The sequence below is a fragment of the Pseudopodoces humilis genome, chromosome 8 (genome assembly GCF_049639895.1).
Source record: "Pseudopodoces humilis isolate 2021_Gansu_Grassland_sample_001 chromosome 8, ASM4963989v1, whole genome shotgun sequence".
Taxonomy (NCBI): domain Eukaryota; kingdom Metazoa; phylum Chordata; class Aves; order Passeriformes; family Paridae; genus Pseudopodoces; species Pseudopodoces humilis.
Genome location: NC_142207.1, coordinates 37,701,646 through 37,840,969, shown reverse-complemented (window position 1 = coordinate 37,840,969; position 139,324 = coordinate 37,701,646). Strand labels below are relative to the sequence as shown.

General features: G+C 52.0%; 4 protein-coding genes and 1 long non-coding RNA gene across 6 annotated transcripts; 2 read left to right on the top strand and 3 right to left on the bottom strand.

The window, feature by feature from the left end:
• Nucleotides 1–8,050: 8,050 nt before the first annotated feature.
• Nucleotides 8,051–16,062, bottom strand: LOC148183915 (uncharacterized). The gene is made up of 3 exons (XR_015773099.1): nt 15,758–16,062; nt 12,124–12,604; nt 8,051–11,526 (listed from the first exon to the last, which is right to left on the bottom strand). It is a non-coding gene; the product is annotated as an uncharacterized LOC148183915 (long non-coding RNA).
• A 1,669-nt stretch (nt 16,063–17,731) lies between these two features.
• Nucleotides 17,732–27,121, top strand: LOC148183914 (maestro heat-like repeat-containing protein family member 7). The gene is made up of 14 exons (XM_088058986.1): nt 17,732–17,803; nt 17,985–18,133; nt 18,412–18,559; nt 18,805–18,992; nt 19,082–19,219; nt 19,495–19,609; nt 19,782–19,919; nt 21,066–21,242; nt 21,363–21,518; nt 21,681–21,782; nt 22,151–22,253; nt 22,333–22,389; nt 22,666–22,796; nt 27,062–27,121. Exons 1-14 carry the CDS (start codon nt 17,732–17,734, stop codon nt 27,119–27,121), a joined length of 1,734 nt encoding a protein of 577 aa, XP_087915112.1.
• A 7,422-nt stretch (nt 27,122–34,543) lies between these two features.
• LOC102112898 (aryl hydrocarbon receptor-like) lies at nt 34,544–54,461 on the bottom strand. The gene is made up of 11 exons (XM_088058633.1): nt 54,421–54,461; nt 54,136–54,323; nt 43,400–43,506; nt 39,656–39,745; nt 38,666–38,789; nt 38,296–38,426; nt 37,483–37,685; nt 37,287–37,396; nt 36,895–37,036; nt 34,965–36,528; nt 34,544–34,852 (listed from the first exon to the last, which is right to left on the bottom strand). Exons 1-11 carry the CDS (start codon nt 54,459–54,461, stop codon nt 34,697–34,699), a joined length of 2,856 nt encoding a protein of 951 aa, XP_087914759.1. The 3' UTR covers nt 34,544–34,696.
• A 1,130-nt stretch (nt 54,462–55,591) lies between these two features.
• Nucleotides 55,592–76,068, bottom strand: LOC102113087 (uncharacterized). Its single transcript, XM_014261229.2, is given in 11 exon segments — nt 55,592–57,429; nt 57,432–59,167; nt 59,544–59,685; nt 59,975–60,084; nt 60,393–60,583; nt 60,720–60,862; nt 60,971–61,070; nt 61,320–61,409; nt 63,927–64,042; nt 72,795–72,982; nt 76,004–76,068. Coding segments are annotated over 11 exon segments (2,907 nt in total). The 5' UTR covers nt 76,045–76,068; the 3' UTR covers nt 55,592–57,379.
• Nucleotides 76,069–79,054: 2,986 nt separating this feature from the next.
• On the top strand, nt 79,055–106,057 carry NDUFA10 (NADH:ubiquinone oxidoreductase subunit A10). 2 transcript variants are annotated; one of them, XM_005532692.2, is made up of 10 exons: nt 79,055–79,181; nt 79,986–80,154; nt 80,597–80,812; nt 80,896–80,982; nt 81,899–82,020; nt 83,496–83,575; nt 86,630–86,684; nt 90,160–90,245; nt 96,184–96,292; nt 105,633–106,057. In XM_005532692.2, the coding sequence occupies exons 1-10, from the start codon at nt 79,080–79,082 to the stop codon at nt 105,699–105,701; spliced, it is 1,095 nt and encodes a 364-aa protein (XP_005532749.1). In that variant the 5' UTR covers nt 79,055–79,079; the 3' UTR covers nt 105,702–106,057. The 2 variants fall into 2 exon arrangements, with proteins under 2 accessions (XP_005532749.1, XP_087915022.1); XM_088058896.1 differs by lacking the exon at nt 96,184–96,292.
• The last annotated feature ends 33,267 nt before the right edge of the window (nt 106,058–139,324 follow it).

Here is a 139,324-nt window from a genome sequence, read left to right as displayed (position 1 = left end):
AGGACCTTTGGGTCCGTCCTCCACAGATGGACTAACCAACTAATTAATAGATTCATCAGGTAGTTGAGTGTAGTCCTTCCTCAGGCCACGAAGGTCTTTCAGGGAAAAGGACTCAATATTAGCCTCTGATCTTGTTCCAGTTGCTTTGACTCTTGATTTTATGTCAGGAGGCGTTGAGGGTCCTTCTCCTGCATCATCATCATCATCATCATCATCCACTGGTCGATCGGTTTTGTCTGTGCACTTTTCACTTCTCGTGCTAGTAGCAACAGCCATTGGTCAAGCTAAACCAGTTTGCTGTCTGGTTTAGCTAGCAGCTTTGTAACTGGGGGTTTGGCTGCAGCCTCAGTATCTGGGGTAACTGTTGATTTATCTCCCCGTCCCCTTTCCGTCTTTGCTGGTGCATGATATTGGTGATTTATGCCAGTGGTAACAGCAGGAAGAGCACAGGGATGGTGATGCTGGGTTCCAGGTGCCCCGGCTCCTATTCCCACCCTGGGCTGTTTGAGCAGCCTCCCACAACCTGGGGACAGGGTCAGAGGAACAGACAGATTCCTCCCCAGGGGAGGAAGAAACCAGCAGACTGAGCTTGGGAATACAATAAAACTACAATAAAATCCACTAATGACCAATTTCCATCTTAGAAAAGGGCTGGGAGGCGATGCCAAAAAAAAGCAATAAAAATTCCACAAAAGCAACCTTTTTAAGACACGGGATGTTCCGGGCCAGATGTTGCTTGCTGAGAAAGCCCTGGTGCCGGGGCCACTGCTGCCAAACAGCACTGCTGGTCAGAGCCAGGAGCACAGCAAGCCTCTGGAGCCTTGACCCTGGAGCAGCCCCAGCCCAGAGCCCGGGGGGTGTCAGTGTCCTGCTCCCTCCCAGCACTCCTTAGGAGGTCAAAGCCACCCTCTTTTGGCTGGTGGAAACCACCCCTTCACTCCCAAAGGGCTGATTAACCACGCTCACACCTCCAGGGTGTGGAGGTTTTTTGCCCTCAAGCCTTCTCCAGCTCTCCCCTTTGTCTCTCCCAGTGGCTTCAAATCAAAATATTAAGGTAAAACCAGAGCCCCTGTTAGCTGTACAAATTTCCAGACCATTTTCTAACCTTTTTAGCTTCTTGTGCTTCAATGATGTCTTTGGCAATGAGCTTCCCAGGCCAACCAAGGCCAACACTAAAAGCCAACATGCTGCTACCATATGCCTTCCTCTGCCCACAAAGTCAGGGACCTGTTCCCAATCCCAAGGATTTAAGAGGATTTAGCACCAGCTGAAACCATTGCAGGTTCCCCCTGCACCACCTCTCACCCATCAGCAGGACAGGGAGGGCAGCAGCACTGCTGCTCCACACACACCACTACCCAAGGGATGAGGGATGTGGCTGGAGGACAGCAGAGCCAGCTGGCAGGGAGGAAACTGGGACCTGGGGTGAGGTGGGGCCCCTCCATCATGGAACCTTACAGAGTGGTTTGGGTGGGAAGGGACCTTAAAGCTCATCCAGTGCCACCCCCTGCCATGGGCAGGGACACCTCCCACTGTCCCAGGCTGCTCCAAGCCCTGTCCAACCTGGCCTTGGACACTGCCGGGGATCCAGGGGCAGCCACAGCTTCTGTCATCAACCTGTACCAGTGCCATTCTTCAGAGGGAAGAATTTCTTCCTGACATCCAAGACACTGCCTCCAGGCTGCACACTCAGTCAGAGAGATGCAGCATGCTCTTGGAAAGGATTCCTCTCCAGTGCTTTCCCAAATGTCATCAGATACCCCAAAAGAATCGTTAGAATGTTTTATTAATCCCATACCTCTGGGCTGCTGATATACATCAATACTTAATCCCAGATGTCTCCTTCAGCACTTTGAACTCTCTACTGAAATGCCAGAATTAATTATTGTCTGGGTAAACTGTCAAGAGTTTGGGAAAAAGGATGGTGCACTTGCTGGGATTGTTATTCCAGGGCTTAGAGCATCATCCCCAACAGTCACGATAGGCCAGAGTGGTGCAGGGGAGACATGGTATCCCTGTCACAGAATATGGGTGGGTTGGAAGGGACACTAAACCTTCCCTTTTCCACTCCCTGTCATCGGCAGGGACACCTTCCACTGTCCCAGGTTGCTCCAAGCCCATCCAACCCAGCCTGGAACACTCCCAGGAATCCAGGAGCAGCCATAGCTCCTCTGGGTAACCTCACTGGAAAGAATTCCGTCTCAGTATTCCATCCCTTCCCCTCTATCAGTGTGAAGCCCTTTACCCTTGTCCTGTCACTCCAGGCTCATGTCAAAAGTCCCTCTCCCCCCTTTTTATCAGAAGATGTAGCCTTCGATGAGTCCTTGCCCCCTGCTCCTCATGCTCCTGCTTCCTTATAAAGAAGTGGTGACATCCCCCCCCAAGAGCAAAGCCAGCTTCCCAGCAGCACAGTTTGTTTCTGCTCAGGGATTTTTTTAAGCCAGGCAATGACGCTTGAAGCAGGATTGCAAAACGTTTTCTCCAAGGGCTCGGATTTGCTGTTTGACAGCACCCAAGTTTTGTCGCCATAAACACTGGAAGGAGAGGTCAGTCCAGCTGCAGGCCAAAATAAATAGGGAGCAGTGTCACTGAGAGGCTGCTCTTCACAGCAAAAAAGCCCTGCTTCTCCAGAATATGGGAGTGTCTGGGCAGCGTTTTCTAGTGGCCGCAGGGAAGATGAGAGAAGCAATCATTCTGCTGAAGTCTGTGTTTTCTAGATCAATCCAGAATGTTGCATCCAATTTGGGGATCCCAGTACTGGGAAGATTTTGATCATCTGGAGCAGGCTGAGGGCCACCAAGATAGCTGGGGCTGGATCATATTTGTGCTCTGAGGAGGGGCTGAGGGAGTGGAGCTTATTCTGTCTGGAAAAGGATCAACGCAGGGAACCTATCAGGAACTTTGGCACCCATGAGGAGATTGCTGAGAAGTTTGCTGAAGCAAGACTTCTTTGCTAAGGTTCAGAGTTGAAATATGAAACAATGGTCATAAATTTACATGAGAGAGGTTTTGACTGAATATGAGAAGAAAAATTATGAGGGTAATAACTAAAAATGGTTGCCTGAGAGGTTGCAGTTTTCCAGATTCAACCATACTAAACACTGAGGCATCTGGTGTGAATTCAGTATGGACCCTGCTTTGAGCATAACTTTAGATTACAGATCTCCCAAATTCCTTTGCAATCTGAGCAATGCAACAATTCATTTTTTTAATGTCATCAGCCACTATAAGAGTCCATAAGCTGTTAGACTAAATACTTAGAGGCCTCAAAGCTTCTAATGAATCGTGCAGTGCATAGCCCAGTGATGTTCAGGTGTTGGTTCCTTTCTCTGAGACAGAAAGCTCTCCATCCCTCCAGGGACATGCAGCAGTGCAGGGGGAGCTCCCAGCTATGCTGGGCCAGCAGACACCACATGAAAACCTAAAATCAAGGCAAGATCTCTGGGAGAACGGAGGCTGTGGAAGGACCAAGCTCTGGTACAGAGCTGAAGAAGTAATGGAAAAATTAGGATTAGGGCTTGAAAAGGTTGTGTGCTTCAGAGGAAGCAAACGCCTGCCAGGAAGCACAGCCCCTCTGCAGGAATACTCAGTCTCTTTTTAAACCTAATTTCCAGCCCCAAAGCACCATTCAAGCACAGCCACTTCATCCCTGCTGCCACCTCCTTAGGACAGGCAGGAGTGACAGACAGACATCACCTGTTGGGTGATGGACCAGGAGCCCAGATGTGCTGCAGGGAGATGCCCGCAGCCTCGGCTCCGTCCGGCTGCCGGCACCCCGGGGCCGCTCTCCCTCCCCAGCAGCTCCCAAGCACAGATAAGGCTTTGCAAACAGCAGTCCTGCCAGCTGATAAGGAGGTGAGGAGCCTGAGCACAGCATCCTCCCCAGTTCCTCCAGCCCCTGCTGGGAACCTCGGCAGTCAAACAACGCTGTCAGAGCTGAGAGGTGCCAACCCTGCCCCAGCCAAGCTCTCGATGCTGGGTGCTGCCCACAGCCAATCCCCCTCATGTCTCTTGAAGGAATTCCTGAAATAACGCTAGGAAAGCTCTGATCCACCTGTCAAACCCCCCAGGTGCTGACACCAGAGCAGTTGTGCCACAGGCTGTAAATTGCTTTGCACAGCACCACATGCTTGTGAGGAATCCCAGCCAGCAGTACCCACAGCCCACTGGGGATGGAAATTATCAGGAATGAACCTCTCCACCTGCAGCTCCAGCACCTGCTGTCCATAACAGTGGGAGGAGGCAGCTTGAATTCCCAGGTGCTGCTTGCACCCTTAGCAGCAGCACAGCAGAGAGATGAGGCTGCTTCAGGGGCTCCTCCCAGCCCCAAACTGATGCACAGAAATTCAGTGTGAGAGAAGATAACAGAATCATGGAAGCATTACAGTTGGAAAAGACCTCCAAGATCATCAGATGCAACCACTAACCCGGCACAGCCAGTTCCACCATGTCCCCAAGAGTCACATCTACACAGTTTTCAAACACTTCCAGGGATGGTGATTCCATCACTTCCCTGGGCAGTCTGTTCCAGTGCATGCTTGTTTCTATCACCAGACTGGGGTGGCCTGGCCAGCTGATCGCCCGTCTCCAGGGACCTGGCACAGGATTGCCCCCCTGGGAATGGGAATTTCCCCAGTGTCTGACCCAGCCCATGCTTGGGGTCAGTCATAGCCCTACTTGTGATCCTCCCCATGCTCCCCAGACCAGACCCATGGCAGCATCCCCACACTATTCCTCACGGCTATGTGCCCTTCCTGAGGAGTCCCAGAGATCCAGTGATAAGAGGCCAGCCCAGCTTGGGGCAGCTAAGCCCCCAAATTTGCAAGGCAGGCAGATAAACAGAAAGGTTATCTCCATGCCAGGACAGCCTTCGAAGCAAACATTCCCCAGGAGCCATCACAAAGGCGGGCTGGCAGAACAGGCCCTGCAGTCCTTGGACATTGAACCAAGGGAAGGGGTGGGGGGGAAAGAAAAAAATAAAAGAAGGAAAAAAAGCCACACCAACCCTCTGAATTCCTTTAAAACCCGATCCGCAGCCTGCCTTTGGGAGATGGCCAAGTCAGCTGGGTGAGACAGGCACCTCCCTGCCAGTGGTGACCGGCGCCGGCCATGCTCCCCCAGCACCCATCCCTTCTGCACATCCTGGGGCCCCCAGGGTGGCTGCTCAAAGCTGGGGGATGGACCTGCAGCTCAGCAGAGGGTCCTGGCCAGCCCTGAGTGCCCAAGGATGCAGGTGGAGAGAGGGTGGGAAGGCCACGGATAACTCTGAGTACCCACTATTAAAGCAGCGCCCAGCCCTCCAACTCAGCTCAGCCATGCTGGACAGTCTCCAGGGACCTAAAATAGCCAGTTCAGGATTTCACATGGGAATGATGTTCCCATCTCTGCAGATCTCTAAGGGGAGCTTTGTTCCTGCGGTCCCTGGGGAGGCACCCATGCCACAGAAAGCAGCATCATAAATGCAGCCCTGAGCAGTTGGAGAGCTTCCCTCAGTGTTCCCAGACGTGCTCTGGGAGTGGCTGGGCATCCCCGCTGCCCCACACAGCCTCCTTCCCTCCACAGTTGACCCCGCTGCCCACAGAGCAGTGCCAGAGCTGTTCCTAGATGACACAAAGCCTTACTCCAGTAAATAATCCACCAATTTCACAGCTGACTTCAAGCTCGCCTGTACCTGGGGATGCCACTAACAGAATTGTCATGCCCAGCCTGTGGCAGCAGAGAGGGACATGAGGTGATGCTTCACACCATGCTGGCACAAGCCAAAGACAGCCAGATCACTACCCCAGAGAAAATCCACTCTATCCTGGTTTTTGGATTGTCACTTGCAGCTCAGCTGCTTTGGCAGTTGGGGTTCCTGGGATCCAAGTGGGGGCTCCCTGTGTCAGCCGTGGCTGTTCCTGCCTCTGGGCGCTGGGCACGCATCCAAAGACTGAGACCGCCTGCAAGGGCAGGAGGGCTTTCATCCCGCCTGGCAGCCGGCAGGAAGCTTCCCTGTCGGGGAGGTAAAGTTCACCAGAAACACAGGCAGTGGGAGAACCGGCTCGTGTGCCTCGTGGGGAAAGGACTGGAGAGCTGAGTCAGCGCTGAATTCCCCTCTCCCGGCGCACCAGCAGCTTGAGAAGTGGGATGTTACACGGAGCCCCGAAGGCAGGGAAAAGCCCAGAAGGGAGTGGGAGGTGTTGCATCCCTAGGGCACACGCTCGAGGCTCCCGACCACTCACAGCACTTCCAAGGATACGCAGCCACAAGGAAGACTCGTGGAGAAACCGCTAACACATGGAGCGCGGCCGCTTTGGGGCAACGCCATCCCGCCTGTCCCGCAGCCAGCACGGACCTGACCCTCCTCCCAGGGAACTGCAGCCAGGGATTTCCCCAGCATCCCTGGCCACTGATGGGATGGAGCACAGGGGGACCCTCCGGGCTCGGCAGCCACGAGGGATGCGGCCATTGAAGGGATCACCCCCAGCTTCGGGAATCACGACTGGGCTCAACATTTGGCCCGAGGGGGGACTCCAGCCCCCATTCCTGCTGGGAAGAGCCTCCCAAGGGACGGGGAGGGCTTCAGGACAGGGAGTAGGTATGGGACCTGGACACGGCGGCAGGCACCCCCCTCCCCAGCATCCCGCAGCATCCCGTCCACGTTACCCGGCTCCTGTGAAGCGGCGGGGACCAGCAGGACAAAGAGCCCGAGCAGCAGCCGCGGCGGGGGGCACCTGCGGGAAGGGGAGAGCGAGATCACCCACTCTCCTGCCGAATGCGGGGCGCCCCTCGACCCCCAGCCCCACTCCAAGGTCCTCCTGCGGTCACAGCGAGGACCCCCCGCCCCGGCGGCTGCAGGGTCCCGGTACCCCCCAGCCCCTCGCGTCCCGGGGCACCGGCCTTCCTGCGCCACCCGTGCCCCCCACCCGGCAGCTTCCCGGTCCCGGTGCCACCTCCCGCGGTGTCCCCGCCGTACCGGTGCCCCAGTGATCCCGCCAGGGTTACACCGAGGACCCCCCGGCCCCCGAGGTCGTCGTCCTCCCCGGCGGCTCCCTCCCTTCTCCTGCCCCAGGGTCCCGATGCCTTCGGCGCCGCCTCTCCGCGGCGTCTCCGTGCTTCCCGCACTACCTGCGCCCCCCCATGCCCGGCGGCTCCAGGAACCCGGTGCTCCCCGCAGTCCCGGCGCTCACCCCGTGCGCATGGTGCCCGCTCGCTGCCGGTAGCGCAGCGCGGCTCGGTTCAGCTCGGAGCGGCGGGATCGGCACGACCCGGGGGGCGGGGAGGAGAGGGGAGGGGCGGCAGGGCCGGCCCGCCCCGGGCGGGTGAGCCGGGGCCCAGCCCGCCCCCAGCCCCCGGGGCCGGGGCTCTCGCGGCCGTGGGTCTCTTGCAAGCCGGGAGGGGGTCGGGGACGTTCCCCGGGGATGGGCGAGCGGGAGAGACACAGCTCTTCTCCCCGAGGAACATCCCTCCCGAGGAGCATCCCGCCGCTGCTCAGGACTCCGGGGAACACCCTCACCCCCAAAGGGTACCCAGCGCCCGCAGGACCTGCCCTGGCACCTCCTGCTCCACCAAGCCCTGGGCTTCGGCTCGCAAGCCGAGTCTGGTCTTGAAGGAGTGAATCAGCGAGTTGAGCTCATTCCCTCCGCCAGCACTTATCCGAGCCCCGGGGCACGGAGCAGGGCTGGGCGCTCCCAGCATGGCACCCGCTCCTTTCCCGGCCCTTCGCTCGCCCTCGCTGCGTGCGTGGGGCTCGGGAACGCCGGTCTTGCCTCCTTCATGGTGCCGTGAAGGCAGCCCAGCCAGGCAGGGTGTGAGGCCGCGGGGTTCCTGGACACGTTCCCGGGCAGCTCTGGCTGCGGGCTGCAATGCCAGAGCCAGGGCAGCAGTGCCCCACACCTCACCTTGCCCGTGCCGGGAAAGGGGTTAAAGCTGCGGCTGCTGCCCACTTTCACTCCTCCCCATACCCCAGCTTTCATCTTCCTGCAGCCCCAGCCCCAGGATTATCCCAGCGGGATAATCCCCACAAAACCGGCTGCCACACCTTGCTTTGTCTTCCGCAACATTTTAGTGCCCCGCGGCAGCAAAAAGCTTCTGGAATCCAAGCCCTGGAAGCTTCGAGGGGATGTAGAAGTGATTCACTAATGATGGCAGAGGCGTGTTTAGTCTAAGGCAGGGTTTGGATCTAGCAGGACAAACCACGACGTCCAGCTGCTCGGCCCTGCGCTCGCACAGGGGCACGCTAGCGCTCTCCGAAATTTGGCTGTAAATCTCTCAACGGCGCCAAAGGCAGGCAGCCTCTCAGTACAGCCCTGGTCTGGAGGCCATGAATACAACACCGAAGCTGCCTCTTGTTCAGCCGCAGAATGTTTTCACGTGGTCAGGACTCTTAAATTTATGCTTTCCCAGCTGGATGCTGAATGATTTACCAGCCCCTTTCTTCTCCCGAAGCTGGATTCCTTCCCTCCAGGTAGATGTTGGAGTACCTGAGCTGCACAAAAGGCAGCACGTGGCAGCCCTGAGTCACCTTCTGTGAAAGGATTTTGGAGAGGTGGATGGGTTGCAGGGCCTGGAGCAAGGGGGAGGAGAGTCCTGGAGTAAGGATAGTGCTTGGGGGGAAAAAAAAATTCTCCTTGAAAATGGAGAAGGATCCTGCCTGATAGCAGAGCCTTGTTCAAAGTGACCTGGCTATATATGGGCTGAATCAGAGGGTGAATAAGTGCTCCGGTGGGGTGGGAGAGCCTGTGGGCAGCTCTGGGAAGGCTGCTTTGGCTCCATGGGGGAATTCTGGCCCTTCCAATGTTATCAGCGCTGCCGGGGCTGGGAGGTGCAAACACCCGGGGCTACACTGACCGCCTGCCCGGACCTTCCCACACACAGAGCACAGCGATGTTATCGCTGCTGCAGGTGAACGTGGAGCTGGATTACATCCCACGCTTCCTCCTCACTGCACCCCTGGGCTCTGCCTGACCCGGCTGTGCTTGTTCGAGTGCATCACATTCTGCCACCCTCCTGTCTCACCTGTGTCTCAGCCCTGGTGCTGTCCCCACTGTCACAGCAGGGCCGTGGTCCCCCCCAGCAGACCTCCATGTAAAGCCTGCCTGACACCAGGGCAGTTTCCCATCGTAAAATCTCCTCCTGCTGAGCTTTAAAGTCCGAGAGCCACGGAGGACAGCTAATGAGGCTCATCTTTTCCCAAGCAAACAAACACTGCCCGCCGCGGGAGGGGGGACACCCACGCTGCCAGTGGAGGCAGCTCTTTCGAAAGCCGACCAAATGGAAACCAGCGGTGCTCCGATGGTGGCTCTGCAGCTTGCAGCCCAGACTTCCCAAGCCCCAGCCAAAAAGGCTCTCCTACCCCGCAGGCTCCCAGCTCCAGCAAAGCTTTGGCATTTTTCATCTCTGCGTGGCTCCTCCAATGTCCCAGTGTCCCCCCACCCCTGCGCCTGGCTCCCACCTGCATCCCGCGGCCGGTGGTCCCACGCTGCTGGGTGGCCCCGGGCAGGGGCACCCCGGTGCGGGGACAGAGGGGCTGCCCCAGCTCCCAACACACAGCCCCTGCCAGCTCAGCAGCCGCAAAAGCACGGCCGCCAAAAAATGTCACCCTGGCAACCCTGCGGGACACTGGCCTGTTTTTCCCTCCTCTGGGAAGAGAGGAGGGGTTGGAAACGCCGTCCGCTGCGGCCCAGGCGCGTCCCCGGCAGTGGCTCCGGAGCTGGCAGGCACGGCCAGGGCCCACGGCCCCTCCCGGGACGGCGCGGGGAGGGGCGGCGTGTCCCCAGGCGGCCCGAGGAGCCGGGAGCCGTGGGAGCGGCGGGGGTGCCAGCGGGCACCGAGAGCTGTCACCAGGGCCCGAAACGTGCCTTGTGCAAGGCTGCCTTCGGAGGCTGCTCTGACCTGCTCGGTCCCGCTGCCACCACGCTGAGAGAGGAGCCTGGGGGACACAGGAATTGGGTCAGGGGGACAATGAAGGACAAGAAGGCGGAGGACAACATTTGGCGAGTATCCCTGCAGAAAAACAAAGGCTGAAGCAGGCAGAGGGAGCAGAATACCACCGCCAGGCTAGGGCTATCCCATCTAGGCCAATCCCCAAGGGGAGGCTGTGGCTGGTGCTGCCACTTTAATGTGCCATTTGTCCGTGTTAAAGCCACTTCCTTCCGGGGCAGCCTCCGGGCCTGAGCACTCGGGACCACTGGGTGCAGCTGCTTTTGCGTCTTGCTGTCACATGTGTTGCTCTGGCTCAGAAGTCTGTGTCTGCTGATGGCCCAGGAACTGCCAGGATATCCTCAGGAAAGGCCAGCATCGTGCCCTGCCTTCAGCTGACACCTCTGGCGAGGACGTGGCGAGGGATGACGTGAAAACCATCCCTCTTTTCCAGAGGTGAAGCATGCACAGCCACAAAGGTGGGCGTTTGGGAAGGGCCCAGGCAGCGCAGGCAGGGAGTGGGAACAATTGGAAATCCAGACAATCCCTCTTTGAGGAAAGCTGGCAGGCACAAGGGCTTGGCTGAGTCGGGAGCACGTTACCTGCCCATGTGGGAGGGGAATGAGCTCAGCCAGGCCGGGTTGCCGGGGCCGGGAGTGGGGCAGCACCACGCCTGGCCCCTGCAGCCGGAGCCGCTGGATGTGTTACCGAGGGGCTGCGGAGAGCACGAGGTGTTCCCGGGGCGGCTGGAGAGCTGGCTGGCCGGCGGCGGAATCTGGAGCCCACCCGCATCCCACCCGTGGATGCAAAGAGGATAGGATGGAACAGCACAGATTGCTGAGGCTCAGCAAGGAGGTGAGCGGGCCCGGGGAACCACCACACCATCACCTCCTGGCGAAACAGGGGCAGGACAGGTTCCAGGTGGCACAGTCCACAGCCCCGAGCCCTGCACATGGAGCTGCTGGGCGGAGGACAGCAGCCCTGGCCGCATCCCGCAGCCGCTGCTGTGGAGAGCTCCCATCTGGCGGAATCCTGACGTGACAGAGCCCGTCTGGCGCTTTCCCAAGCTGGACGTTGTCAATGAAATTGCCGAGATGAGAAGGGCAAGTGAGGGCTCTGCGGAGCCAGCAGAGACACAGCCACTCGCTCAGCAGAGGGACAGCTGGGAGCTCACCCCTACGCACAGTGACCTCCTCCCCGGGGAAGGGTGAGGGGGACCAGAGGAGGGACCCCCCTTCCTTTCCCAGAACTGGGGAGCCCCGTGCGGTGTCGGCAGGGACAGAGCCGGCCCCAGCTCCCCGGTTCACACGCATCTTTCGTGCCCTCTGCTCGCACCCCTGGGCAGTGCCTGCTCCCTCCCACACAGCCTTCCCAGCGGACAGGGCACCTGGGATGTCCGGGCAGCCCCCGCTCCCTCCCGACTTTCTCCGTGACTCATCCACTCCAGAGGAAAACCAATACTTCAGCACGCATCAGACAAAGCCAGGGAGAAGCATTCCATGGGAAAGGGGACGCGGCGGATGCTTCTCGCATGCCTCATCCTAGCGGCTCGCCCTCGGGTCCTGCCTCTGGGCTGGCTGTGGGAAACGGCACTTGTTTCCCTTCCTCTGCAGGCACAGGCTAGCACTGCAAGAGAAGGGCAGAGATCTGCAGCCACCTCACACCTCGGGGCATCCACGCCCCAGGTGCGGGGAGCAGGTTTGGTCCCCCCAAAGCTTCCAAGGGATCCATTGCAGAGGTCTCTCCCCATCTCACTGCACATCCAGCCCAAAACCCCCATCCCTCTTCAGGGCTGGGGCTCGCTGGGAACAAGAGCTGTTCCTCACCTCTACCAAACTCAGGAAGGCTGGGAGAGCTCCCAAAACTTTCTGTGATGCCTGAATTGCTCATGCAAGGGAGGAGTCCTTCTCCCACACTGGAACACCCCGGTTGCCAGTTCCAGCCCCTCCACATCCCTCCTATGGCCAGTGGGGGCTATCCACAGCCTCCAAGTCCTGGCTGGGATGGCTTTCCCAGGATTTCCCTCCTTTCCATGGACTGTGCCCCTGCCACCTTCCTCTTTTCCTCCCAAAGTGCAGTTCAATTCAATTCAGTTCAATTCAATTCAAATCATCTCCTACTGCCTTCCCTGCTGGGTGTGAGCTGGGGCCAGCAGCCACAAAGCTAGGAAACTCATCTGGATTCCTGCTTCTCCTCACCAGCCCTTCCAGAGTTCATTTTTACCTGGAGAAAAAAGACCATGTTCCTCCTCCTTCCTGCATTGCCAGACAGGTGCTTTCTCAAGGGACAGCTGTGAAATCCAGCCAGGCAAGACAAAGAGCTCCAGGAGGGTGTAACGGGGCTGAGCTCAGGCTGTCACTTAGTGGACAGGCCTGAAAGCATCCCTGTCACCTTGGCAGGTACAGCGCTGATGGGGCTGTCTCTGGCCTCACCGGGAGCTGGATGTGGACAGGACACAGGCTGCAGTGCAGGGTGGTGGCTGCAGGAGGGAGCAGCAGTACCCTGGAGATGCTGTGGGTCCCGGAACAAACCTGGGCTTTCCCTGTGTGCTGGTAGCACAGAGGAAACAGCCCCAAAAGGAAGATCCTGACATGTTCCCAATGCTTCCTTGGGGATTGTTCCAATAGCCTCAAGGCTGTCACTTCTACTCTCTCAGGCTGCACTTGGCATCTCCTCTGCAGAGAAATGGTCAATTTTGACTCATCTGGGAAAAAAAAGAAATAGAGAAAGAAATCAACATCCTTTGCTCCAGTAAGACCCAAAATAGGAGCTGTTTCCTCCCTGGGAAAAGGAAATTCCCAGCTCCCCACTGAGGACTGGACTACTCCAGGCTGCTCAGCAGCTGGATACCCTGTGGTTCTGCCCAAGTTCCCTGTGCCAGGCTCCCTTCTGGGGAGGGAGAGTGCCCCCAAGAAAGGATTGCTCCTGTTAAGATCCCCAGCTCGAGGATCTTCCCTCCCTAGGACAGGACTTGACCATGCTCCTGCTGACTGTCAGAGTCCCCATCCTGGTGCTGGCCACTTCCAAACTGCCCAGGACATTTAGTTTGTCTCTCCAGGATAACTCCACCTGGAATTCTATTCCAATTTAAAAGCCTTTCCCACCTTGAGGGAAAAAAAATGGGTAGGAGTATGAATGCTCCCAGGGGAAAGCCCTATCACTGTGTCCATCTCATCCCTATGCAGCCTTCCCACCTCCCAGTCCCTGCAGAAGACTGGCTGAGCTGGTCACCACTGGTGTGAGCATATTTAGCAGAACAAGCCTCCAGCTTTCTCCTAGTCCTCTTGCTTCCCTATTTATATCTGACTTGATGCATTTTTTCAGCTTTCATGTTCTTCTGGGAGACCTTCAACTCCTCAGCATCACTTTTCCTTGTACTCCCCCCACCGTGTGAGGGGTTTACAGGATTGCCCTATTTCCTCTTTGCTCCAGGTTTTACTCAGACAATTTATTTTTATCTGGGATTGGCCTGGTTTGTTGTTTTTTGGGCTTTTTTGGGACACATTTCCTGATTTTCAGAGCAGATCCAGAGTAGCACCTTTTCCTGGTAGTTCTCAGACTGTTTCTGAGGGAATGGGACCATATACTGTATTCAGAAGTTTTATCCTTATGTTCTATTCCCTGATAACTTCAATCCAGCCCCATTTAAAGTGTCCTCTTATTACAGCCTCCCCCAAAATCCATGAGTAGCTGGTTTAAGTGTCTGGTGTTGATGTGGGAGCACATTTAGGTTTTCCTTTGCTCTGTTGTCCAGGCAAAGGAACATGGAGTCATGGAGTCATGGAATCATAGAATTCCAGAATGGTTTGGGTCGGAAGGGACATTTAAACACCACCTCATGGGCAGGGACACCTTTCAGTAGACCAGGGTGCTCAGAGTCCTGTCCATCCTAACCCTGAATGTTCCCAGGGATGGAGCATCCATCTGCACCTCTGTGGGCAAGCTGTGCCAGTGTTCCACCACCTTCATACTAAAAAAATGCTGCCTTGTATCTAATCGAAATCAACACTCTTTCAGTCACACACTTAGTGCTCTGTTGGCACTGCAGGTCAGATTTGCCTCCTATATTTATTGCAGTTACACTGTTTTCCTGCTTGCACTTTCAGAGATGCATTTCCCACCTCAGTCCCTCCATGCCCTCTCCCTCAGCCACCTGCTGCTGGTTTTAATCATCTTTGAAGGATTGCTTCAATCACTGCAGTGATCAGTGGGTGTCCCTTTCATCCCAAGATGTGCTTCAAATGAAATCATAGCTAAATGAGCTCTCCCTGACCCACCATTTCATCCCCACCCTAAGATTCCAGCTCTCCAGGTGTCCCCTGGGCCTCATCCCTGGGAATGATGGGGTTTTCCTGGGCCCCAGCGTCTGGATGTAGCTGCCAGGTCACCTCTGATGCTCACACAGCGTGGCACCAGCAGCCTCTGCACCAAAGTTGGATCATCTCTCCGGAGGTGTGTGAAGCCAGGGATCATCAGGACATCCTCATGGCACACAAAGCCTCTGTCCCCAGGCACCGCTTCCCCCAGAAAGCCTGACCTGCTGCCTAACCCCAGTGATGAGCAAACTGGGCCATTTTCTCCCAGCACTTACAAGCTGCCTTTGGCTCGTCTTCACTTGCTCAGCAAACGCCCCCAAACAGGTCAGCACTTTCTTCACAGCAAAGCTATGCAAGGAATTTCTCTCCTAAGGCAGCTGGACCCTTTCCAAAGAAGGAGAGCTGCCAGATTCCCCCTCCCCAGCCCCCAGCAGTGAAACAAGGTGCAAATTTGGCCCCTGGAGGCTTTCTGTTGCTTCCACTTCTGCCCTTGCTGTCTGCTGGAGGTGGGGAGGAAGGAGTCCTCTCCATTCCCCTCCCATGCCAGAGTTGAGTGTTCCAGGGAAAGGGCTGGTTCTGTCCCAGAGGGAATTCGAGGTGTCAGAGCTCTCCCCAAATGCAGCAGGTGGAAGACACAGGTGTGGGTTTGCAGCTCCCTGTACTCCCCTCACAGTGCCTGCTGGGCAGTGGCCACCTCTGCTCCTGATGTGCTCCACAGGGCTGGGGACTCTTGGGCAGTTGCCTCCTGTGATTTATTTTTTTTTTCATTTCCAATTGCTTCTCCATACTTCCTGCTGTTTACGAGCATGGCTGTTGCTGAAGGAAGGAGGCTGCTGATCTGGGCTGTGGGTTCACAGGTTCACAAACACAAAAATTTCTCTGCCTCTCACTCCCCCTCCCCAAGGCCTCTGCAGAAGGTGCAGCTCCCCCACCCCTGCCTGGCCGCAAGTTCCTAGCAGAAATTGGCTTTCTGGCACGTCACCCCAGCAGCACAGCTGGACACTCATCTGCTTCATTTCTCTGGCAACAATTCACTGATAGGAAAGTTGGAGCTTTTCTCTGCTGCCCATCTGCTGGGAAGGGCAAAGAGCATCTCCAGGGGATGAGACCCCTCTGTGCACACTCACATTCCAAGTGCCAAGGACCCCGATAGCCAAGTGCCCAGGAGAGCACGAGCAAGTCAGCCTTGGGGAGCCAATGACCCTTTCCAAAGCTCAGTGACCCAGGTGCTCTTGGGATTTCACAATCCCAAGCAAAAGTACCAAGTGTTGGGGCTACTCTGGGCTCTAGCAGAACCTCTTTAGAAACACAGTGCTTGGCTCTTTGCCCTTTCCTGAACCAGCAGGTCACCCCCAAAAAATCCATAAACTGTCCACACAGGAGAAGGTTGCAGGGAACTGATCACCACCATTGAGCTCCCCTCAGCCCCTGTCCTGAGCAGCAGCCCCAAGCAGAGTTGTGATTCCAGGCACTCATTGCTCCCCGCTCAAACCCTGGGCTGCCCCAAGTGCTGGGTCCCTGAGGGCACTAAGAGGTCTCACCTGGGATACCCACACACCCTTCAGTCATAGCCCCAGGCACCTGAGCTGAGCCCTGGCTGAGCTCGGGGAGGGTGTGTTTATTGATGCCTCTGGCTCCCGGTGGACCTTGTACCTGTGTAACAGGTAGCTTATCTCAGCTGCTGCTTCCTGGTGGATCCTCACACTGCTGTGGTAGCCAGCTTTTCCCTGTCTCCCAAAGGGTGCCGAGCGAAGGAAATCTGGCACCTCCAAGAGCGCTTATTTCCTGCCAGGAAAGAGGCGCCCTATTTAAGAGAGCCCTATTTCCTGCCAGGGACCCTGCCCAGCTGGCTGCACCCTCCCTGGGGAGGAGGTCGACTGGGCACCTTGGCCTCCTAGTCATCGTACGTGCCACCCAGGGCACTGCAGTGGGATAGCGGCTCCTGGGAATTGTCCTCATCCATCCTTCGGTGGGATTGCCCTGCCCTCTGCCGATCTTCCAGCACATGGGCAGGACACCGACGGCGGTTCCGGCCTGGGAGAATGTTTGTGGCCATCTCCAAGGACGAGTTTCTCAGGGATCTTCACACAGACAACCACGTTTGCATAGTCTGAAGTCAGGACTGGATCCAGAGGACGCCCCCCTTGTTTGAAAGGCAGCCTAAGCTGTAAAATAGGAGTTTCCCTCCGCGGAACATAGGGCGGGATTATTTCCCTGCTGCCTGAGCATTAATGAAATGCACCTGTAGTGCCGTCGGTGCTCACCTGGAGCCAGCACTGAGGCACACCAGGGAGTGCCCATTCGTGATTCAAAAGGAGAGGAAAAAATATTCATAGCAAAGCTTTCTGTGAATTTTAGTAAGACTGAAAAGCCAGCGTCTGTTGCTGGAGAGGCAGTGGCCATGAACACGAGTTTCTTGATGGAGAGATCATGTTCATCCAAAGGAAGGTGGATTGTGGGGATGTGTTGTTTTGAGGATGGCCCTGAACAGACACCCCAACAATCCGAACCTGTGCATCCCTGGCAGCGCTGTCCAAACACTCCTGGAGCTCTGGCAGCGTTGGGGCCGTGCCCATTGCATAGGGAGCCTGGGCAGTGGCCCAGCACCCTCTGGGGGAAGAACCTTTTCCTGATATCCAGCCTCAACCTCCCCTGGCTCAGCTCCAGGCATTCACTTGGATGCTGTCACTGGTCACAGAGAGCAGAGATGGGAGCTGTCTCTCCACTGCTCCTCATGGGGAGATTCAGACCCCGTTGAGGTTTCCCCTCAGTCTCCTCCTTCAGGGTTTTCTTTTTGTCCCAAAGGGTCAGACTGCAACCTCCACATAGGTCTCTCATCCTACAGGAGAAAGAGACAAAGATACCTCAATCAACAACAAGGGCAAATGAGCAGGCAGTAATAACCAACACTAGATCTGCCTACTCATAGCCACAACACCCAAAATGGGCTGGCCTGTGGGCAATCTCAGTGGCAGTGGATCCTTTTCATTGCTTGGTACAGGATCATCACCCTTTGGAATCTGTTAAGGCAGAACACTGATTTTGAGGCTCCTGTATGTCCCCCAATGGTTATGGAGGGCAAGAAAACTCTGCCAGTCATGTGTCCCAGTGGGGTCAGGATCCTGTAGAGCTTCTTCGGAGCTGCCCCCAGAGCAGGGCAGGTTGGATGGGCTGGGGGAGGCCCCAGGGCATGTGGCACTGGGTGCCCTTTGTGATGGTGGGCACCATAGGAAGGCATCTGGCCATGTGTCACAGGGCCCTTTGTAACACAATCACGATACAGCTGCTGCTGGCCAGTGTCCAGAGGAGACAACAGGACAGGCTGGTGCTGCACGGAGGCCCTGTGCAGCCACCTTGTTCCTGTTGTCCCCAGGCTTTAACCATTTTTTTTCCCATGTGCCCTTAGGGACAGATCTTGGTGGGACAAGAGAGGGACCTTCCAGCATGGCCTGGAGAAGGAGGATGCAAACCCTGACATCACGCGGCCAACAGTGATAATCACACCCACTCACAGCATGGCAAAGACGAAGGCTTCTGCTCCCAACCTGGATTTTTTTGGCGAGAGAGTTGTTTCCCACCCAAATGAAGTGAGCAGCCTGTGGCCAGGGCTGGATCCCCCCAGGAATTGTGTGGTTCCTCAAGCCAGGTCCGCTGGGCCCCCCTCAGCCTTTGAAGCCATGAGTGTGGTGGGAAGGGAAGCACTTCTCAGAGGAAGCCGGGGAAGCTGCTGTTCTGGCAGTTCTCCAGCTTTCCCTGTGCCTCTTCCAGGTGCCAGACTTTGTGAGGAACATGCACCAGAGACTTGTGTCTGGTGCACCTCCAGATGACAGGATGTTCATGGACATCCTGAGGCTGGCTGAGGCACACCCTGCTGATGTTGCGGTCACTCTCCTGCGCTGTGCCCCATCATGTGACAGGTATGGGAGCCACCTTCCTTGTGGCCTCAGGGCTCACTGGCCCTTAGGGCCCATCACCCTGTACAGCCAGTCCAGTGGGGTCTGACAGACTGGTGGAGAGTTCCAGGACCTACCAGGCCCTCTGTTTCCCAGCCATGGCATGTCAACTGCCCAGCCTGCTGCCAATGCTCCCTCCTTGCACCCCAGGGCACCAGGGCTCTGTCATCTGGGTTCCCACAGCTGCCCAGGCCATGGTGCTGTGGATGAGATGCTCCTGACACACAGCTCTGCTCCCACAGAGCTGCTACAATCATGTGGAGGACCATAGCTTCATCAGGAACAGCAGTGGACAAGGTGCTGCCAACACTGCTCTGTGTGCTGGAGGACTGGCCGCTGCACAGAATGTCCACCTCTGATGGGGACAAAACAAGAGTCTTTGCCCTTGCTGTGAGTTTCTGGAATTGCCCTTTGATCACCCCAAGGCTGCCTCTCCAGCAACCCTGCATCCTCCTTCCCCCACTGCATCTCCCTGCCTCAGGCACTGGGCTGAAACCTGGCCTAGGGGCAGCTTCAGGGGCACCAGGCATGGAGCTCCCCAAGGCTTTCCCCTGGCCTTGCCCTGCCACGCTCAGGCCCTGCCATACAGATACCTTGGCACTGGGCACTATCCCTGGGTGCTTTGTCCTCTGCAGGCAACCAAGGTGGTTTGGGAGATCCTCCGCCTGCCCTGGTGCCCAGCACCATTTATGGAATATTCCCCCCGCCTCCTTGTGGCTCTGCTCTTCCAAGTTTTTGTCAGCACATTAGATATGCCAAAGGAGGTTGATACCTTCTGGAAGGGATGCCAGGAGCAACATGGCCTTGCCACCAGCCCCAACAGGTGCTCCATCCCAGTCCTCCTGTCCCTGCCACATCCCCATGGAAGGAGCCAGTGCTCCCAGCGTGACCTGGGCTTTGCTGTGCACTCAGGTTTGCAGTGCAGACTCTGAAGGCACTGTTCCGCCATCTGCGGTGCCTGGATTTACTGGTGGCAATGGAACGCAAGCGTGGCTGGGACACGCTGCTCTCTGCTGACACCCACCACTATGCTGTGGGTCTGCTGGCCAGGTGAGACCCCTTCTCCCCACTGCCTCTGACATTTGTGCCCTGTGCTGAGGTTGCCCCACACAGTCCCCATTGTCGTGGGCCAGAGGGCCTTGTTACCAAGGGACAGCCAAGGAGACTGAAAAAGGCTGGGAGAGGAGGGTGCCCACACAGCTACCTCCCAAAAGGCCCAGGCACCCTTGCAGGGTGGTGGTTGGGAAAGAGAACTGTGTGAGTCAGTCCTGGGAGAGGTTTGCTCCCACTGGCTCAGGGTCTTGGTGCCTTTCTCTACCTTCCAGGGAGATGCACCGTACCTCGAACCCCTTGTGTTCCTGCATTGCACTCCGCCTGCTGGGGCTGCTCAGCACACAGGAGCCATGCTGGGATCTGCCTGCCCTGGCATTCCTTGTGGAGGTGAGCCTGAAGGCCAACACTTCCTTGCTGAGCTGCCTGCTACCTCTTTGCCCTTGCATAGCTGCAGCTGCCTGGGATGGTGCCCATGCTCTGCGCTGCTGCCCGGCCCCAGCCCTGTGTGGTTCTGGGCTCCTGCTGGCTGGCTCCCCTGTCACTGCCCTGTGCCTTTCAGGTACTGGAGTGCCATGAGATGAGGGAATGGAGTGACAGTGCCCTGGAGATCATTTCAAGGCGCCTGCAGTGCAAATCCAGGGAAAAACGTCGCTTGGCACTCAGAGGCCTTGTGGTTCTCAGCAAAGATCTCTCAGTGGTGAGAAGGGGGCAGCAGCTGAAGCTGTGTGGGCAGCGTGGGGCTGGGGAACGCAGTTGCGTGGGTTTGGCTGGGCTTTGGGCACCGAGGCAGCTGCTGCCAGCTCTCCTGCCTCCCGCTTCAGCTGCCCCAGTGCTTTGGGACAGGCCTTTGGCCTCTCGGCCCTGCGGCAGCAGGGAGGGGTTGCAGCTCCAGAGTGGCACTGGTGGTACTGCCATTCATAAATGACACAGCACTTGAACAAATGCTAAATAAGTTTGCTGATGATACTACACTGGGAGGAGCTGTTGACTCCCTCAAGGGCAGAGGCTCTGTAGAGACAAATTTGAGGGCTGGGCAATGACCAATCATATGAATTTGAAGAAGGGCAGGTGCCAGACACTGCACCTGGCATGGACAGCCTGGCTATGTGTCTGGAGCAGGGAATGAGATCGGAGAGCTGTGCTGTGGAAAGGAACCTGTGGTGATCCTGTGATGGCAAGTGGGAGTCAACAGTGTCCTTGCAGCCAGGAGGGACATCTGGGATGCATCAGGCACAGAATCACCATCTGGGCAAGGGATGGCAATGTCCTGTTCTGCTCTGGGCTGGTGTGGCCTCTCCTCAAGTGCTGTGTGCAGTTTTGGGCACCATAATGTAAAAAATACCATGAAACTATTAGAGATTGTCTAAAGGAGGATATGAAAATAGTGAAGGGTCTAGAGGGGAAGTCACAGGAGGAGTGGCTGAGGGCACTTGACTTGTTCTGCCTGGAGGAGACTAGGGGAGACCTCATTGTCATCTGCAGCTTCCTTGCAAGGGAAGTGGAAGGGCAGCACCAATCTCTGCTCTCTGGTGACCAGTGACAGCACTCGAGGGAACAGCTGGAGCTGTGTCAGGAAAGATTTAGGTTGGATATTAGACAAACATTCTTTCCCCAGAGGGTACTGGGGCACTGCCTAGGCTCTCAGGGAATGGGCACAACCCCAAGGCTACCAGAACTCAGGAAGTGTTTGGGCAACACTCATGGATGCACAGGCTGGAATTGTTGGGGTGTCTGCGCAGGGACAAGGGTTGGACTGGATGATCCTTGTGGGTCCCTTCCAGCTCAGGATATGCCATGATTCTACAGTTCATGGCTTCACAGTGCAGCATTGTGTCCCACACAGGCCGAAGGCATCCGGAGTATGACACAGAGTCTCATGGCCCTACTGCAGGATGCAGATGGAGAGGAGGTTGCACTGATCCTCTCTGTATTCCTAAATGAACTGCAGGACAGAGCCACCCTAATATCCAGTCCCACTGCCCTGCAGCTGGCTGAGGCACTCCAGCCACTCTTTGACGAGGTAAGGCTTTGTGGCCATGGCCACTGGGTGCTGCCCAGACACTTTGTGTCCTGTGGATTTGCAGGCCTACGCCCAGGTAGGCCTGGAGAAACGATTGCTGGTTCTTTTCTTTTCCAACAGGACAACAGCCATGTGCAGCTGCTCTCCATTCGCCTCTTCCGAGAGGTGATGGAGCTGGTAATGGAAGAGGGGAAAAAGCCCCTGAAGAAACATGTGAGCAAGAGCCTTCTCCCACTCTTCTTCCACTGCCACGACGAGAACCAGCGTGTAGCAGAGGTGAGGACTCCCGGGCTGCTGCTGTCACCCGGGGAGGGGGCTCGGCTGCCTCCTGCAGGCCTGGCACCTTGCCGGCTGCAGCCTCCTGCAGGCCTTGGCACGTGAATGCGGCTCCTGTGCCCTGGCTTGTGGGGCCATCTGCGGGTCTCTGCTGCTCTCCAGGCCGCTTGGAAAACACTGCTTTGTGCGGCCAAGTTCATGAAGAGGAGGCGATTGAAGCAGCTGGTGAAGAAGGGACAGCTGTGGAAGTTCGCTGAGGTCCTGGTAAGGACGGCCTGGAAGGCCCAGCCTCAGCCTGGAGAAGTCCCCTGTCCCCGGCGCTTGGTGTATGGGGCTGGCAGCTGGGCCCCTGCCCGGTGCCGCAGCCGGGGGCCGCACGGCTTCTTCTCCAGGCTCCTGTGGCCCCGAGCCGGCTGCCGATGGAGCCCCGAATCACTGGGGCTGCGGGGCGGGCCGGCACCGCGGCTCCCCGGGCAGCAGCCGGCCCTCTGCTCCCTCCAGAGCCCGGCGCCAGCGGCTGCTGCCCGGTGCCTCAGGGCTGGGCGGGCACGGGAGGCCGGGGCTGGCCGCAGGCAGCGCCCGGCCGAGGGGCAGAGCCCGCACCAACCCTTCCCTCCTGCCGCTCTCTGCAGCTGGCACAGGACGAGAGCCGAGCAGCCGAGTACCTACGCCGGGCATTGCCATATCTGGATAGCCCGCAGGAGCCCCTGCGAGCGGCGGCCATCAGGTTCATCGGTGAGCCACGAGCCCGGGGTCCGTCCCTGTCCTGCCACAGCAGGATCTGGGCCACCTCTGTATTTCTCTGTATTCCCAGGGATCGCAGGGCGGTACTTGAGGAAGCAGCAGGAAGAGACCCAGCTCATCTACAAAGGTGAGGGCATGGGGCTGTCAGTGGGGCTGGCGGGGGGAGCTGCAATCCCTGGCCTGGCTGCGGAGGGCTCTGCTCAATGTGCGGATGAGGGGCGGCGTGGGCAGAGCACACCGAGATTTCAGGGGCACGTGGGGCATTCGTGGCCAGCAGCTTCGGGCTGATCCCTGCTCCCTGCTGCCCATGGCAAGAGCCGGCTGGAATGGCCCTGGCAGGGGGCTCTCCGTGGGCCCCCGCAGGTCTGGGATCTGCCCGTGGCTCTGTTCCTCTCTCTTCCAGCCCTTCAGGACCTGACCGATGACATCAGCCCTGCCATCTCAAGCTTGGCACTTCAAACCCTTCAACTCTTAGCTGCACAGAGAGCTCCATACTCTCCAGGTTTCAGAAGGTGCAAGACCACTTCCAGAAGGGTGAGGGGTAGGAAGCCTCCTTTGTGGGGCAGCTTGTGCTGTGAACAACTAATCCCAGGAGCTCAATCTGCTCGGGCCACCTGAGCCTGCAGGGAAGACCTCATCTGGGCTTGGAAATATGAAATCGCTGTTGTCATGCAGAGGTCCAGGATCTTTTGCTGCCCATGGTGTACAGGGTATAGCAGAAGAGGGGGAAAAAGGGCTTGTGCTTGGCAAGCTGCCAGGCATGCAGTGGCGAGGAGGAAATGGCCAGAAGCCCTTGGCCTTTGGTGATTTTGCTGAAGGCACAAGGCCTGTCCCAGCCAGGAAGCGCCATCTGTGTCCTCGTGCCCGTGTGGTGCTGGCTGGTTTGCTGAGAGCTCCCAGGTGCCTCTTGATCCGGCTCCTCTGGAGCTCCTGTGGGGCTGTGGTGCTGCTGCCGGGCCATGCCGGGGGAGACGCTGAGGGAACAGGGCACTGGGAAGCTGTAAATGGATGAGGGGCTGTGGAGGCCCAGACGGGACAAGGCCGTGGGAAGGCATGAGGGGGATGTGTGGAGGCTGGAGGCTCCAAAGGGGACAGGAGGCCCCTGAGGGGCCGGGGTGGTAGGAAGCCCTGAGGAACTGTGTGTCAGAGGGATAAGCAGCCCCCGGACAGCCGCCTTGTTCCTGACACCCGGCCGATCTGGCACTTCCCCAGAATGTCTCCCAGGCCTGCAGCAGAAGCCCTCGAGGCTGGGATAGCACCCCTCCAGGAGGGTGGGGACAGCCCGAGGTGTGCCCAGGCTGGGCTGGCTGGGGACATGCAGGGCAGGGGTTGCTGCCAGGCCATGGCCACTGGGTGCCTGCGATAAGGGGCAGTGGGCAGAGGCAGGGCTGGCCAGGCCGGGCCCTCGCGGCTGCCCAGGCCACGCTGCTGTGACCGAGGCCCCCATGACACAGAGCTCGGGGCCCACAGAGCTGCTGCCACCATGGGGAGGGCGGCGATGTCTCCTCCAGCACGGCTGCCCAGTGGCTGCTGCCCAAGCGGCTCTGGAGCCCACAGAAACAGCAGCAGAGTGTGCACAGGAACAGCAGCAGAGTGGGCACAGAAACAGCAGCAGAGTGTGCACAGGAACAGCAGCAGAGTGTGCACAGGAACAGCAGCAGAGTGTGCACAGGAACAGCAGCAGAGTGTGCACAGGAACAGCAGCAGAGTGTGCACAGGAACAGCAGCAGAGTGTGCACAGGAACAGCAGCAGAGTGTGCACAGGAACAGCAGCAGAGTGTGCACAGGAACAGCAGCAGCCCCAACGTCGGCACCCGCACAGTGAGGTGTCCGCAGCAGCCAGGTGCCAAACGGGGGAGGCTGTGGGCACAGCTGCCTTTGGTTTGGCAAAAGGCTTCCGCACAAGTGGCCACAATGGCTTTCTCTTGAGTTGCCAGCCTGAAATGAGCAAGCAGAAGAGCTGAGTTTTCACTTTTTGAGCCATTACTGAAGTTCATTTGAAGCTGTCTTCAACACTTTTGAGAACAGACCCTTCTGCAAGACGTGACACAGTTGGTGAATTGCAGGCGTATCTCAGCTGTAGCTGGAGGGGACGGGCTAGGGAAGATGGAAGCAGACATTTTGCCTACACTTGGTTTCCTGAGACAGTGCTTAGAGTGCTCTGCTGTCACATCAAATCAGAGGGAGACACCATGAATGGTTCACATCATTCTCTTCTTTCCAAGAGGGCTGTGTGCTGTTGTTTCTTATTGTTATTCTTTTTAAGGTTCTCCTCAGCTACACACAAAAAGAAGACACAGAGGCTTGGGAAAGGCCACCTAGTCTTTACAGTCTGCCTTCAAGAGAAGGGTGAAGGGCTTTGTGCAGCTTGGAGCTCTCCTTCACCTCTCTGTCCTGATGTAAGCAGGCCCTTCCTTTTTTTCAGTAATTAATAGCAACAGTCACAAGGGCAATGCAAGAATAACTGAGGAAGCCCACACAAGCACATAGGACCATGCACAAACAGCAGCTCCAGGGAGCATCTTTTTACTGCCCAGTGTGACTTGCCAGGTGTCTGCAGCATTTTTCCACTACAGTGCCAACTTTCCAAAGCAACTGGTGGCTATGGATGGCTTTGCTCTTGGCTGCCCAACTTGGAAAGATTTTCAAGGGTGTACTTTTAGAAAAGCAGAAGTAACTTCTCCAGTGAAGTGACTTGGCTTGAACATCCAAACTTGCTGGTTCCCCTTGTTCCCTGTGGAAATGATCAGCTCATACCTCATCTCACCTCATAATTCTCCCTCCTCACCTGAAGTTTCCAGTCAGGGAGCTGCTAATCCCAAAACTGCTGTCAAGGAGTCTCTCCTCATCTGTGTCAGGGCCCTGAGGGCACTAATAAACCTTGGTGGCCCTGACCAGCCCCTCCACTGGGATCTCTACTCAGCCCCAGCTCCTGAAGCTCAGCCCTGGATCTCCAGTGACTGATCCACATGGTGGGAATGCCAAGCTCTAGCTCAGCCAAGGGAATGTGGGTGGCGGTGAGTTTTCTGAATACCTACTAAGCTTTCCTTCACAGTTTGTTCTTCCTCTGGTGTTGCTCTGGGAAGCATCGGAAGAGCCTTTGTAGAGGCTCTTCCAGAGCAACATCAGGGAGAATTAGGCTATTTCCAAAAAGAGGGGTAGGTGCTCTCAAATCAATTAACAACCCCCCACACCAAGGTGATGTCTTTGGTGAGATTTTCAGCCAAGCCACACGTGTGGCATATAACCCTGGAGATCTCACTGCACTCCCAGGGAAATGGCAGGTCTTGGGGCTGAGGGAACTCTCTCTCAAGGCAAAAGCTCACAGGGAAAAAAACAATCAGTATCAAACTCTCCTGCCATTCTTAGACCCCTGCACATATTGAAGTTTGAGAGGTTATGTGGGGACACCATGGGCATCCCATGCACTTCTAAGTGCTAAAGTGGAACAAGACATTCTTGGGGATTTCAAACACATTGAGTACAAAGTGAACTCCGGGAAACAGCACAAGGGAATCACAGGAAGAGCTTTGGGACCTTACATGAGGTGGGAGAAAAAAAACCAAAACACTTCTGCAGAAACAGAGGATTAAAACCCCATAAAGGACTTCAACTGCAGCTTGGGAAAATACCATGTTTAGGACACAGGATTTAGAAGATGTCAAGTAAATACCTAATTCTTCGTAGAAGTCCAAACCAGCTTCCTTTGCAATACAAAGTACATTTTAAATCACTATTTCAACAAAAATGCCAGCATTTTTTTTTCCTGGAAACAGCAAACACTCAAATGAACATTGACTGCATTTGAAACCAGTTTTCCTCTCTGCTTGTGTTTTTTAAAGGAAATTGTTGGCTAGCCCTGCCAATCTTGTGTATAATATACACATCTTCCAAACAGAGAGCTAAGTGTTGGCTGCAAATCAGAATTTTCCCTACTGAAGGGACCTCAGAATCATGGAATGGTTAGGGTTGGAGCAGATCTTAGAGATCATCTGAGATAAGGCAAAGACAGAGACACAATGCACCTGCCACCCCCAGAAATGTTTTTTTTTTTTTCTGTTCAAACACACCAAAACTCCTCATTCCCATGAAATCCAAGCAGCTCTCCCAAGTGACAGAGGGCAGGTTTGGATCAGGTATTAGGAAGAGACTCTTTGCTGCGAGGGTGGTGAGGCACATCCATCGCCCCTGCGTGCCTCACAGGGGAATGTCTGGCATTGCTGCTGTCAGCGTCACCGTGTGTAGGGACAGACAAAACCCAGACAAGCAGAACAACCAGCCTGCTGACAAGGTTATCCGCAAACCCCAAAGTCTGGAACTGCCTCTGGCAGCGGCCTGCTCAGGGTTTACTGCAGACAGGGTGACCTGCCCGTGTCACAGCTCATTAGCCGGGTGGCTCCCAGAGGGAAGGCTGCTCCAAGCTGCTGTGCTGCTCTCCGTGGTTCCAGCTGAAGCCTGTGGGTCTCTGCTTCCAGCCACAGGGGCCAAGATGGAGGGGAAGCTCATGGGACAGTTACTGAGGCTGGGCATACCCAGCCACTGCGGGAGACAGCAGGAATTTTAGGGACTGAAATCTCAGCGTGGCCAAAGCAAACACAGAGAAAAGCATACTATGATGGTTATGTTTTCATTTCATTACACTGGGACATGCACTCCCAGGGAGTGGGAAGAGCTGTCCTCTTACCAAAATCCCACTCTCTTGCCCAGAACTATGAGCAGTTTCTTGCTAGGGGCTGGTGCGACAGGGAGAAACTGAGAGCTCTTTGTGTTGAATGAAACCCTCGGCTCCCTCTGGACAGGTCCTTGAAGATAAGGAGCAGCAGAATGGCTGTGCTTGGTACAAGGCCTGCACCAAGTGACACAGGATGGCAGTAGAACCACAGAATCAGGGAATGACTAAGGTTGGAAAAGCCCTCTGGAGGCCCTTGAACACAGCCATTCCCCTAGTACTGCCAAGCCTGCCACTAAACTATGTCCACAAAGAGCCCCATGGCCTTTGGTTGCCTACCACCCACTGGACAGGGAAATTATTTTCTCTTCTCATATTCCAATTAACTGATGAGCACTCAGCTGGATTCATGTTTTCTTAAAATTCAGAAGGATGCTTTTGGTCATTAAGGATATGCCTTGAGGTCATGAAATTTGAAGTTCAGAAGGAGATATGTGGTCCTCACAGTTGTGATGTTAACTCATGCACATCCTGTGGAGCACAATAATATGCACTCTCAAGGAGTTTTAAGACTTCCATCTTGCTTTTTCCCCCAGCCACTTTCAGAGAGGCTCTGGGGGGAAAAAAACCTTTATTCTTTGAGATATATCCTTTTCCCATTTTAAAAAAAGAGGCTTTGGTATTCAATAAGACTTTGTAGTTTTGAGCACTGCCTTCTACCTAAGCAAAGTCCCTTCCCTTCAGAAACAAGATAAATTCAATTCCAAAGCAGTCAGCCCTCCTCTTGCACCCAAAAACCACAAATGGACTTGGAGACAGATTTCTGTCTCCAAAAATGTTCAGGGTTTGGTTTCCCAGTGCAGCCTAGTGAGCTGTTAGCACCTGGAGATCTGATCCTGGAACAGCACAGCTGTGTCCCAGCAACTGCCCCAACACACTGGGAAATGTCCCCCAACCCTGATGATCAGGATAACCAGGAGGAAAAGCAGAGCCAAGGGGATACCCAATGCCTCTGGAAGAGTGCCAGCAATGCACCACACTGAGCCTCTTCCTCAGGGCAGGCAAATCTCCTCCTCCAGGGATATCACCAGCACTCAGGCTCCCTACCTCCATCCCAGCAGAGAGAACACCCTGGAAGCCAGATGGGATGCAGCCACCTCCTCTGTGTTTTGCCCTTTTGCAAATTGACTTGCTCTGTGCCCATCTCCTCTGCTTAAGTGATCATCTGCCCTTCTCCAGCAAACAAATTGTTCCCCTGTCTCATTCATAATGTGCTCCAAATAAAGTGTGTTTCTGCCTGAGCAAATGCCCTTCGGGGATACTTTAAATTGTCACAGTGCATAAGGCTTTCCCAGAAATCTGCCTTTTTACAGTACTCACTCTCCACAACGGCCCCTGGAGCCACACTTAATCTATGTCAAGGCATGTGGAGCCTTTCTAAAACAACCTGGCTAGGAAAGCAAAGCTTGCTTTAAGCAGAGGCCTTTCCATCCTCCTTCTTCCCCCAAATCAGCTGGGTTTTCCTTTTCCATCCTGAAAACAAAGATGCAAACCAAATTCCAAAGAACGTCTGTTGATCCAGCTCCCAGAACCCACCACAGCAGAGCACTGCCCAGCTGAACCTGGGCAAGGGTTTAAATCCTTGTAGGTATGAAGACCAGAAGCAGCTGCAGCTGATTCAACTCAGCCTTGCTGCTCGAGGAGCATTGCTGAGGTTATCAAGGAGGTTGAAGCCATCCAGAGCAATTAGCCAGTGTAACCAGGAGATATGATCCTTCTAAGTTATTCCAGACCCAAGTACAGTACAGAAATACTGCTGGAGGAGCAGACAGCCCTGCTGATGAACAGGGAGGAGCTCAGATTTGAGCTTCTCTGCAGCCTACTCATGTATTTCCAGGACACAGACCCAAACCAAGCATCTCTCAGGAGAGAGAGCTCCCATGTTTCTTTGGGATGGTTTCAGGGAGCAAGGAACTCCTCAGCATAGGGAGGCATGGATCCAAATGCTCCAGTTTGGTCTTTAAATCTGCATATTATGGAGGGGGGAGATAACCCCCAAACCCAACAACCAAGCCCAAGGCCCAGAGCCCCTTCCCAGGAGCCCCAAAATGGGCAGCAAGGCTCTAAAAAAGGCTGCTAGAAGTTGAGCAGTGTTAAGGTCTTTCCCCTCAATTGATGCTGGCAGGTTCTCACCACGCAGTCCTGCCTTGCTCAGAGCCAGCAAGGGTAGATGTGGAGCCTGGGCTTGGCAGGATATTGCAAAAACTGGGATTAGAGCTGCATCCCAGCTGGAGACTAAAATAACTATGAGATTACCTCCACGGGAGCTCAACCAGCATAGATGATGCTTGGCCTGTTCCTCTCCCAGCTTGCCACAGCCTTGCGTGGCCTCCCTTCCATGTTTCTTCAAAGCCTCCTTTACTGCAGGAACTTCAGTCCTGCTGAGTGGAAAGAAAAGGCTGAGCTTCTCCTGTCTCTCTGAGCTGCTCTACAGGCAGCCCCCAAAGGCCCCTCTCCATGCTGGGCTGCCCAGTCCCACTGCATCATCCATACCCCACCGTGGTCCCAGGAGTGCTCCTTTCCTGCCTGCACTGGGAAAAAATCCCTGAGCCAGATGCTGACAGGCATACAGACACCTCAGGAAAACAACTCCAAAATAAGCTGCAGGCAAGTACTTCAGGCTCAAGTCTGTAAACCCCAGGGTCAAACCCCTAAGTCCAGCTTTTTTCCTAGAGGTGGGAGAGGAGAAGCAGAGGCTCCTGTCCCAAGGCAAAGGCACCCTGGGAAAATGAAATTTATCTCTGTGGGATTAATTGAGCCACACAGGATCAACTGCAATCTGGAGAGCACCTCAGGAGAGTCCAGCCCAATGTGTCTTGTTATGCTCCATAAATTAGCTCAAGTAACTCTCCCCATTCACCCCACAGGAAGGGAACAGGATTTGAGCAAAAGCCAGGACCTTCCCAGGCTGCTTGGCACAGCACTAGCCACACAGGTTTGCTGTCCCTTCTGCACCTGAGGTGGATGCACAGCTCAATCCACCTTTGAGCTCCTCCACTTTGAGTGCAGAACTCCTATTGCTTCCCTGATCCTTCCCTGCCAGGCTCTTCTCTCTGCAGAGTAATCCCAGTTATTGGCAGTGCAGAGGGCCAAGGTGCAAATGGGTTTTCTTCTCCCTCAAGAGCTCCCTTCCTCTTGTGTGGCCAGGCCACCATCAGCCTGGGCTGGGATTTTTAATACTGAAGATACTTCAGACTCTAGGCAAGGGGATTTCTGGCATGAAATGTTCTGTGAGGAGGCAGCAAGCTCAGAGGTGCAAACTGTTCTTGGACAAGCTTGAGAACCACATTTCCTCCTCTGGAGAGCCAAACCCACCAGAGATGTCTGCAGCAGCTGGGGCTGGAACCCAGCACCAGTACAGAGCACTGTGCAAGGTAGATGAGACACTTGGTCCACCTGTTCAGCTTGGAAATCTTCCTGGATGCACTTGAGGGTTTAGCAGCCACAGCTGGCCAGGAAAAGGGGAATTAAGGACTGGGAAGGATGGTGAAATTTAAAGCAGAGTTGGGACACCATGACACAAACAGCCCGGGAACACTCCTCTGCTCAGTGGAAAGGCATCTGGGAGACATCAGCAATGTAATAACAATGGTACATCTGTTAGCAAGGGCAGGAGTCCTCACAGCTGCAGGGCAACAGCCCCCATGTCAGCAGAAGGTAAGGAATATAAAATATAAACCTTTCTAAACCCATCAAGGAAACTGAAGTAAGTTTCAGGGTAAAATAACTAAATGAGAGATAAAAACATTTATTTTAGAGCCTTCCAGTGCCTAAAAGGGTTCCAAGAGAGCTGGAGAGGGATTTTGCACAAGGGCTTGGAGTCATAGGACAAGGGGGAATGGCTTCCCACTGCCAGAGGGCAGGGATAGGTGGGATATTGGGACGTAATTGTTCCCTCTGAGGGTGGTGAGGCCCTAGCACAGGTTGCCCAGAGAAGCTGTGGCTGCCCCTGGAAGTCCAAGGCCAAGGTTGGATGGGGCTTGGAGCAGCCTTGGATAGTGGGAAGTGTCCCTGCCATGGCAGAGAACGGAACAGGATGAGCCTTAAGGTTCCAACCTAAATCATCCTCCAGTTTGGAATTTCCCATTAGATTTGAGATTATTTTTTGAGGCACACACATTTATCAAACAATACAGAAAGTTGTGGCCCATTCATATCAAACTCTCCTAGGTCCAGAAAATAACAATGATGCCAATATCAGATGATGATGATGATGATGGTAACACCAACACCACCACTGCCATTATTCCAAAGCACCTGCTAGCCATGTGCTTGTCCTTCACCCCAGGATGACAGTTGATGTGCTCCATCATTCTTTATATCCTTCCAGCCAGGCTTGGAAAGTCTTTGGACCTATTGAAAAGATACACTAATATATTTTTGTGGGCAGGTGGCTGCTGTCTGAAGTCTATTGTACTTGAAATCATGGGCACAGAAGGTTGTGTAGATGACTGGCCACTCAACTCTGCAGTAGGAGTTCTTATAGCAATGTTTTGATGTGGCCCCCTATTAAGAGACTTTATTGTTTGTCCAAATAATATTTTTTTTTTTTTAATTATGTAAACCAAGGTGGAGCGTGTCTCAGCTGTTACTCCAGGAACACACTGGTTAACTCTATGCTTGCTGTCCCAGGTATCCCCAGCCAGGCTGCAGCACCAGTCCATGGCTCTCCTGGGGCCCAGAGCAGGAGCTCAGCATGGCTGTGGCACTGAGCAACAGCCAGCAAACAGGACACGGGCTGGGTGTGAACAAACGGTGGCTCCCCATGTGCTCCTTCATCTCTATTTAATGCAGGAGCCATCACAGCACATTCTGCTCTGCTGCCCACGGATCCTGGCCCCATCTATAATGGATGGTGCACAGAGGTGGTGTGGGCAAACACCAGGCTGAGCTTGTAGAGAAATATTTACCTTGCTCTCTGCTGCCCTGGGGCCCAGGGATACATCCTGGCCTCCGTGATGGCAGCTGGGGACCGGTGCTTTCAGCCTCACGGATGCAGCCGGTATCAGATGTAACCTTTCCCAGCTGGTTTGAGACAGGAGCCCCCTTTTGCTGCAGGCTGTGTCTCACATGTCCTCATCCTTGGCTGCAGGAAGGGAAAGGGAAAAGAGACAAACAATAAATGCCCTCTGCTCTCCTCCTCCTGCCCCTCCATTGGTGCAGCTTACCCTGCTGCAAGGAGCACTACAGCTCCTCCTGCTCTTTCCTGCATGGAGCTGAGCCTACAGCCACACAAACATCCCCAAACCCAAGCACACTGTGGGATTCTTGGAGCTGTCCTTTGCAGGGCCAGGACTTCAAGTGATCCTTCCAACTCAGGATATTTTATGATTCTGTATCTCCCCATACTCTTCCCTTGGCCTCATCCAGCTCTTGGGGATCAATGTGCCCCATGGGACTGTGCTACCTCCAGATGTGCAAACCAGAGCACAACAGCACAGCTGCCCAACTTCCCTTTCTTACCACCACAGCTCAGAGCAGGCTGCAGATGCTGGGGTGATGAACAGAAGCATCTCCCTTACTGCAGCAGGAAGTTTTTTTCTCCAGCCAGGCTCCCTGGGCCAGCCCAGCATGTCAAAAATCAATGCCATAAGGCCCAGGGAGCAGCTGGTGTGAGGATGGGCATGAATTATGGATGTGCCAGCCTGCTTTGGGAGCAGAGGGCACCTCCCTCCACAGAAACGATGGCTTGTGCTCCACAGGCCTCACAGACAGAGTGCTGGACAAATCCACGCTGTGCTCAATAAAACAGAACCCTGGTGACACACCCAGCAGGGTTGCAGTGTTCCTGAGGTCACCTGGGCTGCAGGGAAGCTCGTAGTGCTGTGGAGACACGTGGCAAGGAAGAGGAAAAACCCATTGGGGCAGTTGGTCATGGAACACCACCACACATCCAGGACCTGGCTCAAGGAGAAAGTGTGGCAGTGGTCAGGTTGTGCTCAGCACCTTGGACTCAGTTGGAAGTCACCGAGCTGCAGCCCCAGGGATGCTCTGGTGCCATCCCTCCATCCCCCTCAGCACAGGTGGTGCTGCCCAGAGCCAATTCCTCTGAAGGAAAAGGGAGGAAGAGGCAGAGTAGGGCACAGAAACCATAAAAGATCGAATGCTCCCAGCGTATCTCCATCAAAAATTCAGAAACATTACAAAACTGCCTTGTTTTGCTAAGGAAAAGCAGGTACCAGGTAGGGGTGGGAATGTTGGAAAATTCAGCATTCAGAGAAAACAAACCTGTGTTTTCTCTAGTTTCCAGGTTAAAAAACAGCAGTGCAGGGGAAAATAACCAGCTCATTTATCTTAAAAAATGTTTTCTATTACATACTAGAAACTATATGTAGCCACTTTAGAAATACACACACTTTATATTTCAATACATCAACATGCAACCTTATATACATATAATATATATTATATAAATATTGTACATGTTTTTTTAATACACTCACCCTTCTCTGTCAGATTTCCCAATTCTTTTCAAACACTCATGGCAGGAGCTGGCAGATGGACTGTGTGCATCCTAAAGGCTCCAAGTGCTCCTTGGGATCCCTTCCAACCTGACCCATTGTGTCCCAGGTAACCAGTGGCAAGGCCTGAGCTCCAGTGCTGCAGCCAGCAAACCCTGATGTGCTCCAGATTGGGAAGAGACACAACCAGCAAGGGAAACATCAGGGAAGATCTCCAAAACCATTTATTGAAACAAAACCAATAGGAATCCGCATGAATCCAAAGCTGGGCAAGCAGGAGGAGGGATGAGCTTTGCCAGGTTTCTTAAAGAATCACTGTGTTTCTGATCTTTTAAACAACCTCTTCATCCCATTCCACTGGACGCTGCTTTGGGATGCTAAGAGGTTGTTTTTTCCTTCCACTGGAGTGGCATAAAAATAAAATCTGTCAATTCATATTATATACACACATATGGGCTGTGGGTTTTTTTTCTGTGGGAAGATACCATTCTCTCAGTACTTACAATTAAGTAGCATTATACTTACTTTCTTTACCTTACTGAAGTTTCTGGTTTTTAACTGAAAACTTTGAGACTTGAAGTCTGAGGGTACCTGAGAGGCCAGCACCCAGAGAAAATCAGCTTAGGAGCCAACCTGGGCATGTCTCATACAGTACACAAAAGCCAGGGTGTTTGTTACAGGAGCTCTAACCTGGATCCCAAACACTGGGAACACCTGGGACACAGGGAAAGCTGGGGTGGGGAAGGAGCAGAGCAACACAAGAACATGATACAGGGCTGATTTTCCTTATAAAAACAGGCAATATCTGTACAACATGGCCACAGCCACTGATACCTGGCTGGGATGGCAGGAGATTTAATACCAGAGGTGAAAACATTTTCTGTCTCTTTGTTTAGGACATGCGAGGCTGGTATCCATGCTGGATCATGTATGTAAATACAAAGTTTTGGTTGTACTTGTAGGCTGACCTGCAATCACAGCTCAGGTTGCTCCAGTGCCCTGGGAAATCTGTCCTCCAGCCCTGCTGCTGTCCCACCCCACACCAGGGACACCAAGACAAGAACAGCACAGGGAGCAGGATGGTGGGAAGTTGAGAGAAGAGCAAAAACCCCCAGGTGACCCAAAGCAACCAACATCAGTAGCACCCGCAGGATGTGCACAGCAGTGGGGAAGGTTTGTTATCTGCAGCTTGAAGGCAGCTCCTTCACCAGGGAACAGTCCTACTTTGTCCATCCCTGTCTCTCCTAGAGACAGAAGTCCCCCCTGGAGGCGTGAGTGGGATCCGGCAGCACTTCTGCTCGGGGCTGAGGCTGGCAGGGCAGTGCCAGGCTTCCCCCTAGCACTGGGTGGTCTTGGGGCAGTCCCATGGGAGAGCTGGGCAAACCACAGCTGCTGCGGGGCTAGGAGAGACAGAGAACAGTGGTGAGGCACTTTGCAGGGGGTTATTGGCACTGGCTGGGCAGATTCCCAGCACAGAAAACACAGAGCCCCAGAGTGGAGCAAGGCCCTTACCCAGTGCCCGTCCTCCTGGCTCAGCACAGGGGCTTGTGTCCTATAGGAATTCAGAGTCTCCAGAGGGCTGCTGACATTCCCTAAGTGCCCTGCAGCTGAGCTGGGGAAAGGGTGCTGAGGCACGGAGAGACCAGGGCTCAGCTGCATTTCGGAAATAAGCTGGTAGGAAGGGGGAAAAAACCTGGGGTACGGAGCTAACTCTTCCCAGGAGTCTCCAGTGCCGGCAGCTTCCATGCTGCATAATCCATTCAGGTTCAAGTGCTGTGGGGGTACACCAGGCCCAGGGCCCAAACAGCCCTGGGGCTGGGAGAGCACGTTTTGGCTGAGACCACGAACGCCAGGCTGAGCTGAAGAGCCCAGCAGCGGGCAAACATAGTCCTGCCATGGGCTGGGGAGTGGAGAGGAGTTAGGGCTGTGGCCACACACCCCATTCAGCAGCGAGTGACAGTGTTTTGGCCAGCTGGGCAGTGCCACATGGTCCTGGTACTGGCTGGACAGGGGGAAAGACTGATGGGCATCCTCTTGGAGGGGCTGCACGGCTGGGAAGTCTCCCTGCAACTGCTGGGCCCCAGGTGTTTCCTGTGGGCAATGGGCTCCAGGGGCTGAGCTGGGGTCCCTGTCCCATGAGGTGCTCTGTGCTGGCTGGAAGTGGAGCACAGTCTCCTCCCTGGCTGGTCTCCACTGGGAGCCACTGGGCAGCTCTTCCTGCTCAGCCAGCTCTGGAAGCAGCCCTTTCACAGCACCGAGGGGCTGCTCCCACAGCAGGCCGGGGGGCTGGCCCAGGGCAGTGCTGTGCTGCCCTGCACCCTGTGCCAGGTGCCACCTCGAGTCCTTGTTCTCCATGTGGCATGCAACAGTGCCTCCCTGTGGGCCGGGTGACATGCCTGGCAAGGGACAGACCTGCTGCCCTCCCTCATGCTCATCCACTGGAGGCCTGGGGACGTAGGAGAGATTCTGGTTGCCGGCCAGGCTGTTATTCAGGGACAGGGACTGGTCTGGGTCCATATTGACCATCACCATTTCCTCATCTAGCAGCAGGAACTCCAGGTCCTCAGCATGCAAGCCCAGGCCCTCCAAAGCACTGAAGAGCTTGTTTGAACAGCGCTTGTCACTCTTAATTGAGAGCAAGTCCATGGTGGCCAAGAGAGAGTCCTCCTGCTGCAAATCCAGCAGCTTCTCTTGGAGACTGCTGCCCCTTGAAGAAACTGGAGCTGTGCCCATACTCCAGGCATCCCCTCCTGCGCCTGGCAAGGACTTGCCCCCAAGCTGGAAAGTGCTGCTGAAGGAAGGGTTGGGAGGGGAAGCTAGGTGGGAGGCGTACACCACCTTGTCCTGTCGCACCACAGCGCCAAGTAGAGACCTGGGGTCAATGCTGTTCTTCTGGGAGCACCCTACATGGCTGCAGGAGGGCTTCTTGGACTTGCTGGGCTTCCCTTTGCTCTGGAAAAGGTCAGGGAAGCCTGGGAGAGGGTGAGAGCTTTGGTATAGAAGTGCCTCTCCTGTAGCAAAGGTAAAGGGAAGATGCATGGACCGCTTCCGAAGGTGCTCTCCTCCTTCTTCATCTCTGCAGGCCAGGAAGAGAACACTGTGGGTGACAGTGCATAAACCCACCCCACAAGTACTTCTGCAATGGGCAACTGTGATCTCCACAAGCCAAAGCCCCTTTGCTACAGCCAGCATCCAGTCACACACATACACACACAGAAAACCCAAACATCTGCAGCATAATCAAGCATCACCCCCCTGCTGAGGGGTGGTCTTGCAAGCAGGGATGTGGCTGAACAGCAGCAAGAGCAGCAAGCACAGAATCCCATGGCTGCTCCTTTAAAAGGCACAAGCAGCAATGACAAACCCAACATCCTGCCCTGCTCAGGACATCCCAGAACCATGGAAAAAGCCAGGCTGTGCCCATGCCAGCCTCAGCACGTACACAAGGGGTCTCTGTGTGACCACAATGTATTCGGGTTTGCCGTTCTTGTAGACGAGCTGTGCGTTGGCCTGCACCCACTTCCAGCGGTTGTCCTTGGTCAGCAGCCGGAACACCGTCAGGCCGCTCTCCCCCGTCTTCATCACTGCCGGGAGGAAACATGAGGGCTGTCACCATGGCACAGTGCCCTTTCCAGCTGGAAGCATGGCTGGCAGGCACAGGGGGCACTGAGCAGCTGAACAACCCTCACTACGCTCCACCCCAAGCACCTGACAGGAGCAGCACAGCAAAGCATCGTGTGGGGAAAGAGCCACTGGGCTTGACAGAGCAGCTAACATATCTGCCCCACTCCCAGCCCACTCATCAGCACTGGTGACCAGGGAGGGGACTCTTACTCCTGACATGGTTCTCAGCACAGTACAGCGTGTCAGCAGTGTGGACAAACTGGTACCCGGTACCACACATCCGCAGCTCTGCCTCGGTGTAGCCCAGGACGATCTTCCCCCTGTGAGAGACACAGAGCACACCCAGCTCACAGGCAGGGCTGGGGTGGGATGCTGGGAATGGAGTACTGGAAGCTCTGCTACTTACTTGGCATCACACGCCAAGGGGGTGAAGTCCAGCTTGTGCTTGGTCCTGAAGATCATGTTCTTGGTTCTGATCTGCAGGATGGATGGGGGCTGCAGTGGTGTGGAGATGGCAAACAGAGCGAGCTGGGGGGCCAGGGCAGAGCCATCTTCAGACCTTTTGTTCTGCCCTTGAAGGAATTTCAGCCTGCCTTGAAGGTTTAATGCCTGGGAAGAAAAAAAAAATCTCAGTGTCATGCAGAGAAGTGAAAAGGAAGAGAGCTGCAGGGAAAGCAAGACATCTGTCTGCATTGTTGGTGTAAATAGAATCATCGAAACACAGCATGGTTTAGGTTTGAAATGACGTTAAGGACCATCTCATTCCAATCCCTCTGCCACGGGCAGGGACACCTTCCACTGTCCCAGACTGCTCCAAGCTCCAATGTCCAGCCTGGCCTTGGACACTTCCAGGGATCCAGAGGCAGCCCCAGCTTCCCTGGGCACCCTGTGCTCTCCAGTGCAGAGAGGAAGAGGGATGATGACCATCACCTACTTGATCTTAAGACATGCTTTTAACAGAAAAACCAAGCAAAACACAGGGGGAAAAGCACGTTTGTTCAAGATTCAGCATTTCTGAGGAGAGGAACTCAGGGAAAACTCACAGGGAAAGGCTGTAGGTACAGGCCAAACCTACGAAAAACAGGGCAAGTCTCTTGCTGAGACAGGTGCTGCACATGGCAGAAGGGAGCACGGGATCTTTCCATGGGGTGGTTTCAGAGGTGGTATGAACCTCTGTGGTAAGCCTGTCTCTCTCTGTCTGGGGAGGGTCTGTACTCACCAGGAAGCCGGAGGAATTATCCAGGAGGCAGCGAAAGCGGCACACAAAGCTCCTCTCCAGGAAGGAAGAGTTTTCTGGGGGCAGCTGATCTGGCTTGTAGAAGGCAGCAGAAGAATCAAGACTCTTCCCCGCTGTGGAAGAGAGGGACTGAGAAAGGATCAAGCAAGGATTCACCCCAGCGAGGGCTGGAGGTCCCCAGCACTGGGCACTGCAGCAGTTTGCAGAGCACAGGAACTCAGGGAAAGCCACAACATCTGGGTGAAGCTGTGGCCTGAGCCACATGGGTGCAGGTGGTGACAGTGAGCTGGGCTCCCAGCACCCCTGGGGAGCCACACAGCTCATGCCATGCAAGATGGCAGCCTGCCTTCACCTGCTGGAGGAGCCTCACCCTTGGGAGTGAGTGGTGGGTCCACAGACCAGTGGAGGTTGCGCCTGAACTCCGGCTGGTCCTCAGTGTGGATCAGCTCGAAGACGCTCTGGTGCATGACATCTGTCTAGAGGGGACACGCCACCTGTGAGCTCTGCATCCCCAGTTTTCATGTCCCACCTGGGAACAGCCCATCACAGCCCCAGCTGGTTTTATCTTACCCAGCTTCCCTCGTGCTCAAATGGGTCCCTGGTTAAATGAGGTTGGAAACTTTCCCTAATGTTGGCGGAAACAGACAGCACATCTGGCTTTAAGAACCCCTTGTCCATGTTTGGCCTGACTTTCTCCCCCTGCAGAAGCCTAAAGAGCAAACACAGCTTCCCTCTGACATCCCCATAACTCAAAATCCTAGTGCTGACTTATGAAATGAGATGAAAACATGAATTTGGGAACAAAACAGCAGCAAGGCCACCCCATCCCTAAACTATTCCCAAGAGAACAATGCCCTGGGACTTTCTCCCAGTGTCCAGGTGGACAGGTCTCATCTACCCCAGCTGCTGGGGACAGCCAGCTGTGTGTGGGTGACACCAAACCACAGTAGCTGAAGTAAGCCCCACTTCCCTGTAAATCTAGTGCTCTCCAGGTTACCTGGGTGCCCAAAGTGTTGGAACCTTGTGGGATTTACCAGGATTTGAGTGGATGCCCCAGGCAAACAGGCAGGGAACCCAGGACATCTCATCATGGCCATGAACCCTATGAAAGCCCATGGACATGGCTGGTAGAAAGTATCTACAGGCTGATGAAGTCCCTTGTCACCTACCAGTGACCACGTCTGGCAATACAGGCTCCAAATTCCCAAGACCAAGGAAAACCCCCAACAGCTCCCTGAGACCCTGTCATCCCTGTGGAGCCTCCTCCCTGCAGGGAACTTGGGGCTATTCTCCACCACCAAGGAAAAATCAACACTCCACAGCAAGTCAGAGTCCCACCAACCTGATGAAATCCCAGGTAGTCCTGGATTGTATGTGAGGAGTAAAATATCAGCCCTTCTGCTGTCACCACCAGCACGAAGCCATTGAGAGCCTGTAGGAGAGAGGAGATCAGGCCACAATCACATCACTTTTCACAGTGACCAGGACACTGGTCACCCAAAGCCTGGCTAGCAGGCAGCTGAACCACCAGAGATGGCCTCTCCAAGGTCCCACAGCTCTTTCATATTCCTGCCCCAAAAATATCCTAATCCAGACTGATGGAAAACTGTGCTTCCATCCTGGGAGCATTCACTCAGACTTAGCTTCAGGCATTTATCCTCACCCTGTGCAGGGAGCAGATAAACATCTCTGAACTGCTTGCAGGATGAAAGTGGACACCATCAGGAACTGGTCCATTCTGGTGGAAATGAGCCTTTCCAACAGTCTCGAGGGCCTTGGCAGCCTGGTTTGGCCATCCTAAGTTCCAGAGAAGTGGCCTGGAGAAGGATCATGGTGTGCTTGGACTGTCCATGGATAAGGAGCAAGGCCAAGGAAGGTGATGTCTCCACTGCCCACTCCCTCCTCAAGGTGGCTAATGCTGAAAGGGCCTTAACCAGTGGAAATGGAAAAGCCACAAGCTAAAGCATAAGGGTTCAGATTCAAAATTGCTGCAAAAACAATCTGATTTCTGAAAAGCCAATTTCTTCTCAGCAGGGGATTCAGGCTGAGTCTGGTGCCTGAACTTGAGGGAAAACCACAGAATCCCTGGGTGACCCAGAGCACCTTTTCCTTTCAGCCAATACATCCCAGAATTATTTAGGCTGGAGAATCCCTCTAAGATCTCCACCTCCAAGATCACTTCCTCTGGAACGCTACCTGGCTCATGCACACCCCACACCCCTTAGGGCTGAATGCTGTACTCTGTTTTCACAAAATAAATACCCAAAGCTGCTGTGCCTGTGTGGGTTTGAAGCCCCAAGCCCTCCCCACAGAGAAGAGCAAATGCAGGCATCAATCTGAAGTTTCCATTGCATTTTTAATGTTACACACTTAAGACATTTCACAGTTTGCTGGCCCTTCCATCCTCTCCTCAAGCTCCAGGATTGCAAAGTCAATATTCAAGGGAGCACTGGGCTTCCTGGCAAGAACAGGCTGAGCTGATCTGAGCCTCTGTCTTACTGAAGAGGGACTCAGTTTAAAAAATCTGGGAAGTAATTTGGTTGTTTTCCCTGAGCTAAAAACCCCACAGCTGCCAGGACAGGACACATGAGAAGGGACCAGGGTGCTGGCTGACAGTGTCCTTTACACCTGGAGAAGACTAGAAGAAGCAGAGGAGCTTCCCTAGCAGTTTGGGAGTGCAGCTCCTTTCCAGGAGCCCTGGCTCTCCATCCCTGCTCTCTGTCAGCAGGAAGGAGCCCCCAGGCAGAACACTGCTGACACAGGCACTGGCAGGATCAGGGAAGCACCCTCAAGTGCTGCAGGCACAGCACCAACCCTTGCAAGCCTCTGTGGCACAGAGCCCAGGGCTTTGGAGACCTTGTCACCCCCCTGCCAGGGCTGAGAGCAGCCCCACAGCAGTACTCCCTGAGCCCAGCTGGCAGATACCACTCTCTGGTTCAGTGTCCCCAACTCTGAGAATCCCCAGAATCACCCAGCAGACACCTTCAAGCCCGTGGTGCTGCCCAAGAGCAAAGGCAGTGAAACCCCATGAAAATAATTGGTTTATTTTCCCAGAAGCTGAAGAGCCCTCACTGCCCTGGCACCACCACATGGCCACCCCTCCCTAAGGACAACAGATCCCCATGGAGACACTCTGGCAGCACAAAGCAGAACCACTTTGGAAGGCAGGGCTCCTGCAGTTGTGGCTTTTCAGAGCCAAAATCATCCTGTACCACTAACCTGGCAGGGAAGCCACAGTGGCCAGCCCTGGCCTGCTTCCCCCCCTTCATAATGTACAGACATCAGCATTAATTAGGGCCTGGCGTGTAGTCTCAGCCAAGCCCAGCTATTGTTGCTGCCAACTCCTGTTTCATTGTCCAGGTCAGAGTTTCTCTCCCCCTCTCCTCCCCTTTATTTCGGGCACAAACACTCTCTCTGTTTACTGGGGTTGATCTCAGTGTGTGGGAATCTGCTGCCGAGGTTAATTAGTGCAGCCAAATGCACTTTAACCCTTTGAGCAGCTTCAGAGAAGGAAAGGGGAAGAACCAGAGCAGACCAAGAGACAAAGGAAGTTTGCCCATCAGAGGTGACAGACCAGGTGGAAGTATGTTTGTAAGTATGAAGAAATGTTTCCTTGGGGGCACTGAGACAGACTTCTGAGCTCCTGCCACATCCAGGTTCACACAGACCCTGAGAGAGCTGAACCAGCTTTTCAGGCCCAGTTTGGTACCCCTAAAAGGATGGTACCTGTGGGATGAGCAGGACTTCAACCCCCAGCAAGTCCTGCTGAGCAGTTCTGTTGTATCCTGAGGGGAAACCCGCAGGTTTCTGCTTATTAACCAGGCTGGCTTTAGTGCCTCTCCCACCAGACACAGAGATCCTCAGCTCTCAGGCAGGACAGTAATTACACGTTGTGCTGAGTGAGCGCTCAGACGGGAGCTGGGGCTGCCCAGCACACTCAGCCCATTCTGGAGGACAGCCAGGCAGGCAGGGAACAGTGCCACCGCCTGTGCCCAGGTGCCAGGCAGGGAACAGTGCCACCGCCTGTGCCCAGGTGCCAGGCAGGGAACAGTGCCACCGCCTGTGCCCAGGTGCCAGGCAGGGAACAGTGCCACCGCCTGTGCCCAGGTGCCAGGCAGGGAACAGTGCCACCGCCTGTGCCCAGGTGCCAGGCAGGGAACAGTGCCACCGCCTGTGCCCAGGTGCCAGGCAGGGAACAGTGCCACGCCTGTGCCCAGGTGCCAGGCAGGGAACAGTGCCACCGCCTGTGCCCAGGTGCCAGGCAGGGAACAGTGCCACCGCCTGTGCCCAGGTGCCAGGCAGGGAACAGTGCCACCGCCTGTGCCCAGGTGCCAGGCAGGGGATGGCAGATGTGTCCTTGCAGGACCTCGTGCTGCCAGAGCCTGACCTCTTCCCATTCACTGCGCACAGTTTGGGGACAGAAGGTGCCCTCCTGGCAGCTCTAAACAAACCATGACAGCTGCAGCATCACCAGCCTCGTCTCCAGCATCACCAAAGGAGATCACTCAGGAAAAACAGCTCCTGGGATACAACCACCCACCCTGGGTTTAAGGGATGAGCACATGGCCCATCAGCACCTAGCTGTGCCCTCAGTGTCACACATCACCTCCTCAAAATCAGGGGAGACACCCACAATGTTTCTTCCCTGTTTTCACCAGCATTTGACCAACATCCTCAAGTCAGGATCAGTGTGCCCATGTTGAAAACTCAAACACTTTGCTCAGTTTGGTTCATTTCACCTCTGGCACATTTACACATGTGGGTGGAGAAGAAGAAAAGATCAATCTCCATGACTGGAAATCCAGCAAGATTCTTCTATATGTTCCCTACATATAGACTATTTACAGATGGCATTTTTTTCCAGGAATAATGGGAAAAGCAGGGAAGAAGCAACACAATTTCTGCCCCAGGGAATTTTGGAGGTCTCAAATCTTTGCCCAGTGAGAAACACAGTGAGCTACACCACAAGAAATCACAAATCACCTGCCATCAGGGAAAGAACAGCCTGGTTTTGGGGTAAAACTCAAAGGAGATGGAAGAGGGACAAGAGGAAGATCCCATGAAGGCATTTGTGCGAAGCACTAACCTGTAGGAGCAGCTCACCCTCTGGAACCGCTGCTGAGCCTGGAGCCGGTCCAATGCCAGAGGCTGCGTCCGTCTGGGCTTCTTTGGCACCAGGATTCTTCACAGCAACTGCACCAAGGAAAAGGAAAGGACACCAGTGCTGCAGATACACACTGCCACAAAAGCTGGAGTGCTGTAAAGCTGGACAGTAGCGCAGGGGAAGCCACCACTCAGTCACAGCCTTTTGCTTCGCCCCTCACAAGAGCTGATTTTAAGGGGATGTTTCCCCACCCCTCAAACACCCTCAGCTGTTTCAGTCTAGTGGTTTTTTTCCCCACTTCTTTTGCCCCACTTTCAATAACATGAAAAAAGCAGTTAAAGCCAGGGATCCTTAAAGCAGGTAGGCATCAGAGTCATTGAATTATGGAATCCTTAAAGTTGGAGAAGACCACGAAGATCATAGAGCTCAACCATTCCCCAGCACTGCCAAGACCACCACCAAACCATGTCCCCAGTTGCCACATCCACAGGTCTTCTGAACACTTTCCAGGGCAGTGAATCCATCACTGCCCTGGGCAGCCTGGTCTAATGCCTGACTTCTTTTGTGACAAATTTTTTCCCAATACCCAAACTAAACCCACCCTGGCACAACTTGAAGTCATTTCCCCTTGTCCTGGCCCTTGGTCCCTGGAAGCAGAGCCAAGCCCCCTCCTGTCAGGGAGTTGTGGAGAACAAGAAGGTCCCCTCTGAGCCTCCTTCTCTTCAGGCTAACCCCCTTTCCCAGCTCCCTCAGCTGTTCCTCATCAGATTTGTGCTCCAGACCCTTCCCCAGCTGTTCCCTTCATTGGACACACTCCAGCCCCTCAATGTCTTTCTTGTTCGTGAGGGGCCAAAACTGAACAGAGGATTCAAGGTGTGGCCCCAGTAATGCCCAACACAGGGGACAGTCACTGCCCTGGCCTTGTGGCCACTCCATGGCCTTCCTGAGCACCTGACAGATGCTGGCCAGCAGCAGCAGCAGTCTGCCCTACACAGGGGGTACACAGGGGGTATTGCAGCAAATCCCAGGATCAGGAAAGAGCCATTTTGAAGGATACAGCTCAGTCAATGATGTCTCGTTACAGTTCAGCAACACAGTGGGTTTACTTAACCAAATTAAGGCAAGCCACAGCTCACAGTGGGAGAAAAACAACACAGAAAACACACAGACCCAGACACAGACACTCGAGATCTAACAGCGGTCAATGCACGATCCAAACACGAGGGAATCTGTCACTCAGCTGAACTGAAGAATGTGCCTGTAAATTTTGCTCTGCACTCCCCAAGAGAACGATTCCTGGGGATAATTTGGTGTGGATAATAATTAAAGGGTAAGATGACAACCAGTCTGCGCATGACAGGCCTATCCAGAGGACAGAGGAGCTCACAAGAAAGCTGGGAAGCCTCTTGTCAGCACCACAAGGACAGAGGACAGCATTTGGCTGCTGGTAAACCAGTTGCTCCCACTGGGATCTGGGAGGAAAGGTGCAAAACACCAGCTGCAGCACCACTGTGGCCTGCCAGCGCACAGAAAAGAGCAAGAACTCTCTTGCATCTGCCTTTCCCAGCTCCTGGACTGCAGGGCTGCCAGGCTCAGAGGCGATGGGAGCATCAAGTGGACTCGGGAAGCAACTGGACAGCGAGTCAGAAGGCAACAGCCACCAGCATGTTAACAAAGCCAGGCTCTGCAACAGACTCTGCTATCCCTGTGCTTTGCCAAAGCAGCTGCTGAAACTCAGCTCCTCCATCTCCATGGAGCACATCCTGAAGGATCTCAGATACTACAGAAAGCAGCTGTTTCAGAGTCAGGCTTTAGAGACCAAGTTCTTTCACCAGGCACAGGACCATCCCAAAGATTGACTTTGCTCCATAACCAAAGGCAAAGTCCACCCCAGTTCTAATACAAGAGAAAAACATGTGATACAGCAGCAATCCCACTGCTTCTGGGAGCTCTGGGGAATTCCCCGAGCTCAGCCTGCCCAGACTACTTTCAGGGGTGGGCTGACACCAGGACTGAGGTTACAGCACATGCTTGTAGCACTGTGTGTCAGGCCCCAGCCAGCCGGGGTGAACATGCACAGGCTGCTGTGGCCTCACTCTTCCCCACCCTGAAGGCCCACCCAGGATGCCCTGTCCAGATTGGAGCCTGCACAAAACCTGGGAGAGGGCCAGGCCACCAGGCAGAACAGCATGAGAGAGGCCACAACACCCAGGCGGGGCCCTGGGGTGTGGATGGAGGTTTGTTCCAGCGCCCTTCCAGCAACTCCCTTTTCTGATTGCTGGGAACAAAATGCAGGAGCTATGAATTATTAAAGATCTCCTCCACGAGCTCCCAACCCACTGTGCTGGAGGTGATAAAAATAAACCTGGCTGACAGGAGAACATCTAAAGGTGCTGCCCTCTGCTCAGGGCCCTGGGTTAATGGTTTGATATCGCACCTGCAGACAGAACTCTTGATCCCAACCACTGCCTAAAAAGAGGCTTTGCTATCATTATCTGGGCTGTGGGCCCAGAGGAGACACAGTGACAGCAGAGGACAGCCCACTGTCCTCTGTGGGGATGTCTGCCACCAAACAGGATCCAGTCACCAGTGTGTGAGGGATAAACCAGAATTTCCATGGAGGCTTCCCCACAAACTTCACCAAAGAGCACCTTTTCTGCCTGAGTCACCCAAGGACCCCCAAAGAAGACAGGCTCTTGGCTGTGGCCATGCCAGGCTGGCATCCTGCCCAGTGTCCCCCAGCTTTGTGTGTCCATAAATAACCCCGTGCAGCCCCTGGGGTCAACAATTCAGCAGAACTCTCACAGCACATCAGGCTGATGGAGCAGAATGAGCCAGGGAACCTCAACATCCTCCCTGCTGTGTGTATCCTGCCTGGAGCTGGGCACCAGGAAAAGTGGGATACGCTCCAGACACAGCACTCTCCTTCACCTAGGGCACAAAACCAGGTGCAGCCTTTGTCCTCACTGCTTAAGGGGGGACAGGCACTTGCAGGCAAAAAGATGGGAATTAAAAGGAGAGAAGTGGATTTTCCTGGGCTCCCTCCCTCAGGCCACTGGTGTCACCTTTGTTGCTGGAGGGCGAAGCTGGTCACCTGAAAGTAGTGAGGCTTGCACAACTTTCCTGCTATTTCTTCCAAGAAACATCTTCTGCCAGGACCTGCAGGCTATTTGGCCACAAACAGCTGAGACTAAGAAAATCTCTCCATCTCAGGGAACGAGCTCCCAGCCCATGCCTGCCTCCTCACAGGAGGAGGATGCTCCCTGCCCTGCAGTCATCCTCACATGCGGTGCTCACCAGCTCTCTGCTGCCTGGCCCCATGCTGTCACTAGAAGAGCAGGAGGGGCCACCAGGGCTGGGTTTCCTCCCTCCATCTCCAAGTGCTTCCCAGCCTGGGAATCTGTTTCACATGGTGCTGCAGGGACACCTCGCTGCCTACCAGGTTTGCCAGTGAACTCCTGAACCTCCCAGGGCTTTGCAGACCTGGAAAATCTCTGCAACACCAAGCAGGAATTAACATTTTTGAGAGGATATCTCCCAGCCCCCTTCCCTACACACAGCAAAAGCTCCTGGTGGGAGCAGGGTTTCCACCAGCCACTGACTGCAAAGGAGAAAAATTAAAACAACTCGATCCCAAACCTGCTCCAGGTGTTGATGAAGGAGAAGGAAACCAAACTGCTTCCTGACTCCTCAAGAGCTGCAGGAGAGGGCTGGGCCACCTGCATGGCCACTGTTAGTCTGAGCAAGTCGTGGAGAGGGGAGAGAGGAGGATTTTGGTAATGGTGCTCCCTACAAGCTTTCTGTCAAACACCCCAGCATGTATCAGCCACTCTGGGGGAAAGATTGATTGACTGCTTCACAAAACTGCCTTTTATCCACTTCTTTCAGTCATTTGTGCCAACCCCCTGAAGAGCTGGTCTTACTTCATGGTAAAGTCTCTACTCCCACGAGTGGATCTGCAGATCTCCCTTTCCCATCCACTTCTCCAGCTTCTCCTTGCTCGCTGGCAGAGGGGCCTGCAACTCTGCTGCTTGGTACACCCCCCTCACATAAAGTAACCCCTCAACATTGCTTTTTTTCTACATTTCATTGCTAGTAAGAGAGAAAATACTGGAAATTCAGAAAACATCATATAAATGATGAGGGAAGTGGAAACAGATTTGCTGAGACCAAGCCACAGAGCCATCTTCTCCAAGCCTTGCTGAACCATCACTTGGGTTTTCATCATCTGTTCAAAGCCCATTTTCCAGCCACTGGCAAATACCTCCTGACCTCCCATTTGTTAAATCATAACGGATACCAGAGTTTTACTTAACTTCGTACCTGCCACAGCTCCCTGTTGGCAAAAATTTCATTAAACAGATGAATTATTTATCCCTGCCTGAATGGTGTGGATATCCCACTTTCCAAGAACACTTGTGGTTAATAATGGATGGCCTCTTAAAAGATCTCCCTGCACTTTTAGAAGCAAGAAGGCCTTGACTACATGTAGCTTTTGGTTGTGTCACTTGGGTCTCAAAGGGAGAAGCATGTGCAGGAGTTTAAATAAGGACAAAGACACAAGGACCTGCCAGATTTTCCTTCTTCCTGCAGCATCATCAACTGTTGGAACACTCCCTCAGGAGCTTTACTGTCCATCACAGAATGGTTTGGGTTGCAAGGGGCCTTAAACACAACCTGGCTCCACTCCCCTACTGTGGACAGGGACACCTTCCACTAGATCTGGAAGGATCATCCCAGCCCAAAGCCTCAGCCTGGAGTTTGTTCCCACCCTGCTCCCCTTTGCAGGAGCCCTGAGACAGCCCAGATGCTCATAAGCAGCCCTCAGGAGCCCCAGGGAGCTCCAGCAGCATTCCATCAGCTGGTCTCCAGAGAGCCAGGGAAAAACACCTGGCAAGGAAAGCACGCAGCAGAAAAACTGCCTACCTAAGGAAAGCCACAAGACTTCTCCACTTTAAATTGCTCCTCCGAGGTCAGCTTATTACCTAGGCAATAAAGAGAACAACAGTGATCGAAGGACCAGGCTTTGTTTTTCTTAAACCAGCCCTTAGGCTTCACTGCTACAGCTCTCTGCAGTGCTTGACAAACAGCTCAGGAGGGAGGGCACACAAGTGAAGAGATGAGCAGCATTAGTCCCATGCACCCTGTCTCAAGCCCTCATCCCTAAGCAGGGGTTTCAGAGGCACAGTTATATAGTCTGTCATGGGGTGACTTTACCTTTAAGGTGGTTTTGAGAGCTAAGGAAGTTGAAGTTGCTGGTGACTGATGGGAGTTTTTTCTCCTGACCAATTATCGGTCATTACTGGGAATTGACAGCAGTTTTGACCATTGAAAAGTGGGATCAACTTGTGAACCTTACCTTAAGATGTAAAGTCAGGGCACTTTTAGCCTCTTTGTTCCCTGGCTGTGAAAGGTAACAGAGCTCCAGCTGGCTTCCCGTCCTCTGCCCAGGCCATGTGGCCGGGCAGGGGCTGGGCTGGGCCCAGCAGCTCCCGGCCAGGAGATGGGGCCTGCGGGGCTTCTCCCCAGGCTCTGGCCAGGCCAGGCCGGTCCCTGGCTCAGCTGCAGTTTTTGCTGTGACGGAATTCACCACAGACTGCCGAGTAAAGAAAGAAAAAAGCTCCTGACCTGCGGCAGGCTGAGACAGTGACCACACTCTCCAGAGCAGCCATGAAGAATCTTCCATCGCAGACAGCTCCAGCCGCTGCTCCGGCAGAGATCACAGAACCATCTACAAAGCCTGGGCAAGATTTTAACCTTTTCATTACCCAGATGAGACTTGCAGATTAATCTTTTTTTATCCAGAGAAAGAAAAAGAGAATAATCAACATGAAAAGAGACTTTATAAACTACCAGTGACAGGAAAGAAAAGAAGCTTCAGAAAAGGTAGAGAATAAGGAGACGCTTTATAAGCTGAAATATCTTTCTGTTAAAGCTATGGAAATGGACAATAAAGTCCTGAAAGAACTCCTTTAATTCATGATAGAGTATGTAGGGAGGAATGGAGTGTTCAAAGTGTGGACTTTGAGTAAAAAGTAGAGTAATTGTGATACAGTGAAGTGCTAGAAGATTTGAAGCCTTGGGGGGCAATGAGAAAACTGTTTTCTAGTGGAACTCACAGAGACAGATGAAGAAAACTTTTGCCTTTGAATAACTCATCCTTAAAATGCCATCCCTAGACTCATGGCCCATACACACCTCAGAGTGATGTGAAATGGGAGGAGTGAATTCTGATAAGAGTTCTGAGCAGCTAGCATCAGAAAAATAGAAAGCTATAACAGAAATAGCTTTCTTGTGGAAAACTCCATAGATTCGCAGAAGAAAACTTGTTTCTCTACAAAGACTGGTGAAAAGACTGTAGCAGGAATCGGGACTGTTTTAACCACCAAAGTTCCAAAGTTTTTGTCTCTGTTGTCATGTGAACAAGGGAATGGTGGGTAGTAAAGGATAAAAAGGTTTTTCTGGAAGTTTATTCTGGTGTTCTTATTATTGTGGTTTGTTAATAAACTTTCTTTATTCCTTTTAAGTTTTATGCCTGTTTTGCTCTTGTTCTAATCCATATCTCACAGCAAAAAATAAGTAATTTTTTTTAATTACTGGTTTAAAACCACGACATAGTCTATGATAATTATATAATTAAAAGCACTTTTCCAGACTGACCCGACGGCAGCTCAGGCACTTTTTGGGCCACCACAGCTCCAGCAATAACAACCTGGGCTCATATCACAGTTCAAAGAGTGAGGCTCAGCCCCGAGGCAGCACATTGATCCTACAGCAGCCCCCAATGATTTAGAGAGGACTCTGATAAAATCTCCAAGCCCCCAACATCCACAAGAGTGTTATCTTTTAAAGGTACATGGGAGAGAAAAACTGCTTGAGTTCTGGATACACAACCTCAGGCATGCAGAGCCTGGAACACCTCTCTGACCCACAGCCAGAGACTGTGCAGCCAACAAGCCCCTCTGGAACCAAAAGTTTCTAAGGCCACAACACATGCCAGGGTGTTTCCCCCTCTCCTCCCAGCCAGGGAGCCAGGCAGGATGCTGAACACAGGCAGAGGTGCATCTGCATCTCTGAGGATCCTCACTTCAAGGTTAGCCCATTGCTATGGGGTTCAAACATCCATCTCCTGGCATCACAGACTGACCTCTTCCTACTGCTCTTCCCACAGCTCATAAATCCCAGACTTGACTGAGAGTATCAAGAGTAATCCCACAGGTCACTGAACATCAGGTGCCTATGACAGGCATAGAGTGTCCTGGGGACACCCAGCTGGCCCCCTGGGTGTCACACACACACACAGCAGGAAGGGCCAGGCTTGCTGTAGGATGGGAAGCACAGCTCAGATGACCTCTCCAGCGCGCTGCAGGAGCAAACGGCGAGAGACACTTCTCCAAAGTGACCCTTGGCTGTTGTGACATCTGCCAGTTGACTCTCACCAGGGGTGTAAGTGGCCCAAGCTATACAGATGGCACCCGACAGCCACATGACAAGGTGCCTGTGAGGCATCTTTTTTTTAGTAAGAAATCCTCACACAGAGCAAGCCACCAAACCTTCCCCTGGAGCGTCTTTCCTTCTCTCCCCCTTTCCAGGAGGTGAGGAAGGCAGAAAAGACAGGGACCCCTCCTCCCCAGCCAGCAGCATTTGCCGGGCCTTTGCTCCAAGGGGCGTGACAGGGAGGGATTAGAGGGGAGCAGCCCCGCAGGCACCACCAGGATAAGCTGCTGGCACACAGCTGGTGTGACACGCTGGGCACCCTCAGGGCAGTGGCACAGGGACAGGGAGGTGCCCTGCAGCACAGTCCCACCTCTACCGAACCCCATGAGCTAAAAGAGCCTCCAGCGCAGCAGGGAGGAAGGTCAGGGTAGTGAATGACAATTAGAAGTATTTGCTCACCAAGGTGGATAAGAAATAAGGCATTTGAGAGGACTGTTGTAGGGGAAGAGACCTGGATGGGAAAGGAGGAGGTACAAGCCTTTAAATCAGCTGGCACTGATGTTTGGATGGGAGCCTCAGCTTGGAAGCCAACCTCAGCTCCTTTTTTCCTACCTGCTGCAGGTACTGGGTTCTGGTCAGTGCTGCTTCTCCAGCAGGATGGATGTTGGATGGGCTGGATATCCTGCCCCCTGGCGGGACACCTCTCTCAATGTTGCCATCCCTCCCATCATCCTGCTCCCCTCCTAAACTCGCCTCTTCCATGGTAAGCAAACACTTGTGTGAACTTGGGATTGCAAAGTCATGCAATGGGGAAAGGGAAAGGCACCTGGGAATCTCACAGAAGACAGCAGTGCTGTCCCATCACAAAGGGAGCCTCTTCCACCTGCCATGGATCAGGAGGAGACCTTGGCTGTGATCCCTCCTCTCCCAGAGCTGCTGAACACACCTGGCACGAGCTGCTTCCTGCTTTGTTAAACTGGAGAGATTTCAGTGGAATCAGTCCACAAACACACACAGGATGCTCTTGCCCTCCACTCCCCCAAACCTCTGCAGAAAGCTACCAACCTAGCACACCAGCCCGAGGAAGGGTTTGTTTGGCTAAATAACCCTGTTGTTGGGTAAATGACACTGCAAAGGCAGTGCTTGATTATGTCTAAACCACTCCAAAGATTAAACAGAACACTGAACAGCCTTAAATCGTCTGATTCCTGTCACTCATCTGCAGGCAGAGAGGCAGCAGGGACAGCTTCCCTTGGGGCTATATAAAGAATAAAAATCTTCATGCCCCCAGGAAAAATGCATCCTTGTAAAAATAAAAGACATTTAAGCCCATACAAACTTCCCCACATATCAGCTATGTGTAAACCGAGATGGTGAAGTAACATTAAAATTGATTAATAATTCATAAATCAATAATGATTTATTTATTCTGGCAGGGAATGGGCTGGCATAAACCTGCTGGGTGAATTGCTGTCAGCAATTGTGGGCAACACCTGAGACCTGCTCCAGATGTTTCTCCTCACAATCCATGGCAGCACATGACAGGTTTTGTCCTTGCTTTCCCACAATCTTCTTTCAGGGAGCGCCCAAGCAGGGTGGATAGATAAATAAATAAATAAAGTCACTTAAAATCAATTATTTTCTTGATAAGCTTGCCCAGAGTTCCATTTAAGGATTCTATTTAATTTTTATTAAGCTACTTGCATCTGAAAGGCTGAAGCTGTCTTCCTTCCCTGCCACACCTGCCTCAAAGCCTATCCATCCTACAGCCTTGGACAAATGGGAAGTCGGTGCTATGGAATTAAACCAGTCGGAATGATGGAGTCGGGGGGGGGGTGGGGGGGGCGATGACCCAAAAAAACTGAGGGACCATCTCAGAACAGTAAATTTCCTGATACCTGGTGTGGCAAGGCAAACAACTCTCCCAACTCACCCACTTGCCAATCCTTTAAGCAGGGTTAAAGGAGTGGAAAAGGTGGGGGAAAAATTAAAAAGAAATCACTGAATATATTCAGTGAGAAATTGTGGAGTTTCTGTGGCCTGAAAACGCAGCGTTTTCAAGCCACTGCTACTCCACCAGGAAACTCCAGGGATGCCTCAATGCCCTCCTGACGGAATCCTTGTAATCACAATTACAGTGCGGTGGAATGGCTCCCAAAATTAAAAGAATCCCAGAAATAAAAGGCTCCCACATCAGCTCTAAGCGCATCACAGGGAATTATTGCTCACCGCCAGCACAGTGAGTCTACCGTAACAGAAGGAAAAAAGTCACTTCCATGGAGAAACTCCCCAACCGGGACGCACAAGGCTCTGGCTCACCCTCCCGCATAAACCAGAATTTTCTACTTCAGCTGAGCCCACAAACTGAATCAGATCCCTCCAGATCCCTCCGATCCCACGGCAGTGCCGGACGCAGCACCAGCCTGGCAGCCGGAGATGGCACAGCGAGGAAACAGGGGCTAGAAAGGGGAAAAAGCAATTCTAGGGAAAGAAACCAGAATTCTGAGGGGTAAAAAGATGATATTTTAGGTCAGGTGAAGAACAAAATATTCGGGGGGAGGGGGAAGCAAAATTCTAGGGGGGCACGGCAAAATTCCAGTGGCATAAAGACAGGAAAGACACAAAATCCGAGGGGGTAAAACGCACCAGAATTTGAGCCAGAAAAATAAAATTAGGGTGGGAGCCCCAAAATCCAAGGAGAGGTGGGGAGGGCAGGAGGAGAAACTAAACCCAAAATTCGAGGGGGAAAATAAAAACCAAAGGAGCAAAATTCGAGGGGGAGAGGGAAATCCCTCCCTCTCGATTTCCCAATTTCCCTCTCCCAAGTCAAGTGGGGGAAAAACCCGTCAAAATTCAAGGAGGGAAACACAAAGTGCGAGGGGGGTGAAAAAAAACCCCACAAAATTCGAGGAGGGATCGATGCGAAATTCCTGAAAGCGAGGGAAATTCCAGGGGGGAAAAAAGCACCGTTCTGGAAGGGAAAGAAGACAAGTTTTTGATGAGGGAACCCCCGTAAAACTATGGGGAAGGAAAAAAACAAACAAACAAACAAACAAACCGCTATAAATCCTAAGCTCTAAAATAATAAAAAATACTCTAAAATACTAAAATAAAAATACTCTGTGGAGGAAAACAAACGCACTAAATATTTTGGAGAGAAGGGGGGAGAGGAATTGCCGAGGGGTGTCACAGCCCGGGAGGGGGTGACACAGCCGCAGGAGGAGGCCAGGAATTCCAGGCAGGAATTGCGAGCAGGGGGAAGCGCTGGGACCATCCCTTACCGCCCAAGACGCTCCTGGCTCGCAGGAAGCCGGCGCTGAGGCGGAGCACCGACAGCTTGTCCAGCCCGGCCACCACGTCGGGCGGGAAGGGCAGCAGCCCCGCCAGCCGCTCCAGCTCCCGGTTCAGCCGCTCCCGGTGCCGCTTGGACGGGTTGGAGCCGCCGCCTTCGGCCGGGCCCGGCCGCGTCCTGCCGGTCACAACCGCGTTACCGAGGACTCCCCTCAGCCCTTCCCCGGCCCCCCCAGCCCTTCCCCAGGCCCCTCAGCGCTCTCGCCCTCACTCACGCCCGCGGCACCGGCTTCCTCCGCCTGCGCCCCGCGTACATGGCCGGGCCGGCAGCGTCCGAGCGCCGCTCCCTCAGGGAGAGAGGCAGCGAGAGCGGGAATGGGAGCGGGAATGGGAACGGCCCGCCCCCGGCGAGGGGGGCGATGGGGCACAGACAGGGATTTAGGGCGGCAGGGGACTGATGTGTGATGGAGCTGGGAAGGGATTTGGGCGCTGATGGAGTGGGTTAATGAGGAGGTGAAAGGGCTGTGGGTGGCGGTGAGCAGGGAGCTACGGGTGGGTGGGGATGTGAGGGTGGCGAAGGGGAGGTACGGACTGGACCGTGTGTGCTAAGGGCTCGAACAATCCACTCGGTGCTTTGCCAGCCGTGCGCTGAGCGGCCTGAAGCTGCAGAAGGGCTTGCAGATAAGGGAAAAGGCTGATAAGAGGCAAATCCTACTATGCGGAGGAGTCTTTATCATGCCAATGTCCTCCCTTACTTAATGGCTCAGCTGTGAAGGCTCCGTTCCCAAGTACGGGACATTCACACATAAGCTGAAGGTACTGGGCTCACTTGGAGCAACATCTCAGAAGGTGTCAAGGGTCCCCAAGTGTCCCGTGATCCACAACATTCTCCGCTGTGAAGCTTCCCGTCCCAGGGGATGTTCCCACGTAGCCTCAACAGAATATAAACCAAATGGATGTGGTGTTTGTCGGACTCTTTCCCTTCACCACTCGACGGGTGTAGTCTGCAGTCACCACCTCAGCAGCACACTGAGACACCAGCAGAACATCACGGAAATCTACAAAGTAATGGTATTTTTCTCTGCGCAGTCTGTTTCTCTGTCACTTTCTCTTCACCCTCTTCCTCTTTTCCCTCTTCTCCCTCACGTTTACCATTAAATAAAAATCCATACTACTGGCATTGGCATATGGTGTCGTTTACACCTTGTTTCGAGCAGAGGCATCTCTGTAATAATTTTTAATAGTCGGATATTAACAACCACGCGTGTCAGTGCCGAGTGTAACCCTGCCTGTGAGCCCCACAATGCCACAGGGCAGTTTGGGGGTGCTACTGTCGCTGCAGCGAGTGCCTGCAGTAGCTGGGACAGCGACAACACGAGTGTCACACGCCCAGCGCCCAGACCAGGCTTTTCCCAGCACTTGCTCAGTCAAGGAGGAAATGGAGAGACATGGTTTCGGGTCGAAACAAACATCGGCACCACACAAAGCGAATCGCCTTTTTTTAATACATAGCCAAACACAGGGGTGAGGCTCCGCGACAGCTCTTTTCTCCTCAGCACCTTCTGGCTGCCACCAGCAACACAAAGAAATCACGGAGCGGAAAATGAGACGCTGGCACCAGAACAGACTTTATCTGCACAGCCACGAGGGACAGAGAGATCAGACACCAGTGACAGAGCACAGGGGGGTCTGGCAGGGCCCCAAGCAGCAGCGCCCCCACCCCAAGGCCCATCTCTTGCAGGAGTGGGAGGCCCTGGTATGCCCCAGCACTTTCCCACAGGTGCCAGAACAGCAGAGGCTGGTGAGCAGAGTCCATTCTGCTGCTTTTTGGATCCAGATCACAGCCAGTCAACTCCTTGCCCCATCCTAGGTGCTCCTCGAAGCCACCTCAGTGGTCCAGCACATTTCAGCATTGCTGTGCTGCCAGGCTGCAGACAGGAGCTTGCTCTTTCCCAGGCTCCGTCAGCTGAGGCAAAGCTGGGCGTGAAGGAAGAGACCCATGGAGATGAGGCCACTCCACACCAGGACATGTGGGCTTGCTGCTGGTCCTGTGCTAATTAAATTGCTGATTTAATTTGCTTGCTAAATGCTTAACACTGGTGTACAGGCAGATGTGATACTCAAGGTGATGGGTGCATGAGGGGAAGGTGTGAATGTCCCTAAGCACTCTGATCTCTCTGGCCCAATGCTGCAAGCCAGTGTGGTCTCAAATTATTCTCTCCCTCCCCAGTCATTGCTTTTTTTGTGAGTTTCCCTGATGGATCTGCAAGACTTTGCTCAGTGGTGGGGAAAAAACAATTCATTCACATCTGAGGTTACATATGTAGAAAAGGAAGAGAATTCAACCAAGTGGTTGTGCTGGGCTGCAGGTTTGAGGGGCACCAAGTGGGTCTGACAGGGAGAGGAGTGGTTATTGCATCCCTCCCTGCCTTTCCTTCTCACTGCTTTGGCAGAACCACAGGGGAACCCTCGCTGTTCCTCAGTCCCATGGCACTGTGGAGCAGAGGAGAGGAAGGCCAGTGACAAACCCAAGGGGAGCTTGGCTGGACCTTCCCCACCCTGCATCCCAGAAAGTTCACAAAGGCCTGGTACCTGTCTCTCCCAAATTCCCCTGGAAAGCTGCTGGAGAGACCAAACCCCCGAGGTGCCTCCACTCCCACCGAGACCCTTCAATGCTGCTGAGCTCTTTGAAGTGCTTGGTAACACCTTTCTGAAAGGATTTGGGCGGTCTCTGGAGATGGAGAATACATGAGGAAAAGAGGCTCAGGCAGGCAGAGATGATGCAGGGGACCAAACAGCAACATGACAAGGGTGGTCCAACACAGGAGATGAGGAAACCACACTGTTCTGTTGAGAAACAGCATTCGGTGCTACCTGCCTGTGAGGGACCAGTTCCATCTGGAAGAGGCTACCCCAAGTACGTGGACGTGCCAGCAAGCAATGTCCTTCCCTGGACCCCAAGAACCTGTAAGCCTCCCCAGTGGCACAGCTGCATCTCCCTGAAAGACTTCACATGGAACGAAAAGTCCAAACCACTTCATCCTAGACTGCTTGACAGCATTGGAAGACAAAATCCTGGGAAACCAGGGAGCACGACTGGCAGGTATGAGCTCACAGCTGTTGGTGGCTTTCCAAGACAGGGCTCCTGGTTCACAGTGAGCTCCAAACCAGGCTGCCCACAAAAGATGGTGTGGCTGCACCCCTGGCAGACCCTCCGTAGGAGCCAGGTGCCCTTCAGGTCCTGCAGCTCTCGCACTTCACCTTGAGCTGGATCTCACAGGCATGGGGGGCTGCCCAGCTGAGAAGGGAACTGAGGGGCAGCCAGGGCCCTGCCCAGCACACAGGGGTGCTCCTGCAACCTTCACAGGGAGAGCTGCTGAGGACCTCGAAACTGAGCCCGGTGAGGAGCAGGGTGCTCCAGGGTGGTTCTCAGTGGGACGAGGCAAAGCACCCAGCTGCTGGGGAAAGGACACTTTAGCAGCATCCCTCAGGAAGCTGCTCTTGTGCCTAAAAAGGCTGTTTCCATACTGGCACTCAGGCAGCACAACGCAGTCCATCTGGTGGGCACTGGGATCTGTGCTGGGGCCCAGCAGGAGCCTGCTGGGGTGCACTGGACCTTCCCCGTGGCTCCTCTGAGAAGCTGCCCCAGCCTGCGGGAGCCACAGCTGCGAGAACCACTTGTCCTCTTGGAGCACTGCCTGCTCCCCTTCCCAGGAAAAGCTGGGCTCTACATGGGCTGCCAGGGGCTGTTTGGGGAAGCTGCCATGCCCTGGCAACTGCCTGACTCCTAAGGGTGCAGGGAGAGCAGCCTCCGCATCACAGAGCTTCCCATCCCTGCGGAACAGGGACTCCTTCGAGCCCTGGGCAGAGCAAGGAACAGACTGGGACAGGGGTGGCAACCACAGCCCAGCCCCCAAGGGGCTCTCAGGGCTGCCAGCTGGCAGAGTTTGGGATTCCACGTGTGCTCCTGCAGCTTCCAGCTGTTTTGGAGCTCTGGCCAGCCAAGCCTCCCATGGGCAACTGGCTGGGTTTGCCTGGAGGGGGACATTTTGCCACAGAGTCACCAACTTGTTTGAGTGCAGTGGGGGTGGGCAGCTTGAGCCCACCAGCTGGCACACAGGCTGGCTCTGAGCAGTAGGAACAGTGCCACCAACAGCAGCAGAGGGGGTAGCTTCTGCCTGAAATGCTTGGCTTGCCAGCTGAAGTGCTGCAGAGGATTTGCTGCCAGAGACAGGGATGCCCAGCACCGTCCCTGCCACCGGCCTGGCTGGGTTAAATGGGCCCTGCTGCTCTGGCTGGGCAGAGCTGCCCTCAGAGGTAACAGAGGCTACAGAGCCCACAGCCCCATGGCCTCCCTGTGTGCCCGCTGCCCGGGGCTGTGCTGGGGCTGGCAACACCGAACCAGCTGCCCAGCAGCGCTGGAAGTGAGCCACAGCACTGTTTTCCTCATGCCAGGATGGGAAGTCCAGGTTCTTCCCAGCAGCCTCCCTGAGGAGCATCTGCTCCACACAGGATGTCACCTTGGTGCCCGGCCTCTGGAGCCCCTGAGCTGGCAGCTCCTCCTCTGCCTCCAGGCTGAGCAGAGCCTCCTCCCACTGCTGCAGCTCTGTGCTGTCCACGCCAAGGCTCTGGCAGATGTTTACATCCACCTCACTCTTCTCAAAGAGGGTTTCGATGACCACCAGGAGGGAGTTGCTGTCCTCCTTGGCACTGCTGATGTCCTCATTCTGGCTCAGCCCATCAGGCTCAGGGATGAAGCCTGGCAGGGAGAACTGAGGCACGTTATCAGCATTGGAATTGTATATGGATGCATCCTGCTTCAACATGGCCCCAAGGAGAGAGCTGGGGTCTACCAAGTGCTGCTCTGAGTTGGAGCTTGCTTGCACCTGCAACTCTGCCTTGGTTTGGAACGAGTCCAAGAACCCAGGAAGGTCATTCCCATACAAGACTGCTTCCCCCGTGGCAAAGCTGAAAGGCAGCTGCACGTTTCTCTTCCGGAGATGTTCCTCCCCTTCTTCATTCCTTTGGTGCAGAGAGAAAAGGGGATGGAAGCAGCATGAGCAGTTCCTCCAGGCCAGGCAAACCCACCCTTCTGACAGCAAGGGGGGAACTCACAGCCCTGCCCCTGGCTTTTCTAGAGGAAAAGGGGACTGGATTGGGCCAGCTACAAGAAGGCTCTGGGGAGCCCACGGGGAGATCTGCATGGCTCAGGAAAGGGCTGCTGCTCCCAGGCAGCATGTCCACAACCACCTCCTCAGAGCCGCTTCAATCACACTGCAGGAGGACAAACGCTGCAAAGCTCCAACCCCACCGATCCTTTCCTCCGCCCTCACGGCCTCTGCATGCCTCGGGCAGCCCCCCACGCCCAGAGCAGCTAAAGGGGGCCAGCAATACTCACGACAGGGCTCGCTGGCGGGCGATGATGCAGTCAGGCCTGTCCCCTTTGTACACCAGCCGCGCGTTGGCCTGCACCCACAGCCAGCTGCCCCTCTTGGTCAGCAGCCGGAACACCGTCAGCCCGCTCTCCCCCGTCTTCATCACTGAGGCAGGGACACAAGAGAAGTGCCAGCGACAGAGCTCCCCCGCAGAGCCAGACAAATGACATGTGCAAGATGCCATGGGGTTGAGCATCACCTTGTGGCCGTGCTATGGGGGCAGGAGACGCAGGATGCTGTCTCTCCGCCAGCTCCCTGAGCTCATCCAGGAGGAAGAGCCTTTATCGCAGCTACTCCAGCCCCGGGACAGACAGCACCAAGGAGCAATAGTACAGCAAGGCCAGAGCCTTGAGGGAGCTCACAAACACCCCCCCAACAGCCCCCCAGCACTTACTTCTCACGTGGTGCTCTGCGCAGTGCATCATGTCAGCCGCATGCACAAACTGGTACCCGGAACCCCTCCTGCACAGCTCCACCTCCGTGTATCCCAGAACAACCTTGCCCCTGGAAACAGCACAGGAATGCAGTGACACCAGGGGTGCAGTCCCTATAGCTGCACCCCACAGGCCGGACTCCCACTTTGGGTGCTGCAGTGCCCTGCCCTGGGCTGAGCTGCATCCCCTGTTTCACAAACCATGGCAGACAAGTGCCAGTGCCCTGTTAACCTGCTCCCTGTGTTACTGGGGGCCTGCAGCAGAGGGACAAAAGCATCAGGCCATGGGAGCTGGGACAGGTGTTCCTTGTCCCCACCAGGTCTAGTTTTCTGTCCAGAACCAGGGATTTTGTCATGGGGAAAGTGAGAGATGCCTTACCGGGAATCACAGGCCATGGGAGTGAAGTCCAGCTTGTGCTTTGTCTGAAAGATCAGCGTCTTGGTCCGGAGCTCCAGAATGGAGAGAGGCTGGAGGAGTGTGGCGATGGCAAAGAGAGCAACTGGGGACTTGTCTGCTGCTGACTTTTGCTGCCCAAGAAGGAACTTCAGGCGCCCATGCAAATTCAAGGCCTTACAGGGATTAGAAAACGTGGGTGTGAAGCAAACAAGGTGGGAACTGGCTGTGCTCTCATCCCTGTGGGACACAAGTGGCTCTGGGGGAACACCTTGTGGGCACAGGGGGAGCAGAGGGGTGTCCCAGCATTACCAGGAATCCTGAGGAGTTATCCAGCAGGCAGCGAAAGCGGCAGGTGAAGTTCCTCTCCACAAAGGATTGCTTCTCAGCATGGAGGTGCTGGGGGCGGGATGTGATACTGCATCCAGCCAGCAGCGGCTGCTCAGAGGGAAAGGCTGGAAAAGCAAAGAGAAAAGGAAGCTTTCCAAGCTGTGCTGCACACCCTGAGCTCATGGCTCAGAGCTGCTCAAGTGAAACCCTGCAGGGACCACCCTGGCACTCACTGTCAGCAGCGTGCAGTGGGGTCCTGTGCAGCTGGTGATGGAAGGCGGCCCTGTCGTCCGCATGGATTAGCTCATACACACTCTGGTAGATGAGATCTGACTGGAATGACACAAGAGAATAGTGCCTGCTCCTGGACAGCTTGGCAGAGGTGTCAGGAGGAGGACACAGAAGGTTTCCCTTCCTGGGCACTAGAAGAGCAGGGATTGAGAGTAAAGAACAGGCCAACTCCAGTTCCTTCCCCTGCCACAGGAGCTGCTGCCCTTTGGGAAGCTTTGCTCCCCATCCACACCTCCTTCCCACACCAGGACTGCATGTATCTGTTTCCAGCCAGGAAAACACAGTACCCACCTGGTGGAAGCCCAGGTAGTCCTGCACAGTAGGGGAGATGTAGAAAATGTAACCGTCTCCAGTCACGGCGATGACAAATCCATTGAGTGCCTGAAAGCAAAAGTTCTGTCCAAAGTTACTCTCCCCAGCTTCAATCCAGCTGCTGAATGCTGAAATCCCCCAGGTGTTTCTTTAGCATCCAGGGACAAGAAGGGACCTTCTTCCTCCAAGGAGCCCCACAAAGAAGGACAGCACCTGGTAACCATGCAAGACTCAGTTCTGTGGAGTTTTTTGTAGCACGAAAAACGATCCAACCAAGATGGACCAACTTCTTTCTCCAAACCCCCATGGAGCCCCCTCTCACTGCAGGGCAGCACCTGCATCAGGAGGGACCAGCTGAAGAGAGGTTTCATGGAGGACCTGCAGCTGGTTTCCTTCTCTCCAGCTGGGAATAGCTACACTCTCCTGGGGCTCTGCTTTGGACACGATGATCCTTGTGGGTCCCTTCCAGCTCTGGATATTCTATGATTCTGGTGACAATTTCAGGCTGATTTCCCCCAAAAGCGAAGCACTGCATTAGATAGTAACTCATGCCCCCTACTCTTGACAGTGATATGCTTATTAGGGAATAGGAGAGAAATTAGGGAAAGAACACCTTAAATGGAAACCCAGCACACAGATCCAGCTTGCTGGGGGACCAGTCCCTTCACTTGGTGTGCTGCAGCCCCCTGAGGGACACTGAATCAGAGCTTTCTGCAAATCCGTCTGTGCTTAAAATGATCTTTGTGGGGAGGGGAAAAAAGCGACCAGAAAGCTCAGTGGAGGGATTTCTGTCACAGTAACACCTCATAAGCTCTCCAGATGCCTTCAATCACCCCAGTCTGCCAATGCTCAGGTGGCTCAACACATTGCCATCATATGGTTCGAGTCCAGAGCCCTGGGGAGCGGCTAAGGAGCAGCTCCATGCTGGGGCAGCCTGGAGCTCCCTCCTGGTATCCAGCTGCTCCTCCATGACCGTCACACTCACACACAGCTGGTGCCATGGGGGACCCTGTGTGGTCCAGGATTCACTGCCAAAAGTCACACTGAGCTTCCAGGAGTTATTGCCTCGCCAAAATCTCACATGGAGGCTCCTGCTGGGGATCTGCTCACACTGCCTGATGCCTGGAGGGCTCTGCAGGAGCAGGGCTGAAGTGACTAAAGTCAGGTTCAAGGAGAGCCAAGCATCCATCTGCTGGTCTTTGGAGAGCTGGGAGAAGAGAACTGAAGCCCCAATAAACTAATAACCCAATAACCTAAGACCATGGAGAAAGCTTCTAAAACTGAGTGGAGAAACTGAGAATATGAATGTGTATGATAGAGGGAATTATATTAAGTCACTGGGTGAGAAAGTTAGAGTTTGGACTTTTAGCTATATTAGTAAATTAAGTACAAGATGGAGGATTTAGGGGAGTGTTTCCTTATTCTTTTCTCTACAAGAGAGCTGGAGAGGGCATGGAGGGACAGGACAGGGGGGGCTTCCCACTGCCAGATGGCAGTGAGAGATGGGGTATTGGGAAGAAATCCTTCCCTGGGAGGATGGGGAGGCCCTGGCACAGGGTGCCCAGAAAAGCTGTGGCTGCCCCTGGATCCCTGGAAGTGTCCAAGGCCAGGCTGGACAGGGCTTGGAGCAGCTTGGGACAGTGGAAGGTGTACCTGCCTTTGGCAGCTCATCACAAGATGAGCTTTAAGGTCCCTTCCTACCCAAACCATTCTGGGATTCTGTGAGAACCCAGGCACAGGAGAAGCCAAGTGCACGGAATGATTGAAGGTCTGGCACAGGCTCGCCCTGCAGTCCCAGTGAACAGCATGTTCCTCAGCAGACATGCCCAGCAGTCAGCCTTTCCATGTGACCTTTCCAGGCCAGGCCCTTCTGGCTCACAGTTATAGATGGCAGCCCAAACCAGCAGCACTATGGGAGGCTGACTGACCAGCTCCTTGTGCTCCCAGCTTCACTGTCACCTGTTTCATGCCACACACCTGGCCTTTCTACAAAGCAAAGCTCTCATTTCCCACTGGTTTTGTCCAATACCATTTTTCCAACAGCCAACTCCTTTTCTCCCCCACAACCTACAAACTGAACCTGGGCTTTTCCCATCCAATCCCATCCCAGACAGGCTGTGAACTCATCCCTACGGAGCTCACACAATGCCCCAGGCAGGGCAAGGAGTTCCTGGGGGATGTTTTGTGCCACAGCTCTCAACATTCCCCTCTTAGCCTTTGCTAAAGATAATGAACCAAGCCAGCACCTTGGGAACTACTCAGGGATCAATCCTTATGCCACCATATGACATCCCTGAACCTCTTGGTTGGGACGCAGCTTGTGTCTGTGAGATGTAAGGGGCAGCAAATTGCACTGGGATGAGAGGGAGTGGTGTGAATGGGATCTGGACTGGTCCCAGCCAGGTCACACAGTGAGTGTCACAGGTCAGCAGTGTCAGTGGTGTCTGTCCCCAGGAACTCAGTGCCTGCAGGAATCACAGTGAAGCAGCTCTGGGCAAGGCAGGGTCTCCTCTTGCTCCACAGAAGGGACCACAAGCTGCAGAGCTGCTTGGGGAGACCCCAAATGACCAAGCTACATCACCATACCTGGAGCAGCAGCTCCCCCTCAGGAAACAGCTCCCTTTCACCCTGTGGCTCTGTCCTTCTGTCCCCTCCTGGGGCTCTGGGCTGATCCATGCAGTTGCTGACCTTTGGAGATGTAGCTGCAAGTGAGAAGGCAAGAAATCAGTGTGGAAGACAGGAGGAACTGGCACAGAGCCCACTTGCCCGAGGCTTCCTCCAAGAGATTCTTTCCCTTTCTTGATCCCCTTTCTGGGAAACCTCGCTCTTGCCAGAGTGGGAGGCAGAGAAGCAAAGGACAGAGTGGGGTTGAGTGCTCCTGGGCTGCCAAGGCTGGGGAACACCACCTGCTGGAGTCAGAGGCACAAAAAATATCCCTTTATCTGTGCTGACAGGCTCAGACACTCGAAAGAACACCGAGTTTAACCTAAGACCATAGAGAAAGCTTCTAAACTAAGAGAAACTAAGAAAACTAAGTGGAGAAACTGAGAATATGAATGTGTAAGTTAGATAGAATTATATTAAGTCACTGGGTGAGAAAGAGTTTGGAGTTTTAGCTATTTTAGTAAATGAAGTACAAGATGGAGGATTTAGGGGAGTGGCTCTTTCTCCTTTGTCTTGGGTTCTTGGGTAATATTAGGTGACTGGATGGAAGAATCCACTTTGCAGGACACAGGTGTTTGGCTATTGGGTTATAAATAAAAATAAGTTACTTGGCATTTCATTATTGGGTGAATTGACACTTAAGAGACCTTGGAGAGATACCTCATCCCTCCTTTTTGTAGCTTGTTAGCCTAGTGTACATAGCTCCTCACTGTCTGTAAAGATGTAATATAGATAAGGAAGAATAAACAACTGAGCCCAAACATGAAAACAGTCTCTCTCTCATTAATCTTGGTCCAGAGGAAAAGAACTGAGTTATCAGTGTCGCACCCTGACAACCACCCAACACAGCCAGGAGGCTTCTGGTTAGAGCCTGGCAGAGCTGGAGTTGGCTTCCAGCCAACCCACTGGGCTGCTCTGTCTGTGCTGCTGCCCTTCAGGGTTGGAGAAAGACACAGGCAAAGCTTCCCAAAGCACCTGAGATGCCATCAAAGCACCCATACTTGTTTTCTCCCTTCCACCTTTGGCTGCTTGGAAGCAGACCAGGAGCTGGTGGCTGTGGCACTCCCAGTGACACCTGAGTGACTCCTCTTGGCTCCCAGGACCTGCTGCCGTGAGCTCCCCAAGCTGATTCAGGAGCTGCCTCATGCCTCAGCACTGCATGCCTTGAAGGCAACATCCCAGGGTGCAGCCAGCACGAAACCTCCTGCTGACCCACTCACGGGACCTCGAGCTCCGTGGGACTCGCACAGAACCACTTGTTCAGGGAACAGGAATGAGGACAGAAGCTCCAAGGGATATCCCCAGCATGGTCCTTTATCTGCTGATTATCACTGAAAAAACTCAATCCAAGCTCAGCTGCCAGCAAAAGGATGATTTTTCAAGGCATGTTTTTGTGCCAGCTCAACAAAAACAAAATCACAGAAAAGCTCAAAGCAGCTGCCATGTGGGAGCCACCCCACCTCTGCCACCATCTCCAGCTCCTGCAGCTCCCAGAGGTCCAACAGAGCTCACATGTGCTGTGTAATTCACATCCCAGAGAGCACTGCCTGCCCCATCTCAGCCCTGCGTGTCAGATAGTGCTGGATCCAAAGGGGAAAGATCCTCTGAATGCTGAGAATGAGGAAGAACCTCAAACCATCCTACGTCTGACCATACATTTAATTTGCTCCATGGCATAAGCTCTCACTTCACTACTGAAATGATTTAAAGGTTTGTTTGGTTTCTTCCCTGGTAACACCAAGTTCAAAGCCAAAACAATTTGGACTCTAAAGAAGTTTCATGTGCAAGTGCTGATCTGCTCTGCAGCAAACCACCAACATGCAAAAGCATTTTCCCTGATGGATTGGCATGTTTGAATTCAAAACAAATTTGGAGTCAAAACGTCCCTGGGATCTATTTATGTCTGGAGCCTGAATGCCAACAAGCACCCATCCACAGAGGTCAGCAGCCAGGGCATGGATAGAGTAGGGTAGGGTTATTAGCTGCAGGTCTTGCATAAAGTGACACAAATAGCAGTGGAGAGGGTGCTCTGGAGCAGGGTCAGTCTCCATCTCCACAGAGCTGGGATAAGTCTTCCAACCCTAAACCTTCAGCACTCCTTGGACATCCTCAGGCAGCATCTGTACCTTCCCCATCAGCCACAGCTTCTGCTCTTTCCCATCCTGTGCTCTCAGACCAGCCTGCTCAGGGGATGTGAGACCTCTGGGGAAGGTTGGGAAGGATGAGATTCAACAGGGAAACACCAAGCAAAAAGCCTCTTCACGTGACTGGCATGTGACTCCGATGGAAAAGCATCCCATCTGGACCACATGGCTTCAATTCACACTTCATGGAGCATAATAGTTTCAAAATGAAACATAAATTCTCATTTAAAATTTGATTTCTTTTGAAGGCCTGGCTCCTCTCTAAAGTATTGAAATGAAGCAGGCTGGCAGGGGTTTTCAAAAAGAAACAAGTTCTTCCAAAACAAAGCTCCAAAAGGGCACAGAACTTCTTGAGAGCATGCACATCTTGACAGCCCTCTCCCAGTGTCCACCAGCAGCATCTGCAGGGAAAGCTGAGGAGAGCTGCTGTGGCTTTCAGCATCCAGCAGGAAATACCCATCTTGTGCTTTCCAGCTTCACCTCTCCCACTGATCTTAGCAATTAAGCTCCCACCAAAGGTGCTTACTTTCCCTTCTCTCAAACACAGAGCAGTCCATTCCTGCACAGCTAAGCTCAAAAATCCTCCAGAATCTGTCACCCATGTGACACACTTGACCTGGGGAGAAGGTCTGGAGCATGGAGAGAGAGGAGGAAACTCAAAGAGGTGCTGTCCAAAGTCCTGGTGGTGTGGAGCAGCTGGTGCTCACATCCAGCCCAGTCCTCAGCATCCACAGCCAGGTGCCATGGTGTTCCTGTGGCTCTCCTCCTCCAAACAGGTCTCTGAACTCATCCTCACTCAAACTGCCAAGAACCATCAGGATTAGGAGCAATCCCCAGAGAAACCCAAGCACTTCCATGCCCATGCAACCACCAGGGATAAAGAGGCTATTCCCAGTCACTTTTTGACTTGGAAAGGAAAACCCAACATTTTAATCCTACCCCAGGCTATTTACAACATGGGGAACCTCATGGGAGGGAGGGATCACTCCTGAAAATGTGCTTGAGACAAAATGGGGAGATGCCACCCTCTGGAATCCCACCTGGAGCCATGGATCCCTCAGCCTGCTGAAGCCAGGTCTCCAAGGGGCTAAGATGGACTGGAAACACTGGCTGGCAGGAGGAAAAGGGCCCCACTGGCTGCCAGGCAGGACAAAGCAGGTGAGGACCTGTATTAAAAGCTGGCTAATTCATCCCATTTAACTCTAATGGAGCAGTTGAGAGTCCCACACAGAGCAGCTGAGACCACAAATTAATGGGATTAAAGGAAACGGGTCCAATGTGTATCCAAGCTGTAATATACCCACACCAGAAGTAACTGGGTAAAAGGACGGTGCACTTTTGCTGTTTGTGCCCAGTTTTTCCAACCTCCTGCAGTGCATATTGGACAATTAATGGGAATTAACATGTGGATGTGGTGCTTAGGGACATGGGTTAGTGGTGGGCTTGGCAGTGCTGGGTTAATGGTTGGACCTGATGATCGTAGAGGTCTTTTCCAAGCTTAATGATTCCATAATTCCGTGAAAAGAAGACCATGGCAAAAGCCATCTGCAGTTACCAGGGAAGTCCCAGGCATTTGCTGGAGCAGTGTGATGATCACTCACATTTTCAAAGTGCTAAGACAGAGGCTGTAATTTTTATGACAGGAGGGGGAAATCCAGCTCTGTCCTGAACCCCAAGACCAGCCAGAAGATGCCAGACCACATATTGGGGGTTAGATGTCCTTCCTTTAGTTCTGGCTCACCTGTGGAATTTTTACCTATTATTTGTGGGGAAAACCTGACTGCTGGTACTTGGTGGGTGCTTGAGAAACCAGAGTTCAGCAGGGCCCAGGGGGGAAGGGGGCAGGAAAAGGGGAGGGCGGGGGCAGTTTTGGCAGGTTTCTTTGGCTTGAGAGAAGGATATTTTGCTGTGGGCTGTTGTGGGACAGAGAAGGGAATTCACCATCACCCAGACAGAGCTGCTGCTTCTTCTTCCCTCTTTGTTGGTGGCCTCGCACCCCCTGTCCTGCCGGGACGTGTGGCAGTGCCAGGCACCGCCGCGGAGCTGCTGATCCACCTCAGCCACCGGCCCAGGATCTCTGCTCATCCCTGCTGATCCACCTCAGCCACCGGCCCAGGATCTCAGCTCATCCCTGCTGTTCCACCTCAGCCACCGGCCCAGGATCTCTGCTCATCCCTGCTGATCCACCTCAGCCACCAGCCCAGGATCTCAGCTCATCCCTGCTGATCCACCTCAGCCACCAGCCCAGGATCTCAGCTCATCCCTGCTGATCCAGCCGACTGTTCCTCAGAGCCCTGCAGGAGCACCAGGACTGCCCGCCCGAGGGGTTTGTGAAACAAAGCCTCTCCTCCATCCCTTCCCGTCTCAGCCGAGAAAGCTGTCACAGGGCCCCTGGTTCTGTTTTGTTGTTAATGCTGTAACTGTTGTTGTTTGCTTACCTGGTTATACATATTAGAAAAGAACTGTTATTCCTATCCCCAGATCTCTGCCTGAGAGTCCCTTGATTTCAAAATTCTAATAATTCAGAGGGAAAGGGTCTACATTTTCAGTCCAAGGGAGGCTCCTGCCCTCCCTAGCAGACACCTGTCTTCCAAAACCGAGACACCGGATCAGCAGTTTCCAGCATCAATGAATCAGGATGTACCCCACACATCCCTATGGGCTGGCTTTCTTGCCTCTGCAAGGAGGCTCCTAAGCCCTGCGATGGAGGAAAAACTTCCAGCAGGAGAAAGAAGGAAAAAGGAGCAAAGTCATCTAATCTCTTCATTTTTTTGCCCAACACATTCCTAAAGAAAAACATGGCAATGCAGCCATGGAGGCTAAAACACACCCCTTGCCTCTGGCAGGGATTTGGCACTGAAAATAAAAAGTTATTGGTAACAACCCCAGAGCCAGTGCTGCCCTCACAGACTGGGTTACACTGAGGGGAGTTGACAAGCTTCATCCATAGCAAACACTTCTCTTTGAACAGGCTCCAGAGGTGCCTGGCATCCAAAAACCAGGAGCTCCCAGCTCTTCCAGCAACACCAAGCCACACACAACTGTTTTCCTCTTGGATCCAATCCCAAACCCAGTCAAATCAGCATCAACCTCTGCCTCAGCTGTTTAACAAAGGCACGGTGCCATGCAGAGCAGGCTTGTGCCATCCAAGTGAAACAGACAAATGCCAAACCTACAGATTATGAACTACTAGGAAAAGTCATTTTGTGTTTTCTGAGGAGCACTGAAATGCCCTGGGGAGTGCTGGCATCCCCAAGACCACACCAGCCTCTCAAACCTGCTGCTGCAAATCTCCATCCCACACATCCCTGCAGGATCTCGCCCAGGGACAGATTTGAGTTTGACTCCTTTCATTGTTTCAGTTCCTTTAGGCCCAGACCCCTGTAGCTCTGGCCCATGGTAGCAACAAACAGCAAGGAGATGAATAAAAAAGCTAATTTAGTGTTGGCTACAGTGAGATTACCCAGGGAGACCTGCTGCCAGCTGCCTTGCAGCAGAGAACTGGGGAGGGAACCACTGAAACCAGCAGCAGAGGTGGGAAAGGACCTGGTGAGACCTCCTAAGCCCAGCCCCTGCTCCAGCCAGGTCAGCTGGATGGGGAGGTAGCCCACTCTACACTGTTTGCTAGGAGCTGTTAGGTATCTCAAGCTTTGCCAGACTCCAGAGTGTGGTCTCACACCACAACAGGGTTTTCCGTGGGTTTTGAAGGAGACTGGGTTAGGTTGGATGTTGGGAAGGCTGTGAAGGTGGTGAGGTCTTGGCACAGATTACCAGAGCAGCTGTGGGTGCCCCTGGATCCCTGGAAGAGTTCCAGGCCAGACTGGATGGGGCTTGTAGCACCCTGGGATAGTGGGAGGTGTCCCTGCCCATGGCAGGGGGTGGCACTGGATGAACTTCCTTCCAAACCAAACCAGTCTGGGACTCTGTGATCCTCTCTCTTGCAGATATCCCTGCCTGGTGTCCTAGGAAGAAGGCGTGGCAGCACATTCCCTAATCAGTCTCTCCACCCCAGCGAGCATTTTAAGCCACATTTTATTGCTTGCCCTTAGCAGAGCCACATATGCAGCCCCAACATCTGCTTCCTTTGTTACAGGAACAGTAGGAAACGAACCCCAGCACAGCTCTCCAGCTAGCTGGAGGTTTTCTGAGCCACTCAGCACTCAAATCCACCCAAGCTTTTGTGATATCTCCCTCTTTACACGAAGTGAGGCTCCTGTCACACCGCAGAGAGCCCAGAGCATCGTGGCAGTTGGCAACACAGACACAAGCTTTTCTCCTTGGCACTTGCTCTCAGAGACAGGGATCAGCAAAGTCACTCCAGATTTATTTGTCTGGGAGACTGTCAGACATAGGCCCAAGCAGCAACCACTGCAAATTGGTTTGCAGACAGAGCTCAGCACAAGTCTGGCAGTGAGGTTCAGCCACTGTTTACCCAAGTGACAAAACCTTTCAAGTGCCTTTAAGGCAGGCTGGGATAGCGCCAGAGCTGTCACCGCTACCCAGCATCGCTCACAGGTTGTGCCCAATGGGCAAAGCTTGGGGAGACCAAGCTCTGAGCCCCCTGATTTTGCTCAAGGAAGACAGATCCCAGGCAGCAGAGAGCTGTGCAACACCTGCAGTGTTTGCCCCAGGGCACAGAGGAGTTACAGGTGTGCACACCACGAATCAGCCCATGGAGGTGCAGAGGGAGCTCTGAGAGCTTCCTTCTCTAGGCCTGAAGCTTGGCATTTCCAGCAAACTACTAATTAGCCTGGTTTCTCATTAAAGCACAGAGAAGAACATTTAAAAGCAAAGCAGATTCCAAGGATGATGAAGTGAGTCACTACCCTGCAATGAAAGCCAGGATCCCACACAGATGACAAGTCCCTTTCCTCGTATCCACTGTGGAAGCAGTGATACCAGCACCCACACTCACTGTGGTTGTCCTCTGCTCTGTCCCACCCCAAACCCTGATGCCTGGCTTCCTACACCCCATTAAACAGGTCTGCTCCCAAGCCAGAGGCACACAGTACCCACACCTCAGAAATGCCAGAGAAGATGGAGAAGCCTGGATGCCTCTTTTCAGGTTTCTCCTGGTGTTAGAAGCCAGACAAGCTGCTGACAGTGCTGGGAAGCTCCACTCTAGGGCTGGAGAGACAGCACAAGGAGAAAAGGTGCCTCAGGGCACCACCCTGAGCCCACTGTGCAATTGGTCTCTCAATTGCCTGGAGATAAGGCAATTATCTCTCTCTCAAAACATCCATCTCCCTCCTGCCTGGAGACAAGGCCGGGCTTGGGCTGCGGATGGGGAGTGGGTAGGGATGCTCACCAGGTGATGCCACACTCTCCTGCAGCAGGAGAGGAGCCTGCACGAAGCACAGGACAACAAACCTGAGGCAGAAAGCAGAGCACAAGGGGTACCACCGTGTCCCCCCAAAATGCCCAGCAGGACACACCAGCAGCAGGCACGGGTCATCGGGCACACCCGAGAGCCAGGCTGACTCTGCTGAATCTGGGACGATCTGAAGTCAAACAAGATGAACCTCAGGGCAGAGCAAGGGGAAGGAGCTGGAAATCACAGGCAAGCAGACAGATGGGAATAATTGGCCTGGAAGAACTGGGCTCCACAACCCCTGCAATGGCAAATGCTTTCCCAGAGCAGCTCTCATGCTGGGAAGCACACTCTGAGCACATCCAGAGGGAACCAGCTCCTGCTCAGAGGCACAGGTCCCATCTGGAGAGTCTGGCACAGGAGTCTGCTCCTGGAGCCCAGCATCCCAGCTGGAGAGGGCCCTGGGAGAGCCCAGGGGAGTGGGCATGAGGAAAAAGCCAAGGGAGCCAAGTTTATCCAGTCTGCAGCAGGGAGAAGACAATAAGAGCCTCTAAATAGAAAAAGCTGCTGCTGCCTTCCTGCCCCAGTGCTCTGCCTTCCCCAGTGCCCATCACCCATTCCATCAGGCCCAAGTCACTGGAGAGGGAACATGTCCCTATCCACACATGCTGGGGACTCCTGGGAATGTGGTGACTCCCCCCCGCCAGGCTCCATATATAACCATATATAATGTTATAATTTATTAAATGTACAGTAACTGTAATAATAATAACGAAGGGTTGAAGAAGACTAGGGAGGGAGGAAGAAGGAACTATATATAAGGAACTATATATGTATAAAAATAAGAATACCAAATATAGAATAAATAAGGAAATACAGAATATGAAATACAATAAAAGGGAACATGTAATATATTATATTATGAACATTCAATAATTTAACTAATTTAATTTTGAGTTGCCATTCCAGTTAGATGAGGGCAATGTTGCTGTTCAATGGTACACAAGAGGTGGGTGTTTTACCCACCTCTGTCTCTTCTCCACACGGTGGTGGGAATGTGACACAGGAGAGGTTCTGGACATAAAGGATGGCTGCTAATGAGATGGACAAACTTTGCAGGAGGTCTCAGCTGCTGGCAATGCCTCCAAGCTGCTCCCTCTATCCATGGTGACATTTTCCTGCCAGTATGGACATCCAAGGCCCTGCTCCCACAACTCACCATCATGCACCCTTCAGGAATCACAACTTCCCATCCCAAAGTTTGGGGTGGGACATGAGCTGTGCAGTGGGGATTGATCCCAGGGGCTTTTCCCCACTCCCAGCAGGGACACTCACCCATCAGGTAGCTCTTCACCTTCAGGTAGCCCACGGCCAGCCGGAGGACGGAGAGTTTATCCAGCCTGGAGCGCACATCCTCGGGGAAGGGCAGCAGCCCTGTCAGCTTGTTTAGCTCCTGGTTCAGCCGGTCCCGGTGCCGCTTGGAGGGGTTGGACTTCACACCCTCGGGAGGGGGTGGTTTGGGCCTGGAAGAGGCAGAGGAGAGATTAATCAAACTGGGATTGTCCAACAGGCTCTTTCCAAACCCAGCACTAGCTTTGGTGCAGCCACAAGAGTGAAAAACGGTTAAGATTTTTCCACACACACCCTGCTCCTCTTAGAAATCACAGAATCACGGACTGGTTTGAGTTGGAAGAGATCTTAAAGCTAATCTCATTCCACCCCCTGCCATTCCAGGGACACCTTCAACTATCCCAGGCTGCTGCAAGCCCTGTCCACCCTGGCCTTGGACACTTCCAGGGATGGGGCAGTCATGGGGCAGAATGACATGAGCTTTAAGGTCCCCTCCTACCCAAACCCTTCTGGGATTCTATGACTCAAAGAAAGGGATATCTCAAAGGGTGGTTTAGGGCACTTCACTTTGAAAAGAGCCAGTCTTTAAAAAAAAAAAAAAAAAAAAAAAAAAGTTGATGAAAAAGTTTTGGTTTCTTCCAATATTGTGATTTCTGACTTTCAGATGGGCATTTCCAAATTAAACCAGCATTTGATGCCAAACTTAGGCCCTGGGGGCAACCCTCAGCCTGCAGAAGGAACAGCGTCCAGGAGAGCAGCCTGAAGCCTACACAAGGTCCCATCTCTGTGAGCTGCAGTTATTTTAGCCAAAATCCCAGCACAGCAGTAAGAGCTCTGTTAGTAACTTTAATGAGACTTGGATGTCACCCTGTGTCCTTCATTTTTTAATGCCAATCTGAATTTCGTAGCTCAAAGACAAACCCCTCAGTCCCCCCCAAGCTCTGTATCTCACTCGGCTGCATCCCCTAAGATGCATCTCATTTGGTTTGATGTAATTTGTCTAACCACAAACTCCCTCTCTGCAGGCATCCTCACTTCAAGAAGGAGCTTTGGATAACAGGATTTGCCAGTATTTACCAGCAATTTAAGCTCTCTCCTCTACAACCCCTCTCCAATCTCATCTGGCAGGGCTGCTCGCATGTGTGATGTGAGAGGAAATGAGCATTAAATGAAATGCACTGGGGTGCCTGTTGAATTTACAGCTCAGAGAGAGACTGAGAGGTCTTTTAAGGCTGAGTGGAAAATTGCAGCATTTCCCCAGGAAATCTCAAGCCTGCTGGGTTGTAAGAGCAGCATCAGGAGGGATATTCCCTCTCACAGGGAGGCTGGCACAGCCCAGCTCCAAACTAGTCCATGCAAGTGGGGTAAAACACGCTGGCACCAGGGCTCTTAGAAAGTCTAAACACTTCTGAAATCACTGTCACACACCAGGAAGGAGAAAAATGAAAATAGTTTTCCTTTGCTTAAAAAAAAAAAAAAAAAAAAGTGAAGAAAATTTCTCTCAGATTCCTCAGGTATACTTTAAAGTCTTCTGGCCACTCACCATCCAAATCCAGCCCCAAACAGCCAGGAAGAAGAGAAAATGAGACTGGAGATGATCATGGCAGTGTGTAAAACACTGAGGTGTAACAGAATCACTGGGACAGCTTGGCCAAACACTGAAAATCCTCTGGCTGAGGCACACAGGGTGACACAACCAACAGCAAGTCACCCCAAGGCCCAAGGAGGACACCCCAACACCTTTGCTCCTGCACATCCCAGCGGCAGCATGTTCCATGGCCAGCCTTAAGAGGGGGGATACCAGTGAGGAAAATACCTCATGGAAACAGTGAAGCTTGCTCTAGACATTTAAAAGCTGTTTAAATTCCCTTCCCTTTGGCCCCATGGTTATGAAGCACACCGTGCCACGGGGGTCACGGTGAAGCTGGTGGCCCCCGTGCCGAGAGAAAGCTCAGCTCCCTGCGGGGCAAAGGCTGTGATGCTGCTGGGGTTTGTTTTTCCCCAGCTGCTCTTTGAACAGTAACCCAATAGGAAGTGTATCCCCTCTGCAAGCTGGCAAGTACCAAGGGAGATTATTCCCAACAGTGGATTTTGCCTGAGCTGATCTCTTGTCTCCTAATTCTTATTAATTGTTGTGGGTTTGTGGGTTTTTTTGTTTTGTTTTTTTTTTTTTAAGTAAAAAGCCCTGAGCAAACTGCAGAGGAGCTGGAGAAGCCCCTCAGCCCATCCTCCCTGTCCCCTCCGGCCGGCCACACATCCCACTGCCACCAGCCCTGCTCCACTTGGCCTCTCCCAGCAGGATCCTGTTCCAAGATCCAACCCATCAGAGAGAAAAAGAATCTCTTCCTATTCCCATTCCCAAGGCTTACCTTGCAGAACAAGGGAATGAGGTCCCTTCTGCGCTCCAAAGAGACACTTTCTCCTGAGCCACACAAATCCAGCCCGAACCCTCAGGCTGGATTGCCAGAGGGCTGGAATCGCCACTCCAAGATGAGCAGGAGACAGGTTTGTGGCAAAACAGCCATCCTCCGTGTTCCACAACAGGACTCCCAAATGAATTCCCAAGAGAGGCTCAGGGTCACCTCATCACAGGTTTAAAGCATTGCGTCTCCCTCCCCCCTCCCGGGCTTGGACTCAGCTCATCCCCGTCCCCCCTCCACAGCCTCCCATTAATATATATCCACCTTTAGTTCCTACACACCTGGAAAAGCTGAGCTTAAACAGGCTGGGGGGACCTGGGAGTGGGGGAAGGAGCGAGGGAGGCAGGAAACACCGGGAACACACCGAGGAGGACGTTATGCAACAGCTACGGAGCAGCGTGATAATTAATAATTAAGGAGTCGAGATGTTTTGCTAATTACTAATTGCTGTATGTTCGATTTAGGCGGGCACCAAACCACAGCCCAGCCCGCAAATCACTGCTGAACAGCTCAAACTCTTCGGCGAGCTTCCTCACCGGGATGCAGGACAAGCATCTTTAGGATTCCTGTTCTCCCACCAGCGTGCCAGAGCCGACACAGCGTTAGCTCCAATGAACCCCGACTAGAACCGAGTAAGCCGAGCACGCTGCTCCCTTCTGCTCGCCCAGCGCTCGCACCACAGCGGCTCCGGGCACTTCCCCAGAAGCAGCCGGGACCCCGCTGCCCGGTCCCACGCACGGGGGTGGCCAGGGGGAGCCTCCTCACTGCACTCACCTCTTGGGCACCGGCCTCTTCCTCCTCCTGCCGGCGTACATCCCCGGGCAGCAGCCGTGCCCACCGCGGCGCCGCGCCCGGGGCGGGGCTCTGGGGCACCGGCCACGCCCTTGGGTGCCCACCACGCCCCCGGGCCACCAAACCCTAGGAAACGTCATGCACCTGGGCCACAATCCTCAGGGGACACTAAATCCTGGAAAACGCCGTGTTCGTGAGCCGCTCTTCCTAGGAGCCACTAAGTCCTGGGAAACACCACGACTATAGACCACCATCCTATGCACAGGTGACACTGAATCCTGGGAAACGTATCTGTGGGCCACCAGCCTCGGGGAACGTCGGCTTGTGGAAAACACGATGTCTGTGGGCCATTGTGCGCAGGGGACTCGGAATCCTGGCAAACACCGTGTCCGTGGGCCACCATTCCAGAGCCTGACATCCTCACCGGTGCCCCTTCAGGAAAAGCCAGCCTGCTCGCTCTCACTTTGTATTTCCCTGAGTTAATGCTGCTCAAAGCTTTTGCTCTTCCCCTAAAGCCAGCTCCTGTTCCAGCAGTGAGGCCCTGGCACAGGTTGGCCAGGGAAGCTGTGACTGCCCTGTTCCTGGAAGGGCTCAAGGCCAGGCTGGACAGGGCTTGGAGCAGCCAACGGGTCTGGTTGCAGACAGAGCTGCTGAGGAAACCCTGACCCATCCTTTGTGGATTGTTTGGTTGGGTTTTTCAAGCTGTTTGCAAATTCAAGGGATAAATCCTTGAAATGCAATTTGATTGCTTCTTGCCAGGGGGCAAAGCAGAAGCCGCTAATGGTGTCACAAATATGCCAGGTCAGCAGAGCTGATGTCACATTGATGGGAAACGTGTAAAACACTTGGTTACAACCTTCCCAGGCCCAGTAAATTAACTGAGCTTTAAATAAGGGTTAGGGTTATGCACGTGTTCCAAGCCAAAAAAGCTTGGAGATGTCGAATCTCCAATCTGAAGCAAGGTGCAGAGGGAATTGGAACAATTCCATGTGTGGAACGGGACGCATCCCAGCCGAGGATCTGTGGGCAGGCACAGAGCAGGTATCCCGTCTGTCTGTGCCTCATCCCAGCCGAGGATCTGCGGGCAGGCAGAGCAGGTATCCCGTCTGTCTGTGCCTCATCCCAGCCGAGGATCTGCGGGCAGGCACAGAGCAGGTATCCTGTCTGTCTGTGCCTCATCCCGGCCCAGGATCTGCGGGCAGGCACAGAGCAGGTATCCTGTCTGTCTGTGCCTCATCCCGGCCGAGGATCTGCGGGCAGGCACAGAGCAGGTATCCCGTCTGTCTGTGCCTCATCCCGGCCGAGGATCTGCGGGCAGGCAGAGCAGGTATCCCGTCTGTCTGTGCCTCATCCCAGCCGAGGATCTGCGGGCAGGCAGAGCAGGTATCCTGTCTGTCTGTGCCTCATCCCGGCCCAGGATCTGCGGGCAGGCAGAGCAGGTATCCCGTCTGTCTGTGCCTCATCCCGGCCGAGGATCTGCGGGCAGGCACAGAGCAGGTATCCCGTCTGTCTGTGCCTCATCCCGGCCCAGGATCTGCGGGCAGGCAGAGCAGGTATCCTGTCTGTCTGTGCCTCATCCCGGCCGCTCCCTAACCCGGCTGTTCATGGTCCTGATAACTCCTGGTCCCGCCTGTTCCCTAACCCAGCTCTCCCCTGTTATAAATGACTTTCAAATTTCCAAACAATCAAATTTAATTAATTGATGATATGCTTTAATAAATTTGATACAAAATAATAAAAAAAATGCAATTTAGTAAAAGAATACAATTTAATAAAAAAAGGTACAATTTAGTAGATATATTCAGATATATATTTCTATTTATATATGTGAATATAATTGGCCAGTGGTTACAAATGGTTAAGGCATAAGCAAAACCGACTGGGGTACAGGGCAGGGGGGTTTCTCACTCCACCTCATGTACAAAACAAAGCACTTCAAGCTAAACTTACATACTGTATGTTTATACATATTCATTAACGTTTCCCGTAAGTTTCCTCCTATTTCTGATTTTTCTGACTTTACGTCACTTTTCTTCACGGCACATGCCTCACTTGTTGTTCGGGGGTCTTCAGTCTTCTTTTGGTGATCTTTTGGCGAAGGCTTCTCCTCTTCCTCGTTGTCCTTTGGATAACCTTACAGGTTTGTGTGTGCGTACTAAGCGTTGTGTTATGTAAGTCTACTAATTAGTCTGATATTTACTAATCTTTAGGCCCAATGCCTAAGGTCGTTCTAATTTTGGTCAACCTCAAGGCTGTTTTAGTCTTGAGACACCACTTATCTTCTAAACTACGTCCTGTACCTTAATTTTGACATGTAACATCTGTAAAGGGATACATCTGCTTTATAACACTGATTCTTCATCATTTCTAATAATAACTTTAATAACAATTACAGTTTAGTTAGCACGAATCAATTCCATTTATTACACCCCTGTCCCACCTGTTCCCTATTCCCGCCCGCTCTCTAACTCCGTTCTTTATCCCTATCCCGGTGGTTCCCACTCCCCCCGCTCTCTATCCCGGTGATTCCCTGTTTCCCTTGCTCTGATTCCCGGTGATTCCCGGTTTCCCTTGCTCTGATTCCCGGTGATTCCCGGTTTCCCTTGCTCTGATTCCCGGTGATTCCCGGTTTCCCTTGCTCTCTATCGCTATCCCGGTGATTCCCGCTCTCTATCCCGGTGATTCCCGCTCTCTATCCCGGTGATTCCCGCTCCCCATCCCGCTCTCTATCCCGGTGATTCCCGCTCTCTATCCCGGTGATTCCCGCTCTCTATCCCGGTGATTCCCGCTCTCTATCCCGGTGATTCCCGCTCTCTATCCCGGTGATTCCCGCTCTCTATCCCGGTGATTCCCGCTCTCTATCCCGGTGATTCCCGCTCTCTATCCCGGTGATTCCCGCTTCCCGCCGCTCCCACCGGAGCCCACAGGGCCCGTGGGCGTGGCCTCCCATCAGGGGTGGGTCTGGGGGCGTGGCCTCTACGGCCTGCATCATCCCGAGGCGCCGCCTCTGCTGCCTGACGTCATCGCCGCGCGCCGCCGCCCTCCGCCCGGCCCCGCCATGTCCTTGTGGGTGTCCCGGCTCGGCCGCACCGCGGCCGCCCGCGTTCGGCGGGGGAGCTCCGGGCCGGGCAGCGCCGCGCTGGGCTCCGGCCTGCCGGGGGTGAGCGGGGAAGGCTGGGCAGGGCTGCGGGCAGGGCTCTGTGCAGAGCTTCGGCCTGCTGCGGGTGGGTGAATAGAGACAGCCTTTGGGCCGGGGCTGGGCTGTTCCCTGCGAAGCGATGTTCCCAGCCGGGAGGGGCGGTGAAGTGGAGGCAGACTGGAGCAAATGGCAGAGAGAGGCGTGCGGTGACCTTCAGTTGCGGCTGTGGTCAGCGGTGCTGCGAGGAGAGGAGTGTTGAATAGGAATGGACGCCCTTGTGTGCAAGGGAGGGTACAGGACCTCTCAGAATGAGGTTTGCAGTGTTTGTCAGGCTCTGGGGGAGGCTGTGAGCAGGGCCCAGAAAGGCCCTGCCTTCTGCCCCACAGCCCAGGGGGGTCCCTCTTGCTACCTCTCACGAATCGTGGAATAGTTAAGGCTGGAAAATATATCCAAGGTTACCAAGTTGAAACTTTTTCCCTCTAAGACATATTGAAATAAAGGTGTAACTCTCCCGAGAGTGAGTTTAGTGTTGCTATGTGCCCAACAACAAAAAAAATACAAGCAAAAGTCTAATGTGGAGTCTCTCTTGGGAACTCTGGGTGTGCTGTGTGTCTGGCCTTCAGACTGAAAATTGTTTCATGCTTTCTGTCTTCCCAGCCTAACCAGTGCTGCAGTTGCTAAGCTGAAATGGCAGTGCTAAAGTTACTGAGTGAAAATTCCTTGTATGATGTGTGTGGGAGCACGTCCTGTGTGAATGTCTGGAGAAGGTGCACTTTCAGCTAAAAACCCCTCCATGTCTGCTGATTTCCATGCGTTTTCCTCTAGGCAAGGATCCACAGCAGCCCTGAGCAGAGCCTGCAGTATGGGTGGCTGGCCTATATGTTGGGAGAAAGGGCCAGCAAGAAGTTCACAGAGCACAGCAAAGTCTTCACGGTGGAGGGCAATCTGTCTTCTGGGAAGGGCCAGCTGGCCCAGCAAATAGCAGAAAAACTGGGTATGTCTGACTGTTTCCCTGCGAGCTGCCAGAGTTTAACTGTGACTCTCGTGCAGAGAAAGTTCACTGGAGCAGCAGTTCCCGGCTGGGACATGCGGAGGGAGGGGGTGGAGGGGGATTGTGGGTGATGTTGGTGAGGTTTGGGATGGGGATGTGTTTCGGGTCTGTGGGATTTGTTGGGAGTGAAGCTTCAGTTCCAATGGAGTTGTGCTGACTGTGCTCCCGGAGAGCTTGGATTTTCCACATGGATGTGCTTGGAGCAGCTCAGCTCTCCCTGTGAAAGCGCTCGGAGTTTGGGTTCATTGCCCTCTGCTGTGTTGGCCAGAGGGGCTGGGGCTGTCTGGGAGCTGTTCAAGGAACAGCTGTGTGTTCACTGGCTGAGGGGGCTTTTGCTGCAGATGAATGCAGCTGATTTCTGCCATGGGCTTCTTCTCTTTGTCAGGAATGAAATACTTCCCCGAGGCAGACATCCACTACCAGGACAGAATCTTGGGGGATGGGCAGCTGCTGCCTGAGAAGTTCAATGGTTTCTGTAACCTGGAGAAGTTCTACACGGACCCCAGGTCTCCGGACGGGCACTCCTACCGCCTGCAGTCCTGGATCTTTGGGAACCGTGTCCTGCAGTATGCCGATGCCCTGGAGCACCTGCTCAGCACAGGTTGGGGAATCATGGAATGGGTTGGGCTGGGAGGGACCTCGCAGCTCCTCTTGTTCCAACCTGGGGCCTGCTCTCCCTTGCAGGTCAAGGTGTGGTGCTGGAGCGCTCTCCCTACAGCGACTTTGTGTTCCTGGACGCCATGTTAAAGCAGGGATATGTCCACAAGAGATGTGAGTTCCTGCCAGCAAAAGGAAGCTGCTTTGCCATAATCTCTCGGAAGTCTAGGAGTTTACTTTAAAAAAAACCAAAAAAAATCCTGCTTGGAAGGAGGGATTCCTTTAAATATTCAGTGTTCATGTGTTTCTGAGTGGAGCCAGTCTGGTCTCAGTGGCTGTGGGAGGACAAAAATAAAGGGCACGAATTGAAATGCAAAATCTTTCATTTGTAAGGAAAAGCCCTTTTTTTCTGTGAAGGGAGTCAAACCCTGGAGCAAATCACCTGGGGTCTCCCCCCTGGAGATACTTGGAATGCTGTGGGTGGAGTTCTCAGCAGAGTGGTTGAGCCAGGTGATTTGGGGATGATCCTCCCAACCTGAGTGATTTGGTTTGGGGTTATGGGTACTCGGTAAATCTTTTCTTTTGGCTGCTCCTTACGTAGAGATAACTGTTTTCTTGACTGCCTCCTGTTTTTGCTGTTGGATTTAAGAGGTGTGTGTTTTTTACCACCTGCTGTAAGTTGCTGGATTGCTTTGAGAGCTGATTATAATGACCTGTGTCTTCTTCCTCTGAATCGCTAAGGCAGCAAAGCCCAGCAACCCACAACTCAATACAAAAACGCAGTTTGGATTGTACTGGAGTCCTTAGGGAGCAAACATCTTGATTAGAGCTACCATGGCTTACTGCCTGTAAATGGTGGAAGAAAAGCTGAGATTCCTCTAAACCTCAGTCAGGAATAAAGTCTCTCTTTGATAATACTGGGTTTAGATTCTTACATCTCAGTGCATGAAGCTTTCCTGGAGATAGCTTATTCTGTAAACTTCCTGAATTCTGTTTGAGGAAAAGCCTACCTTAAACTTGCTCTATGAGCCCAGAAGAAGAGACTGCAAATACAGAGGTGGGGAATGTGATTTATTTGTGTTTTACACAGGCCTTGATCACTACAAAGAGGTCAAGGAGATCAGCATTTCTGAGTTGCTGCCACCTCACTTGGTCATTTATGTAGATATGCCTGTCCCTGAGGTGCAGAAGAGGATTCAAGAGAAAGGCAAGGTAATTTGATCTCTGATTATTGCCTATTTATCTCTTATCTTTGTTACTTGTCTCTCACAATTGCTGCTTGCTAATGTCTGCTGTAATCACACCTTATGTGGTCCTGTGGGGTTTGCTGCTGAATTCTGCTTCTGAGGAGCTGCTTGTCCTCTGAGGTGTGAGATCTGTGTGGTGGTGATGCCTTTGTGGGTATTCTTATATGTTTGGTTTAGAAAAATAAAAAGCAAAAATCAACTCATTTTTTAGTGACTGCATCAATATGTTGTCATTTGTGGAATGAGAAATTGTTTTAAGAGCAGGTGAATTTTTATACCAGATGCTGTAGCTGCCACTATAGGAGCCGTGGGCAGTGATGTGCTGCTTGAAATGCACTTGGAGATGATATATTTCTTAATCCTGAGTGCCAGGAGTCTGGCTGGGCTCCCTGGCTCTTGCTTCCCAGTTGACTGCTTCCTCACACCTGTGCTGGGGTTCATGTGTGAGTCACCTGGGATCAGCAAGTTCACTTAATTCCCTGAAAACCAGCAAATCACTGCTGGATGACTGTGTTATTGAACTGATCTTAGCTCAGGAAAGCTGTAGGGTGCTTTTGGGGAATGACTAATCTAAGTAAGGTTTGTAATTTGGGTTTTCTTTCCCCCACTTTCTCTGATACTTGGATGTGTGCTTGTAACTGTTTGCAGGTGTGTTATGAGGATTGAAAGATGTTTGTCTTGCCTTGTTCAAAGGCTATGGGAAATGCAGTTTAACTCTGGAAAACCTGACAGATTAAAAGAAAGCTTTGGTTTATTAGAAAAAAATTCCCAGTTAAGAAGTTCTTCATGTATTGGGGGAACTTGTGAATTCTTAGCCCTTGTAGGCATGAAAATCAGTGGCGTTTTTGAAACCTTTGAACAGGAGTTGCTGACTTAGCCTGTGCCTTTCTGGGTCTGTGGCAGTGCTGAGCTCTGTAGGGCTTGTTTGGGGGACACATGGTAGATCAGAGAAATTCCAGGTGTTTTGCAAATGTGGCATTAGAAGTACACTGTGTGCAAAGCAGGCTGGTTAACAGCAGGGGTGATATCCATGAAATTTCACAGGAGTTTGGAGTGGGTGTTTGTCCATGCACTTGTTTGAAACTGTGGAAATAGGTACAAATTTGGCCTCCTTATGGAAAAGGTGGACTCAGACAGTCTTATCCTGTTTTCTGGGTGAGAAAGCATATTCCAACTCCCTGGAATATGTAGTTAGGAGGAATGAATCAGGCCTTGGAAAGCTGAGGGCTACTCTGGGTGTTTTGTGGCATGTAAGGAAATTGCAAACACTCTAAATGCCTTAATTCTTTGAAACTTTCACTGATGTGCATGTGGTTCACCTGGATGTTTGACTGCTTATTCCAGAGTGAACCCTTGGCAGGTGGTGGAGCAGCCCTTGGAGTCTGTGCTGGTAGGAAAAGAAAGTTGATTCTACAACTTTTTCTGTTTGTTTGTTTGCAGCCATATGAGAAAAAGGTGTCTCCTTCCTATCTCCAGAGCATTGAGGATGCTTACAAGAAGACCTTCCTACCAGAGATCAGGTTAGCAAAGCAAAATGTTTTGCCTCTTTAGGTCCTTGAGCAAAGGTGTGTGCAGACCTTAAACTCTCTGACAATATCAACAAGTCATGTAAAAAAATCCTCCTTGTTGTGCTGCAGGGTACGGTATTGTGCCATAATGAAGGGGTGGTGCATTCACAGCATAAGAACTGTGTGAGTGTAGTTACCTCTGCCATCCCAGAAGCCTAGTGCCAGTGTTGGAAGATTAAAAGGGGCTCAGGAGTGATGTGCAGAATGCCACAGCTATGGCTGTGTGTGTTTGCTCGACCTGAGGAGAGAGTGATGCAATACAAGCTTTTCTCAGGCCTTTTTGGAAAGCTGTAGGGCTTTTTCTTCAAAAAGTCCTTTCAGTTTTCACAGAATCCCAGAATGGTTTGTGTTGGAGGGACCTCAAAGGTCATCCAGTGCTACCCCCCTGCCATGGGCAGGGACACCTTCCACTATCCCAGGCTGCTTCAAGCCCTGTCCAACCTGGCCTTGGACACTTCCAGGGATCCAGGGGCAGCCACAGCTTCCCTGAGCACCCTGTGCCAGGGTCTCCCCACCCTCAGAGGGAAGGATTCCTTCCCAGTACCACATCTCTCACTGCCCTCTGGCAGTGGGAAGCCATTCCCCGTGTTCTGTCTCTCTCTGGGCTTTCTCTAGCTGGGAAGCAGAAGCAGGTGCTCTGTAAACCTGGGATGGAACAGAGCTTGCCAGCTCTGTTCTTAGAAAAGAGCTCTAGGGAAATGAAAATCGTCCTAAAAATCTAAAAGCAGAATTACAGTCTCTCATAATTCTGGCAGGGAAACTCTCAAAGGGTATCAAATGAATTAAACGTGAAAGTTCTGGTGTGTGCAGGAGGCTGATGGAAATCAGAGTGAATTCCTGGGAGTTTTGTAGCCTGCCTGTGTCCTGCTGGTGCTTGCTTCATCTCCCCAGGTGGATCAGTGTGATGGCTCTGGCAGCTACTGAAGGGAATAACTCGATGTTGAGCCTGTCACTCATGCAGGCAGGGGTTGTTGGTGTCATGGATATGTGTCCCCACAGCCAGCACACAGCTCTCGAAAGGAATGGGAAACCTTGGGAATGTCATCCCCCTGAGGGCAAACTGCTGTAGTCACTGGTGGGGAGAAACCTGCTTCTTGTTCTCTGGGTCAGATGGAGCCCCACATACATCTCATGGTGCTCAATGAGGCTAAATCCTATAAATCCTGCTGTGATTTCACCTTTTTGCCCTCTGTGTGTGTACATGGTCAGTACCCCTACCTAGCAGACCCTCTCTGCTCGGCATCCTGGTGGCAGAGGTGCTCCCGGCAGCCTGTCACATTGATCTGTAGCTCTGTCCTCTGGCTCTGGGGGAGCTGGGAGTGTGTGAATCCAGCTCTCTGCACCTCAGGGTGGCTCCCATCTGGGATAAAGGCAGAAGCCACAGCTGCCTTTACCTGTTTGTTTGCTGGCAGTGGTGCAGGGAGCTGTGTTTGCATCTGGCTGTTACCTTAGACTGCCTGGTTTGATTCCCTGACTCCTAGGCATGCCCAAAATCTGGTCCAAACAGGCTAAAAAGAGTTGTTATAGACTGCTGAGTGAACTCCTGCATGCTTTCCATGTTGAAGTATGTCTGCTTGTTCCTTGAAAAGCAGTTTATGGGGCAAAATTCCTGTTATCTCGTGTCGTTTAACTGGAGCAGCCTGATGCTGCCTAAAGTGGTTTGTCATGGATTTTTGCTTTAAAATTGATGCTTTCTTTCTAGTTGACTTGTTGTGAATGTCTTTAATGTTTTTACTGGTAGTGATTTGTGAGCTGGGTGCCGTGGCAGGTGCTGCCTGGTGATTTGGAGCAGACAGTGTTTGGGTTCTGTTTGATTTTTCCCTTTTCCTGGAGCAGAGCCTTAAGTTTAGTAATGTTCTCTTTCACATCCAACACTGCTTCCACTGAGCAGCTGTTTTCTCTTAAGGAAAGCTCTGATAATCTGCAGAGTCACTGAGCAGCTGTTTTCTCTTAATGAAGCCCTGATAATCTGCAGAGTCAAATCAAGAGATGGGATCAAGTGATTTGATAGGAGTTGTTGATGCAACTGCCAGTTTCAGGCTCTGCTGAAAGCTGACCTCTCCCTTGGGCTGATTCTGAGAAGAGTCTCGTATTTCAGCTGCCTGCCCCATCCTTAGAAGTGTCCAAGGCCAGGTCCCACAGTGCTTGGAGCAACCTGGGCTAGTGGAAGGTGTCCCTGCCCATGGCAGGAGGTGGAACAGGATGAGCTTTAAGGTCCTGTCCCACCCAAACCATTTGGGATTCTATTAATTTTTTCTCCATGCTCCTGAACTTTGCTGTGTGGTGTTTGATATAATGTCCACATTTGGCAGCCATTCCAGGGCCTTCCAGGTTTTCCAGCTGGAAACAGCTATTGCTGAATGTGGTTGAACACGTGTAGTGTGAAAGGTTCATGTAGAAACTCCTGTTGTGGCTCTGCTCTGCAAGTGCCTTTTCTCTGAGGGCTGCTGGCTGATTGAAAAAACAATCTTGTAACCAGGAAACATTACCTTTTAAAAATGTTTTTACACTTACAGATCCTTCTGCCTGCATTTGTATTCATTCAGCTAGCTCAGCCTGAGTAAATAATGATAAATGAATGCATTCTTCTCCTGAAATTACTCAACAGTAGTCATGCACTGGTAAAAAGGAATGTCTAGTGAAGTTCTGGATTAGACCTACAGTTTCACTTATTTTCAAGTAGATTGGGCAGCTGTAACAGGGGCAAATATCCCCATTAATTAAATGTAAACAGATCCATATGTATGGTTTTTACAAATGATTTTCAACTTAAATTATGTAGATATCCAGGCCATTTGCCCTTTAAAAGCAACTTTCCACCAGCAAAGAAGCAGCTCACAGGTGCCACAGGAATTCTATTGCAACAGCTGGGAGCAATCTAAAAAACTGCAATAATTCTGGTTTGGTTTGTGCCTTTTAACTTAATTTCTGCTGCTTTTGGAGTGGGGTGAGGAGGATGGGTAGAGCGGTTTTATCAGGGGAATTCAATTTCTGTGTTCTTTGCAGTGAGAGCAGTGAAGTTCTGCAGTACACAGCAACTGCAGCTGAGGATGTGGAGAAGGTAAGTTTTGCTTTTTCTGGGGGTGAGTTTAATAGATTTCCCTTATTTCTGTGTGCTCCCCCCCCCCCATGGGAGGTTTTTAGCAGGATAACAGAAGCTTTTTTGCTTCACCATCATTAAATTTTCTCTCTAGCTGCTGTTCCCTTAGGGAAAGAGCACCAAGGTTTTTGAGACTCCAGACAGGTTTAGTTCAAGGGATAGATCTCTGTTAATAACAGAGTTATTATGTTAACTGCATAATAATAATGCTTGTGGAAGCTTGCCAAGGAACCATCCCTACTTGGGAGGGGAGGATGAGAACTGCTCATGGGCTGTCTCCTAAGGGCTTTTTTTGGGTCTTCATCCTAATGAGGTGAAAGTCTTACCTTACTTATACACAGCCCAAACTCCCTCTTCTCTTGTCTTATGTGCAGTGTGATCTTGGCAGAGAATTGAGTAATAGATCTATATATGCAGTAGCCTGTACCTCATTAAGCTTATTAGCATATTCAGAGCATGCATTTTAATATTTAAATGACCCCTATCAGACTAAAATTACTTTTTGCCTGAGGTGTCCTTCAGAGTTCTGCTTATATGATTCTGTGAAGCAGAAAATATTGAGGAGGACTACCCTGGTCCTAAAATGAACTCTCCATAGCCCCCCCCATAGATGCACTGCTGTTTGTCACTAGGCCTTTTGGTTCCCATTATAAGAACAGAATTCTGGGTTCTCTGCAGTTGTGCATTGATTTTTGGGTGCTCTGCACTTGATAATAAAGGTTATCATTAATAACTAGTAGACCTGTGGGGAAATGTGAGTTTATACCCCTAAAAAGGCTGGTGGCTTCAGTGTGACAGCAGATAATAAATAGAAAAATTATACCAAAAATCAGGCTGAAATGAACAAAACAGCTGAGACTGTGGTGTGAATAAAGAGAATCTAGAGCAAGTACAGTTATTTTTTCTGGATAACAATATAGAAGCAAGGAAATGAATTGAGAGCTGTGGTGTTTCAAGATGGGAACTTGGTGAATTAAAGAAAAGGTGGGATGGGGGTTAAATGCCTCTTTTTTTCCCTGTCTTTCTGGACACATCTCATAGTGGTCAGAGTAAGGCAGCTTGTTTCCTCCCTAGATTTTTTTGTAGTAAACCCCATGGCTAGAGATTTGATTTTAATCCTTTAAATCGGGGTTTAAAGTCAGTCTAAAGCTCTTATTGTTTAAGGAGTGACTCTCCCGAGCTCAGCAATCTTGTCATTGCTCTAAATAGGGTCATCAGATGCACCAGAGGAGTCCTTAATTTGCTTGGACAAGTCTGGGTTAGGGGAAGGATTATTATTTGGAAGTTAAAGTACAATGCCACAGAATGATTAAGGTTGGAAAACACCCTGTAAGATTATCCAGCCCATGATGCTGTCATTATTGGGTGTTGGTGGTAGATATTGGTACTTGGAAGAATTCAGTTGGGTTTTTTTCCCCCCTTTTCTGTTCAGATTCAGTTTCCCTTTGGGGTGACACAGCAGAAATTTCGAAATAAGGGTTGGTGGGAGGGCTGTGGCTTGTAAGATGTGTGTTTGCACAGGTGTATCCTCTCAACAGACAGCAGTGTTCATTAGCCCACTCCAGTCTGTTTGCTTAGGGATTTGGGAGCTGAATTCTTTATGGCCTTACAGTTTAATAACTTTTGGTTTGCTCAGAGCACACATGCACAGCTTAGAAATTATTTTATAAGTGTCCTAAAAAGGTCAGTTGGGGTTTCCTGTTGTTTCTGCAACTTTGGTTGTGGTGGCTGAAGAGGTAATGAGTGCTGAAATGAGCTTCATTAGGGTGCTCCACACTGGTTTAGCACAAGGATAAAACTGGGAATACAAAGTTAGCTGTATGTTTAATTTCTTTTAAAGCCTTGGATATCTGCTGCTAATTCCTGGGGGGTGCCAGGGTATTCCTTATAAATTCGGAAGTTGTTGTTGGGATACTGATCCTGTCCTGGTTGGGATACTGATGCCATTGTTAAAGAACTGCTGGGGGAGAGATCTTCTGACATGATGATTACAGTGAGCAAAACTAATTTGGATACAGATTCTTTTTTCACTGTAGCACATTCTTAGCCCTATTGTAACAACTCTGTGATGGCTGTTATCAGGTGCAGAGCTTTGCTGTGGAGAAGAAATTACTCGTGTTCATCTTGTCAATTAAATAATTCAAAGAATCTAATGACTGAACTAATTCACCTTGCACCGCTCTTCCTCTTGGAGTTATGTTGCAGCAGTTTGTGCCTTGAAAGTGTTTATTCAGTCATGTCCAAACCATTTTTTCTTACCATGAAAACATAATTCTGGTAAGAGTGAATCTTTATAGTCAAGGCTACTTTGTAATAGCTCTTGGTTGGTTATCATTTTTTAAGTGGTAATAGCTGGGATTTAGTGTTAAGAATACAAGGATTTTTCATTAACTTTCTGTCACTTCATTGCTGACATGTGGTCACCTGTCAATTGGTTGACAATGCACCATCAGGAATTTGGTCATGACCTCAGCTCTATCCTTTCTGTGTGGAAAAGGTCTCTGGAAAGGGATGTCTGGAGCTGTAACAATCCACTCCTACCCAGGTTGCTCCAAGGTGCTGTCTCCACCTCATCAGGCATCTGAAGTGCATTCTCCTGACACCAGGGCAGGTGTCCCCTCAGCTCCAGGCAGCCAAGTGTAATAAGCAATTACTTCCTGGAGCAGCAGAGATCTGTTTTCTGGCTGTAAACGAAGCTGAAACCTGGGATTGCTAAGTTTGGGGACGCTGAAGGAATGATTTGATTTGCTGAGCTGGCATTGCTTGTTTGAAGGGTTCTGAGCTGTGAGTGTTACCTTTCCTTTCATGCATGGGGGTGCCTGATGGCTGGTGAAATCCTGAGCCCTTGGACTCATGGCTGCAGCTCCTGCAGGCCTGAATTTTCCAGCCTGAAATGTGCCTTTGTTTCTGTGATGTGAGCCACACAGCACAGAGGCAGATGCCACACCTGCTCCCCTGCCTGTCTCAGGGTTTGTGTAACTGAGCCTCTCTGCGAATAAAACCAACCAGACCTTATTTTTGTAATGATGAAAAGGAGTTAAATTTTACTTACCTCCATTTCCTCCTCATTCTCCCTTAGTGGGGGTGAGGTGGTACCTTCATTGCTTTTCAGCCCCAGAGGCAGGTTAAGGAAGAATGTCTTGGATCAGGTAAGAATTTGGCAAGAAGGCACCTCTCAGGCAGTTTATTCCCTGCCACCCAAAGCTGAAAGCACAGGATGTTAGGAGATCCCCCACATGTGTGCGCAGTGCTCCTGGCAGGGCCACAGCATCCAGAAATGGAACTGGGAGATGATCATGTTATCCATGGGCATTTGCCTTGTTACTACAGCTTTAGCAGGCAAGCCTTTCTCATTTGTTTAATAACCTATTTTGATTATTTCATTGATTTTTTTGGATCAAACCACCCCCTAGTGAGCTTTCTTTTCTGATTCCAGGTAATTGAAGACATCGAGTACCTGAAGTTTGACAAGGGGCCATGGGTGGAGCAAGATGATGTTTCTTTCCATCACTTGAGACTTTAGTAAGTGTGATGTCATTCAGCCACTGAGCAATTATTGGCATCAAAACCTGGGAAAAATGGTCAAAACCTTGAGTTTTTGAAGGTGGGGTTATATTTTGTAATATTGGTGCTTGGCACTGGAACATGGTGTGGCATTTTTGCTGCTGATTGATGAGACAAGAGGCTCCAGAGAAGTTTAAAGTGGTTTTTGTCAAAGATCCTTGTCTGCCTAGTTGGAAGAGATCAGACTCAGACAGTGGAAAGTGTCTTGTTGGAATAGAATTTGATTTTAGTAATTCTTTGCAAGTGCATCATGTTTAATTTGGCAGTTTTGTTTGTATAAAATACAAAGATACATATACATACATATCTATATATATCTATATATAGCTACATATATCTACATATCTACATATATATATATATATATATATATATATAAAGAATATAGTTACATTTTTAAGAGAAAATTTAAGTGTTACATTATTTTAATTATTTTCTAGTCATCTCACATGCAAATAGAAACACAGTATCTGCCCCTAAGCTTGTGACTTTATGACAGGCGTTGGAGTAGCAAGTTAAACTCTTTTTGCAGACTTGTGATATTTCTTGCATTTTACTTTTCTGTGCTGTTACTTCAAATACCTCCTAAAGATAGAGATAATGCTCCTATTGTATGTTTTTTCTATCGAGGAGGGAAGGTAGATCACAGAAGAGCAGTGCTTGGTGTTGTCTGACAGGAACAAGTCATGATTTGGGTGCATTTTATGTATCAAAGATGAAGTTTCTTTGCGTAGTAATTGGAGGATAACATCTGGTGACTTAGGCCCTAAAAAATGCTCACAATCAGACTTCCTTTCAAAGAGGAAGTAAATTGCTTGTTTTCCTGGAACTCGACACTAGTGCAGGTATTAAGAAAGGATTTTTAATTGTGGTGAGTAGGAGAGAGTTGAAGGAAACCTTACAATTAGAGCAGTGTGTTAAGATACTGCATGAAAATTCTATTTCACAGTAGTAGAAGGGAATAAATTGCTTTAAGGACTCAATTTTTCATTGAATCCTGGAGAAGGATGAGAGAGTCTCCTGCTCAAGGGTCTTTGTCACTGTAGGTAATATGAAATTATTTCTTTTGGCAAAAACATGGGGTTGTTTGAAGACCCCAGAATGCAATAAACTGCTTGTTTAAAGCACAGAATCTAAAATACCCTGTGTGGAAGGGACCCACACTGTACATGGAGCCCAGCTCCTGGGGTTTGCTTTTGAATCTTTGTGCTGAGGTGTCAGGGCATCGATAAAGGGCTGACAACACATCCTGTGCCAGTCTTGAGCTCATGCCTTGCTCAGCTGAGTGAGGGAGTCTTGGGCAGCGTCTCGGGCAGCCTGGGAAGAGCCTCTTGGTAAAAACGTGTGTGTTTGGACATGATCGTTCCCCATGGTAACTCCAGAAACGCAGGGAGCCTGCTGCAGGGCGCCCTTCTTGGAATTGTATGCTGGATTCAGTGCCTGGCCTAGGTGTGAGTCTGTGAACTTTGGTGCTTTTCTCACTTTTTCCATTGCCCGAGTAGTAACGAGCCTGTGGTCCCCAAGGTGTGCGGGTGTCGCGTGCCTGTGGGAATCTTTCCTTTAGAAAGTGATTTTCCTGCAGGTTCCCAGTGCCTGCTCGTGCTGGCACGTGCTGCCCTCTCCTGGGTGCTCCTGGTGGGCTCCAGCAGCTATTCAGGATGGTTCAGGCTTGAAAAGCCCTCTGAGGTTGTGGAGTTCACTGTTTCCCCAGTGCTGTCGAGCCCATGGTGGGCCCATGTCCCCAAGTGCCACACCCATATGGCTCTGGAACGCTTCCAGGGACACTGATTACACCATTGCCTGTTCCAAGGCCTGGCCCCCCTTCCTGTGAGGAAGTTTCCCCTAAGATCCAATAGAAGTTCTGCCCTGTTTGCTTTTCCACCTGCAGTCGCTTCCTTTGCTGGCCTGCCATCCCTTGGGAGTGCGTCAGCCCTGTGTTCCCTTCCACCCTCTGCTCACACTGATGCCTTCAGAAGACTGACCTGGAACAGAGGCTGGACAGAGTTAAGAATAAAGCAGGTAGTTATTGAAAGGCCTTAAAGGACACACCTTGGGCAGTACAAGAGCCTGGCCAGGGCTACACCCAAGAGGGACCCAAAATGGTCACAAAATGGATGACTGGTCATGAGGTCTCACATTTTTATCAGTTTTGGTCCATCTGCATATCAGAGTTAATTGTCTAATTACAGCTTCAGGTTATGAAGTCCCAGCCTTCTTGTTTTCTCTCTTCAGTCCACCCCTGTTTATGCTTTTGGGCATGAAACTTGTAACAATTGTCCTTGGTTTCAAGCTAGAAAAGGGTTTTGTCTTCCTGCTCTGTGAAGAGAGCTCACTAACACTTAACATGAAGCTGAAAACTACATACCCAGGTAGCACAGACTATGAAAAATAGGAAGGCTAAAACTTAAGGCATCAGCACCAGCGTGTCTGGGGGTCTGGGATGGGTGAGCAGGGCTGAGAACTTTTTTATTGCACACGTGTAGGGCCTAATGGAAACCCCAGCAGGCCTCTGGGTGATTAATGCAAATTAGCCAGCTAATGAGCCGCACCCATGGGCAAGCAGTTGCATAATGATCCCTTTTATCCCCCTGCCTGCCCTTAGGTGCTCTCTCTTGTCCTGACAGCTGTAGCTGTGGGATCTTGATAAAAGGTTAAAAGGGCCTTCATTTGTGCTTTGGGAGCTGGAGGGGACTTCCAGAGGATGTTCTTCATATCTTCCTTTCCTCTCCTGGAGTCCAACAGAAACCATTCAGGCTTTTTAAATGTCTCAAGGAGCTCTTCTGCTGCCACTGCACTGTCTAAGGGGTGTTTTTATCTGGGCCCTTCCCAGTGACATTTGTCTCTCTGCATGTACTTCAGAATAAATCACGTTTGGGATGAGGAGTGTGGGCTGTGTAACCTTGCTTGTGTTCCTTTGTCAGCTCCTGGGGGGAGCTTGATGCACTTGTTGTATCAGACAACTGCACAGCTAAATCTGATCTGTCCCTGCATCTCCCTCAGAACCCAGGAGTCAGGGACAGAGGCCCTGCAGCTCTGCTTCCCGGTGTAATTTTGCTTAGCAAAGGGAAGAAGTATCCCTGTTTAAATATCTGATTGCAGATAGCAGGACAAGGGGAGCTAGCAAGAGGTGCATTGGACCTGGCTTTGAAACTGCCATGGAGACTCCAAAAATCTCATGAACTATTAATTGTAAATCTTCTGGTACTGTAAACTATTTTCTTTAGCACCTTGGTTCTCTCTTCAGCATAAAATCACAGAATCCCAGAATGGTCTGGGTTGGAAGGACCTTCAAGCCCATCTCATTCCTCCCCTTGCCATGGGCAGGGACACCTTCCACTATCCCAGGGTGCTGCAAACCCTGTCCACCCCATCTTCTTGCTGCAGTTGAAACACTTACTTTGTGATTTTCTCTTTGCAGTGGCTTTTCTAGGTTTGAAGAGCTGTTGTTGCACCTTCTCCCTTTTTCTTGCAGACCTGCTTTTTTTGGAAAATGGTTTTTTTTTGTTGTTGATATTGATGGTGAGTTTTTGCTTACCAAGGGAGTAACTGTGCCTCACCTTGGCCATGCCACACCTGTTCTGCTTGGCCAAATGAGGGAATTGGAGTCCCTGTAGCAGAAGGAGGAATATTCATTTCATCTGTCAACACAGAGCTTGTATTGAATGGTTTTGTGGTGTTGGCTTTTAGGTCTCTTTTCACTTGAGTTTTTGTGACTATGCCAACATCAGGTGTTGAGAAATCATGGCCCAGGCCGTGCAAACTCAGGGTTTATTGTTGCATTGCCTAGTTTATTTATTTTTTTTCTAACCAGTCCCCTTACCCCACCTAGCACCTTTGGTGAGGTTCATCAGACTCTGATGTTCATGGTGTGTGTCCTGCTGTGAGCTGCCTGTGAAGGAAGCAGGAATTCTTTCTCTAAAAAGAATCAGGAATGTGTCAGTCCTGATCCTTCTGCTGGTTCAGTTGTGCTGGATAAAGTGTGTGAATTAGCATGTAATAGGTGCTTTTGGAGAAGAGATGAGTTATCCATTGCTGTAAGGTACTTCCAGGTGGGATTCCTGTGGAACAACCATAAGTTAAGAGGCTTAAGTGAGCTAAAACTGCATGTTCCTAAAGTCTTGGGAGCACACAGTCACTTTCATGCTCTCAGTTCCTTTTCAAATATTACCTAATCTGGAAGGTAAAGGTGCTGCATGCTGAGAGCTCCTTCAGGAAAGTCTGGTAAAGTGTCAGGAAAGAGTAAATAGTGATAATTTTCTGCTGGGGACGAGAGAGAAAATGAAAGAAACATAAAAGGTGCCTGTAAGCACTTCCTGCTGAGCAGGGAATTAGTCCTGGCAAGTGGCTATGGTTTTGTGGTTAGATGTTGTTGTGGCAGGTGTCTTTGGGTGTGCTTTTGCTTAGTATTCCAAATTATTTCTGAAGGTGCAGAGAACACAGAGAAGCCATCAGTAGCTTTCATTATTTTCCTGTGCAAAGAGGTTTTGGGAGCAGAAGGTTTGTCATTTGGCCTTTAACTAAAATGAATTGTGCCTGGGAGTTGTCCTCTCCAAATGGCCATTTGGCTGAGATTCAGGAAGGAGTGGATTCACTGCAGAGTGGGTGACCACAAAACCTTATCTCTGTGAGTGATATTAAGCTTTATAGGTGCCTTTTTGTGCCTTCCAGTACCTGAAATACACATTTAATGTTGTTGAAGTTAAATAATGTTGCAGTTCATAGGAAGCATCTTTGGTGTCGATCCTGATCTTGGACAAGGGCATTTATCCTCATCTTCTGCCATCTGAACTTTGATTGGATTATTGTATTTCCTTGCAAATCTGTCTGTAGTAGGATAATTTACTTTTTTAAAAAGTGTGAATATCAGGGTATGTAAGCAAACCAGTTCACTTGTTGGAACACTTCATGGCTAGGAGGAAAGGTCCCAAAATTTATGATTTGAGGGTAAAATAATTTCTTGAAGATGATGAACTTTGCTTTGCTCAAGGCATGTGCTTGATGTGCATATTGGTATTTGTTGAGAAGTGTAATTCCCTGCAAACAACCCAGCTTGCAGAGTTCCTGGTGCTGCATTTAGGGTTTGGTCAGTGCTGACTGGAAAGGGATGTGTTTTTGCCAGCCACGTGCAGGTGGCACTGTTGGCCTGTGGATAACCACAGGCAGCAGGAGGCTTTCTAGCAGTTTCTCAGGCGTCTTCATTTCAGGGTATCTGAAGTGCTGGTGCTGTGCAGAGTGGATTGCTGGTGGATCCTGAGATCCATCACTGGAGCTGTTGCAGCTTCCTCCAGGTGTTCCCAGGAAGGAGGCTGGAGGCACTGCCTCCTTCCACATCCTCTCACTGTCTCAGTACTAGTCCGTTTAGGATGGGAGTTTAGCAAGGTGCTGTGTGGCATTCAATAAAACCACTGTTTTTTACACTGCTTTTACAGAAAGCAAAAAAGCCAGGAGGGGTTTCATAGAGAAGGGTCCCAGGAATGATGGAGCACCTCCAAAGAGGAAGAACCTGTGGGGGGGAATGGAGAAGCAGGAAGTTGGAGAAGGAGCAAACTGGAGGCAAAGATGAGGGGCAGTACCACATAGATTTGTGAGAAATATAAATGTTTGGAAAACAGCCCAAACTTTTGGAAACTTTATTTGACAGAAAAGTAGTTCTGTAATCATAGAATGATGATTATGAATCCTAGAATGGTTTGGGTTGGCAGGGTCCTTAAAGCCTGTGCAGTCCCACCCCATGCCACAGGCAGGGACACCTTCTGCTGCATCAGGTTGCTCCATCCAAGCTCTATCCAGCTTGGCTTGGAACATTTTCAGAGATGGGGCCATCACAGCCTCTCTGGGCACAACACTTGGCTTTTGCTGCGGCAGGGTGTGAACTGAGTACTCCTTTTCCCCTCAGTGTGCAGGACAAGGCTGGAGTGGTGGATTCCGTGTCCATCCCGCACTTCGTCCCCGAGATCACCATCGGCGGCTCTGAGTATGACAAGATCTACTATGAGTACCAGGCGGTGAGTGCTGCTGGGGACATGGCCAGGGGACACGGCCAGGAGCCCCTCGCTGCTGGGGACATGGCCAGGGGACACAGCCAGGAGCCCCTCGCTGCTGGGGACACCCTGTCTGCCACCCTCCTGCCCATTGCTACCCGCAACTTATGCATTTTGCCCAAATCCCCACCTTTTCTGAAGTCTAGCTTCCCCCCAAGAGGAATAACACAGCAAATGGTTTGTTTCATAAGCTGATTTTCTTTCTATTTTTTTTTTTTTTTTTTTTTGAGATCTTTAGATGTGGACTAAAGGATAAATGGTTTTCATTTGTTTCTGTTTCTCGTGCCCTGATGAGTCTGTGACCTCTGAAATCTAAAATAATCCCTTAAGTCAAACAAGAAAATTGGAAACCCATGGTAACTCCTTATGGAGTGCTGAAAGAGGGGGTGTTTTTTTTGAGGAGGGATTGATGCTGCCTCGCTTCCCCAAAGTGCTGTTGCTTTAAATAGAGTGTTTCTGCACGTTGGCACACATCCAAAGCCTGTTGTGCCCAGCGCTCCCGTACACCTCATGCAGGCTCCCACTCAGGGTTTTAATTAGCTCCTGCCTTGCTGCTTCTGGAGACAGCAGCTCCCAGTCCCCCCAGAGCTCTGCCCTGGTGCTGCTCCCTGGTTCCCTGGCATGGGGCCTCTTCCCTGACACAGGGCTTGCCTAAGGCCCAGGTGTTGGAAAAGCTCCTTGAAGAAGTTGTGGAACTGATGATAATTAATTCTGAGTGGCCAAAGTTACAGGTGAGCCTGTGTTTTCCAGTTGGGTTGAAATCTTCCCTGCCACTGCATCTTATTTTCCAAGCAGTCCTGAAGACAAAGGGAGGAATATACAATATTAATTGTTAGAAGCCATGATTTGCATAATCCAAACACTATCATTTTTCTTTTCCTGGTAGTATACAGTCTCTTACTGAGATTAAAATGTAAGGTACAGATTTATGGACTTGTTTGGAAACTGAACCACCAATGTTTTCTTCTGGAATAGACAGAATATTTGACATAATTTGTTCATCCTCTGCTGGCTGTGTACTGGAGAGGCTCCTGGGTTCACACTGTTCTGCCTCATTTGAGATGTGACCTTTCCAGCTTGTAAAAGGGGCTAAAGCTAAAGGTTAAAGCAGCAGAAAGCATCTGAGCTTGTCTAATGGGTTTGAAAACTCCCTGGTCCAGCTGAGAAATTGCTATCAGAATTTCCTCCTCTTTGCTGTCACATTTTTAAATCCAAAACTTCGGGCTCAGGATTTTTGGAGCCTTTCCCTCTGAGAGCTGCCTGTGCTGTGCAGCACAGATTTGAGCAGGATCTGCTGCAGGCCTCGTCTCTAGCACACAGCAGCCATCTGCACTGCCAGTGCCTTTCTTCCCCGAGATAAGAGGGCCTGTTTTGGGCTGAGATGTCCCTTTGCAGAGGAGCTGGGAATTACTGAGGCTGCCTGACACACAGCTAGATGTGACCTCTGTGCTGTGTGCTGAGAGCCCGGGCTGAGACTTCTGAGAGCCTTTTTTCCTCTGGCTGTACAGCAGCACTTTGTGATGGCAGGAAAGTGAGAATGTCCTGGCCCATCCAGTGACTGGCTGCCAGGAGGAATTGGTGACTTGCCTTGCAGATGTAGCAAAGGGATGCCTAGGAGTAGGAATATGGGTACCTGGGGAGGAAAGCTGTGCTCTGGGATTGCTCTGCTCCACGCCAGTTAGTTGACAGCTGAAGCTGAGCAAAAAAACATTGCCAGAACATGATCTCCCTTCTGCAGCCTTGTTTGTAGGCCCTGATTCAGGAAAACGCTGTGGAAAGTGATAATGTCCTTTGGAATTGGGAGGTGTTGCTCGCTTCAGGAAATATTCTGTTAAATTTAGGCTACATTAATACTCTTTCTCTCTTTTCTGAATGCTTGGATTCTTGTAGTCCTTCAGTGGTGTGGGGGGGTGTACAGGGATGGTGCACAATGCAAAAGATGCTGAGTTTTCCTGTCTTCCATCAGCTACTGGAAGGGGAAGCACCAAGCCAGCCCCACCTGCTGTTTTATGTTCTGTGGATTGCATTCTTTGTGCTGAAACTTTGAAGATCTGGGTGTTTTTTTTACCTTCCAACTTTGTTTAGCAAATGAAGGGCTGATTTTTTTTTTCTCAGGCAAGGCTTCTGGGCAGAAGTGGCCAACCAGTACAAGCACAGAGAACAGATGAGCTTCCAGACACTCAGATTTGGGCTGGGAGGTTGTTTGGTCTGTAAAGAGGTAATCACAGGCCCCTGCCTTGACCATGTCTGTGCAGGGATGGTCACAGCTGTGCTGCCACTTTGGCATTTGAAGATAAAGGGTTTAGGCCACTCTTAAGTAAAGTTTAGGCTGACTTGTAGGTAAAGGCTTAATTATGGGATAATTACAGAAGTTTAACTTTTCCTCGTGGGAAATGCATGCTTTTAAGGTTGGTGTAATGATGTTTACCACATAAATACAATGATTTGCGTAGGGGATTTTTTTCCCCCAGTAACTACTCATAAATCCTTGATCTCTCCAATAGGCAGCAAACTGCTGTGCTTTTCAGAGCTCCATGCACACAATTCCTGCCGCCTAATAATGGTGGTTTTCAGGGATTTACAAATTCCAGGCAGAAGCTGGGTTTTGTTCAAAATATTCATTAGAAGCAACCAAGAAGAAGGAGGAGGAGGAGGAGGGAACACTCTTCAGAGTTCCAAGATTTTAGTATGTGTACTTTTCCACGAAATAACGAGGTGGCCACATACAGTTCTGCATACTTGGAACTCACTTTTTTTTTTTTAATGTATATCCTCTAAATTTCTTCTGTAAGGGCTCTTTTCATGTGGGAGGAGGTGGCTTTTAGCAGCCTTCTTATAGCATGAAGTCCTTTGGCAGGGTCCAGCAGTTCTGTTGAAGCATTCAGAAACTTCTAAGGATGCTTTTCTGGCAAGGGAGAAGCAACCTTTCAGTCAGGTTCTGTAGATCAGAGATAAGCATGTCCATTCTTCAGGGAAGCAACATTATTTTAGGAACTGTCAGACTAGTAAAGGCTTGACTACCCTTTTTTTTTTTTTCTCCCTTAACAACTGCTGTATCTCTCTGCCTTTCTTGCAAGTGCACACAATCCCCAGGGATAATACTCCAAACACTGTGCGCCCTGCGAAGCTGGAGAGCTGGAGCACTTAGGCAGATGTGTTTGCAGTGAAGATGAAAACAAATGGCTCTGTTTAATGGAATCAGTGTACTTAAATAATGTGCTGATGTACTTCACACTCCTGCTGCATCTCCTGGAGTGGGGGAAAACGGCTTCTTTGACGTGTCTGTGCTTTTCTGTGTACATAAAAGTGCAGCTGTTTGCTGGAATTCAGAAAATCAAAGAATCACAAAATGCTTTGAGTTGAAAGGGACCTTAAAATTCATTCCCCGCCACTTCCATGGGCAGGGGTGCTTTCCACTATCCCAGCTTGCTCTAAGCCCTGTCCAACCTGGCCTGGGACACTTCCAGGGATCCAGGGGTAGCCACAGCTTCCCTGGGCACCCTGTGCCAGGGCCTCACCTCCCTCATAGGGGAGGGTTCCTTCCTAATATCCCATCTAACCCTGCCCTTTGGAAGTGTGAGGCAATTCCTCCTTGTCCTGTGCCAGGGAAAGGCAAGAGAAGGCTCTCATTGTGTTTCCCACCCTGTTTTCCTTGGTGGAAGACTGCTTTTGGAATATAGGGATGCTGAGCATGAGGCAAGGAAAGCTCAAGCAGATCGAAGTTCTGGCTATGGCTGTGAGGTGCAATCCAGCTCCTTCCACAGCAGCTGCACAGCTCAGCTGCCTTTGCCAAGCTTCATCTCTGTACCCTGCTCCTCCTCCTCCTCCCTCCTTCCCCAGGGCTTGGGAATGTGGGGCTGGCAGGGCCCTGCAGTGCTGTGGAGCAGCAAACAGAGGAGAGGGAACAGGATGAAGGGGAATCCCACACTGTTTTCCCAGGCTTTTCATCACTCTTTTCCATAAGGATGCAGCTTGGGAGGGGAAATCCTCCAATGTCTGCCGTGCCTCCGGGTTTGGGGTAGTTGCAGGGCGATGGCAGGTGAGCCTGCAGCACGAGTCAGCTCTGTCCCACACCCCAGCACTGAGAGTGCTGGAAGAGCTTGTGTCTGCTGTGGGAAATCACAGCTCCCCCAAGGAGGGGACATCCAGGTTTAAGGTGGCCCAAGAGCTACCCTGGTCCTTTTTGGCAGCTGTGGGGCCAAAGGTGGCTGCTGACAAGCAGAGCCCTTGGCTCCCCATCTCTGCTGAGAGTACAGGGAACTCCTCACATAAAAATCTCCTAAAAGAGCTACAGAAGGGGTACTTGAGCTTTCAGAGAGCCAGAGTCTGGATCAACAACAGGATCAACTCTTGCCTTTGCAGGAGCAGGGAGCTTTAGGATATCTTTCCTTTTCCATGTTTTTGATCGTTGCCATAGCTGCTTCCTTTGATAGAACCTTCTGTTTTCTCTCTCCTGGCATTTCTTTCTTGGCTTGATGAAGCTTTCATTCTTTTTAGGATCAAGATCTCCTTTCCTAATTCTGTTTTAAAGGAGGTGTTTGACAGCTGTAATGCCCAGCCCTGTCTGCTGTTGAATCCAGGAAGGAATGAAAGCAGACACACAATAAATTAGAAGATGCTTCATTTAAGGTTTTGGGTTTTTTTTTTCTGTTTTATCTCTGCAGATGTATTTTTAGCCCTTTCCAAAGTAATAAGATGTTGCCTGGCTAGGTATCAGTAAGACCAAAAGAACCTGAGGAATAACAAAAGCCTGGGAATGACAGGGTTGTTGCTCAAGGATACTTAGATTTGCTGTTCTTCCCCCCTTCCCACTTCTCCTTTGCTCCCACTAATCCTGTTCATATGGGGAGACTCTGAGAGCAGCCCCTCTTTAGCAACAGGCAGCTTCTCCACCCTGCTCCCCCTGAAAAGTATCATGGACAGTTGGCAGGGATATCTTATCCCAGAAAGAGTAGAGAAAGGAGCCTGACAGACCTTGGAACTTTCTCAAACTTGGGCTTGGTGGTTGTGTCTGTTTTATTTTAGGTGATGGCCCCTGCTGTCCCAGGCACTGGGTACCTCTGTAAATCAAAAAGACATCAAATCTCACTGGCATTAAAGTAATCCATTTTCATCTTGATAGTCTGTCCCTGTGAAAGGAAACACTTCTTTATGTGGGAGCACATCCCCCTTTCCCAAACCCCTCTCAATCCCGTACCTATGAAGGGATGCGATCCCCAGGGTAGATCTCTCTTAAATTAAAATTAATTGGAATATAATTTAATAGGGGGGGTAACATCTCCATGGATCTTACACTGTGAAGTAGTCAGTTTGACGTGTTTAACTGTGCTGTGTGGCTTGGATTAATTCCTTGGCTTTCCCCTGCACTCTCTAGTGGATAACTGATCCTCTTGGGGGCACTTCTTTTTCCAAAGGTTATTGTCTGTTTTTCTAATGAATGAATGAAGAGCAGGACAGCAGTCATTGAACAGTTCCAGCAGACTGGAATTGTTTTAGCCTCAATGCAGTGAAACTTTTGGGTGCTCTTTTTTTGGGCTGTGATGGATGTTAACAGCATTGAGGGTTTATTTGAGTCAGGGATGGCAGGAATGAGGCTGTAACAAACACCTGTCTGTGCCAGGTCTTTGGGAACCAAGCCATGCACACCTCAGATGTGTGTTTGGGGGGAAATCACTCCCCTTCCCTGCTTTAACTGCTGCTCTCTGGAGCACAGGAGCAGTGGGATTGGAGAAGATCTTTGAGTGCAACTTAAACCCAGCAGTTCCAAGGCCACCACCAGCCCATGGCCCCAGGTGCCACCCTCCTGGGCAGCCTGAGCCCCACAGTGCCACAGTGCCAGCCCTTTCCATGAAGAATTTTTTCCCTAATACCCAATTTCAATGTTTCCTGATGCATCTTGAGGCTGTTTCCTCTTGTCACTTGGGAGGAGAGACCTGGCTACAGCCTCCTTTTGTGTAGCTGCAGAGAGGAACCAAAGGAGGAATAAGGAACAGTCAGGAGCCAAACTCTCCCTGAATCCAGCCAGTATCTGTAGCTCCACAATCCTAGATTCTCTCAGATTTTAGCTGTGTGCCTACAACTCTGCCAACCCTTTGGAAGCGAGGATTTCTCCTGTAAGAAGTGGTCATCTGATCCTGGCAGTGATGTTATTGTGGCTGTTCTAAACAGCCACTGAAGGATGAGGTGGGGATATTGATGAATGAGCCTGAGCTCCCAGAGTAATGACTCTGCTTTAAGTGCTCTTTGCTCAGTGCTGGTCCAAGCAGGCTATTTATAGAGCTCCTGGAGCTGTGGAGCCTGGCCATCAGCACAGAGCAGCACAGGAATAGAGGGCAAAACCGGTCATTGTTTGTTCCCCAAAGGCTGGAAAACCAGGCACAACCTTTGCAGGTGGAGCTCTCCAGAGCTCTACCTGCATGTGCCTGATGTGGAATGATCTGGAGCAAGCAGCTGGCTAGAGCTGCTTGTTGCTCCTCCACAGCCTCTGCTACTTTATAGGGCTTTTCATCATGTTTATGGTTTTGACAGGCACTTCTGTGGCGGATTCTTAATTTAACTGATGAGATGGTCTTGTTTTCACCTCTTTTCCTAATGCCCTTTTTAAAGTTGAGCTGTTTGATGCCTTTGAGCTGGCTCTACCTTTGGGTACAGCTCATTTCAGGAGTTTCATGCTCTGTGGGGTGGATTTTATCCCATCCCTCTGGAAATAATCCTTGCTGCCAACTTTTGGGATCTGTGCAGTGTAATGCAGCAGGCCAAGGCTTCATTCTCACTTAATTTCCATGGAGTGGAAAAATCTGCTCCTTGGTGACCTGGCAGGAGCTCAGCCTTGCCTCCTGCTGCAGGGATGTGGGAGAGTTCCTGGGGCTGCCTGGTGGGATCTCTGTGATCATAAAATCATGGAATGGGATGGGTTGGGCTGGAAGGGACCTTAAAGTTCACCTCAGCCCCTCTGCCATGGGCAGGGGACACCTTCCACTATTCCAGGGTGCTCCAGCCTGGCCTGGGACACTTCCAGGGAAGTTGGACTGCAAGAGAAGGTGAATATTCAGTCCCTCTCTATTGTCTCAGCTGCTGGTGAGCCCCACAGAGCTTCTTCCTATCTCCTTTCCATCAGCTCTTGCAGCCAGGCTGCCCAACCTAGACAAACCCAGCAGCCTCAGGGCTGGTCCCTGATTCCCATCCCTGCCCTTGTGCTGGCTAAGAGGAGCCTGAGAATTTCAGCTTGGGTACACTTTGGAGCACCAGCCTAACCAGAACCAGCACATCCTACCCCTTGCCCTGCATCCCCACGTCTTCCCTGGTGCTCCTACCACTCCTCTCTGCAGAATCCTGCCCTGTTCCAAAGTGTGCAGCTCCTGTACTGCAGTCACAGCTGGAAAATGTAGGATTTGAAGAGCACACGTTGGGGAAGTGGTCTGTGCAGCTCATGCTCAGAACAGCAATTCCCATCCTCCTGCCTCCTAGGTAATATGGGACTTGTTTACTCTGCTTCCCTCTTCCTTTTTTTTCTTTTTTTCTTCTTTTTTTCCCCTTTTTGGCTATTTTGAAAGCTTAGCTGTGACAAATCCCCAAACTCTCTTGCCTTTGCCAAGGCCCACTGTGAATGATGGAGTTATGGATGAATACTTATTATAACACTTGCTTTGATGTCTTGCATGTCTTTAACCAAAGGCACACAGGGAATTTGTTTTGGACAATGAATTTGAATTCTGTTGGGGATGATATTGTAGCTTTTTAAAGAGGGCAGATGTACCCAGAAACAAAACTGTAAACTGCTGTATTTTCCCAGAGATCTCCTGTTGCTTTAATAATCTACTTATCTGGGAATCTCTTCAAGTATCAAAGGGCCAATTATGTGCTGCCTGGAGAGGACCAGGGAGAGCTGTTTTGGTGTCACAGGCTGTCTCATGTCCTCCCTGGCTCACTGCTGGAAATCTGTGGGGCAGAGATAGTAATCATTTATTTTCATCTCCCATCTTCTCTTTGCTCGGTGGGGGGAACTCTCAACAGGACTGTGTAGTTTCTGCTGATGTACAGACAAGGCATTAATTGAAAAACCTCAGAAAAACTGATCACAAATGGTTTGTGACAGGGCAGGTTGGGAAGTGCCTCATGGAGGAGGTCAGGTCTTGTGTCAGCCTGATTTTTAGGGAAAGAAGTGTCTTGTTTTTCGACATTCAAGTGAATGTAAACACAACTCCCCTTCCTCAAAACAACAGGCTTCATCTTTTATTAAATAGCTCATTTTTGCAGCCTGAGTACAGATTTTATCAAGACTGCATCTTGTTTCTCTCTGCAGGGGCAGCTCTCCCCAACAGGATCCTCTTATATGTTTTTTTGGAAAGGAAAAATCCTCAGGACAAGTCTGGGGTCTTGTGTGAAACCAGTGCTTGTGTGGAGACAGAGCAGATGATCTGTGCTTAATTATTTGGAGATGCTGCCAGCAGATAGCTTATTTTTAAAGGAAGAGTTTTATTACAGCATCTTTGCTGGCTTCAGCCTTTCTCACCAAACTCATTGGCTTTTTTTTCGGGTGGTTTGCTTCTGGGGTCCAGTACTGGAGCTCAAAGGTGTTCTGTTCTGTTTCTTTCTTTCCTGGAGGTAGGAATGGATGTTCTAGAGATGGATTCTGCTTTTGGAACCAGGATCTCACCATCTCTGGCATTCCAGGTCAGGGTCAGTACCTTCCAAGGGGCGCTGCTTCAGCACTGAGACTCACAGGCTGCTGCTTAGCTCCCAGGGTACCCTTTGAAACTTGGGTAAAGGCTTCAAAAATCTTAGGGTTTTTCCATCAAAAAGTGGATCTTGGCTTTGCTGATGAAGGCAGGCAGATACTGCTTTTGCTTTAGCGAAGTTGAGTTCAGTTCTTGAAGGCTAAGTCTGCAGTTTCATTTGAATGGTTTAATTTAACGTGGTAATTAACTCAGTATCTCATGCATGAAGTATTTCATATATTTAATAATGTGTGTGCCTATTTTGGAATGAGATGCAGTTCCTCTCCTCCATGATACAGTTAGGGGAGCCATCTCATCAGGCTGGGAGGGGCTGGATGAATCCAGGTGGAGTGTGATGCTGAGATCATTGGCCTGGTTTTCATACACACATTATGATTTTTGTATAGTGATTTGTGCAGTCCCTCCTGCAGCTGCACAGCTCAGTCTTTTCTGAGAGACTGGTTTTTCTGTAAGTTTTATCATTACAATGTAAAAAACAGAATTTTGTGTTCTATAGATCCCACGAGGCACTCCAGAACTTTGTGGGGGGTGCCCAGAGTTCTGACTGAGCTTTCTGCTTTCTTTAGCTCCCTGGACGCAAGTACAGGCCAGGCTACAACGCCGACGCTGGGGACAAGTGGATCTGGCTGAAATGAAATCTGTTCCTGCTGGAGCCCTGGCCAGGATGGCCCACGGGACCTGAGGGAAGAGGAGCTACATTCAGTGCACCTGCTCCACATCATTTGTGTAGCACCAAGGAAACGCTGCCTAAATCATTTCCCATCCCCAGCAGAAGGGAGTAGACTCCCAGAAGGAAAACCATTTTGTTCTGGATTGTTTTTCTCTGAGGAGCCTCAGGGATGTGGGATAACCAAGTGAGCTGGGGCAGGCTCAACATCACAGCTGAACTTTCTCTTCCTCAAGGCTGTGGCACATTATTATCCAGGATTATTGTTGTTCTGCTGATTCAAGAGAAATTAAACCTGTACCCTCCTGGCTCTCACAAAGTTAATTTCTTGCTCTGTCACATGTGGTGTTTTATGAGGTTCATTAGAAGCAGCGATGTGTTCTGAAAGGCACTGACTGGACCTCAGGAAAGTATCGTAGAGATTCATTGAGAGATGGGAATAAGGGATCTCAATTCATACAGCAAAAATCTCCACTTAAAATTATAAAAAAATAGTCAAAATAATTGCCAGCAGTTGTGCTCACAGCTTCTAGCTTTGATTCCACTATAGAGCCAAATGTTTGTTGGGTATAAAAGAAAAGTGTAATTATTATTTTTGCAAGTCCCTGAAAGTCCCAGTTGGAAGGGTTTTTAAAAAAGAAATGATTCATTTGGTATTAGTCACAGAAATGAGGCACCTTGGCATTGGTTCAAGCACCACTGTCCAGATTTAGGTTGCAGTTAATTTTGCATTTCCAGCACGGGGCTCACTGCTTCAGTCACTGAGGAGAAGTGCTGTCAGGCATTCCAGAATTCAGGGCAGTGCCTTGGAGTTAAGCAGCCAAGTCTCACTCCTGCCCCTTCCCCCATCAAAGCCAGTATGCAAAGAGTCCCTTAAGGAGAGCCTTGGGTGCCTGCTGAGATACTGGATGCAGGAGCAGTGGGACAGGAACGGGGCTCTTTTTGCTACTCCTGTAGCTCTTTGTTTCTGTGTTTTATGCCTCACCTGTGTGTCCTCTGGGAAGGGACGCCTGAATCCCTCGGGACTCCCAGGCAGTGCAGTGAGAGCCTGAGCAGTGTGAGCCTCCCTCTGTCTGCCCAGAGCACCAGCTTTGAGGGGTGTGGGGATGAAAGGAACAGCTGTTGTGGCTTTAGGATCCCCCTGGAGAGTGCAGCTCTGTTTGCACATGTCCTCCATCCTGGTGTTACCGACGTCTCCGGGTGCTGGAATTTGCCTGGCAGTGTGTGCAGCCCGATGCCTGATATGGAGAGGTGTTTTGTACTGTGAGTGGAGCTGGGGAAACTGTTGTGGGACATTGGGGGGCTCACTGGGGTGCAGAGCAGCTTTAGGAGCCTTCCCCACCTGCTCTAGCAGCACAGAGAGCTGAGCTTTGGATAGAAAAGGCTTCAGTTCCAGTCAGGAAAAGCAATGCTGGCGAGCCCTGTGGCATGACAACATGCATCTCAAGCACACTTCTAAAAATTTTATTCAGGCTTTAACGCTGCTTTGAAACTGCTTATAAGCTAAATCTGTGAAGGAAATAACTTTCCCCTTGCTGTAGGAAGGAAGACTAGCTGTGTTTTTCTCTTCCCTCCTCTGTGTTTTTCTCTTCCCTCCTTCCCACTCCAACGCCTCAAAAAAAATCTCTTAGCAAACCAGCTGTAAAGATTTGGGTTTTGGAGGCTATGCTGTGCCAGTTGGAGGAATCCATCTCCAGTTCTTACTTAGATTGGGAAAGATAACATAGCTCAAGTCCTCCCTGTGCTTCTGCGTAGGTGCATGTGTGAAACCATCTGCAGTCTGTCCTCCTATCCCAAATTCCCATTGCCTGGGGTTTGCCTCTTGCCTGTCATGTCCCATGCTTGGTTCTGCCTGCTTTCGCAGGGCAGATTCCCTGGGGAAGGTCACATTTGTGGGCAAAGCCACCAGCTTTTCCTGTGCTCACTCCAGTTCAGCAACAACCTCCCCCTTGGCTTCCCTTTGCACAGGAGGGGAGAGAGAGGAAAATCCAGGCCGTGGAGATAACCTGTGCATGGCTGAGCTTCTCTGTGAGGAATTTGCTCCTCAGCAGCGACATCAAGCCCAGGGCTGCAGTTTTGAGATCCAGCAAGTTTCTTCTTCCTCCTTCACAGTGAAACTTCAATGCTTTCATTACAGAACCACTGAAAGGGATTGGACTGGAAGCCCATCCTGTCCCACCCCCTGCCATGGGCAGGGACACCTTCCACTATCCCAGGTTGCTCTAAGCCCTGTCCAACCTGGTCTGGAACACTTCCAGGGCTGTGGCAGGCACAGCTTCTCTGGGTGGCACAAGAGCAGTGAGGTTTCAGTATTATCCCTGCTGCCTCAGTTTTGCTGTGCCCCCACCACAGATGTGGTTGGAATGAATCCCTCCTGTGGAAGAGCTGGCTGAGCAAGTGGAATTTAGGTGCACAACAAATCCCGGCTGGCTTCCAGTGCTGTTCACAAAAGCAAAATGAATCAATTGTGCAGAAGTGAGGAGAAGCAACCAAAGCAGAGGGGCGGTGGGATGGCGCACTGGCACCTGATGGGCTGCTTCCCAAAAACGTGCCTGTGCAGGTTAACGTGAGCTGAGTGCTTATGGACAACCCCAGGAGCCATCTGTGCTCAGGGAGGGCTTGGAGAAAAGGAGGTCTGAAGATGAAAGGGATGGACTCTCCTCCTTGGGCTAGCCTTCTGTTGACTTGCATTTGATGTGAGGATGACAGGAGAGGACATCCTGAGGGAGGCGAGGCCCTGGCACAGGCTTCCTAGAGTGGCTGCCCCTGGATCCCTGGAAGTGCCCAAGGCCAGACTGGACACTGGGGCTTGGAGCAGCCTGGGATAGTGGAAGGTGTCCCTGCCCACAGCAGGTGCATTGGAGCAGATCTTTAAGGTGCCTCCAAGTCCAAACCATTCCATGATTGTGTGATACTGGCAAAGGCTCCGTGGGTGTGCCTGGCCCAGTGAGCTCCCATCCGTGTTGGCCAACACCGATCCCATCTGACAACATTGCTCCCTGTGATCCTGCCGTGCTCCTACCCCTGGCACCGTGGGTGGCAGGGTGCCACGGCACTCGCTCTGGTTCCCAGCTCTGAGGCCTGTTTTCTGCCAAGCACTCTTTCCCAGCGCGGCCAAGCTCTGCCTCCCAGTGCTGTGTGATTCCTGTGCAGGTGCTAGAGCCCAGCCTGGCTGCTGCTATCTGATGGGACCGCTCCTGCTGTACTCTCCACCCTCCCAGGCAAAAACTGCAGCTACAAATGAGACTTCAATTCTCCTTGAAAATTTCCTGAGAGAGCTTTGTCTCAATTAGCTCAGTGCTGAGCACCTTTAAAGGCAGCAGGGCTGGAATTGGCGGTGGGTGCTGCAGTTCCCTCTGGAAGAGGCGGGTGCTGCTCCTCATTCCTCCACCTGTCCTGGAGCAGAGAGCACGGCTGGGGAAGCAGCTCCTGGGGCACAGCAGTGCCCCGTGCAGACCAGGAAAGAGGATTTATCCAGCTGCTGATGCACAGGTGTGCTCTTTTGTGCTTCCTCTCCTGCCCTCAAGAAGGTGGCTGCTGCAAGCATTGCTGCTCACTGTGGAAGCTGATTTCCATTTTGGGAACCAAGTCCTTTGATATAAAGCTCCCAGGAGAGTTTCTGGTGTATAAAAGGAGTTGATGCATACAAAAAAACCCCAAAAAACCAGCAACAAATGGTGCTAAAATATAGCAGGCATGACCTATGCAGCCCTGGCAGCATCCAGGGCAGCTCCCAGGATGTTCCCTTCACCTCTGGGTGTTCTGGGAGACAAGGTTGATTGGTTTTATGTCACAAAAGGTGAGGATGTCAGAAACTGGGATTTGCCATTAGGACACAGACTCAATTTGCTGCTTTTCGGGGTTTGGTTTCTCTGCCTACAGGAAAGACTCAAGGCTGAAGGAGGGAGGAACTTGATGAAATCCATTTCCACTTTTGTCTTTGGATATGGGTAAAAATCAGGCTCCCATTGCCTTTGGTGGGCAGCTGAAGCAGTCCTGGAAGTCAGGCTGGCATGGGTGGGGACTGTACCTTCAGTGAGGAAGGGAAACAAAGCCACCGTGGGCTCTGAGGGGTCTCCAATCCCCTCTGACTCCCCCCTGAGGTGTTTGTTGTGGGCCAGGAGAACTCTGGAGGGAGGTGAGGGGCTCAGGAGCGAGGCATCAAAGCTGTGCTCTGGTTGCTGCTCCCTGGTCACAGGCTGGGTTGTGAGCTTGTGCTCCAGGCAGGAGCAGGGACGAGAGCAGACCCTCCTGGCTGTGCATTTGTGACTCTGCCAGTTCAGTAATTGAGGAGATGGGGCCCTTGCTGCTCCCAGCAGTGCCCGGGGTGTCCCATGGAAGGTGTTGCTCTCCAGGTGGTGATGGAGAGGAGCGGGGTGGAAGGCTGTGTTCAGCGCTGTGGCTTTGGCACAGTGCACCAGTCCCTGTTCTTTCCTGGCACAACCACTCGTGTTTCTCCTAGCCATGCTGATTTCCATCCCTCATCCATCTCTGGAGTCCCTGTGGAGCTGCTTTTCCCTTTGGTGTCTGCCTGCACGCAGCATTTTGGCAAGGAGGCAACTTCACCGGGACAACATCCGCTTCTTCGGGGAGCTTCATGTTCTCTGGGCTCTGCTGGCAGGAGCTTTTATGAGCTGTGGGAGGCAGCGAAGGGAAAACGACTTTGAGACCCAATAAAGGCTTTTCCTGGAGTGCCCAGACAGAGGTGGGTGGTGATAGCGCTGGGTCACGAGCGGCTGCTTTGCTCCCTGGCACGGCTCCGAGCGCACAAACCCCTGTCCCCTCCTGCCCGGCCCCTCTGCTTTGTGCCCCAGCGCTGGTTTGTGGCAGAGCCGGGCACGGCTCGGTCCTGCCGGGGTGAGGAGCCTGAGGCACCTGCAGAGCCCCAGAGCCCTGCTCTCGTTGCTTTCCAGAGGGATGCTCCGGCTTTCCCAGCACATCCCATTAGGTGGCAATGCAGCCTGCTCCTCTGGGCGGGATGACGGCACCGAGAAAGGGGCTGCAGCCTCCCTAGGGTGGGCTGGGGTGGCCAAGGCTCTTCAGAGTGCGTAGAGGGCTCTCAGAGCTATGCTTTTAGCTCCATTTTGGCTGCTGGCACTAAGCACGCTGCGATTCGTGTCCTTCTGGCTTTGGGGTGCCCTGGATCGTGTAGTGGTGGCTGTGGCCATGCCTGGGCCAGCTCTGTCGCTTGCCTGGGCTACGCAGGTTCTGTTGGCCAAGTGCTTTGTCCACCCTGGTGTTCCCTGTTGCTTTATTCCATGCCATTTCCAAGCGGGAGAAAGCAGCCAAGTGGCACCAGGGCGAGAGGGACACTTGGCATCTTCTCTGGGGTGCCCAGTGAGCAGGAAAACTCCTGCCACAGCCGGCTTGGGCTCCAGGTAGGACAAGGCTGCTGCTCTCCGTGCTCCCAGCAGCCCTTCCCAGGACGCAGACACCTGTGCTGCCCTCGGTCACGGCGCTCCGGCTCTCGCCAGGTGAGTCAGGAGCTCGCCCGGGCAGTGCTGGCCTGCAGCCAGGGGCTTCCCAGGCTGCCTGCTGGGCCAGCCACTGCGGGAGTGCCCTGTGCATGGGGGAACAGGCCCGCATCCCAAATGGGAGCTCTGAGCACGGGGCTGCAGGCTCCGGGGGGGCCCGGGGATGAGCTGAGCAGCCCCGTGCTCCGTTCCCCCTTCTCCTGAGCTCTGGAGGCTCACTCATCCCACGGCCTGCCTCTCCCTGCCATGCCACCCGGAGATGGGAGAGCCCTCAGGCCCGCGGCTCGGATCGGAGCAGCGTTCCACGGCAGCCCAGCCAAGGGGAATGAAGCAATATTAAAGTGTGATATTTCATTGCTCTGTAATTAACTCCAGCTGCTTTCAAGCTGCAACAAATTACCCTCAAAGCCCGTTTTTGTATCGAGAAGAACTTTGAACTGCCTTCGCAGCCCTCGTGGCCGGGAGGGAGCGGGGAGGCCGCTCCTGCTGTCTGTGGCTGCAGCTCCGTGTGTGGTTTGGGACCAGCCCCGGGCACAGGCACAAGTGCTGGGCTGGCACCAGCCCTGCCAGGGACAGCCCCGGCCGTGGGGAACTACCGCGGCATCCCGGGAGAGCCTCTGGCTCCACCTGGAGAGTCCTCTCTGCTGGGATATAGCCTGGTGCACCCAGAGCTATGGATGCATGCTGCCATCCCAAGGTCTTCCCAAAATGCCGGGGGCAAGTTAATCCAGGGCCTGAAGCTTCAGACAGCTTCTTGGAGAGAACATTCAGCTCAGCTGCTAGAAGGCAGCAGCCTCCTTCAGCTGATGTTCTGATGATCTGATGTTTTTTGGGAGCCACTTCTGCCCCTGAGTGGCTCAAAACTCAGCTCTGCATTTCCCTCCAGCTCCCTAGATTCCTTGGAGAATACATTTGTTTGTGTTTACTTTCCATCTCCCATCTCCAGCAGGATCCATAGAGATGGGCCTGTGCAGCCCAAGCCTGGGAAGGTGGTGCAGGCTCTCAGCACACATGGCCTGGCTGCTGCCAGATTTCCAGGCAGAGGCAGTGCCTGGCCCGATGATGCCAAGCCCTTCCCATCCTACTCTGGAAGATCAGTAGGACTCCAGCAGCTTCTCTGGGATGCCTCAGCCAGAGGCAGCTTAATTCTCTTGGATGAATTTGTGAGCTTCTGAAGCCAGAGGAAGATGGGAGCTTCAGTCCCGCTCCCCTGTCTGCCATGATCAGAGGTCTCAGAATGCTCCTGGGGCAGGGCTGGCTGTTCTGGGGAGAGCAGGAGGGAACTGTGGCTGCTCTGGGCCTCTCTGCCCACCCATGTGCCCGCAGAGGAGGTGGTCAGAGGAGTTTGAAGAGCTGCTCAGTTTCTGATGGGGGTGATGGGGGATGTGAGTCTTTGCTCTGGATGTGTTAAAGCATGAGGAGCAGACAAACCTTCAGCCCAAATCTCCAGGGAGAAAGCCACTGGCCCAGCCCCTGCTGTGGCACCCCGGGCTGGCTCAGTCCCAGCCTGGGTCCCCAGCAGCCCTGTTACACCTGTGGGTGCCACCTGCAGTGGGGTTCCAACCCCTGGATGTAGCACGGGAGGGGTCACAACGAGCTTGGTCCATGGGTGAGCCTTAAAAAAAGCTGGGGAAGCTTTCACCTCTGGTTCCCAGTGATGCCTATGGAGTGGCACTGGAGCCCAGCCTCATGCTCTGCTGGGGATGTAGGAGGAGATGTGAAGCACTGACACTTGGCCAAGCTTTAATTACCCTTAATTACCCAAACCCATCCACCTGGGTCCAAATCTGGGGCAGGTACATCCCAAAGGGATATGGGAAGAGGGAGATCTGGCACAGCTGTGATGGAGCTGCCCTTCCTGGGAAAGCCAATTGGTTTGGGTCCCCCTGGGATGGCTGCAACACCAGCCTTATCACCTTCAGCTGGGCCAAGTGGAGTAGATTAATGGTTAGATTTATCATAGAGCAATCTAATGAGCAGTGGTAGAGCCAAGTGCTTTCTGTTCAGTGACCCACATCCAAATTTGGATGGGAGCTGACAGCCTGACCCTGGGACTGTGCTCTGACCAAAGGAAATCAGCCTGATCGTTCCCTGGAGAGAGCAGCCATGGCTTTAAAGTGTCTTCTCAAAACATTTATCTGATCAGCTAAAAAAAAACAAACCCAAACACCAAAAAACCTGAGAGCGGAGTTGGGTTATGTGACCTTCTCAGTTTCTTCCCCATCTCTGCAGCTTGAAAAGCCTCAGCCTGGCAATGTGCTGGGATGGCTCAATCCAGCAAGGAAAGCTCCAGCAGTATCCCACATCCTTCCCAGGCTGTGCTCTTGCATCTGCATCACCAGTACTCAGGGGGAGAATTAACATGCTGTGAGTGCTAATAGGGAAACTTCAATAATTGAAGGTTTTTGGAGGCTTTTGTTGGCATGTTTGCTTTTGGAGGTAATGTTTTACTGTAGCAGCTCTTCCTCTGCTCTAAACCTTTCCCTCCCTCTGCAGTTTAGAAGGGAAGCAACATGGTGTATTCCAAATTCCCAGGGCAAGTCTTCATGAATAGAGAGGTTGTGGAATCTCCATTCCTGGAGGTGTCCAGGGCAAGTTGGACAGGGCTTGGAGCACCCTGGGGCAGTGGAGGGTGTTCTTGCCTATCACAGGGGGTGGGATGAGGCGAGTTTTAAGGTCCCAACCCATGGTATTCCATGATTCCATGGTCTGAGCAGTGGATGCAGCTCCTTGCATGGCAGGTGCAGAGCTGAATAGGAGGACCAAGCCAGGTGGAAGGAAAACCAGCCAGGAGTGGCTGGAAGGAGAATCCTTGTGGTGAGAGGGGTGTTTGCCACTGTGGCTATCGAAGGGGTTTTATTGGCTCAGCAGCTGGTGCCAGGAGCCTCAGGGAAAGCTGCAGGGTGTCCTGCAACCTTCATCCAGGCTGCTCCCAAGCAGTTTGCTGTCCCCAGCAAAGGTGTTCCACCCATGGGAAGTCTCCTCCAGCATGGTCCTTTAACAGCCTGAGCAATTTCTGCTACTCACACTCAGTGGGTTTTCCCACCTTTAACATCATGTCTTTTTTGGTTTGAACAATAGCAATACCCAGGGCTGGCTCAGCTGTTGTTTGATCCCACAAGTCTCTGCCCTTGGCCACATCATATGACACAGAGTTCCTTGAGGCAAATTGTGTGAAAAGATGCTTTTTTTTTCTTTTTTGTTCATCACTTCTGGATTTGCTGTCCCTTCATTCCCTCTGAACAGCCCGTTGTTTTCAGAGCCTGAATACGAGCTCTGTCCTGGAACCAGCACGACCCCATCCACTGGGCACCAGAGGACCCCAAGGAGGCTTTTCCCTCAATGTGCTGGTTTTCAGAGCAGCCCCCCAAGGCAGAGCCATTGCTCTGGCTTTGTATGACACCCTTCGTCGAGGAGATGGCCCAAGAGGAAGGTGGGGGTGGTGGCAGTGAGCAGACCCTGGGAGCAGGGAGGGAAGCCAGCCAGCTCCAGTGGGAAGAGTTCCAGACCCCTCTTTGTGCTGCTGGAGCACTGACCCTGTCCATCCCCTGCCCTTACCTCAGTGCAAGTGCTGTGAAAGCGCCAGGGAACCCCTGGCAGAGCAGGGGATGGTGGGGCTGGAATTGTGCTCATTCTGTGCTCATTCTGTGCTCATTCCCTCCTCAGCTCTTCACCGAGCTGCTCTCTGCCCTTTGCTTTTCTTCATGCTGGATCTGTTCCCCATCTCTGGAGTTACCTGAAGGAGTAGAAGGTGCTTCCAGGTTTGGAGGTGTTTCTCACCTCGATGAAAACAAGCGGGGTTGATTTGTTCCTTAACTGCTTGTCCACAGGAGCTGTAAAACTTCGTCTGCATGGGGCGGGAGCTGGGAATCTTGCTCCGTTTGATCGAGTGCTCTCCCGCCCCAGCTTCAAAGCTCTCTTTGCTTTTTCACTCCCTTTTATGTCCCATCTCTTGAAATTCCAGTCCTGCATGAAGGCACAAACCCAGGATGGCTGAAGGCTTCCAAATGCAATTATTTTCCAAAGCATTTCAATAAATTAGCAGCTCGTTCCTTTGCCAGACAGCACTTCCCTTCCCATTGACCTGCCTGTGATGTGCCTTGGACCTTTCTCCTCTGGGATGTCAGCTCAGGAGGACACAGCCAGGCATTCTCAGCTGTGATTCAGACCTGGGCTGGCACCCCGGAGAGGTTGGCACGAGCATCTGCAGATGTAGATATATATTTTTTTAATAGCCTTTTATTTATGAAGCTGCTTTGGAGTCTGGTTCCCCTGCTTTGTTCGGTATTTATTGGTGCTTCACCCGCCTTGAACTGGGAGCCGTGAGCACTTTGATAAATGGATTTGCCTTTCCTGGAACTGTGTCCCAACATCAGCTCATCAGCATCCTCAGCCAAAGTGCCACTCCTGTAAATCAAGGATGGCAAGGAAAAAAAGCCCTGAGCAGGGCAGGATGGCAGTCCAAGCCCCAGCTCCTCAATTCCACAGCATTTGTGTTTAGATAAGGGATTGCTCCAAGTGACTGAGCTCTCTGTTTAGTTCAGGGAGAATTCCTCCCCAGTATCCCATCTAACCCTGCCCTCTGGCAGTGGGAAGCCATTCCCTCTCGTCCTGTCACTCCAGGCCCTGGTCCAAAGTCCCTCTCCATCTCTCCTGGAGGACCCCTTTAGGTCTCTCTTCCCTGTCCTATCACACCACAGGCTAAAAGGAACCGTGTGCGCAAGGATCGGGGACAATGTCGGTGTAGAAAAGAGTCTGGGAATAGCAGCTAAAGGTGAGCTGCTGTCATTGCATGATGAACTCCTCAGGCTGGGATCAAACTGGGATTTTCCCTGAAAATGCTTCTCTGTGGTAGGGAGAGGTGGCATTTAGCAAAGGCAGTTTTGGGATCTATACTGAATGTCTGGGTGTTGCTATGGAGAAGCTGGATGGAGGCCACCAGGAGCAAAGGAGGCTCAGGGGGCCCTTCTGGCTCTGCACAAGTCCCTGACAGGAGGGGACAGCCAGGTGGGGGTCAGGCTCTGCTCCCAGGGAACAGGGACAGGAGGAGAGGGAACGGCCTCAGGCTGGGCCAGGGAAGCTTTAGATTGGCGATGAAGGAAAAATTCCTTCACCAAAAGGGTGGCCAGGCACTGGACCAGACTGGCTAGGGCAGTGGTGGAGTCCTCATCCCTGGAAACGTTTGGAAGATGTGGCACTTGGGGACATGGTTTAGTGGTGACCTTGGTGGTGCTGGGGTTGGGCTCAAGGATCTTGGGGGTCTTCTGCAGCCCTAATGATGCTGTGATTCCATGAAACAGCACATGGGAGGAGAGGGACTGTGGCTCCTGGGAGATGTTCCAGGGGAGGTTCCCACTTGCCCAGGTGCTGGACGCTGGGATGGGCTGGAGGCCTGGGGTGGGTGAGGGGACCAGCCTTGACAAGGATCTGCACCCACAGCTGTCCCCTGTGCACAGGGAGCTTTTCTTTTAAAAGAATGACCAGGAAAAGACCCCTATCACTTAACAAAAACATTTCAGGCCTTTCGGGTTTTTCCCTGTGACTCAGTCTAACGAGAAGAGATAGCAAAGGGTTTATCAGTATCTGCTCCCTGATTCCAGCTTTCCCTCTGTGCTGACAGGAGATCCAAAGCTGTTACTCCTGAGCAAGGACTTCATGCAGTGTGACCACAGCCCTGGTGGCAGAGCTGCATCCTGACCCTTCCTGAGGTGTGGAGCCGGTGGGGGGGGAATAAAGCAGCAGGAAAAAATTGGATTCAGGAGAAGATGTGAACCTTGGCAGCATCGCCATGGTAACGGGGGACCTGCCAGTGCCTGCTGCAGCCTGGCACAGGCAGCGTGGCACTGTGGGCACCGTGGCGCGCTGTCATCCAGGATGGAGAGGGCTGGTGCTATGGAGAGGCTGTGCTTTCCTTTCTGGAAGGTGGCAGAGGCCTTGGGAAGATGCTCTGGAAGCTGGTGGCAGGGTGAAAGAGAGGCAGCCGTGGGACAGGAGAGTGTCCTGAGCAGGATGCAGCTTCTCGTGCCTCACCTTTGCCCTCCATGTCGGCAGTGCCAGTGCTGCTCCCAGGCTGGCTGCTGCTGGCTGAAGCACACAGGCCGTGGGGCAGGTTAGTCATGCTGCTAGGCAGCAGGGATTCCCCTCTGGGAAAAAACACCGGGGCTTGGGCTGGGTTGGAATTCCCCCAAAGAGCGAAACCCAGACCTTTGTACGTTGCTCATCCCAACCAAACGCATTTAGTGTCCTGCAGCCTCCTCTGGGCCAGCACACACAGCTTTCTCCCTGGTCACAGCATCTCCTGAGCATCCCAAACCCTTTTTCCCAGCTGCCTGCCTGCAAGGCTTCACTTGGGAAAGCCAAGGAAGGCAGGGCCAGGCACTGTCACAGAGGGGCCACGCAGTGCCCCAGTTCCTGCCCTGCTGGTGGCTGTGGCCAGGGTTGGGCTCCCATCCAGCTGCCAAGGCTTTCAGCTTGCTCCAGCAAGGATTGCCTTCCTGTGGCCGAGCTGTGGGTCCAGCAGGGAGAGGGGCAGCAGGAACTGGGGCAGGGATAGGGATGTGTTTGGGTGGGGTAGCACTGGGGGCAGCCTGGGCAGCAGTGCTGGATAGGAGCGAGCACCCTGAGGCAAGGCTGGCAGCAGTGACTGATTAACGAGGAGGCTGTGCTGTGATTACTGCCGGCTTGTTTGCCCCCAGACCTGCTGCACTGGAGAGGGAGAACGTGTCCTTGCATCGGCTGCCATCCCTCCCTGTGCAGCCATGTGAGAGGCAATGGAGGCAAGAGGAGCTAAAAATAAACCCGAGTAAAAATAGTCCCACGTGTGCTTGGTTTCAAGGGGAAATGAGGGGAATTTTCATCTGAAGGAAAAGGGGAAAAAAAAATAAAGAAGAAAAAAAGAAACATTATTTATGTTTTCCCAGCTCACCCTCTGGAAAACAGGACCTGTGTCCAGGCAGGGGAGAAGTGGGTCAGTGATGCCACGGGTTCAGGACTCCATGTCAGCCTTTTGTGCTAATCCACAAAATGTGGCAGGGCACCTCTCCCCTCTGCCTTGCTGCCTCCCTCTCCTGCAGTCTCTCCTGGCAGAGGGAATTTCTCTCCTTTCTGCCCAGCTCAGCTCTCAGTGCTTCAGCAATGCCTCAGGGCTGACTTAACGCCAAGGGAACAGGATTCATCCTTACTGCACCAATGGGGGAAAACTGTTCATGGTATTACGATGGGAACCCAACTCCACTGAAATTTGTCCGTGCCCTGGCATGTGTGGGGCTTCTCTAGGGCTGCTGGGGCTGTGAGTGGACATCCTTGGAGAGCTTAGTCCAGAGAAAGCTGCTCCCATCCATGGCAGGAGGCAGGGACAGGCAGATCCAGACCCTGCCTGAAAAGGAAGGGCTCCTGGAGCTCATTTACCATAGAAACATGGAACCACAGAATGGTTTGGGTTGGAAAGGACCTTAAAGCTCATCCCATTCCACCCCCTTCCATGGGCAGAGACACCTTCCACTATCCCAGGGTGCTCTGAGCCCCAGTGTCCAGCCTGGCCTTGGACATTTCCAGGGATCCAGGGGCAGCCCCAGCTGCTCTGGGCACCCTGTGCCAGGGCCTGCCCACCCTCACAGGGAAAGATTCCTTCCCAAAATCCATCGTGGCTCCTAATTGCTGGGAAAGCAGCTGAGCTCAGTAAAAACAATTGTTGAAGCTGAAACAGAAGAAAAGAAATGGTCATTACAACACATTCCAGGCTGGCACGTGGAATGTTCTTAACTAATGACATGGTGGCAAGTAAAAAGAAAGGGGAATGTTAAAGCAAGACTGTGGACAGATGCAGAGGAGGAGCCCCATCGGGGAAGATGTCCACGAAGTCTCTCCAACCACACAGCCTTCAAAGAGCCCCCGGGAGGGGACGGCAGGGCCACACCGGCTCGGCCCCCGCGCTGCTCCGAGCTGCTCCAGCACGGGATGCTTTGGGCCAGCCTGGGGATGTGGCTGAGGCAAGGACGGGAGCAGGCAGCCGGCATGGAAACGGAGCAGCTGATGGATCTGCAGGCTCTCCTGTCCAACGAGACGTGTGTTTGGATTCCTGGCCGAACCTCGGTCTCCCGGGGCACACCCGAGTTTCCAGGCTGGGAAGGTGCTCCCCACCTGTGCTTTCTCCCCCCAGCGCAAAGGAAGGCGGAGGAACGGGGAAGAGACCCTTTGACACCTCATTCCACACCTTTCGTGAGGATAATCTTCCTTTTCAGAGCCAAACGTGGGCTCTTCTCGGTGCCGTCTTTGCTGTGTTTGCTTGGAGGAAGCACTGGCACACACTCCAGGAAATTAGCTCTTAACTAAAAGCATTTATGTAATTGGGGCGGGAGGGAGGGGGAGGTGAGTGCGCGCTGACTTCGGGGAAGTTCAGTCTACAAAAACAAACCTCGCTAACTACGCTTGGTTCTGATTAAGGGAGATAAATCTGTCAGTGAGGGGCTAAATTTACCGAGAGCGTAACCCCCTGCCCCTCGCCCCGCCAGCCATGGTCAGGCTGCGTTTATTTCTGTTGGGCGTGCTCCAGAAAGCGCTGGGAGGTGAAAAACAATCCCCAGAAATGTGAAAAATGTGGAATGAAGTGGGGGCGGCAGGAAGAAAAGCGGAGGGAGCGCAGAGAGAGCCACCAATGGCAGCACGGTAGGTGCGATCTCAGCTCCGCTGCTGAAATGAGAAATCCTGAGATGCTCAAAGCTGATGGGGAGTGGCTGGGAAAGGGACTCAGCCCGGAGAAGAGGAGGCTCAGGGGGCCCTTGTGGCTCTGCACAGCTCCCTGACAGGAAGGGACAGCCGAGGGGGTCGGGCTCTGCTCAGGGAACGGGGACAGGAGGAGAGGAAATTACCTCGAGTGGCATCGGGGAAAGTTTAGGTGCCTTCCAAGGCAAAGCATCCTGCGATCCATTACCCTGCTGAGGAGGATACCTCTGGCATCGCTGATAGCTCATCGGCTGGAGCCATCCCTCTCTGGCCAGCAGAATGCAAATGTGCTTCAGGTTTGCTTATCAACCCAAATCTCTCATTGTACTGATTAATCAAGGAGTCACTGTCATCCACTGCCCATGAACTGGGGGACAAACGCACTTGCTTTTTAGCCCTCTAAAAGTTTTTTGTGGAAGAAGTACCAGGAGAGGGGGAAAAACTTGCTTGCACGGTTGTTGACAAACAAAGACCTATCACTTCCCAGTTTTTGCTCTTGGAACTGTTTGAACTGCCTGATCCCTCCTGGGTTTTGGGGGTAACTGAGCTGAGGAAGCCATCCTGATGCTACAAGGAGGGTTTGGCTCCAGGAGAGCCTGTCGCGCCTTGCTGAACTGCTGCAGGACAGCCACGTGGCACTGTGGCACTGGAACCCCACCATTCCGAAGATTCAGCAGGAGAAGCCATCCCCGAGGAAATGTCAAACAAATGAACAAACAAACAAACAAACAAACAGCTGCATCCAGCTGCTCCATTGGTGTGAATGGGTTGGCTGAAGCCAGGTGGATTCCTGCCAGGTGAGGCTTGGGCTGTGCTGCTGGAGCATCCCTGTGCTGCCCTGCTCAGCAGCCTTGGCTCTCTCTGCCTCTCTGTGTAGCAAGGACATGTTTTTGTATGAGGCTTTGCAGCTGCCAAAACAAACCCAATCTTAGATGCAGCCCCAAAAGGCATTAACAATATTGGCATGTGCTCCGGCGGCTGCATTTCCTCCCAAACCCTGAGCTGGACCTTGATAAGCCTGATTGCTTTGTCACTTAACTCTGCCTTCTCCTTAACGAGCCTCCCACTGAAACCAGGCTGGCTTCCCGGCTGAGGGAGAGCAGGGCAGCCGCGCTACCGGGCATCCTTGGAGAATTTTGTCCAGAGAAAGCTGCTCCCACCTGTGACAGGAGGCAGGGATAGGCAAATCCAGATCCTGCTTGAAGAGGAAGAGCTCCTGAAGCTCCTTTATCACAGAAACAAAGAATGACAGAATGGTTTGGGTTGGGAGGGACTTCAAAGCCCATCCAGTCCCACCCCTGCCATGGCAGGGACACCTTCCACTGTCCCAGGCTGCTCCAAGCCCCAATGTCCAACTTGGCCTTGCACACTGCCAAGGATCCAGGGGCAGCCCCAGCTCCTCTGGGCACCCTGTGCCAGGGTCTGCCCACCCTCCCAGGGGACAATTCCTTCTCAAAATCCAATTTAATTTACTCCCTTTCAATCTGAAGCCATCATTCAGTGTTTAAAGACATGATACATGTACTCTCTTATTTCCTTTCTTCCCTGGCAAAACCAATTGGATTAACACATGAAAATGATTTACAGCCAAGCCTTTGCACTGGTATTTTCTCCAGGCAAGGCCAAGAGGTGTGTGAAGGTGCTGCTGCTGCCATTCCCTGAGTGGATGGCCCTTCATTTCTGGCATTGGCAGGATGGTGTGCATGGTAAAACAGGGTCTCTTCACAAATCAAACCAGTGCCTGCACTCCCATGGGCTGCAAAGGCTCCTTGGGGTCACTTTGAGGTGCCCAGGTCTCCAGGAGATGCTCAGAGCTCTGTAATGCTGAGGGCTGGACAAAGCTACTGTGACCCAAGTTGGCTGTGAGGGAATCCCACAGGGAGTGATGCCTGTGAGAGGCTGACGTGGAACAGAGGCTGGACAGAGTTAAGAATAAAGTAGGTATTTATTGAAAGGCCTTAAAGGACACACCTTGGGCAGTACAGTAGCTTAGCCATGGCTCTGCCCAAGATGGAGCCGAGATGGAGCCAAGACAGATCCAAGACGGACCCAAGATGTTATAAACGAGGCTCGAGACTTTTTGATGTAATTAAAGCATGGCATGTTTATTAATACTGAGCTGCAGCCGAAGGAGCACACAAGCTAGTCCTGTTACAAACCGGGACAGCAACAACATATCTAAACACATTCGGGAACAGAAAAAGCCCCCTCTAACACGTAACACCCTGTTTTATACCCTCCCTTAGGCTTGGATTGGTCCATTTTGGATCTGTTTCAGGATTGGCTGCTTTCTTGGGCTCTGATTGGTCCATAGCCGTGTTCATCCTGGTCCAATCATTCTCCCAGGGCGTCAAATGATTGGTGGATGTTTCTTCCAATCATTACTCACGGTGCTGATGACATCATGTTCTTGAATGTTCTTTTCCAGGCCCCCCATAAGCCCCCTTACATCTCTGACCAATCCCCCATTCTATCCGCCCAACCCCAATCCAGTATCAACCCTGAACACTCCAAAATCTTTAACAATCATCTTAGCAATCATCTTAACAACTTTACAGCATAATTAAACATAGCTAACTTTTGTCATAACATCAATTAACTCTCTAACAATAACAACTTTAATTAGCCTCCCAAGTTCAACAAAAAGATCCCTTATAACACAAGTTAGACCCAAGATGGATCCAAGACGGACCCAAGATGGACCCAAGATGGACCCAAGATGGAGCCAAGGTAGACCCAAGATGGAGCCAAGATGGACCCAAGGTAGACCCAAGATAGACCCAAGATGGAGCCAAGATGGACCCAAGATGGAGCCAAGATGGACCCAAGGTAGACCCAAGATAGACCCAAGATGGAGCCAAGATGGACCTAAGATGGAGCCAAGGTAGACCCAAGATGGAGCCAAGATGGACCCAAGATGGAGCCAAGATGGACCCAAGATGGAGCCAAGATGGATGCAAGATGGATCCCGGTCACAAGTTTTCACACTCTTTTAAGTTTTGGTCCATTTCCATATTGGGGTTAATTGTCCAGTTACAGTTCCAGGTTATGAAGTCCAGTCCTCCCAGATTGCTCTCCTCAGCTTGCTGCTGTTTGTACTTTTTGGGCCCGAAGCTGTAATGGTGTCCTTGGTTCTGAGGCTGGAAAAGGATAGTTTTGTCTCACTAAGCTGAGAAGAGAACTTGCTAACACTCTATATGAAGTTCAGAGTCCAGTGCAGTGCAGAATCTGGAAAATATGAAAGCTGCAGCTTAAGGCATCAGCCCGAGTGGACATCCTGTGCAGCCTCAGTGGTGCTGGGATGGTGTGAGGGGTGTCTGGGATGCCGGGACAATGGAGAGCAGCCGGGAGCACAGCTGTTCTCCAGCTCTCCCACCTCCTCAGCTGCTGCTGGCACCTCTCCCTGACCAATGAGCCGCAGCACGCTGGGGAGCGGCGTGGGGGCCAAGGGATCGCCGTGGGCCCCTCTGCTTGGGGGAGAAGGTGCCGCCGGCAGGGCCGTGCAGCTCCTGCCCAGGCTGCTCTCCTGCAGAGCTTGGCTCCACCGGCACCTCCTCGGATCCTTCGCCAGGTCCCTGTCCCACGCTGCCTCCAGCCTTCGGCCTGGGCTGCTCTGCCGGCCCCGGCAAAGGGGCGCGAGGCACGGCGGCGTGTTCTCGGGCTCAGGGAGTGTCCCAGCTGTCTGCTGGGAGGGATGGGCAGGTGCTGTTCTGTGTCCACCCCGACAGCATGTGGATAAGATTAGGGAAGAAGGAGGACTAGAAGGGAAACGGTGCATTTCAGCAGGGATAAATGAGTGTACTGAAAGGGAAGGGGAGGGAGAAGAAGCTCAGGCCTTCTCCCAGCTCCCTTCCAGATGGAATAAGATGTCCAGTGCCCCCCAGTACCAAATGGTCTCAATTTGCTCCTGCGTCAGAGGGAGCTGGTTCTGCCTTGGCTGGGGCCTTGGCGGGGCCATGAGGATGTGTTTCATAACAGCAGCTCTTGTCAGGAACAAACAACAACAGCTTCAAAAACCTGTTGAAACTGTGCTATGCCCTGAACAGAAAACACATGGGAAGAGGGAAAACTCCCTCCATGGAAAAGCCAACACAATTAGCCTTGACAGGCTCTGCAGGCCAGCAGCAGCCAAGAGGCGGGAGAGGAGGGACAAACAACCCAACATCATTTTATAGGCAAATCTAAATGGCTCATTAGCTGTCTTCGAACAAAATGTTCCTTCCTGGGGAAGGCAGGGGACCAGCCTGTTTGGAGGAAATGTTGCAGAGGGTCTGGCGAGGCTTCCTGTGAAAGCAGCTTTGCTGGGATGCAAAATGAATGGATGAAAAGGTTCTTGCTCTCACTGGAAGCAGAGCTCCTGGGATTTTTGCCTCCCAGCAGGGTTAGGGTGGCAGGGCACAGGTACCCGTGGTACCTAAAGTCAGCTCTGAGCCCCTTCACATCACCTTCTCCATCAGCAGAAGCATCACCCTGCTCCAGGGTCTCAGGAGCTGTTCCAGACCAAAGGTTCTCCAGGTCAGGGAAAGTCCTGTGCCAGGTGCTGCAGGGTCATTGGGGAAGGCACAGAGCCCTGGCCAGGTGCAGGAGGGAGGGCAGTGGGAACAAGAGGAGCATTGTGTGCAGACCTTGTCCAGAATCAAACCCCACCCAAATGAGAGAATCACAGAATGGTTGGGGCTGGGGTTGGGAGGGACCTCAGAGCTCATCCAGTGCCAGCCCCTGCCATGGGCAGAGACACCTTCCCCTGTCCCAGGCTGCTCCAAGCCCCAGTGTCCAACCTGGCTTGGGACACTTCCAAGGATCCAGGGGCAGCCGCAGCTTCCCTGGGGACCCTGTGCAGGGAAGAATTTTTGCCTGAGAGAACTGAACTCCTTGCAGTGCCAAGGGTTTATCCTGAAGCTCCCTTCAGGTGTTGCATTAGCCATTTTAAATGTTTTTGATCCAACCCAAGCAGCAAAAATCGAAAGATTTTCCTCTTTGGGCTCCTTCAGAGCTCTCAGGTGATTTACAGCCTGGTCCTGGCAGCTGATTTGTATTATTCACACCTTGGCTTCAGCCAGTTCAGGTCTCTGGTGACCCCTCTAGAATGACCACAGACTGCCATGAGCTTTTGTGCATGAAAAAGGGGAAAGGGGTTTAGTGAGACATCAAGTCCTCTTGTTCGATTGCAGTGTTTGTTTCTGGTCTCCCTGTGGAAGGTCTGAGAGCTCCATTTGACTTGTCCCCCCAGGAGGGTGCAACAGCTGGATCCAGGTCAGCACCTCCTGCGCACCCTCTCTTAGTAAACTCTGAATTGACTCTCGTGCCCTGCATGTTACCCAGGCTGTTTGCAAACCACTGGCTCTGGGAGCCTGTGGGGAGGGGGGCACATCTCCCCTTTGCCATTGTGCAGGAATGCTGACGGAGCATTTTACCCCTACTCTGAATTTCAAATGCTTCCACTTGCCCGTGACAAACAGCGGAGGAGTGGCAGATGCCAAGCCTGGGTCTCTCTGTTGGACAGGCCAGACTGGAGCAGCACAAGAGCCAAATCCAGAACAGCTGGCATGAGAAGTTTCCTGGACAGCTGTGTTAGCGTCCCTGCATTCAGTGGAGAACACGGACGCTTCCTCATCCATCTGAAACTTTCTGGGAAGCCTCCTGTGCTTCTCTATTCTTTGCCTCATTCCTGGAAGTGTCCAAGGCCAGGCTGGATGAGGCTTGGAGCAACCTGGAATAGTGGGAGGGATCCCACCCCATCCTACGGCAGGGGGTTGGAATTTTGGAAGGTCCCTTCCCCAACTGTTCTGGGAACATCAGATTGGAGAAGAGGTGACTCAGAGCCATGTGCCTTCGGGGAAATCTTGGAGTGGGGGTATTGCTGTGCTGGATGGAGAGGTCCTGCTGCTGAGCTTGGTGTCATTAATGCAGGGCTGAGGGTTTGTCAGGTGTCTCTGGGAATCAGGGACTCGGATCCAGGGGCGTCAGAGAGGTATTTGCCGCATAACTCGGGTAAGGTCTGCTGCGAATACCGTGAAACGTCCCCCTTGTGTGTCCTCAGCGGAAAGGAGATTAATGTGAGGTGCACAGGGGTGTAGCCTGCTGGGGGGTACAGGTGTGTCCCTGGCAGACTTTGAAACCTTCCTTCACCTGCTTTTCTGAGCTCTTGGTGCCTGAAGGTCTGATTTTGAACAGAGTCCTCCCTCAGCCCTTTCCTCGTCTCTGGATTTTGCCTGGGGCTAGGCTCTCTCGGAACAGACTGGGCTGCTCATCCTTCCTGATGCCATCCCTCGGTGAAGGCTTCATTTGAAGGCAGTGCTTCAGAGGCACCTCTGAGCTTTTAAACTCAGAGAAAACTTTCATGACACTATTTCCTGTGGGCCAGCTCCGTGTCTAGGGAAGCGCAGGGAATAGCTGCACACTTGCAGCTGCGGGTGTCAAGGGAAGCTTCATTTTTCAAAGCCTAGAAAAAGGGACTCCCAGTGCAGGATGTGCCCTCCAATTCCTCCCCTCATTTTCAGGAGCAACAAGAGCTGTGGACTGGTTGCAAACAGCAACACTCTGCTTTGTCTACGCTGCTTGACACATCCAGGGACTGAGCTGCTACTTCCAGACACCGTGGTGTGACAAACCTGCTGTAGCCTCTTTGTACTGACCGCATCTCATTGTGAGTAAAATTCAATTTAAAACCACAGCGGTGATGTTGGACTCCAAGCAGGATCCTGCCCCTCCTGGTCTGAGGATTAGCCTGCTGATACTTTGCTCTTGGAGGGGAGGCCTTCATGATGCTGTCCCTCTGAGCCTGCCCACGTGGATCTGTGGTGTTTTGCTCCTTGGGCTGCAAACTCCCAGGAATTTATAGGTGGAAATCTGACTTTTGCTGGTGTTCTCAGAGCCTGGTGCTAGTGCTCCAGCTGTGCTCCTCTAGCACGGGAACCTTGAGTTTAATAACAGCTCTGGAGTCAACTGGAGAGCAGCTATTGTTCTCAGGGAGTCTCACACATGTATCACTTCAAGGTTTCCCCCTCCTTCCATTCTAAGTGTTTGGGGATAGAGGAATGAGGGAAGCAAGCTGCCAGTGCCAAATGTGTGTTTCTTGGAGAAAAATGTATTGGTTTATTTTGTTTTGAACAGCTTATTGCAAATGGGGAGCAGCTGTGGATCTCGTGATGACTTTTTTTGTTTTAGTTTTTGGAAATGTGGGGTCATCTCCCTATTATTCCATATCATGCCCGCTGTAGAGGAAAAAAAAAATCTAATTTTGAAGAATTTCAAAGCAGTTATTTAGACTTAACCAAATTCTTCATTCCCTGATCTATTAAAGCCTATTCAGTAATCAGCCTGATGAGGAGGAATGTGGAGTTTCCTCAGGGCTTCCTCTTGGCCTGCCCTTCTGTGTCTGAAATTAAAGGCAGCCCACGGCCCCCCGCAACAGGTCCGTGATGGGGTTTGGGTATCCCAGTCCCTAAACACAACATCCTCAGGCACAGGGTGGGATTGTGGGCACTGCCCCATGCAGAGCCAGGGATTGGACTCCATGATCCTCATGGGTCCCCTCCACTCAGGATGCTGTGATTCTGTGAGATGGGCTGGGAGGCTCCATCCCCAGAGACATTCCATTGTCCCCCTGACCTGTTTGGGCCTCTAGCCACACCTGAGTGTCCCCAGGGTACCTGACCCCAGCATCCCTGTGCATCTCCTCCAAGGAGCCTGGCCAGGGAGGATTTGGGGAGGTAATAGTGCTGTAATAGTGCTGTGATTCAGGTTTAAGCACTTTTCTCCCAAAGAGCAGATGGAAGGGTTGTTCCTGTTTGGATCCCCTGAGTGTGCTGTACAGCCTGGGTGTAAAGGTCAAGGAGGGAGCACAATTCCAGGGAAAACATGAGGTCAGTGAAGCTCCAGCTCCAGCCTGGCAATTCATTTCACAGAATCCCAGAATGGTTTGGGCTGGAAGGGACCTTAAAGCTCATCTAGCCCCACCCCTGTCATGGACAGGGACACCTCCCACTGTCCCAGGCTGCTCCAAGGCTGGCCTTGGGCACTTCCAGGGATCCAGGGGCAGCCACAGCTTCCCTGGGTACCCTGTGCCAGGGCCTCACCTCTCTCCCAGGGAACAGTCCCTTCCCAATATCCATCTTTATCACTGGCAGTGGCTGAGTTCCCTGGGTCTGTGTGTACAGGTGTCCCCGAGGCACCTGGATTTCAGCACAGCTCCACAGATACAGACATCCCATAACAAAGGAGCAGGGCCTGAGTATTTTGGGGAAGGGAGATAATAAAAAGCCAGTTTGGCCCAGCTCTTTCCTAAGCCTGGCAAGTCAACCCTGACGATGTAAACAGCTCTTTGGGGGTGAAATGTTGCTTTTCAGTTTCACAAATCTGCTGGCTGAGCTCTCTGCCAAGGCGTGGTGGGAATGAGGTGCCCTGTATTTTCTTGCTTGCCCATCGGGTCCTTTTACTGCAGAAGGGAGATAACTGCTGGCTCTGCAGGGCTGGCCTGCAGCCTGGGCAGCCTCTGTGCTGCTGTGCTCCGCTGTCAGAGCTGCCCGAGGTGCGGGAGGCAACTCCAGATCCCTCCCTCCTGCAAGGATCCTCTGGGACTTGCACAAGTTCTGCTGGGGAGGAGCGGGAGCAGGGTGCCTTCCTTCCCGGGGTTCATGTCAGCCCTCACAAATCCTCTGTCACCTCCAGCTCTGCCCTGCACACCCCAGCTCTAGGCTCTGAAGTTTGGGAATGCTGGCTTCTAACTCTTGACCTCTCACACGACTCCAATTCCAAGAAACTGTGCCCTAAATCTGCTGGCAGTGACAGCTTGCCGATTCCTGTGGCATGGCTTGTTAAAAGATCTGAATCTACTAATAGGGATTGGCCTGATAAAAGGGAGATTTTCTTTTTGTTCCTTTTTTTTTTTTTTTTTTTTTTTTTTACCTCCTCACTTAGCAGCTACATGCAGCCCGGGGAATCTAGAAATTAAATTGGCTTTTTGTCAAACCTCTTCTGTGCAACAGCAATGGGACCCCTGCAGTGCGGTGCAGTGTTTCCAATTATATTTTGGAGCATGTTGCTAATTTTTGGCAGACAGAGAGAGGCAGGCCAGGCAAATGGCAGGTGGCAGGCTGTTTTCATATTTCACCAGGAGTGTGGAGGAAGGGAGAGGGGAGAAGGAGCCGAGCTCCCTGCCAAGAAATGTGACCTCGCCCGAGCGTGAGCAGAAGAGTTTCGGCACGTGGCGGAGCATGGAGGGCCGGGCAGGCCTGGCTGAGCCCGCTGACATCCCCTCCTGCTGGGAACATGCCCGCTGGGAAGCGGGGCTAAAATAAACACGCTCCAGCAGCGACAGCCTCCGGATGTGGGTCTGGGCACCTCTGGGCCGTGCGTGGCTGCAGCCGGGCTGATGTGTCCTGCTCGGGCCAGTGCTGCCATCGCGCTCCGCCTCTCTGCTGCTCCTGCCTCGCTCCTCTGCCCTCGGCACACAAACAAAACTGGCTTGGCTTCACCCATTTGTTCCTAGCACCACTAATGCATTCAGCATGGCACCAGCAGTTGAAGCTGAGTGGCTTCAACATGGAGCTGTTGCACAATCTGCAGCTCTCTGTGTGTGCACTGAGGGCAGCAAGGACCAGCTGCTGCTTCCCAGGTTTTGCATCTGTCTCAGGGTGGCTTTGCTCATCAGGACAGAGGTTTGGAGGTGTGAATTTTAGGGGTCACATCACAGAATGATTTGGTTAGAAGGGACATTAAAGCTCATCTCGTCCCAAACCCCTGCCAGGGGCAGGGACACCTTCCACTGTCCCAGGCTGCTCCAAGCCCTGTTGTCCAACCTGGCCTTGGACACTTCCAGGGATCCAGGAGCAGCCACAGCTTCTCTGGGCACCCTCCCAGGGAACAATTTCTTCCCAATATCCCATCTAATCCTTGCCCTCCTTCAGCTCAAATCCATTTGCCCCTGTGCCCAGAAATGCTGCTGTGTTTGGCAAGAGCAGCCAGAGCTGGTCTGTGCTCACATGGACCGGGAGCAGAGCATCCACCTTGACACAAGGATTTGTCAGCCAGGAGGACTTTGGGGGAAAAGCCCCAAGACTCAGCATGGAGGCCTCTAAATTTTAATTTAGACATCAAACCTAAAAATGAAATGCTGAACACTGTCAAAGAGGGATATGAGAGATCTCATTTCAGGTCCATCTGGAGCTGGGTTTGTATTGAAGCTTGCAGGTATGGTTCTTGTTACAATTGCTGAATGTTGTTCTGATTGCTAAATGTTGTTCTGGTTACTGAATTTTGTTCCACAGCAATGATTTCACTGGTAAAACCCAAATGCCTCTCATTTGGAAAAGACTGTAAGGCGAGACTGGAGACGGCAAAAAAAATTTCCAGTAGAGGAAAACCACCAGTGATCTGGGCATGATGTCAGCAAGCATTTTTGTAGTGTCCTTTGTAGGGGACTGGGCATGCTGAAGGTTTATTTCCAGTTGACTTTGCTGCTGTGTGCTGAGATCTATTGCCAGAGGTAATTGTGGAATTATTAAGGTGGGAAAAGACCGCTAACATCCTCGAGTCCAGCTGTGAACTGTCGGGGTCCTCACGGTAACAGAGTCAGTTCTGGCTGACAGACCTTAAAACTCTTTTGTTTCCTCTTCCCAGTGGTGGAGGCACCCCAAAAAGCAGCCCCAAATCCTCTCTGCTCCCCCATGCCTCTGCCTGTTCAGACACTGCCATCACATCCCATCCTCCTCCTCCCCCTGCCGCTGTCTTGCTGCAGGGATGAGCCCAGATATTTTTGGCACCAGTGCTAATGTTCTTGAAATGCCTTTGAGCTGATAGCAAGCCAGCCAGTCAGGGACTTATGGGATCCTCAGTGACCTTGTTTCAGAAGAAAACTGTCAGGGTTTCAACCTGTTAATTTGCTTTCTTGCAACCTGCCTGAAGGGCTTAGGAAGCATGGCCCTGGTCGGCTGAGATGCTGGCAGTGTGCTTCCAGGAGGAAAGGACACGGCAGTGGATGTTAGTGCTGTGCTGCTGCTGCTGGGAGCGCATCACAAGCCCTGTGCCAGCCATTTGCTGGTCACATGGCTGACATCAGGTGACAAGCCATTTGCCATGGGACCTTCTACACGGTGACAGGCTCAATCTGTGCTTGGTGGCAGCAGAGGTGCTCTTTTGACTCCACCTGAGGGATGCTGGAGGAGAAGATGGGCTTGACATTTTTTTATGGCATCATCTCCTGGTGTTGTGTTGCTTCTCCGACTAAAGGCTTTTCCTGAGTGTGTAGCCCAGATTCTCTTTGCTGTCATTGTGTGAAGAAACAGAATGTTTAGTGATTAGGTCTGAATTAGCCCCAGGACAAGGTGCCTGTCACCTGGAAACACCTGTGCATGATGGAAGAGGGAATGCCTTTGGGTTGGGAGGGGCCTCAAAGCCCATCCAGTGCCACCCCCTGCCATGGGCAGGGACACCTCCCACTATCCCAGGCTGCTCCAAGCCCCAGTGTCCAGCCTGGCCTTGGACACTTCCAGGGATCCAGGGGCAGAGATTTCCTCTCTCTGAAAGTGAGCAGGATTAGGTTCTTTAAGACTGTCCACCCCAATAAAGCCAGATCCTTACTCCTAGTGAAGGCTGTTCTGAACCCCGGAGCAAAGATGAAAAGGGAAGTTCAGTGAGAACTTAGGGAAATGTGAAGAGCATTGTTAGCCCCAGCACAGCTTCAAGTGTGCCTTGGGCTGAGACAACACATCCTTTGTTCTCCTGCCTCAGTCCGACTTGCAGAGAGACATCTGACACCTCTTCATCTTCCCCAAACTGTCCCAGCGTGGTCTGTGCTCTTGGAGCCAGTGGAATTCACCCAGGGCCCTGGGAACGGGAGGATGCTTTAAATGGGAAGCATTTAAATGCGGCTTTCCAGCATCTTTATCCCCAAGCCCTTGTGTGTTCCTGGAGTGAACAAATCCAAATAGCCCCACTCCTCCCCCGAAGCCTGGGGCATGACCTGGAGCCTCTTGGCACAGTGAAGATTTGGTTTCACATTTTCCTAGGGCTTGTAATATCCATTTAAAATAAAGGCAAGGCACTTGGAAATTATTTTGGGAGAACCAGTTTATGCCCCTCTGTTCCTCTTCCTGATGAAGATCCTCACGGAGCTCTTAGGATAAAGCTGGATAATATTTCTTGTCCCTTACCTGTGACTTGCAAACCTTTAACAATTTTGTAAAGTGGAAATTGGGTAACTCCCCCCCTCCCCAGCCTCTTCTCGGTTTTGTTTTGTTGTTTGTTTTTCAAACTGTGATTGAAACCCGGAAAGCTTCGGCTCGGCTGTCTGCGAATGGTGTTCTGATGTTTACGTTGGCATTTGAAGCAGAACCGTGTTCCTTGGGAGCCCCAGCGAGCTGCTGAGGAGGGGAATGCACCCCTGGAATGATAAAAGCACTTAGCCACTAATAAATTTAGGTGTTAATGCCTTGTTTTTGTGCTGTTTGGTTGCCATAGAGACGGGGCCGCCTGAACTAATGGGTTTGTTGTGTGAAGTTCAATACACATTTGCCAAATGCTCCTCAGTGTTTCTCTTGTTACCTCTCTGTTTTTTGGGTTTATTTTTGCTTTTTTGTTTGGTTTTTTTTTGGTGCCATGGAGCAAATGCGTTTGGAAACGAAGCCATTCCAGGATCCCAGGAAAGGAGGCTCACTGCAGGTTTTGCAGGGCTGCTGAGGGAGATCCAGGATGTGGTTTTAAAGAGGTTGTTGGCCTGTTCTGCACCACAGGCCAGGGGATAACAGGGGCATTGGCTCCATGCCTTTGTGGCACAGCTACCGTGCCATTCCTGCACGGAGGGTTCCATTGCTGGGCCCAGCTGAGGGACACCGTGTCCCGCTGGGAGCCCCTGTTTGTGCATGGAACACTCCCAGGAGCATTTTCCCTTGGGCAGATCGAAAATAAAACACCACAAATAGATGGTTCTTGTTTGGAACGATGAATTCCCTTACACCCTCAAACACGCTATCCCTGGATCCCTGCGAGTGTCCCGGGCCAGGCTGGACAGGGCTTGGAGCAACCTGGGACAGTGGAAGGTGTCCCTGCCATGGCAGGGGGGTATGGGAGGAGTTTAAAGGTCCTTTCCAACCCAAAACACTCGGTGAATCCACCACCCTTCAATGCCACCTGGGATCTGTCAGTCAGGGGAAATCACTCCATGAATCCACGTGTGGTTCTCATGGGAATTTGGACTCAGATCTTTTTATGCAGAGATCACTGGAAATCCATGAGAGTTGAGGTTTTTTTGTTTTCTGTGTGTGTGTTTGTGTTTGTGTTAGAACCTCCCCACCAACCTGCACTTCCATTTAGAAAGGCCAAAAAAATAGCAAAACCCCAAAGCTCTGAAGAAATTTTTACTATTCAAAGCTTAAATTCTTGGTGCCTGCCAAGCACTAAACTGAAAGGTTTCTTGCCAAAATATCCTTTCCAAAAAACCTTCTTTTTAAAGTTCCTACTTGTTTAAAAAAAGAAAAAAAAAAAAAGGGGAGGGGAGGGGAGGGGAAGGTGCGGGAAGGTGCGGGAAGGTGCGGGAAGGGAAGGGAAGGGAAGGGAAGGGAAGGGAAGGGAAGGGAAGGGAAGGGAAGGGAAGGTGCGGGAAGGTGCGGGAAGGGAAGGGAAGGGAAGGGAAGGGAAGGGAAGGGAAGGGAAGGGAAGGGAAGGGAAGGGAAGGGAAGGGAAGGGAAGGGAAGGGAAGGGAAGGGAAGGGAGGGTTTGGAAAGGAAAGGAAAGGAAGGGAAAGGAAAGGAAAGGAAAGGAAAGGAAAGGAAAGGAAAGGAAAGGAAAGGAAAGGAAAGGAAAGGAAAGGAAAGGAAAGGAAAGGAAAGGAAAGGAAAGGAAAGGAACGAAGTGCAGAAGGAAGTGCGGAAAGTGTGGAAGAAACAAGGGAAGGTGTGGGAAGGGAAGGGAGGGGGGGAGGGAGGGAGGGAGGGAGGAAGGGAGGGAGGGGGGGAGGGAGGGAGGAAGGGAGGAAGGGAGGAAGGGAGGAAGGGAGGAAGGGAGGAAGGGAGGAAGGGAGGAAGGAAGGGAGGGAGGGAGGGAGGGAGGGAGGGAGGGAGAGAGGGAGGGAGGAAGGGGGGGAGGGAGGGAGGAAGGGAGGAAGGGAGGGAGGAAGGAAGGCAGGAAGGGAGGGAGGAAGGGAGGGAGGGAGGAAGGGAGGGAGGGAGGAAGGGAGGGAGGGAGGGAGGAAGGGAGGGAGGGAGGGAGGAAGGAGGGAGGGAGGAGGAAGGGAAGGAAGGAAGGGAGGGAGGGAGGAAGGGAGGGAGGGAGGGAGGAAGGGAGGGAGGGAGGGAGGGAGGGAGGGAGGGAGGGAGGGAGGAAGGAAGGAAGGAAGGAAGGAAGGAAGGAAGGAAGGAAGGAAGGAAGGAAGGAAGGAAGGAAGGAAGGAAGGAAGGAAGGAAGGAAGGAAAAGAGGGAGCCTTGCTCAAGCAGTTTTAGAGGAATAGCTCTAAAATAAGTGGCTTTCCCAGGATCAGAGGCAGAGCCTTTTTGCTGAAGGTGGGAATGGAGTGAAGCATGCAAGAGGACAGTTCTGGATGCCAACAATCCGATTGCTGATCCTTGAAGTGCGCACGTGCAGCTGGCTTTTGCTTTCCCAGCTGATCCTGCTGAAATTAGGGAAAAGCAGTGCTGGGTTAACAGTTGGACTTGAAGATCTTCGAGGTCTTTTCCAGTCTTAAGGATTCTGTGAGTCTTTTGAGCTGAGGAGAGCTCCAGGATCTGTTTTAATCCCCGCTGGCTAATGCAGCCCTGGCTGGAGAGGGGGGATGTGACACTCTTGTGCTCCAGGTGCCACAAGAAACTCCTGATGCTGCCTCTCTCTCCCTTCCCGAGCCTGCAGTGGCAGCACCTTTCCTGGGATGTGAGGGAATTTGTTTTGGAGGCAGAGAGGAGCAGAAAACTGGCTTGTCAGGAAACTTGGCTGAAGCTGTTTGAGTGAGGCTGACTGGAAAACAGCTGTGCATGCACAGAGCAGAGACTGCACCCTGCACTGCCAGGGTGGGCTGGCACAGAAGTCCTTTTGCTCTTTTCCCTTTTTTTTGTTTTTTTTTTGTTTTTGTTTTTGTTTTTGTTTTTGTTTAAGAAACATAAATACAAGACCTGATTGGCAACCTGGGAGGAGAAACCTGAGGTACCTGAGTGCCTGGGCTCATGGGGACATCCCAAACCACACCCTGAGGTGTGTGATACCCCAAGAAGTGCCAGTCCTTGTGAAGCTGGTTCAGAACAGAACTGCAGAGCAGGTGTTGGAAGGGTCAGGTGAGTAGGTCAGAAGTGACCTGCACTAAAAGCCCCTCCCCTTTGTTAAGTGTGTATAAATAAAATGATGTAAAACCAAACTGCCCGGCCACGCCAAAACCTTCCCTTTGCAAAGCCTTTGCCTTACTTTTGATGTTAGATGAACATCTAGTAAGCTTAATTAAAGTTTAATTAGTGTAAGTAGGGTAAATGCGGTAGGTCAGCAGGCACAGCAGATGCTAAAATACTGTTGGCAATAATCAACCTGACCAAAAAAGAAAAAAAAAGAGAAAAGTTCCCTTCTTAAAAAAATAAATACCTCTATGTGACTGGTTTAGACAAGTCATCTCTCAGGGGTGGTTAGTTTTTTTTCCTTTCTTTCCCCAGGCAATACTGACCAGCTGAGAGCAAATCCTGTTTCTTCACATCAGTGAAAAACAATAAAACAAACAAACAAACAAATAATCAAACAGCTTTTATCCTTTACTGTGCTCTGGAATTTTACCCCAAACATTTTCTGGAGTCTGGGCGTATGCCGCAGGGAGGTGTCTCACTGCCTTCTGCTCTTCTCTTCGGTTGAGAGCCGCATGCTGAGGGCTGTGGTTGCACAGCCCAGCTGAATTTATTAAAGATCTGATAATCATTTATTGAGGGTGGGATTCAGCAGTGCATCACCAGCCTGGCTGGTCACTGTTGCCTGGGATGTCCTTGGCAGCTACAGTGAGGATTCCTCAACTTTGACTCAAAATTTGGATGGGATTTGGGCATTTTGGCACACAGGTGTCTCTGTTTATCTGTGGTGATGCCTGTTTTTTGTCCTGTTGGGTGCTGGCACAACTGGGCCATCAAACCCTGCGGATGAACCCTTGACCTATTCTGGGATGTGCTCTTGGATCAGGAACCCCACTCTGGCCACGAGGCTCTGGTGAGCCACGGCATCTTGCAGTCAGCTCCAGCAAAGAGTCTCCAGCTCGTTTCTTATTTTTATCTGTCTTGATTGGATCATCCCTAAAAATAATCTGCAATGCAAGATACCGCAGTGCTGCGTTCCCCAGCGGAGCGAGGGGAACGTGCCGAGAGGTTTCCTTGGATCAAAGGCCTCGGAGGGGGGCCAGGAGCAAGAGCCAGGCTAAAGTTCAGGAGTATCCTTCAGATCCCGAAGGTAGCAGCACAAACAAAAAGCTGCTGCTCTCGTGAGGCTTTGTTGGGCACTGGGAGAAGCTGCAGGGAACGTGGAATTCCCCCTGGGATCGGATCATGGCTGGGAAAATGGAGAAGAGCAGCAAGAATTTAGGGCAATGGTCTCTGACATAGCAGGCTCAGGCTGCTGCCCCCAAGAGCCGTGTGCCAGACAAAAATTCCATTACCCAGAGCCTGCTCCTGGAACTTCCGTGTGGAGCCACTGGCACTGAGCACCGGAGGCCTGGAAAAGCACAGCAGCAAACTGCTCTTGAGGGTGAATGTGTGTTTCTGGTGTGTTAGAGAGGTCTCAGATGCAGGGAAATCTCAGTTCTCAGGAGCAGACAAGGGAAGACACCGACTGGGGCTTGATGGAGGTCTTGCCTGAGCTGAATGGTTCCGTGATTGTATGGGATGGACGGGGACGGGCTCTAGGCCCTTCTGAGGTGTTCCTAAACCCAAGCACAACGAGTTCCTCCTGTCAGCTGGAACTGCAGGCAGGTGCCTGTGCTCACACAGCAATTTCTGGGTAATGGTGATGGCCAAGGAGCGCTGGGGAAGTGAGGAGCCGGTGGCTGGGGTGCTGCAAGGGCCTGAAATCAAAACACGGCGTGGGAAATGAAGCAGAGGTGCAGAAGCAGAGGCTTCTCCTGAAGGAGCAGTGCTGGCTCTCCCCTCCTGAGGGGTCGAGACCACGCAGTGCAGGGCTCGGTGTGTGCTCACAGGGGCCACAGCAGCCACAGGGGCACAGGGCAAGAGCAGGACACAGGGTCTGGCCCTCCCTCCTCAGGACACCTCAGCATGCCCGGCTGGGACACGGCTCCACGTCCTGCCCAGGCATCAGCCCCTCTTCCCATTTGCCTGAGGGAATTTTTAATTATTATTATTTTTAAATAGGGCAGTTTTGACAGCATGAACTGATGCATCCTTGTGGGCACATGGGCAAGCTGAGGCATTTTCTGTGAACACAGACTGCTGCTATTTTATCACTGCTTATTGTCACCGACCTCAAACCCTGATGGGGGAACTGCTTTATTTTTTTTTTCCTTTTTTTTTATGAGCTGTTCAGTCCACTGTTTTCTAAGTTCTCTTAAAGCAAAGCAAAAGCTTTTAGGTCAAATCAAGCACTTTGAGTCAAGCAAACTTTGTTTTTTTTGAAATCTGACTAAAGTATATAAACTTTCAGTTTAGGATTAGCCTAAACCAATTTTTTCTTTTTTCCCAGGTGCTTACTTTTTTTTTTCTTCCCATTTGTAAAAATGAAGGGGAAAAACTCTGCCTTAGGGTAGTGCAGCTCCCTTTCCTATTGCTTCCCCTGAGATGAGTGTCCTGAGAAGGGAACAGAGCTGGGCAAGGCTCTGGAGCTCAAGGGATAGGACAAGAGGGAATGGCCCCAAGCTGTGCCTGGTGAGGTTTAGAGTAGAAACTGGGGGAAATCTCCCCACTGGGAGGTTGGTCAGGCATTGGACCAGGCTGCACCATCCCTGTGAATTCTCAAAAAGCTTGTGGATGTGGTGCTCAGGGAGTTGGTTTAGTGTTCTTGAACTCACAGTTAGACAGACTTGATGATCCCAGCCTTAATGATTCTGTGATTCTTTTGGTTAAAGGGAAGTGGAAACACAAATAAAAAAGGATTCATCTGCTGTTTCCAATGCCAGGCAGGCTCTGGTTTGGGGACAGCTTTCCCCTCCTCTCCTCCCCCAAATGACAACTTGGATCTGTGCTTGCTGCATTTTAGTTTTGCTCCATTTTTACCCTAAAAAAACCCCTGTGTTAATAAGCATTTCTGTGCAGCTAGAGAGCCACTTCCAGATGTGTTTATCCTGAATGTCCTTATCCTGTGTGCCATTTGGTCATGCTGAGCTCAAGAGGGAGCTTGACCTGGACCCAGCTCAGAGGATATTGCTGCAGGGGCCACTGCTTTGAGCAACCTCCAGGTTGAAAACCAGCTTTGAAAACCTCCAGGCGATGCCTATTCCTGCCTTAATCCCTGAAATATGTCCCTCAGAAACACGGCCAAATAATTTGGGTGCTTTGTGCAGAGTGGAGAGAGCTGCTGTGGGGACTTGGAGAGCTCCAGTGCCTTGTTTTGCATGTAAGTTCTCAGCACTGGAGTGCACAAACACAGGGCTTTGCATTTCATTATAATTCAGCCCAAGAAACGCACTAATAACTTTATCAGAATTGGGAATGTCACTCAAAGCACAAATCACTGAGGAACAGGCAGATATGAAGGGCTGCTGTTCTCCCTGCCTCTGGAATAACAGCCAAGAATCAGTGAGATTTTCTCCTAAACTAATGTTTCACAGTTGTTTGTTTGAATAATTGCTATTTTTCTCTTTCTTTTTTTTTTTTTTTTTGAAGCAGGCCAAGGAAGGAAAGAAAATGCTGAAGTGCCTGAGGTGCAGGGAAGCATTTTGCTCTATTCCCTGACTTTGCTTAGTGCCAGCTGTGTTTCCCCACTGCAGAGTAAGAGCAGGAAGGCTGAGGATTTGGGATGGAAAAGCCTGGAATAGGGGAGGAATTTCATCACATCTGTCCCTGGTCATGGAACCTCTGGTTGTGGTGGAGGTTTGATGGCCTGGCAGTGAAATCAGGGGGTTCAGGGAGATAAATCCACCTCATCCAGGTGGGAAGGGGCTGGGAGCAACCCAGTCTAGTTGGAACTGGATGGCCATTAGGGTCCCTTGCAATCTGTGGCATTCAGTGTTCCTGTGGCAGGGAAAGAGGTGGTGGAGAAGCTTCTCTGTGAGCAGCACAGGATGGTTTGGAGTGCACCCTAAAGCACTTCAGCTCAGAGTGGAAAAGGAAAAAACCCCATTTGGGAATGCTGGTGTATTTCCCAGGGTTGCTGAAGCCACCGTGTATCCCGGGCAGCATGGCACCCACTCATGGCTCATTTACAAGTCCTGGCTGGTGCAGAAAGCAGGAACTGCCCTTCACAGCCCCACTAATGGACCTTCTCCTCCAGTGCCCTGGT

Excerpts from the sequence above, each read along its gene's own strand:
- LOC148183914 (XM_088058986.1), top strand. The coding sequence starts at position 17,732 with ATGGCAAAGACGAAGGCTTCTGCTCCCAACCTGGATTTTTTTGGCGAG. Across the intron at positions 17,804-17,984 it reads TTGTTTCCCACCCAAATGAA|GTGCCAGACTTTGTGAGGAA; the intron begins GTGAGCAGCCTG and ends TGCCTCTTCCAG. Across the intron at positions 19,610-19,781 it reads CCCTGGCATTCCTTGTGGAG|GTACTGGAGTGCCATGAGAT; the intron begins GTGAGCCTGAAG and ends TGTGCCTTTCAG.
- LOC102112898 (XM_088058633.1), bottom strand. The coding sequence starts at position 54,461 with ATGTACGCGGGGCGCAGGCGGAGGAAGCCGGTGCCGCGGGC. Across the intron at positions 39,746-43,399 it reads AGGGTGAGCTGCTCCTACAG|GCTCTCAATGGCTTCGTGCT; the intron begins GTTAGTGCTTCG and ends TCTCTCCTACAG. Across the intron at positions 36,529-36,894 it reads GTCACACAGAGACCCCTTGT|AGATGAAGAAGGAGGAGAGC; the intron begins GTACGTGCTGAG and ends CCTGGCCTGCAG.
- NDUFA10 (XM_005532692.2), top strand. The coding sequence starts at position 79,080 with ATGTCCTTGTGGGTGTCCCGGCTCGGCCGCACCGCGGCCGCCCGCGTT. Across the intron at positions 80,983-81,898 it reads GGGATATGTCCACAAGAGAT|GCCTTGATCACTACAAAGAG; the intron begins GTGAGTTCCTGC and ends TGTTTTACACAG. Across the intron at positions 96,293-105,632 it reads TCTACTATGAGTACCAGGCG|CTCCCTGGACGCAAGTACAG; the intron begins GTGAGTGCTGCT and ends TGCTTTCTTTAG.